The 144,179-nt window shown below is 36.1% G+C and overlaps 1 protein-coding gene and 1 pseudogene across 1 annotated transcript; both read left to right on the top strand.

The window, feature by feature from the left end:
* The first annotated feature begins 38,699 nt into the window (after positions 1-38,699).
* PABPC4L (poly(A) binding protein cytoplasmic 4 like) lies at positions 38,700-42,621 on the top strand. The gene has a single exon (XM_070386536.1). It carries the CDS (start codon positions 39,555-39,557, stop codon positions 40,665-40,667), a length of 1,113 nt encoding a protein of 370 aa, XP_070242637.1. The 5' UTR covers positions 38,700-39,554; the 3' UTR covers positions 40,668-42,621.
* Positions 42,622-51,038: 8,417 nt separating this feature from the next.
* LOC102269518 (enolase-like) lies at positions 51,039-86,552 on the top strand (annotated as a pseudogene).
* The last annotated feature ends 57,627 nt before the right edge of the window (positions 86,553-144,179 follow it).

The following is a 144,179-nucleotide window of genomic DNA, read 5'->3' as shown; positions in this document are numbered from 1 at the left end:
TTTCTAGGCCTTGTTATTTCCACCTACCATAATATTTTTTTTCTATCTTCCTTCCTACATTTGATTTTTGCTCTATTTTTATAGTTTTTATATTTCAGTTCATAAACCTAGGAACAATAATTGAACTCTTCCCTCCTCCCCCTCTCTTTTCCCAATCAATTTTGAAATTCTACATTATTTCCCCCAAAATTTGCCCTGAATCCTATTCATCCCTATCATCTTTCATATGAAGTATCAAAAGAGCCTGTGCTACCTGTATTTCTATCTTACAGTCTTTTTAGCATAATCTCCTTAAAAAAAAAAAAAAAGCAGAATCAACAGAATCATTTTCTCTCTCCTAATTAAATATTTTGACTAATTCCTTATTTATACATGCTAATGTCCAGAGTCATTGAAATGTCATTAAATTTCCTTCAAAATCTGCTTCTTCTTCTACATTAAGTTCTGTTTCTTCTTATGACCCCTTTTTCCCACCCACCATTTTAGAGTTCTGATGATTCTGAAATAACTCCTCTCACTGCTGAATGTGTTAGTTCAAGTTATTCTTTAACACTGTAATGTTTTTTCTCTTTTTCAGCACTCACTTAAACTCCATTTATTTTTGTGATTCTGTGATTCTTTCCCACTGATGTTTTTCAGACATTAATAATGGGAATACCTTTTGAATTGCTACTCAAGTTGCCTGTAATTTTCATGTTAAGTAACCATCTTGAGATTTACATTTCTAGACTCTCTATGTCCATTCATTCACTTCTACCAAAAGGAGATAAGTTACTTTTGTTGTGGTTTAGTCAGTAAGTCCTGTCTGACTCTTTGTGACCCCATGTACAGTAGCCCGCAAGGCTCCTCTGCACGTGGGATATTCCAGGGAAGAAACTGGAATGGGTTGCCATTTCCTCCACCAGAGGATCTTCCCAAGCCAGAATTGAAACTGCATCTCCTGCATTGGCATGGGGATTTTTTACCAGTGAGCCATGTGGGAAGCAACTGTTGTTGTTCCTTTGTTGGGGAACCAACTTTACTAAACAGTTCATTTAATAAGAATAAAGTAGGCGTACTTGGGAATATCTTTCTCCTTTCTTTGTGACCAAACTGTCTATAAGAAGCATGCATGCTGCTCTGTTATTCTGTTACCAGACCTGGACTTGGGTCTACTTATATGATGGACAGCAAAGACAGTCCTCTGACATCAGGTTGTGGTGAAGGAAAGTACAATGTTTATCACAGGGTGCTGAGCTTATACATGTTATAAGAGTATAATATTATCATGCTCAAAAGACCTGAACATCCCAGTAACTTTCAGGGAATGGTTTTAAAGGCAATGTGAGGCAGGGGATTGCAGGATGATGATCAGCTTGTCCTAAATTCTCAAGTTGATTAGCATCAAGGTGAAATTTCAAGCATCGTCAATATTCTGGTTTCAATCCCTCTAATGTCTATGTGCTTGAAATCAGCAGTTTTCATCTGGAGGGGCTCTGCTTCCTATAAAAACAACTTAGGAATGTGTGTCAGACCTTTATCTGTCTCTTTCACAAAACTGAGAGTTTGGTAACTCTGGTTTGTGGCTGATTTATAGTCTGAAGTGTTACTAGTTTCTCGGCCCAACAGTTACTCTTTGTTTCTACATGTTCACATTTCCAAACCATTAACTCTTGAGTCAGTCTTCTGAGACTCGGCAGAGGGCTGGGAGACTTATTTCAAAGGGGAGGGGCACAATGCTAGCATATGGTTTCACTTCCTGCTGTAAATTTTGTAAGAAAACTCCCCAAGTGTGAAGAGCTACAGGTATACAGCCCTGCCTGTGAGAAGTGCAAAAAATTAATGAACAGAAACCTTAGTTCAATAGAGCAAGGAGACCAGAAGGGGAAGTTTTCATGCCCTGTGATGGTAGCAGACCCAAACAGGAAGAAGGAAAACTCCTCTTCTTTCCTTAAAAGAACTAAGCCGATGAGAAACTCTATAGGGCTCTACTGGCTTCCCAATTTCATTTTCCCCTTTAAAAAGTGTTCTCCTTCCCTTGCCATGGAGGGACTTGCACATGGCTAGCCATGGTTGCAGACCTCAAGTAGAAATTCTATGTTCATCCCAACCATCTTTGCTGAGAAAATATAGGGTAGTCTACTTATTGTAGGTCAATACATGATGTTAAAACTACTTCATCTGGAAATCAGTATTAGGGATCCACTGGAACACAACAGAAGCCACATTCTCCAGCATCAGCTTTATCACTAACAGAGCTGTCATTTCTTTTCTATCTGCTTTATTTTCCCTCTTTTAATTGGAGAAGGAGTGTTAAGTCTTAGATTTTTTTAAACCTCTAAAATAGTCCAATATTTACTAGTACCTCCAATGTTTTGGCATCAAGTGGTAGATGGAGAACTGAACTCAGGTCTGACTCTGAGCAATCTTCACTACTACCCAAAATGGTGTTTGACATAAAGAAGAAAGCAGCAGATAAAAGTTAATAACCACTGATACAGGGCAAGTGTGTAGGTATTAATATATGGTTGTTGAGTGTATAGGAGAAAGCAATGGCACCCCACTCCAGTACTCTTGCCTGGAAAATCCCATGGACGGAGGAGCCTGGAAGGCTGCAGTCCATGGGGTCGCTAACAGTCGGACATGACTGAGCGACTTCACTTTCACTTTTCACTGTCATGCATTGGAGAAGGAAATGGCAACCCACTCCAGTGTTCTTGCCTGGAGAATCCCAGGGACAGGGGAGCCTGGTGGGCCGCTGTCTATGGGGTCACACAGAGTTGGACACGACTGAAGTGACTTAGCCATTGAGTGTATAAATGAATTAATGGGATGACCATCTAATGTCAAAAGTGGTTTGTTCACACATTTACTGGGTTTTTGGTGTATATTCTATTGAGAACCTTAATTCATGCAAAGACTTTTGAAAAATGCATTAATTCCAAAGAACTTATAATAAAAAATAAATAAGGACCTCTTCTTTTGTTTTTAGTCTCAAATGATGAACTAAATAAGCAATAAAGTCTTGATACTTGGATATTTTCACAATGTTTCATTACCTCAAATTATATTATCTGGTTTTATGTCATTATCATTCATACTGTAGACAATAAATTAGCATTTAGTATATTGGTACTATTTACAAAATTCAGACACTCAACTGTAACAGTTAGTCAAATGCTAAAGCCTGTAAAGCATTCCTAAAGTGGTTCCTGAAGTGCTACATACACTGGCAGTATTAACATGGACAAAGAAAAGCTTCTCAGATCATATATTAAGGTATAAAATATTTAGGAAGTGTGCAATTCTTAAATGTTTCTGAAAAAACTAATAAAATTTTATTTACTTATGTCTGTGTATGAAGAGCTTCACAAAAATTAATTCAATCTGAAAACATGTATTTTTATAAAAGCTAACGAGAATTTATTTAAATTTACAAAGTTTCTGTTCTTTTTAGACAAACTCTCCTCTCCTTTTGTTGCCTTCCTTTTTGAATTTCATAAAACAAAGATAATTAATCTCAGATTAATACTAAATGTCACTTGTGTCTTACTTCTGTCCCACCAATGCTACAATCTAGTGTAAAATAGACACAGGCTCTGAGAATGACATATCTCCTCTTAATCTAAGTCCCTCTACATTTACCTTTATTAAATATGAATTTTCAATAACCTTTATTTGAAATAAGAAAATGAACATCTTTACATTTAAAAAAGTACTCTGTTTTCCAAACTTTATCTATTAAGCACACACCTCAAAAAAGAAAGAAATGTGAAGGAACTTTGGCATATCATCCTCATACCTGGAAGAAACCTAGAGGAATTGATTTTGGAATATCAGCTCTTTGTAAATGATTTGTACCTTTCCTGGCACTCTTTCAGATCCTGAATACATCGTTGTAATAATCAACAATGGTGTCTTTGCACTGCTGCCATGTAACCCGTGGCATATCAGCTAGAAGGTTTGCAGTAGATAAGACAAACTGAGAGTAACAGTTCTATCCAGGGCAAACATTACTGTGTAATCACAACCTGAGGTCTTCATTTAGCCAATTTTTAGAGCAAGTGTTTAGTGTTTCCTCTTGTTCTCCCTTTAATCACTACCATACTATTATGCCCTCACTATGGGCTAAGTACTGTGCTAAATGCTTAATTTTTAATTATTAAATAATTTTTCTTATGGAAAGGAAATTAGTACATAAATTAAGAGAAAATGAAGAGCTAATTTTCCTGTTCTAACTCTCAATGCATAGTCAAAACCTTAGAGTAAGCATTTTGTATTTTAATAATTTTTTGATTGTCAACATTACAAAGAAAATGCAAGAATAGTACAGAAAGCTCCCAGAAGCCCTTCATCCAGATTCACTAATTCTTACATTAATTTTGTTTTTGTCTTCTATGAATCTATTTGTACATACACATAAGATTATTTCTAAACTATTTGGGATTAAGTTGGGGATATTGTACTCCTTTACTTCTCACTATTTAACATGTATTTTCTAAGAACAAATATATTCTTATATATTAGATACAATACAATTATCAAAGTCCCCAAACTTAAAGTTGTTACACTGTTATTATCTGATCTGCAGTGCATATTCTCATAGTATCCCCTAACCCAGACACATTGCTAGTTAATTACAGTGGGGAAAGAGTAATTTGACGGTGGAGACACCTGACATGCATCACACTAAATGATTAAAATTAACATCATTAATACTGTAACAATTTGTACACAAGTCTGACAGTTTATGCTTTCTGAAGTGATGACATAACACCAAGTCTTGGAAATCCTGCCAAAAATGCAACCTGAATCCAAATAAGAGAATATATCAAACTAATCCAAATTGAGAGGCATTCTGCTAAATAACTTGTTGTATCTGTGAAACATGTCAAAGTTTAGAAGATGAAGAATAGGTGACAAATTGTTCCAAATTAAACACTTCCTTTCAATTAAGTGGTAATTCTTGTAAGTGCAAGTGCAATACTCCAACTGTTCCCTTTATTTATTTACTTATCAGTGTACTGTTGTCTGCCTTCCTCCTCCTATTTTTTTTTTTTATTTTGGCAATTTTGTTTTTCTTGTTTTTTAAATAGTTACCTTTAATTAGTTTAAATACAGTTCTTTTACATCCATGTCTTGATCTACATAAATGTTGCTATATATAGATCTTCAAATATAAAAGAGAACATTTGGATAATTAATAGTCCTTTCTCTGTGTGTGTCAGTTGTATTGTTTTCTTTTTCTTTTAAATTTAGGTCACAACATTTATATTCTATTATCTAGCTAAAATTAAATTTATCAGGGTTTTTCTATATGTTACTTCTAAAAATTAAACATTGATAAACAGCATTACAATATATAGTTCTAAAAAAATTATTCATTATAAAAACTAATTGATGTAATTGGATCAACTGCCATTTGCTTTCTCCTGAGAATTTCTCCAAACTTTTCCTTTTTGTACTTTCTTATTTTTCAATGCTTCATAATTTTATTTATTTACTATTTTTTCTTTATATATTTTCTATGACTCAGTGTAGCTTTTTAAGAGTGTAGTAGTTCTGTGTAATGAATCTGCTGGCTTGAAGGAGAATTTCTCACTTTATATGTATGTTATTCTCAAATACGTATGTATTCTCAAAAACTAAATGATGCTACTGTAAAGAAGTAGAAACTTAGACTGTGGTATTATTTATCTAATGTTTCCTGTTTTTGCTTTATAATTCCAGTATGTTCTTCAATTATAATCTTACCTGATAATAAATAATTAGAAATTTATGCATTCATTTCTTACATATATATATACGTAAATTATCTACAAGATAGCTAAAATGTCAAGGGATTTGTTGTTGAATTCCTACCATTGAGTTTAATGTTTCTAACAAAGTCTGTAGATTTCATAACATTTTTTTGTTGTTATCTGGCACAGTCATGGACTCTGTCTCTTCCCTCAACTTGTTTTTATCAATTCCTAAAGTACTTAAGATTTCCAATAGAAAAGAGAGCCAGAGAGTGAGAAAGTAAAGAGTGAGAGAACAAGGGAGGGCAAGAATAAGATAAACCAGAGTGAAGAGATAGATAAGTGGATAAGTAATTATTAGAAGGTGGGTCTGTGTCTAGTGGTTCACCACAGCTTCACTTTGACGTTAATATGGGTTTAATATGAGATCCAGTGGCATTCTTCCAAGAGTCTTGTAGAAATCTGTTGGGCTTATGACTGAATAAATAATGTGCAGAGGTGAAGACCTTAATGTCTTTTGAAGGTGACAGGGTCTGCATTTGTTAGTGAGCCATTGTGTCTTGTTAGAAGCATGACGTTGTTACTGGATGGAGTTATGAATATACTCACAAGAGTAGGTGTGAACACTGAATAGCAGACGGTGGCCTAGGGCAGTTGTTTAACATTGTCTTTATTTGCTGGGATATGGTGGAGCACTGACTTTCTGTTCTTGTTGCTGTTTAGGTGCTAAGTTAGTCCTTAACTCGTGTCCCACTCTTTGTGACCCCATGGACTGTAGCCCACAAGGCTCCTCTGTCCATGGGATTTTCCAGGCAAGAATACTGGAGTGGGTTGCCATTTCCTACTCTAGAGGATCACCCCAACCCAAGAATTGAACTTGTGTCCCCTGCATTGACAGGCAGATTTTTTACCACTGAACCACCAGGGGAGCCCCTGACTTTCTGTTAGATTTCACCAATATAAGCCTGTCAGAAAGTGGAAGCATGAAGAGAGAGGAAGGGCCTTTCTTCTCCCCACTGCCTCATAATGTGGCCCTTGCAGATGCAGCCCTGATCTTATTTTTTATTCCCAGAATCAGCTCCATCATGTCCTTTCAGTTATGAAAGAGCATCAAAGAATTACATTTAAATTGATAAAGAAAGTGAAGTCGCTCAGTCGTGTCCAAGTCTTTGTGACCCCATGGACTGTGGCCTACCAGGCTCCTCCATACATGGGATTTTCCAGGCAAGAGTACTGGAGTGGGTTGCCATTTCCTTCTCCAGGGGATCTTCCCAACCCAGGGATTGAACCCAGATCTCCCACATTGCAGGCAGATGCTTTACCGTCTGAGCCACCAGGGAAGCTCTTAAACTGATAAAGATATCCATAAAAAGAAACAAGAATAACAAAGTGTGCCAAAATTAAAAAGTATGAAGAAGAGGCAGTAAATAGTGCACTGATAAAGGGAAAAACTGAATTATCATATTTTCATTTATAAGAAATACCACTTAACCAACACTTATATAGCACCATATATATTTTCAGAAGTCTGAGCCTCAATTCCATAGAGTCTGTTCTCTAAAGAATTGTCACTCCATCTCCATAAAAGTATTCAAAGGGTATATTTAGTAATTACATCTTTTTTTCAAAATGTTCATATTATAGAGATTTTTTCCCCAAGACATTAGTGACACAGTAACAGTATTTCCTTGGAAACTCTATAATTTTTAGAGGAGTTTGACTTCAGATAAGGTATTTAACTTAGTTCTAAGACTTTAAACCAGTTACTCAGAGGTGGAAGGTTACATGGAGACAAACACTCCAGTCATGAAAATGAAGGTCATATATCAAATTGACTTGGTATTAAATTTGTAGAAAGAGTGGTTTAAAAGTTGATCATCTTCATTCTGGGGTATCTTGAAAATTCCCATGCTACTGAAGTATTTAAATGGAAGATAAATGAAAAAAATAAGTTCAGAGAACTATCGGAGAAGGCAATGGCACCCCACTCCAGTACTCTTGCCTGGAGAATCCCATGGGTGGAGGAGCCTGGTAGGCTGCAGTCCATGGGGTCGCTAAGAGTCAGACAAGACTGAGTGACTTCACTTTGACTTTTCACTTTCATGCATTGGAGAAGGAAATGGCAACCCACTCCAGTGTTCTTGCCTGGAGAATCCCAGGGACGGGGGAGCCTGGTGGGCTGCCGTCTATGGAGTCGCACAGAGTCGGACACGACTGAAGTGACTTAGCAGCAGAGAGCTATGTTTCTTAAACTCTGGTTTAATATCTTCCAGTAACAAAGGAAATTTATAACAAACTTCTTATAAAACAAAATTACCTGGCTTCTTTTATCTACTGTAATTTTCTATCAACTATGTTACAACCAGAAGTTTTATCTAACGCAAATAAATTAATTTACAAAGAAACTATTCAAGTTAATCTAATTTTACTCTGTTCTTTCTGGGAATATACTGCTAATGAAAATCTTAAGTGAAAAACAGTCACTAAAACCCCTTTAAAAGTTGAAAATATGTACAGTATTACTTGAGTAACGGGTACTATTTGCTTACTAAAATAAAGATTTTCTATATTTCTCCAAAATTCCATCTATACTGCTGAATATATAAAATACAGACATCTATAAAATTATCAATTCTAGAGAAAAATGTTTCAAAAATAAGTACTTAAGCAGTTTTGCAAGGTAAAGTTGACTGAATTTTGAAGTGCTAGGATCATTATATAAAGAATAAAAAAACTCATCCAAAAATAAGATAAACTCTTTAAAATTGGGAAGTTATTTCATCATTCCACAAAAAAATGTGATGTGGTTTACAAAAATGCATAAAATATTTTCAAAAAGTAACATTAAAATATTAAAGAGTTTAAAAGAAGGAAAATACAAAGAGAAAGCCAATAAACCTAAGGATAAAGATAGCACATAGGAATTTATGATGTTTGATCCTAATATGGTTTTTTGGAAATAGGACAGTCATTTTATTAAACATTATGATTCCTTGAGCTTTTCCCTCTTTTTACTATAGTCTGAGGATATTACCTTCAGTTAACCTAGAAGGAAAGTTATGACCAACCTAGATAGCATATTAGAAAGCAGAGATATTACTTTGCCAACAAAGGTCTGCTGGTCAAGGCTATGGTTTTTCCAAAAGTCAGGTATGGATGTGAGATTTGGACTGTGAAGAAAGCTGAGCACCCAGGAATTGATGCTTCTGAACTGTGGTGTTGGAGAAGACTCTTGAGAGTCCCTTGGACTGCAAGGAGATCCAACCAGTCCATCCTAAAGGAGATCAGCCCTGGGATTTCTTCGGAAGGACTGATGCTGAAGCTGAAACTCCAATACTTTGGCTACCTCATGCGAAGAGTTGACTCATTGGAAAAGACCCTGATGCTGGGAGGGATTGGGGGCAGGAGGAGAAGGGGACGACAGAGGATGAGATGGCTGGATGGCATCACTGACTTGATGCACATGAGTTTGGGTGAACACCGGGAACTGGTTTTGGGCAGGGAGGCCTGGTGTTCTGCGATTCATGGGGTCACAAAGAGTTGGATATGAATGAGAGACTGAACTGAACTGAACTGAACCTAAAAAGTGGGCTTCCCTGGTTCAGTGGTAAAGAATCTGCCTGCAAAGAGGGAGACGCAAGTTTGACCCCTGCGTCAGGAAGACACCCTGCAGAAAAAAATGACAACCCACTCCAGTGATCTTGCTTGGTAAATCCCATGGACAGAGGCTCCTGGCAGTCTGCAGTCCACAGAGTCACAAAAGAACTGGACATAACTCAGGGGCTAAACAACAACAGCAAGCTGGAAAGCCTGTCACCTGAAACAGCTGTACACAACTTGATTGCCAACTTCAGCTCTTACATTCTGACAGTTACCTCAGCATAAAAAAAAATCAGTAACTATTTGGTATTTTTAAAGCCTTTCTACATTTTAAGCTAGCATAGAATAATGTTATTAATGGACTATATAAATATTTAAAGTTAAAATTGTAAGCATATCCTATTTTCTCCCTTGGATACCAAAAAAAAAAAAAGTAAAGAAAAGGAATAGTTTTGAGAAAGTCATGCTTGACTCTTACCCAGAAAATGCTGAATAGTACCTGCTTTTTATGTTCTAAAACTTATTTTCTTAGTATTCAGGATAGCGGAAATAAATGAAGGGTGAAAATTCAGAAATGGACAGTCGGTATTATATGACTATTCAAATTGGGTACAGAATTGGTTCCCCTTCTCAATGTAGGTTTCTCACAAACTAAAAGTGAATATTAGGATGGACTGATGAACAAAACACGATGTCAAAGTTATTAACACATCATATAACACATTATAGTATAGCTCAAAGTACAAGAGTTGCCCATTATATGAAAATTGGGGAATGCAATTTGGATTCCACAGAAAAATGAAACTTTCTTCTCTTTTACCCTCTAACTCACATCCACTAAATCCAATGGAGTCTAGATTATAGAATTCTCTTCTACAAAAACTGAATCTGAGTTGCAGACATTTACCTGAATAGCTGCATGGGGGATTGTAACAGCTAACAATTCTTTCTGTAACAGGGAAGAAAGTATAAAAGAGGAAAAAAGGCCTGGCTGGGCCTGTCAGAATCCTGGCAGTTTGCATAGACTTAAATGCAGAGGATTTCTGGTAGACTGGAAGGTAAGAAACAGTCTGCTGTTTCTTTCTGCTTTTTAGATAGATTACAAATTCATTTGCAACAACATAGAACTAAAGAGGATTATGCTTAGTGTAATCAGTCAGAGAGAGATATATACTCTATGTTATAATGCATATGTGGAACCTAAAGAAAAAAACAAAGGAGAAACAAGACTCACAGATACAGAGAACAAACTAGAGGTTACCAGCAGGAAGAAGAAAGCAGGGCCGGTAGTGGGAGGGGTGGGAGGTGAGAGCCCATCAAGATCCTGGTATGGGATTAAGAGATACTAACTACTACAGATAAGATGGCCAAATTCAAACTTAAATTGAAGACAGTGGGGAAAAAGACTAGATCATTCAATATGACCTAAATCAAATCCCTTATGATTGTACAGTGGAAGTGAGAAATAGATTTAAGGGACTAGATCTGATAGACAGAGTGCCTGATGAACTATGGGACAGAGGTTCCTGACACTGTACAGGAGACAGGGATCAAGACCATCCCCATGGAAAAGAAATGCAAAAAAGCAAAATGGCTATCTGGGGAGGCCTTACATATAGCTGTGAAAAGAAGAGAAGTGAAAAGCAAAGGAGAAAAGGAAAGATATAAGCATCTGAATGCAGAGTTCCAAAGAATAGCAAGAAGAGATAAGAAAGCTTTCCTCAGGGATCAATGCAAGGATATAGAGAAAAACAACAGAATGGGAAAGACTAGAGATCTCTTCAAGAAAATTAGATACCAAGGGAATATTTCATGCAAAGATGGGTTCAATAAAAGACAGAAATGGTATGGACCTAACAGAAGCAGAAGATACTAAGAAGAGGTGGCAAGAATACACAGAAGAACTGTACAAAAAATATCTTCACGACCCAGATAATCATTATGGTGTGATCACTGACCTAGAGCCAGACATCCTGGAATGTGAAGTAAAGTGGGCCTTAGAAAGCATCACTACGAATAAAGCTAGTGGAGGTGATGGAATTCCGGTTGAGCTATTTCAAATCCTGAAAGATGATGCTGTCAAAGTGCTGCACTCAATATGCCAGCAAATTTGGAAAATTCAGCAGTGGCCACAGGACTGGAACAGGTCAGTTTTCCCCCAATCCCAAAGAAAAGCAATGCCAAAGAATGCTCAAAATACCGCAAAATTGCACTCATCTCACACACTAGTAAAGTAATATTCAAAATTCTCCAAGCCAGGCTTCAGCAATACGTGAACCGTGAACTTCCAGATGTTCAAGCTGGTTTTAGAAAAGGCAGAGGAACCAGAAATCAAATTGCCGACATCTGCTGGATCATCAAAAAAGCAAAAGAGTTCCAGAAAAACATCTATTTCTGCTTTATCGACTATGCCAAAGCCTTTGACTGTGTGGAACACAATAAACTAGAAAATTCTGAAAGAGATGGGAATACCAGACCACCTTATCTGCCTCTTGAGAAATCTCTATGCAGGTCAGGAAGCAACAGTTAGAACTGGACATGGAACAACAGACTGGTGCCAAATAGGAAAAGGAGTACGTCAAGGCTGTATATTGTCACCCTGCTTATTTAACTTATATGCAGAGTACATCATGAGAAACGCTGGGCTGGAGGAAGCACAAGCGGGAATCAAGATTGCTGGGAGAAGTATCAATAACCTCAGGTATGCAGATGACACAACCTTTATGGCAGAAAGTGAAGAGGAACTAAAAAGCCTCTTGATGAAAGTGAAAGTGGAGAGTGAAAAAGTTGGCTTAAAGCTCAACATCCAGAAAACTAAGATCATGGCATCTGGTCCCATCACTTCATGGCCAATAGATAGGGAAACAGGGGAAACAGTGTCAGACTTTATTTTTGGGGGCTTCAAAATCACTGCAGATGGTGACTGCAGCCATGAAATTAAAAGACGCTTACTCCTTGGAAGGAAAGTTATGACCAACCTAGATAGCATATTCAAAAGCAGAGACATTACTTTGCCAACAAAGGTCCGTCTAGTCAAGGCTATGGTTTTTCCAGTGGCCATGTATGGATGTGAGATTTGGACTATAAAGAAAGTTGAACACTGAAGAATTGATGCTTTTGAACTGTGGTGTTGGAGAAGACTCTTGAGAGTCCCTTGGACTGCAAGAAGATCCAACAAGTCCATCCTAAAGGAGATCAGACCTGGGTATTCAATGGAAGGACTGATGCTGAAGCTGAAACTCCAATATTTTGGCCACCTCATGCGAAGAGTTGACTCATTGGAAAGGACTCTGTTGCTGGGAGGGATTGGGGGCAGGAGGAGAAGGGGGCTAGAAAGGATGAGATGGTTGGATGGCATCACCGACTGGATGGACATGAGTTTGGGTAAACTCTGGGAGTCTGAGTGAACTCCAGGAGTTGGTGATGGACAGGGATGTCTGGCGTGCTGCGATTCATGGGGTTGCAAAGAGTCGGACATGGCTCAGCGACCGAACTGAACTGAACTGAACAGATAAGATAGAGAAGAAGCAAGGATGTATTATACAGCATGGGGAGCTATAGACATTATTTTGTAATAAATGTAAATCGAATCTATGAAAATATTGAATCACTATGTTGTACACCTGAAACTAGTATAATATTGTAAATCAAATATGGTTCAATTAAAAAAATTACGCCCCACAATTATACATACTATATGAGTCAGTTTTCACCAATTTCACAATCAAATCAATCATTTTCCTTCCATTACAAAGGAATGAGGGAGTGTGGGGAAGAGGAATAGAGAATATCCTGACTGATATAGACCCTCCTGAGGAATGTAGTTTAAGCTGTCTGCTCTCTAAAATAATGAAAGATAGAGGCCATATGATTCCCCCACCTTACCCTCATACACAATAGCATGATGTTAGAATCAACTAATATATTATGCTTATTGGAATGGAAACAATTATATTTTAAAATTCCTTCAATGTTATGAACATGTCATATTTTAGATAATTGGGAAAAATACTTTTAAAACACATTTAACCTTTATTTAAAGTAAAACCTAAAAACTTTTAAAAAGTCATTCAACTTCAAAAAAATTAAAGTTTACTTGGTTACTAAGTAGAGGCTCTAAGATATATTGCAACAAAAATTATTGCTTTTAGTTGACCTGTTCTAAATTAGAATGTTTTTGCAGTTAACCATGAAATTAGCTAGGGCTTCCCTGGTAGCTCAGTGGTAAAAATCAGCCTGTCAATGCCAAAGAATACAGTCCACGGGGTTTAAAGAGTTGGAAACACACACACACACACATGAATTTAGATAACATATAGCCGGGACTTGACATGCCACAAGAAAAACATGGCATAACAGGGCCCAAGTTCTTGTCCTGGTTCTGTGAAAAATTGCCTAAACTATGTGATATTAGGCAGTAAATGTGGGTTTAAGTTTCATCATAGTTATTATTTTGTTTTTTTTTTTTTAAATGAAAAAAAGTATTCAATAGAATAAGGTCATTTCCAATTTCAGTTCCAGCTTCAACATTTAGGTAAACATGTGTGTCTTGGTCATTTTTATTATTGAAAAATCATACTTAAAAATAGCTATTAGTCCACATATAATTTTTTCCAAGAATATAAAAAAGGTTTAAAATAATTTTTTTTTAAAATCTGTTTTCCTTCTATACCTCCATCGTCAGAATTACATACATAGACTTATACTACCTCTACCCCTTACCTCCAGGAGTTGGTGATGGACAGGGCGGCCTGGTATGTTGCAACCCATGGGGTCACAGAGTCAGACATGATTGAGCAACTGAACTGAACCGAACTGAACCCCCTACCTAGTATCACAATGGAGATATGGATCTGCAATTGCACTTTTTTTACATAATAATAATGTGTTTTGTTTCCTTATCTATTGTATGGATACAACATGATGCATTCAAACATCATTTTCAGATCAAATCAGATCAGTCGCTCAGTTGTGTCAGACTCTTTGCGACCCCATGAATCGCAGCACGACAGACCTCCCTGTCCATCACCAACTCCCGGAGTTCACTCAGACTCACATCCATCGAGTCAGTGATGCCATCCAGCCATCTCATCCTCTGTCGTCCCCTTCTCCTCCTGCCCCCAATCCCTCCCAGCATCAGAGTCTTTTCCAATGAGTCAACTCTTCGCATGAGGTGGCCAAAGTACTGGAGTTTCAGCTTTAGCATCATTCCTTCCAAAGAAATCCCAGGGCTGATCTCCTTCAGAATGGACCGGTTGGATCTCCTTGCAGTCCAAGGGACTCTCAAGAGTCTTCTCCAACACCACAGTTCAAAAGCATCAATTCTTTGGGGCTCACCTTTCTTTACAGTCCAACTCTCACATCCATACATGACCACAGGAAAAACCATAGCCTTGACTAGACGGACCTTTGTTGGCAAAGTAATGTCTCTGCTTTTGAATATGCTATCTAGGTTGGTCATAACTTTCCTTCCAAGGGGTAAGCATCTTTTAATTTCATGGCTGCATTCACCATCTGCAGTGATTTTGGAGCCCAGAAAAATAAAGTCTGACACTGTTTCCCCATCTATTTCTCATGAAGTGGTGGGACCAGATGCCATGATCTTCGTTTTCTCAATGTTGAGCTTTAACCCAACTTTTTCACTCTCCACTTTCACTTTCATCAAGAGGCTTTTGAGTTCCTCTTCACTTTCTGCCATAAGGGTGGTGTCATATGCATATCTGAGGTTATTGATATTTCTCCCTGCAATCTTGATTCCAGTTTGTGTTTCTTCCAGTCCAGCGTTTCTCATGATGTACTCTGCATATATGTTAAATAAACAGGGTAACAATATACAGCCTTAACGAACTCCTTTTCCTATTTGGAACCAGTCTGTTGTTCCATGTCCAGTTCTAACTGTTGCTTCCTGACCTGCATACAAATTTCTCAAGAGGCAGATCAGGTGGTCTGGTATTCCCATCTCTTTCAGAATTTCCCACAGTTTATTGTGATCCACACAGTCAAAGGCTTTGGCATAGTCAGTAAAGCAGAAATAGATGTTTTTCTGGAACTCTCTTGCTTTTTCTATGATCCAGCGGATGTTGGCAATTTGATTTCTGGTTCCTCTGCCTTTTCTAAAACCAGCTTGAACATCAGGAACTTCACAGTTCACATACTGCTGAAGCCTGGCTTGGATAATTTTGAGCATTACTTTACTAGTGTGTGAGATGAGTGCAATTGTGCGGTAGTTTGAGCATTCTTTGGCATTGCCTTTCTTTGGGATTGGAATGAAAACTGACCCTTTCCAGTCCTGTGGCCACTGCTGAGTTTTCCAAATTTGCTGGCATATTGAACGCAGCACTTTCACAGCATCATCTTTCAGGATTTGGAATAGTTCAACTGGAATTCCATCACCTCCACTAGCTTTGTTAGTAGTGATGCTTTCTAAGGCCCACTTGACTTCACATTCCAGGATTTCTGGCTCTAGGTCAGTGATCACACCATTGTGATTATCTGGGTCATTATTTCCAATTACTTGGTATATTATAAATTAAGCAGAAATTAACATTTTTATAATCTAGTTTTTTCTAGATTTGATAAATTACTCTTCAGTAGAACTTGTGATCTAACCATTAACGGAAAGAACTCTGTGATTGCCATTCTCTTACCACCACTGGGCAAGATCAGATTTCCAAAGCTCTGCAAATATTATGAGGAGAAATTAAATCTCATTGTACTTTGTTCTCTAATTTTTATTGGTAAATAAGTTTAAATATATAAAAAGTAATAAAGTAATGCAATAAAATCCATATACCTACCACTTTAGAGATCTTTTGCCTTAATCTTTAATTTGGAACCACTTAAAAGCTACTTATAAATGTGTAACTTCACTTATAAATACTTCAGTATGTGTCTCATAATAATCAGGACATTTAATTATCTGATCACAATAAATTATGAAAGAAATTAACAATAATCCCATACTATCATTAATATCAAATCTATGTTCAAAATTTCAATTATATTCAAAATAGTGTCTTATAGCTGTTTAATACTAATGAGAATCAAAACAAGATGTACATAATGTAATCAGATATATGTCTCCTTTGTTTCAGTTAATGTAGATAAATCCTCTACTGTTTTTTTTTTTTTTTAAGTGACATTGACTCTTTGAAAATACCAACCAGTGTTCTTACAAAAATACTCAACACTGGATTTATCTAAATATTTCCTTGTGTGTCCTCTAAATCTTGATTATTATAAACTAAAAATTAAATCTCAAAGCTTGACTGGATCAAGCTAAACATGTTGTGCATGAATATTTCATGGTCGATGATCTCTGTTCATTTTGTAGCACAACAGGAGAGTCATGTTGGTTGTCCCCCTATCAGTGTTATGATTAATCACATGAACATCTAGACCTCTCCAACATGAAGAATCAGTGTTTCACTTGGAATTTAATAAGTGATGTGTGAGGTATTACTTTGGTACTGAGCAAATATTGTTTCCCCAGAACTTCACCTAGTCACTTTCATGTTTATTGCTAACTCTTCCCTGAATCTGTTATTTAAAGGCATGTATCTTCTATATTTATTACCAGACATTTTTCTACAAAGGAGATTTCTCTTGGCAAAGAAGATAATTTATAGCTTATCCTAAAAGGCAAACATAGTCTCAGATTTTTTTTAATTGCCAAGTTTCAGAAAAAAATTACTATAATAATCTGTACTGGTTGAAAGTGAATTAAATTGTTTTTGTTTGTTCACTTAGATATCATTGGAGATTTTTATTACCGTTCACCAAAGTTACTATATATCCCTAATGGAGGATTATATATGTATACCCTGGAACTCATATGGAGCTGTATTACTTTCTTTGGTCAATGAAGTATGAACATATGACCTGTGTATGAGCCATATTTTCCCTTTGTTGAAGTAATTGGCAATGCTCATCAGCTTGCCCTGAGAATAAAGACAATATGAGATATGATTTGTAATGGATATTTTGGATAATTAATTATAGGAGAATAACCTATTCTGTCTGATACAAATATATACTCATGGGTTTTAATATTTTTTAGTTTCAATTTTAATTTCACTTAATTCATATTTTCAGGTTGTCTGGTCATATCTCTTAAATTATGAACAAGTGAGTTCATTATTAGAAGTCAGACAAAGAAAAGGCCAGCAAGGATTCTGGGATAGGAGGAATTGTAAATAGTATATGAAATGCTACTGAGAGACAGAGGAAAAGTAAAATTGAAAAGTGATCATGGGATTTATAGAACAGAAATATAAAGACCTTGAGAAAAGCATTTTTATTGTACTGAAAAGGTTTAAAGAGAGAATTGACAGAGTGGAAATGAAGACAGGTGGTACAGATGACTGTTTTTGAGCATTCTTTTCTGTGAAATTGAGAATATAAAGGATACATAGAGGGAGCCTTGTTGATGGAGAAGATTTTAAGTTTGTAAAGTAAAACAGTGTTTCTGACACTATTAGTGAATCCAATTACCAGATATATAAAATTTGTCTTTAAGTTTTGATTTGGATACTTTTTTTGTCTTGATGAATAGCAGACAGAATGTGTGTCAAATTTATTTATGAAGTGAAGTTACCATGGTAGAAAAACAAAACTAAAAACCTCATATAATATAAAAGAACTATAAAAAAATTTTATATGGGGATGGACAGGGAAGCCTGGCATACTGCAGTCCATAAGGTCACAAAGAGTTGGATACCACTGAGTGACTGAACTGACTGATAAGAAATTTTGAATTAATTAATGATTTTTAATTTTATAAAATAGAATCCTTTTGAGGTAACATTTGAGTGCAGAGTTCCAAAGAATAGCAAGGAGAGATAAGAAAGCCTTCCTCAGCGATCAATGCAAGGAAATAGAGGAAAGCAATAGAATGGGAAAGACCTATTCTCTTCAAGAAAATTAGAGATACCAAGGGAACATTTCATGTGAAGATGGGAACAATAAAGAACAGAAATGGTATGGACCTAACAGAAACAGAAGATACTAAGAAGAGGTGGGAAGAATACACAGAAGAACTGTACAAAAAAGATCTTTGTGACCCAAATAACCACAATGGTGTGATCACTCACCTAGAGCTAGACATCCTGGAATTCGAAGTCAGGTGGGCCTTAGGAAGCATCACTACGAATAAAGCTAGTGGAAGTGATGGAATTCCAGTTAAGCTATTTCAAATCCTGAAATATGATGCTGTGAAAGTGTGGCACTCAATATGCCAGCAAATTTGGAAAACTCAGCAGTGGCCACAGGACTGGAAAAGGTCAGTTTTCATTCCAATGCCAAAGAAAGGCAATGCCAAAGAATGTTCAAATTACCACACAACTGCACTCATCTCACATGCTAGTAAAGTAATGCCCATAATTCTGCAAGCCAGGCTTCAACAGTACATGAACCGTGAACTTCCAGATGTTCAAGCTGGTTTTAGAAAAGGCAAAGGAACCAGAGATCAAATTGCCAACATCTGCTGGATCATCAAAAAAGCAAGAGAGTTCCAGAAAAACATCTATTTCCGCTTTACTGACTATGCCAAAGCCTTTGACTGTGTGGATCACAATAAACTGTGGAAAATTCTGAAAGAGATGGGAATCCTAGACCACCTGACCTGCCTTTTGAGAAACCTGTATGCAGATCAGGAAGGAACAGTTAGAACTGGACATGGGACAACAGACTGGTTCCCAATAGGAAAAGGAGTACGTCAAGGCTGTATATTGTCATCCTGCTTATTTAACTTCTATGCAGAGTACATCATGAGAAACGCTGGGCTGGAAGAAGCACAAGCTGGAATCAAAATTGCCGGGAGAAATATCAATAACCTCAGATATGCAGATGACACCACCCTTATGGCAGAAAGTGAAGAAGAATATGCAGATGATACCACACTAACGGCAGAAAGTGAAGAACTAAAGAGCCTCTTGATGAAGTGAAAGAGGAGAGTGAAAAAGTTGGCTTAAAGCTCAACATTCAGAAAACGAAGATCATGGCATCTTGTCCCATCATTTCATGGCAAATAGATGTGGAAACATGGAAACAGTGGCTGACTTTATTTTGGGGGGGCTCCAGAATCACTGTAGATGGTGATTTTGGCCATGAAATTAAAAGACTCTTACTCCTTGGAAGGAAAGTTATGACCAACCTAGATAGCATATTCAAAAGCAGAGACATTACTTTGCCAACAAACATCCATTTAGTCAAGGCTATGTTTTTTCCAGTAGTCATTTTTGGATGTGAGAGTTGGACTATAAAGAAAGCTGATTGCCAAAGAATTGGTGCTTTTGAACTGTGGTGTTGAGTAAGATGTTTAAGAGTCCCTTGGTCTGCAAAGAGATCCAACCAGTCCATCCTAAAGGAGATCAGTCCTGGATGTTCATTGGAAGGACTGATGCTGAAGCTGAAATTCCAATACTCTGGCCACCTGATGTGAAGAACTGACTGATTTGAAAAGACCCTGATGCTGGGAAAGATTAAAGGCAGGAAGAGAATGGGATGACAAAGGATGAGATGGCTGTATGGCATCGCTGACTCAACAGACATGAGTTTGGGTGGACTTCAGGAGTTGGTGATGGACAGGGAGGCCTAGCATAATGCAGTCCATGGAGTTGCAAAGAGTTGGACACGACTGAGCGACTGAACTGAACTAATATTAATTAAAATTCCTGTTTTTTGGAAAACCATAGAAAAAGAAACTGATATGAATCTGACCCCTATTGTCACATCAGGAGAAAAGACAATTGAGTTAACTGAACTGTTAGTGACATAGTGTGACCATCGTGGATGGTGTAAGGCATTTTGTTTTCAGAGATTCTTGTAAATTTAACCCCATTTTTTTCTGATGTTAGATTAGGTCCTGGAGAGTTAGAGGTGATCAATCATAGCCAAATTACTCTGTGCATGAATGCCACCATAAGCAACTTTTCCAAGGCAAATCCACCCTGAGGGTGAATGCCTAAACTCTGGTAATATTCTTCCCTGGAAGCAAGAGAATGGAATGGACTTCACATTATAATTTGACCTTCTTTCTTTCCCCCAAAGTTCCCAGAAAGAGGGAACTATCTTAATATCCTGGTTTGAGTTACAGGTATATTAATGTATTTGTCTTTCTTTGTGTTTGTATTTGGTGGGTTTACCCATAATACTAATTTCTCTACTCAGAGTAAAAATGGTTCTCTTTTTACTGGCTGTATTATTCTAATATACAATATTATGCTCTGCAACTTAAGTTTTCCAAGTATCCTCTGGCCTTTTTCAGGGATTATTAGAACAATCAGTGTTAGATGAACATAGACACAACCCAGTGTCTGTATTTTCTTAACCAATTTCATTGGGGAAGAAGAAAGACTTCTTTCTGTGAGATAGGTATAGAAAAAAAAAATTAGGAATAAAAGGATGAATAATGGTACTTCATTCCTTCCCAACCATCTCAGTCTTTCTCACTCACTTTTACAATCTCCTTGGTCTCTTGACTATGTCCCGATAGTTGTAGCTTCTGTGAGGCTCCATTGATCACCCTGGTCCCTCAAGTTCTTTCCAACTTCAAAGTGTCATTGTTTCTTCACTTTTCTCCCTCTCCTTTCCCCATGAAATCCAAGTCCTCACTCACCAATTAGGATGAACAGTTTTATGTTGATGAAGTTAGCTCAGTGTTAATTCAATAAAGAACCCCTAGTTTCTCTGCTATTCTTACATGGCTAAATGTTCTTTAGGAACATGTTCTTACCCACAGATTTGTGATACATTAACCAATCAAAACTATATCCATATTTATTTTTATTGACTATTGCTGTTTCTCAGACTTGATGAATACAAAGATATAACATTTATAATTTAAGTGTTCATTTAATCAATAATATTTTTTAGACATTTACTTTGTTGAGGTCATTCAGCTAAGTATTGGGTGTGACAATAGATGAAAACAAATGAAAGTATTTACTACCCTTTGGGAATGAATGATTAGTACTAATAATGAAGAAATACACGTTAATGTTATATTGTAATCATTTATTTAGATATTTATATATCTGTTTCCCTCCTTCCTTCCACTAAACTCTATGCACCTCTATCTAGCGTCATTTCTACCCAAGAATTTAATACAATACTTGGCAAATACCAAGCAAATGTTTGTTGAAAATATGTCTGAGTTGATTACTACCACTTTACATATGTATTAAAAATCACCTGAAATAGCACATCCTCAAATAAAGTAGTATTTGACATTCAGATACACTTGTGCACTTCCTTTTTTTACTCTCTTCAGTATAAAAAATGTAAACACAAATATATAGCTAAATATAACACATAAATACGTGTGCATAAAAATATATGCATATACATTTGTAAAGTGATTTACTATTCTAAACCCAGAATCTATACTTGACAGAAGAATTATACTAATTGCCCTTGCAAAAATCAAGAATATTTACTCAAGTAATCTAAAGATATTTAAATACAGATTCTGAGAATTATAAAATTGGTATTCCTCTTGGGTATGCCTGAAAGTGGAGTGGAAATAAATTTTTGCTGCCACATTTAAGCTTAGTGATAGTTATTAATGCTATTGCTCTTATCAATCTTTGAAAGAAAATATTCCCATAAATATGTATCTATATAGTTCATCTTTACTGAAAAGACTATAAACATAGAAAAAAATCATAGAATTAACAAGCAACATACACTGATTATCTAACATCTTTGAAAAATAGTTTCTACTATAACTATTCAAAATATCCAGTAGAAATGAAACATTCTTATATAGAGTTTAAAGTTTTACTTATTTTGAACATTGATGCTAACTTTTCATTTTATGTCCCATAAAATTATAAAATACACTATAAATAATATAGTTGGAGCAAATATAAAATTGTTTATTCCAGTCTGCCAAAAATGAATCCTCCTTATCATACTCCTGCTGTGTTTTATACAGCTTCTGCTTTAATAGTTAAGGTTGTTAACACCAAAAAAAAAAAAACTTTTATTTTTAAATTCCTCTAATTTATGTAATTTTTCAAATTAAGCTAAAATATTCCTCATATAATTGTCACCAGTCCTTCCCATTCACACAGAGATTAAGTTGAAACTCACTTTCTCAAAACAATTAAAAGATTCTGCATGAATCTCCTATTTTCCAAACTGAGATTTTTTTTTTGTTTTTCCAAATATATCTTATGATGTAAGAGCTTATATATCTTATGATTAGCACTACTATTTTTAGTTGCTCTAGTCTCAATAATAAATGTCATGAAAATTATTTAATATTTCTAAGAAGAAAAATAAAAGCAATTCCAACACTATTTACTGCTAAAGAAAGGGCAAATATCAACTACAATAATTAGATTGTTATTTCCAAGATGGTGCTTTTTGTAGTACTTATGAGTTTTGTCGGAGAAGGCAATGGCACCCCACTCCAGTACTCTTGCCTGGAAAATCCCATGGATGGAGGAACCTGGTGGGCTGCAGTCCATGGGGTCGCTAAGAGTCGGACACAACTGAGCGACTTCCCTTTCACTTTTCACTTTCATGCATTGGAGAAGGAAATGGCAACCCAGTCCAGTGTTCTTGCCTGGAGAATCCCAAGGACAGGGGAGCTTAGTGGGCTTCCGTCTATGCGGTCGCACAGAGTTGGACACGATTGAAGCGACTTAGCAGCAGCAGCAGCATGAGTTTTGTAAGAGCTTATAAAATATTATTACATAAAAAAACTAATATCACTTAGATAAGACATATTAATAAAATGTGGTTCACAGAGGAGGAAGGTAATTTAAGATTGTTAGCAAAGAGAAATATGTTAGGAACCACTAGAGAATATTTTTTGGGGGGAGTTAAATTACTGAAACAGTTTTACATCTTCACCACAAGTGGGGCTGCAACATACAGGATGAGACAAGTCTATAATCAAGAAATGCATTTGTGTGTGTGTGTGTGTGTGTGAAATAGAGAAGGCAATGGCACCTCACTCCAATACTCTTGCCTCGAAAATCCCATGCTCGGAGGAGCCTGGTAGGCTGCAGTCCATGGGGTCACTAGGAGTCGGACACGATTGAGTGACTTCCCTTTCACTTTTCACTTTCATGCATTGGAGAAGGAAATGGCAACCCACTCCAGTGTTCTTGCCTGGAGAGTCCCAGGGACGGGGGAGCCTGGTGGGCTGCTGTCTATGGGGTCGCACAGAGTCGGACATGACTGAAGCGACTTAGCAGCAGCGGTGTGTGTGAAGTAGAAATAAACACCACTCACAATAAACACTCTTAATGACTTTAAAAGAATTAAAGTATCAAAACAACAAAATAAATACAAATAATCCATAAAGGAAGAGAAAATAAATTTTGGTTTACTAGGAGAAAACTAAGAGATTATAATGATTTCATAGACAAATTATATCATTGAAAGAATAGATGGAGAGTTGCTGACCAGATTTAAAAATGCACGTGACATGAAAAATTCAATAAAAAACTCTAGTTCAGTAAAAGGTTGTCACAGCTTAGAATGACTGTCAACAGAAATTGCGTATCTAAGTCTTTGAACTACCCAGTCCCCTGTGGTGTAAGAAAGGCTGAATATCCACCCTGGCCTAATTTTCATTTTATATCTGGAGTGGGGATGTAGATAATACTGGCAAGATTAAAACTAAGAAAATAGTGAGCAAAACACACTAGGCTAGAAGAGAATGAGGTAGAGAGGGTGGAGCTGTTGGAGACTACTGCTATCTTCAGGGCATGGGTCAGCCTTCACTGGCTCAGCAGCGTGGAGGAAGACTTGAGTCAAGTAGACTGAGGGCAGAGGATTAAAGGCTACTGAGAGAAGAGTAGGCGAAGAGGTGGGTAAATTAAGTGGGTGTCTGTGTCAAAGCCCATTGACTAATGCTGGCTAAAATCTGAAGGAGAGCTGCCAGAGAGAACCAGGAACACAGTGGAAACTATCACCCCACAACCTGTGCAGAAACAGCCTTCAGAAGGACATTTTGGCAGCATCTGAGTAAAATGTTGACTCACCAATGAAGCCAAGATAAAACTGACTAGAGTCAGGCTGTCAATATTTGTAACCCCATGACCCTAGGCAATTATAATTTAAACTCTCTGTGCCTCATCATTGTTATCTTTAAATGGAGCTAACAATGGTTATCTACCACATGCTGTTTTGTAAAAACTAAATGGGATAATTCATATAACAGGCATGGTAAAACATGACTCATGGTAAGCACCTAGTAGGGGCTTCCCTGGTATATCACATGGTAAAGAATCTGCCTGCAGTGTAGGACACCTGGATTTGATCCCAGAATTGGGAAGATCCCCTGAAGAAGGGAATGGCGACCCACTCCAGTATTCTTGCCTAGAAAATCCCATGACCAGAGGAGCTTTGGGGCTACAGTTCAAGGGATCACAGAGAGTCAGACAGGATTGAGCGACTAACACACATGCTAGCATTCAATAATTGTTGATTTCCATTATTATATCAGATAACTTTGCTTTCATAGTCTGATGATTTTCTTTTCACAAATGGAAAAAGTAAGTCCCAGAAAATTTATAAAGATGATTAGCATTAGCCTTACATGACCAGAGAAACAACCTGTTTTCTCAGATTGACCTAATAGTATTCCAGGTATGATTTTTGTATTTCCAGAATTTAGCCATTCTTCTTCAAAATCATTCTTTCCTTTCATCCTTTTTTCCTTTTGAATCATCTCTGAAATTTTTCTCAGCAGTAGCCTTCTTATGGTTATCTAAAATTAGCCTGCCTCCAAAAATTTCTCATTGCAAAGAAAAAATATAGTAACCATGTATGGTGATGGATGGTAACTAGATTTATTCTGGTGCTCACTCCTCAGTGAATATATACAGATTTCTAATCATTGTATTGTACACTTGAAACTAATACATGTCAATTATATCTCAATAAAAATAAATATAAATAAACAAGCAAACAAATAAGTAAAACCAGCTTGGACTCCAGGTAAAAACAAACTTGTATCTGTTCTGGGAACAGAACAGCTTAAGAGAATTTCAGCTATGTCAGTATGAAAATTCCAGAGGGTCAAGGAGATCCCTGAGGGCTTTATTAGCTCAAAGTCCCTGTCCATCAAAGTGGCACATCTTCCCAGAATCCCTACACACCTCACTCATGGCCTGGTGATGCATTTGTCTCCAGTGTCTCTTTGACATCCCATTAGGAACTTACACAATATAGTCTGGAAGATTGTTTAATTAGTTAGCTGACGAGAAAAGATGTGTTAGCAAAATATAAGGAGAAGGTAAATTAAGAAATAGCAGGAATAAGGACACAGAGAATGCTGACAGGATGTTCTAAATGGCTACAAAAAGTACAAATTATTGTGATGAGGGAATACAGTACATGATAAGGGAAACTGAATATTGCTTGACGCTTTGTTTTTATTGTCTTTGAAATCCTTTTAATGCCTTTTAAGTTAGATTGATTGTTGTTTTAAAAAATTAGAGATGCACAGCATAGAGATTATTTTTAACGATAGTGTTTCACAAATTTCAAAGTTGCTAAGAGAATAGATCTTAACTGCTCTCATCACAAAAAGAAAAGGTAATCATGTGATGTGATAGAGGTATTAGCTAGACTAAGGTGGTGATCATAATGAAGTATACAAATATATCAAATCAACATATTGTATATTGTAAATTCACACAGTGTTATGTATCAGTTAGATCTTGTTACCAAATCCAGGGTTGGTCACTTGCTGCACGACAGGTCAGTAAGTCAAGTGACAAGGTGTTGAGGCAAGGAAAATGACTTTATTAAAGAAAGCCAAGCCAGCTAAATGAGAAGATGGCAGACTAGTGTCTTTAAGAATCACCTTAACATCTTGTTGCAGATAAAGTTTGGCTTTTGAGGGCTGGGGTTTGTTTTAAGGGTATGTGATCAGTGTGTGCATGCACAGTTCTCAGATTAGTTAACATCAAGGTGAAATTTCTAGAATCACAAATCTTATGGTTTCAACTGGTCTGGTGTCTGGGTACTTGAGGTCAGTAGTTTTCACCTGGAGGAGGGTCTGCTTCCTGCAAAAATAACTTAGGAATGTATGTCAGACTTTGATCTATATCTTTCAGGGAACTGGGAGTTTGGTGACTGCTCTGTGGCTGGTTTAGTCTAAATTGTTGCCAACAGCTATTGTATGTTTCTACATCTTCACATTTCTAATTATTAACTCTAGAGTCAGCCTTTTAAGACTCAAGGGAGACCTGGGAGACTATTAATAAAATAAAAGCCTTTGACTTCAACGGACAGGGACTCAGGGGCTTGTATAACGTTTCAATCTCAATTAAAAGAAAAAAAAAAGACACAAGTATGTTTACAGAAACATCAAAAACTACATTTAAAGTTAATATAATTTATACAATGGAAAGAAATGAGTTTGGAAATCAAGAGACATAGATTAAAATCCTCACTTTCTTATATTTCAATTACTTGGACAACTTACTTATAGTTTCTGTATCTGATGTCCAGATCTAAAACAATGGTAAATGTAGCTCCCTTTTAGGACTGTTGTCAGAAATGAATAGGCAAAATATGTAAAACTGATAATAATACAATATTTTTAAAAAATAGGAATTGGTTGACCACCTATTCTATACTCATTTTATGTAGCAATATATAATGTCTAGAATATAGATGATGTACAAGAGACAGTTGTTCTTATTAGTTAAATACTAAACATTTTTATGAGTAATTTTAGGGAAAATCATAATTCAGATTATATACCAGTTCTACCTCTTGCATATGTAACAACTCTAAACTACTTAGTGTCTTAATTCAGGCCCTCATCAGTAATCATTCAGTTGACTATGTGACTGGCTCAGGTCTCTGTCCCTTTAGACTCTTGCTCTTCTCATTCTTTACTTCTGGTGGAGCTGGGCCTTTAAGAATGAAAATATTTTATGTTACTTTAAAAATATTATGATATCAAGACTCAAACATCAGCATGAAAAAAAAAGTGTGGTTTGTAGTATATGCCCTCTTCTTGAAGAATATCAGGATCTAGGGTCAATAGTTTTTCCTGCCCTAGACCACAAGAAATGATGCGGTATAAACCAGGGAATCTGAGGAAATAGAAAGGATGAGATATGGAATGAGAAGGAAATATAAATGAAAAAGGACTTCTGATTTGCCATCTGAGACTGACTCTATGTGTCTGAAGGTGATTATGATTAGCTGTAAACAAGGCTGAGTCCTTCCTAGTTAACGTCCTGGACTAGCACACAGTGGAAGACTGTGTAAGATACAATGGCCAATTTGCAAATGTGGTGTCTCTGCCTTGGGATTGGTGAACCCTGGTATGGTAACTGACTACCCTGAATCAAATTACAGTTGTTAGAAAGTGTTAGAAAAAATGGTGCATAGGATTAGTTGTAGACATAACCTGAGAAGACGTGATTCTATGACCCTCTTTAGGAGAGAGGATTCAAAGGAGACAGATATCTTAGCACTGAGACAGCTGTAGGATGAGTTAGACAGTGATCTTAGCACTAGGACAGCTGTCAAAGTGTAGGTTTTAGAAAGAGATTTTCTATCTAAAAAGTCAGCCAAGACTATGACTTTTTATAAAAGTTTATTAGGATGATGCATGCAGAGAATTTTCTGCATAAAATATTAGGAAAGGAAGCCAATGTGAAGAATGCCAAGATTCCACTAAAGATATTTCAGCATCTCATTCCTATAGAAAGAAACGGCACGTAGACCAAGGTAGACTTAATGAAAGGATCCTAGTCAATTGTGGATTGTGTGCTGCTTAGCAAGGAACCATTCAGGCTTAGAAAGGAAATAGAATAAGTAACCCAGACTCTCCTCAATGTTCTCAGATTGTAGAAGTCCAGGGCACACAGTAGCAGGTGCTTGACTTCAGAGACCAAAATGAAATGTTCCAGAGACTGAATTACAAGAAGATTATGGAGACTTTAAAGACTTTCTTTCAGATTGTCGTATTCAAGTTAAAGTACACACACATATACTTGTACTTAAAGTACAAGTATATGTGTGTGTGTGTGTGTATATATATATATATTAAAATATATTTTTGATGGAGTCAAAAATGCCCCAAATATATTCTAAACCCAAGTTGTTTTCAATATTTTTGTGTCTAAAGCTAATTTGATAAGGACATTGGAAACAAAGGGGGCTAAGGTAACCCACTGAAACTTGCAAGACAGAGAATGGGCAAAAGAAAGAGGGACTAATGGCTGCATACCAGATAGCTTCCAGTCTTACTGATTGCACTTAGGTGCATCACCACTTGGCCAGTGGAGATGGAGAGGTGATACTGAGTGCAGTATGAGGATGCAGAAATATACCAGTGATCTTCCTCCAAAGTCATGAGAATTGTGCTTCATACATGACAGAAACTATGCATAACTCATTCAATTACTTGCTTAATGTCAAGATCTGTGAAGACTTTGATATCTCCCCTGCTTTTTACTGCTAGATTAGTATTCTGTTTTCATGGATGCTGAAACAAGATATGAATCAGGCACAAAGAACTTAATCTCTGAGAGCAACAGCAGCAGCCAGCATATAATCATTTCTCCTATCAGTTCCCTAAGAACAATTCCCAAAGAGTCCTATGAAGAGAGTAAGGTGACCCCTTAATATTAAGTAGGTTGCATTAAAGGAACTTGGACTTAGGGAACAGAGATATTTTATAAGCTGTACCAAGAATGCCTGGTGTTTGCTTGGAGAGACACCAACTCTATCTTCCAAGGCAGTTAGTTCGCTATATAAACATCCTAGAAAGGACAGTCTGGAGAAATGGCAGTAGTGCCTCTTCTTGCAGTTTATGCAGAAACACAAAAGATGTGTGAAGAGTTGCTTCCCATCAAACAGAGTTTGAGTCCCTTGAGTCCCTTTTGGCCATGCTACTTCTTAGAGGATGCATTAACCAATCCAGCCTGGTGATGACATTAGGGGAAAGAAAAGACCATATGGTCAAGTATGGACAGGGTAGAATGCAGCTACTCATAATAAGTCTATGTAACCTAGCTTGGTCCTGATCATTACCTAGGAAGTGACCAAATGAGATCAGCACTTGCTGGGGACGGCCACATGCATTCAGTGATTAAACTCTCTGACTACAAGGTGTGAACCAACAGTGGCAGAGGAAGGTACAGTCAGAATCATTTTGAGTTGATTTTTGAGGATGTTCTAATCCTCCATGATGTCTGCAGATAGTGCAGAGTATGGAACATCAATTGAGTAACTTGATTATCAGTTTCTTGTTGAGTGGATTTTGTAATAAAGGTTTTCCATTATCAGACTGTTTAAGTATTCCTGGTTCAAGAAGCCCAAAATACAGTAGTTTAGCCTCAAAGATCACAGTGGTACAGACTGAACTTGAACAGCAGAACTGTAACCTGAATATGTGTCAGTGGTGGTGAGCCTGTACTGATTGATCCAAGAGGGTAACACGAGTGGAGGCTGGGAGTGGGCAGGACTCAATGTAATGCGACCTTTCTCCACTGCAGAAACACAGTCATGAAACATGGGACACAATGATGGACTCAGGGAGCAGTGACAGTTAAGTGCTGAACATTGATTTATCAGCTTGATTACTGTCAAACTCACGAGTGAATGACCTTTAACATGGGCATTTATATTAGGGACCCAGATGTTTTGATAAGGAGCAGCTATTTATATCCATAATTGTTGTATAGTCGCTAAGTGGTTTCTGACTCTTTGTGACCCCATGTTTTTAGCATGCCAGGTTCCTCAGCTCATGGGATTTCCCAGGCAAGAATACTGGAGTGGGTTGTCATTTCCTTCTCAAGGAGATCTCCCTGACCCAAGGATCAAATCACATCTCCTGCATTGGCAGGTGGATTCTTTGCCACTGAGCCACCATGCCCATAATACAGTACCCGAAAGAGGGTTGTTTGTAATTTACCAATTTGTAAGAATGTATGAACACCTAACACATAAATTCCTAGTATAAACTCAGTTGTAAAATCAATGAACAATTCTTTGCTTTGTCCCAAAGGACTCACCCACCCACAAAGACCATTTATCTTCTCTTGCCCACTGTGAACTGTGCCCAACCCCATTAGTTGGATTTGAGCACCCTCTTCCTTCCAAGAGTCTAGGTAGGATTGTGACTTGAACATCAGTGTCCAAAAAAGCCATTGAATTTTGATTCTTTCCCTTCCCTGAAATAACCCAGCAAGCTTGACACTGGTTTCCCTTCAGGCACCAGGAAACTTTGGCCAATCAATAATTATCTTTCTCATTGAAATGCCTGAGGTGGAAGTAAATATGGAGCAAAGGATTAGGCAATGAACACAAGGAAAACTGCTCCTTACCTTTAAAATTAGACTCACCTTTACCATCAGGTTTAAGTGGTATGATTTTAGCTTTGGATTTAAATAAATTAATTCCAATATTTTCAGTCTGCTCAAAAGTCTTTACCTATCAAGTGTTCTATTCCTAATAACTGGCACAATCTTGTTTAGCCTTGGAGAATACATTCAGTGGCCACAGCCAACGAACTTGCCTTTGGGGCTGTTGGGTTAGTGCACTTTAGCCAAGTTGGGCTTGACTTATAGGGCAGCAACTTTTTAAAAGCAGTTCACCTTAATATGAGGCATTTACTGCTCCATTGTCATAAGATGAAAGTTAGTTTCATCTTGTTTTAATATAGGGGCTGGGGAATTTTTCCCTAATGGTAGGGGTTAGTTATTTTGGGAATTACAAAACTTTCTTTGGATTGGTAATTTATTTCCCCCGTGGGTCACTTTGCTCAAATCCAATCAGGACAGTAAAAGCATAAATACTAGTCACTTACTCATCTGTACATTTCCACAATAGTACTTCTATCTCAGGAAAATCTCCCTAAGTGGACCAAAGCTGTTTACTATCAATAATAGTTAGCACCCACTGAAAAACAAATCAATGAATAACTGGAGATCTTTTGCTTTTGTCTTCAAATGATTCTAAAGTTGACATGATAGACCATAGAAGCCCATAAAAACAGCTAAGCCAGGAGATGACACAGCTACTGCTGGTTTTTTGTTTTTTTGTTTTTTTTTTCCCCACAAGTCTTACATACTCTACCCCAGCATCATCTACCATAAGAAGTAACCAAAGTTGTATTGACTTGTCTTGTTAATGCTTATAGTGGTCATAAATTTCCTGCTTTTCACATTCAGTGAATGTACAAGTGTCTGCAATGATTGTCTGAAAGTGTTAAACCGTCTGCCTGTCCAGGATTAATCTTAGTTGTTTCAATGGGATGGACCTGAGACCAGAATAGTGAGAAAATTGCCTTCCCCTAAGCAGAGTTAAGGGCCATGATGCTGGGAAAGATTGAGAGCAGGAGGCCACAGAGGATGAGATGGTTGGATGGCATCACTGACTCAATGGACATGAGTTTGAGCAAACTCTGGGTGATAGTGAAGGACACGGAAGCTTGGCATGTGGCAGTTCATGGGATCTCAAAGAGTCAGACATAAACCTAATGACTGAACAACAACAACCAGGCTGCCATTTGGGCAGCTGACTTTGTATCTATTCCCCTAGCCTTAGCCTGAGACCACCTGATCCATTTCTCCTGATTAACAGGCAATAAACTGAGGAGCAATTTTTTGGCCACATAGATGATATTAATATTATTTGGTTTATATTTTTGCTACAGATAAATCCCATTTAGCTACCTGTGTGGCCATTAGCCTTCCTTTCCAGAGATCTATGTCTTTGTTAAGATCTCATTATTGCTATCAAAACTGTCAAGATCTATGAAGGTCTGAGATTTTACCCTACTTGTAGTCAAAGAAATTAGCTTACGACAGTTTTATGGATGCTCTGGATTAGAGACAAAGACTTCATTCCTCACAGTGACAGCAGTAGCCAATATTAACATATGCTTGTTAGTTTCCCCAAGCCCAAATTCCCACAGTTTGGTGTGCGAACATCCAGGTGACTCCTGCACCCACAGTGGGTTGTATAACAGGAGAGTAACCCAGTACTTACAAAATCTGAATCATTTGTAATGGGCAGAAAGTATGCCTGCTCTGTGCTCCAAAGAAAGTATCTATATCTTCTAAGTCTTTGCATAAACCTGCACTTTGCTTCAGAGAGAAACACAATATTTTCCAAGGCCATTTGCTATTTAAACATTGTTTAAACTGTAGTTCAAGACAAAGGCACTCAGTGCCTCTACTTATGGCCTTCCCAGGTGTTGCAGTAGAAAGACCCCACCTGGCAATGCAGGAGACGCAAGAGACACAGGTTTGAGCCCTGGGTGGGGAAGATCCCTTGACAAGGAAATGAAAACCACTCTAGTGTTCTTGCCTGGTAAATTCCATGAACAGAGGAGCCTGGCAAGCTATGGTCTATGGCGTCATAAAGAGTTGGACACGACTGAGTGACTGAGCATGCAGGCATACCTCTATAAGCTGTGTAGAAATGTAAATGATTTATAAAGAATTGTCTGTCAACATTCAAAATAGAAGTGTTGAGAACCCCATTGCATGGGAGCCCTTATTTAAGGCATTGAGAATATGGTGGTGACTCATTTAGACACAATTTTTGCTTTTGTGGAATTTTCATTTTAAAGATGTCGGTAGTGGTGGTGGCATAGCTTGTGTGTGAGTGTTGAGGATAGTGACCAATAATAAAAAATAACAAATGAGTCTGTATTTATATATGTGGCAATGGGATTGATAAAGAGGTTTTCACATAGCAAGTAGTTCCTAAGCATGTAATTGACTAGCACCTTCTGCAGTTGGAGATAACAGCAAACATCAGAAGATGCAGTTACACACCAAGATAAGATATCAGGAACTGCTACCAGAAGAAAAGATTTTTTTCTTTAAAGACAGAATTATCAAACTATAGGAAAAAGACTTTATATCTAGAACAACTTTTCAGGTATTTGGAATTTGTCATTTGTAGCCAGAACATGGGACCATGCAGATAATCTGTTGCTTCATAAAACTTTTCTACCTAATTACAGAAATGGTCCTGGCAGGAGAACAGCAGAGATAATTACACACCCTGAACTGGTATCAACCTGTTCACATTCTTTCATAAGGCTCGCCTTCAGAGAAAAGCATGAATGAGGAGAAATCATTAACACCTAAAGGATCAATTCCCAGTGACCCAGTCTTGAACCACTTTCTCTTCTGCATTGACTCCTGTGGATTGTAATGCAGAAACTTTGGAGGGTTAAGCCTGTGAAACCTGGGACACCATTTTCTAGATAGGAATTTGGCTGACTAATGCTAACGGCAGCAGTGTAGACAAGTAGAGACTAAAATGATGAGATGAGCAGAACATATTTCTATCCAAAGTAGACAAGAGATCCCCAGCTGGGTGTCAGGAAATCATCTCTGTATGAATGACCAGTAATGAGATGACATCTTCATGAAAGACATTAGATCTTCCCTGATTACAAGAATAAGGCAGTAGTCCCCAATCCTTCTCTATTCATCAAGGTTAGAGCCAATAAGATTCGCTTACAGTAGTACATAGGTTCACCAAGAAAAGGATAGCTGGCCAAGAAGGGCATCTCAGACTTCTTCACTCCCTTAGTTCTTCCTTGCCTACCCGTGGTAGGGTTGAAGAGATTTGGGCATAATAGTACAATGGATTTGTGTTATGAAAGGTGATAATACATGGTGATAGATGTGTCTGATTGCTAACTGAAAAACTGAAAATACAAGGTGAGCAGCTTTCTTAGCTTTGGCAACAGGATTAAACAGTAAGATGAAGTTGGAGCTCTGGAGCAAGGAGAAAGGGTACAAGTAAAGTAAGTATGACAAAGTGACAAAATGCAGAACCTTTGGGCAGCCATCTGAGGGCAGTCAGATTGGAACTTTAAAACAAATGCTTTTCAACATCAGTTGTATCTTAATCGCCATACCATCAATGCCTAAAACTATGTTACTAACAGTTGACTACACGACTGAGCAACTTTTACTTCACTTGACTACATCAAAGCAACCATTTCAGCAGACTTCAGAAACACTTTGGTCTCATTAGTATGAGAGATTTTATTTTATTCCATTCTATTCTATTTTTATTTTCTTTTGTTTTTTTTGGCCATACAGCTTGCACGATCCCTCATGAAGGACTGAACTTGGGCCACAGCAGTGAAGGTGCCAAATCCTAATCACTGGACCACCAGGGAATTCTCCAAGAGATTTTTATTTTAAAGTCCATTTTAATACTCAGAATGGTTTGTGATTATGCATCTTTACATTATTCCTGCTTCATGTTTCCAGGACTCCATGTCTTTCACATTATCCTCACATTACAATTCTGAGAGGTAATATAAACACGTCATTTCTTAGATCAATTATTCCAATAGCTTTCCTTTAGAACAAATTCTGTAATACAGACTAGCATGTGAGGCAATCTGGTCTATTGCGCTTACTTTGTTCTCATCTCAATTCCTGCCACTTCCTTCTTCACACTTTGTATTCCAGCAACATCAAGTGGATACTGGTTGATGCCAGCATTTTAGTTGTGGTGGTTCTTGTTTAGTCGCTAAGTCATTTCCAACTCCTTGTGACTCTGTGGACTGTATCCTTTCAGGCTCCTCTGTCCTTGCCATTTTCCAGGCAAGAATACTGGAGTCAATTGTCGTTCCCTTCTCCAGGTCTTCCCAACCCAGGGATCAAACCCATGCCTCCTGCATTGGTGGGCAGATTCTTTACTGCTGAGCCACCGGGGAAGTCTGACACCAACATTATTTATACCTAAACTTCCCCGTAGTTCACAAAAAGAGAGCTTGGTTTTCTTTAGTACCATCTTCTCTGCAAAATCTTTTTTTGGTTCTTATAGATAGACTTACTCATATATCTCCTTTGCTAAATTTCTATCTTATACATTCTTAGCTACTGAATTTACATTGTTTTAAAATTGTTGCTTTAGTCTTTTTTTTTTTTTTTTTTTTCTAATAAGAGCCTTGAAACTTTCAGGTAAAGATGTTGTCTCTTATTCAGTTTAATTTCTATAATGCCTGTATTTTTACTGGAAAATATATTTTGGATTGATTTGAACTTTTGATCAAGAACTACTAGTAATCAAATATTATTTTTGTGACATTTCTATATGCCCTGAAAGAAGAAGTATCACTTTGATACATAAACCATATACCTCATTCTAAGGAAATTAACACTATCTTGGTAAAGAAAAAAATGAGAAAACAGTTACAACTGAAGAGAGACCATAATTGTCAAATAAAATTGAAACAATCTAAAACACACTATATTACACTTTGAAGTAAATACTGAACAAAACACTATCTAAATATATGAAAAACAAGCTTCATTTATGTTCTTGCTTTCTATTAAGATTATACGGAACATTTTGAACAAAAATAAGGAAAATTTTATCAATAGTTTGACTACATCAGAGCAATGATTCAAGTAGATGTCAGAAACTGATCTAATTAGTACAAGAGATTTCTATTTTAAAATGCATTTTCATACTTAAAATAGCTGTTTACTCATTTCTTCATAATATGTACTGAGTTAAGCACTGACCTCCGTTAACATCAATATCAGTGAATAGAAACACTGACAAACATTTTTTCCTGCCATTTAAGCAAAACAGCATCTTATGTCCTCTAATTTGAATGCTGTAAGTCACCCACACAAAATATACTGGTACTCTGAATGGTGATTGAGCTAAATAACATAAGATGGGCAAACTTACAACGTATTTCAAAATGAGGCAAAACAGAGATTTCTGTGGTGGTCCAGTGATTAAGGCTCCATGCTTCCACTGCAGAGGGTTCAGGTTCAGTTCCTGGTCTGGTAACTGAGATACTGTATGCCACACTGTGCAGTCAAAAAAAAAAAAAAAAAAGAAGCAAATTGTTGGCACTTAATGGAGATATTTTCAGAATATTTGAGGAATTAAGAAGACATGCAAGTTAGCAATATGCAAACCTGCAACAATTGGGTAAGGAAAGTATAAGGCAATTAACATTGGCAGTATCAATTGTAAGTCAAAGTCTATCAAAACCAATAAATTCATGCCAAAATTAAGTACAAATACATGATGCATATGTTAAATAAATTGTTTCCATAAAGGAAAAGTAATCAGTGTCAGCTGGACTACTGAGAGAAAAAAAGTATTGATGAAAACAGGGCTCAAGGATAATAGAATTTAGATAATCATAGGGGAAGTATGTATTTAGAAGAATTAACTGTATGTACATATAAAAAATGATGAATTAGCCTGACAGAAGATATATGTAGCTAGGATAGAATTGATACTGCACAGTTTTGGTAGTCATTTGTTATTTTTTACTGAAATCTTATGAAAGAATTGTTAGTAAGATTATGCTAGCAGCACAATGCACACTGCACTGCCATATAAATAGTCTGGCATATAAACAAAAGAAGATGAATGGATAAAACTTGTGCAATAATGCACAAGGAAATGAGGCAAGAGCAGTGGTAATGGGAATAGAAACAAAGGGCAAAGGGTAAAAGACATCCCAAATTAAGAAATTATTGAATCAACACAACTGACAAAATGATGAGATTTAGAGAATTAAAGAGAAGAAAGAATCATAGATGCTTAAAAAATGCTTACTTTGTTAAAACATAAAAAATGAAAGCAGTGTAATGAGTACTATAAATAAGAAGCATGATTGGTGATCATTTAACAAATTGAAGTTTGTACCTTTCGCTTGTATGTTGATTAGAGACAAGAAATTGAAGACTAAATTTTAAGACTAAACCGGAAACTCTTCTTCACTTTTCACAAAATGTTTATGAAGATTACACTAAAGTAAAATGGAAAATAAATGAATTTTTGAAATATTCTGATATCTGCTATAGCTAAATTATTTAACGAAGAACTAATGTGATCTTAGGCACTTTTCCTAGAAATAAAAAGTCTTAGCAAATTCTCAGGAAATGTACACTTAGAAACTTTCTTTTTTTAACAGACCTGATAAGACTGAATATGGTGACAACTTTTATTTACTTTGAACAATGCCAAATAGTGTCTGAATTTTTTAAGTATGTGCTGGTATCCACTGTTGGTATCTACCACCTATGTCAGTGGTCTTTTTTTCCTTTTTAATTGCACCTACAAGATATATGGTTGAAGAAAAGATTACTTTATTTGAACAATGATCCTACAAGAGCACACATATCAGAATAAATTTCACAAACAAAAAGCAGTAATCAGGATTAATTTGGGAGTTATCATAGAATCATTATTCAACATTAGATAAGTTAAAAGCAATTTGGATTTTATAGTGAAAATCACCTTCCAATTTAGTTGTGTGTGTGTTTAATATATCACTGAGAATTTTGTCAGTATCATTATCTCTTGAAAGAAAAAAAATTTTTTTTCTAGCCCTTAGAGAAGACACCAGCATGGGGACTCATTCATTTAGCCTTAAAGTCTTGTTATTAAGAGTGTAGCTCAAAGACCAACAGAATCTGCATCACTCAGGGGCTTTTTGGAAGTGTAGAGTTTCTAGTTCATTCCAAATTACTGAATCAGAATCTGCTTTCATTCTTCTGCATTTCTGTGTCCATTAAAGTTTGAAAACCATAGATTAACTTTATATAAACCAATCCACACAATTCAGTTTTGCAGGTAACATTCTTTAAAATGAATGATGATTCTAATTTAATGTTTTACAGAAATGATGTTAAGGAATTTTTTAACTAGAGGAAATAAAACCGATGTTACCCAAAGCCTGTTCTCTGCAAGATATTGTGTTAGACATTTCCAAATCTACTAATTCATTTAATCTTTACATTTAATCTGAGGTAAGGAACACTATTTCCATGTTTCCAGGCATAAAAACCAATGTCAGATTAAATATCTCATCTATTCCACGCAATGGATTCTTTCAGTAAACGCTGAGCACCTCATTTCTCCAAGTTAAGCCAGGAAATAAAACGAGTTTATGGTCCCTACTGCCATGGAATGTACAATATATTTAAATTAGACAAACTCCAGGAAAATATAAGGTAGTGTAACTTTCTAAGAGTGAAAACTGAAGTTTTTCAAAAGTTGTACAGGGGAAACTTTTGTTTGGAAAGAGCATCTACACAGCTTTGTCAAGCTGCCCCTGAACAAAAGAAGGCATGTAGTTTAGTAAGGGATCCAGGGGGCAGTTGAGGCTGAACGTGGAAGGAATCCCGCAGAACTTTGTAGAACAAGGTACGGATGTTGGATCTTATCCAAGAGTCAAAGGAAGCCACTGGACAGTTTGAAGTTAGGAAGTGACAAGCCCAGATCCACACTTGGCAAAGCTCCCGCAGTCAGACTTAGCGCCAGGGCCAGCGGGCGGGTGGGTTTATTAGGGCCACTCCCCTAGGCTGTCTTTTCTCCACCCTGGTCACCGCCTCCTGCTCCTCAGCCAAGCCTTCGGAGGCGGGTGGGAAGTGAGCGAGAGGGGCGGGTGGGAAGAAAAACATTCTCCAAAAATATTAAAAAGAAAACATCCCCCTTGGCAGCGAGTGCGCGGGAAGTTGAGCGCGCGAGTTCCGGGCTTCCCGTCCGCCCCGCGCCGTCCGCATCCCGGGTGAGCCCCCAGCCCCTGCTCGGCCTCTGCAGCCCACCGGGCCGCGGCCGTCAGTCCTTCCGTCCATCCACCCCGTCGATCTGTCCGCCTCCCCATCCCCCACCCGTCCTTCCCAGGGCTCCGCGCGGGGTCTTCAGGGAGGAAAACGGCCGGGATCGGTCAGGGCGCGCGGAGCCCGCGGAGCCCCCGGCCGCGCCCGGGCGGCGCCGCCAGCACGACCCGGTCCCGGGCGGTTCGGGGCTCCGGGGCCCCGCTTTCGCCGCCGCGCGCCGGGTCCCGGGTCGTTGCCTCAGCGGCCACTTGTGGAATTCTTCCCCGGAGGCTGTAACTTTAAACTGGCTTGAGCAAGGCCTATTTTTATTTGGAAACCAGCGACCAGAGGGCTGAACCAGAGTGGAGAACACTCAGATGGAAGGCCAGCCCCGCCACCTGAAGATTGCTCACAAACTGGCCGGGAAGGACAGGCTTGTCCTGAGAGCCTTTCTTTGACATTTCAAAGTTCTGTCACTCCTGTACCAGGATGGGCCGGACTGGCTCCTGAGGGGTTTTGGAATGAGGATGATGCCTGAGCTTGGGGAGCCGTACGTGCACCCCAACACTGAGCCTCAAAGCCGTGACTCAGAGGCCACCACGCATGAGCCCGGGCCACACTCCTGCAGAAATCACTCCAGGAGCTCTTTAGGGACCAGCTTCTGGTGGTGAGGAGCAAGATGAATATAGCAGCCAAGTACCGCCAGGCCTCCCTGTACGTAGGTGACCTCCATGCGGATGTCACCGAGGACCTGCTGTTCAAGAAGTTCAGCGCCGTGGGCCCCGTGTTGTCCATCCGCATCTGCAGGGACCTGGTCACCCGCCGCTCCCTGGGCTACGCCTATGTGAACTTTCTGCAGCTGGCGGATGCCCAAAAGGCCCTGGACACCATGAACTTTGACCTGATAAAGGGCAAATCCATCCGTCTCATGTGGTCTCAACGTGACGCCTACTTAAGGAAATCTGGAATTGGGAACGTGTTCATCAAGAATCTGGACAGATCCATTGATAACAAAACCCTTTATGAACACTTTTCAGCGTTTGGGAAGATCCTGTCCTCCAAGGTGATGAGTGATGATCACGGCTCCCGGGGCTATGCATTCGTGCACTTTCAAAACCAGATTGCTGCAGACAGGGCCATCGAGGAGATGAATGGGGCACTGCTTAAGGACTGCAGGCTGTTTGTTGGCAGATTCAAAAGCCGCAAAGATCGAGAAGCCGAGTTTCAAAACAAAGCCCATGAATTCACCAATGTTTACATCAAAAATTTCGGAGATGAGATGGATGATGAGAGACTAAACGAAGTTTTCAGCAAGTACGGCAAAACCCTGAGTGTTAAGGTTATGACAGATTCCAGTGGAAAATCCAAAGGCTTTGGCTTTGTGAGTTTTGATAGCCACGAGGCTGCCAAAAGGGCTGTTGAAGAAATGAATGGAAAGGACATAAACGGACAGCTGCTTTTTGTAGGCCGGGCACAGAAGAAAGCAGAGCGACAGGCTGAGTTAAAGCAAATGTTTGAGCAGCTGAAACATGAAAGATTTCGGCGGTGCCAGGGTGCGAAGCTCTATATTAAGAACCTGGATGAGACCATTGATGATGAAAAACTGCGGAGGGAATTTTCTTCATTTGGATCAATTAGCAGGGTTAAGGTAATGCAGGAAGAAGGGCGAAGCAAAGGGTTTGGCTTGATCTGCTTCTCCTCTGCGGAGGAGGCCACTAAAGCAATGACGGAGATGAATGGCCGCATCTTAGGCTCCAAGCCACTCAACATCGCCCTGGCCCAGAAACCCTAGGAGAGGAAAACTTTCTGCATCAGCCAGTGTGTGCTGCAGACTAAGAAATGTTAGTGATCTCTGCCTGAATTCTCCTCAGTAAATTTTAAATTCCAGCTGATGGCTGGTTAGTTAGTAAACGTTGTGGTGGAAAGTTTTGTATACAAAGCTATTTATTTTCCTTTGGAGAAAAAATAAGTGAATCTTAGAACCTTGGTTCTTTTTACAGAGGAACACCATGTAATTATAATATGGTATATTTTTCCAATTTTGATACAGTGTTCATAGTAATAAGTATAATTAGATATATTTTTACTACATTTTGAACCAACTGAAGTGTGGTAATTACTTGCGTTTTTTGCATACTTTTTCTTATTTTTATAGTATTGCTAGCTTTAATTTCTTCCATGAAAATATGCTCAAAGTAGTTCTTATACCTAAGCATTGCAAAGTAATTTATTTTTATAAAAAGAAACTTTCTAATCTCTCATCTAATGTTTTTAAAAGAAACCAAAGTTTAAAAATTCCTACTACAAACTCAGTATCTAATTTCATTTTGAATTAATGTTTAAAATAGTAGAAAATCATTGAATTTTCTTTCAGTTTTTATCCTGAAATGATTGTTTTTCTGACGGCTAAAATTAATGATGGAATTACTTTAGTGTTGCCTACAAATCTGCTTTATAGGATATTTTACTGTTCTTTCCATTGATTGACATAATTCAGGTGCTTGCTGGTTATCAGATTTGTGACTTGAGTAGTAAAACCTTAACTTTTACATTCCTTAAGTTATAACCCTGTATCAATTCAGGTCAAAAATTGGCCTTTGTATACAGCATAAAATTATGCCTTAAGTTTTGATTCAGGAACCAATATTATGTAAGTCATATATAGGGAACATAGAAATTTTGTTTAACAACTGTGTTTTCTAATCTCTGTTATATGTTGTTCCATGTAGTGATACTATCTCAGGGTTCAGAAAAGTAAAACTTTCCTATTTTTATGACCTCCATGTCCCTTTTATTGGACTTTAAGAGCTTTGTAACCCATTACAGCTCACTTTTAGCTTTGATTAATCAGAAGCTCACTAACTAATTTTCTGATAAATTGAAGTTACATCACTTAGCTTGTTGTCCAGAATAATTTTGATTTCAGTCCCATTTCCAGACTTTTCTTCTCTCCTGCCTTTCCTTTATATGATGTGGTTCCTCTATACTTTTTAAAAAGGGTTTTATTATACTGACTTTTACTGTGTGCTATTTGAAATCCAGTTTGGAAATAGATGCAAGAGTTATTTACATTTAACTAATTACTTTTAAAATTCTGATTCTCTCATACCAAAGGTGTCTTAGAAAATAGTTTTGTTGTTTTATTTTTTTTCCCTCTGCTTAGTTGCTCCCTGAAACCATATATCCAAGTCTTGTGTTTCATATATTACCAGTACAGTATTACAGAAATATTAAAATGTTTTACTTTGGCAATACTTTAGCTGTGAAAGAATGAGAAAACCTGTTTCTGTTTATTTTTCTATCAAATATATGAACATTCATTGCACATTTTCTAAATTAAAAGTATCTTTTAGACAATGAAAAAATTATAGCAACATGTAATGCTACTGTGGAGACAGATCTTCTGTTAAAATATGTTGCATCTCCTCCCCAATTTTTTTCTATACTTATACACATAATTTAACAAAAATAGAATCATACTTATAAACCTTCTTAAAACTGCTTACCTAATTTGACAGTATGACACAGTCAGCTTCCATTTGTAGTTGGAAGTAAGTATTTGCACTATAATTTTAACAATTTTTTTATCTTCCTTTTAATGTTTGTACCATAATGTGACAATTTTCTCTTGATAAACATATAGGTTCCTAGATTATGTCTTCCATTTTCCTTTTTTTGTTCTATCATAAACAACTTGGAGATAAACACCCTTGCAAACTCATATATGCTGATATATATAATTAATTTATTAAGAAAATATGTGATTCATTGGAATTAATATTTAAAATGACAACAATTTAAAAAGTAATTTTGATAAATATTACCCAAATGCTGTTCAGAAACTTGTGCCACTTAACATTTCCACTGTGAAAAAAAAAAAAAAACCACATTTCCATTGTGAGTAGGACTGCTCATTTCCATATGCTAAGAGGGATTTTGCTTACATTGTTGTCTGATTCAACATGATATGTAAAAACAAAATATTTCATGATTATTTATTTTACTACTATATTACCTCAAAATTTAAACAGCATTTCTTGTAATTACTGAACATTTGTATTTTCATATGTTTGTAAATGATGTTAGTTTATTTTCATGATCTTAATGTGTTTTCCTGTGGGGGTGTTTTTTATTTATATGGAGTTGTTACACTTCTTTGCCCTGATACTTTCATCTTGTTTATAGATTTGAGGGTCATTCCAAAATTAAATTTTTAACCTCAAATTTTTCAAACTCTTACTTTGGTGGCTTTAATGTTATATTTCAAAACACTTTAAACACCTCAAATATACAAACCCCCCATATACACATACAATTCATATGTATTGTCTTCTATGACTTTCAGAGTTTCATATTCTCAATACTTTCTAAGCAAAGCTTTTGTGTATACAGTATCTTATTCACAGCTTATACTCAATATTTTTTAAAGTATGTTGCTTTTCAACTCTATTAACATATTTTGGTAAATCCTGATTTACTATAAAAGTGTATATGAAATCCATATGCCAATTATAATTATTTAGCTCTTTGGATTACTGTGTTGAGAAGTATTTGCCTGCAAAGCAGAGAGCTTTTAAGAAAGGGTACCAGGCAACAGGACTGAAAACTGTAGTACACATATCAAGCCTTGACATCTTTTTCTGGAAAATCCATTTTATAAAAATGTTCACATATTTGAACAAAAGTTCACAGTACTTGTAAATGGATTATCAAGATAATATCAGGGAATTGCATTCTCTTCTCACATGTGTGAGGATTTAATAGGGCATAATGTGAGTTGTTTAGGTGAATTGTGGCTATAGTTTCATGACACAGTAATATGCCATTTTAGTAAAAATTTCTTATTTTTAATATTTACCTTAAGAAATGACTGTCAGTTTACAAAAAATCCTGTAGGTTTTTATTATTTAAATTTTTATTTTTCTAAATTTTGTGTGTGTATGATGCTATCAAGTTCTTGTGACATCAGAGATTCAGGCATTAAAGAAACTTTACTCTTTTTAAGTCCAAGTGCCTTGATAAATGAGAAGAATCTTCACTTTCTCATAAGTATTCCTGTAAAAGCTAATTTCCATAGAGATGCCTTAAGCCACTGCTTCTGCTCTCCCTTCTCTGTCCTCACACACATTGCCAAGTTTGTTATACAGATGTCTGCTTGTACAGCCAATTGAATAAATATGTGCCTTTTGAAATTTTATTTTTAAAAATTTTAAGTTGATTTATAGTTGGTAAAAATAAGCTTTTTAAAGTGGTTTAGAATTGACATTTTCATGTTCTTAACATTTGTATAAATCCATTGAAAAGAGATCAAATAAAGTCTGGATCTTTCAATGGTGTCCAAAATTCTCATGTCCAAAAATTATTTTTACTTGTTTATTTTTAAGTATTTCTGATTTTCTAGCAATCAGTTTCTCATAAGAGTAAATTGAAAACAACTTTCATTTTTAAATGAAGATACTCATTCATATTTTATGTTTTAAAAGACCAATTCTCATATGAACTAGTATTTGTTTTTAAGTGATTCATAATTATGGGACCATGGTTGAAAGGAACCCCTAAGTTTTCATGAGGGACTATTTTAAAGACACTTTTGAATTTAATTGTTAAAGCAAAATTTAGCTAATATTTTGAGAATTTCAAATTAGCTTACTTGTATTATATTTGGGAAATGTACATCATAATGTAATTTTTTAAAATAAATAATAAAATAATACATCAAAAAGATAATTTTTAAAATATAAAGGGTCAAACAAATTAAATAACCTCAGAATATCTTTGGCTTCAAGTAAGAGAAAATCCAACTCATATTAGAAAAGGAAATTTTATTAAAATATTCAGACTTAAGGTATTTTCATGCAAGGTATAAGAAAACATCTATATTGGTTCTAGAGTCTTTTAGCTCTTCACCCTGTGTCTCAGCATCATCATCAGGGAGAGAGTCAGGATGTTTACAAGAATTCCTGTCATCACACTGAGACACAGTAACATTCATACTATAATACCTTTCCTAGAAACCTTTTAACAACTTTCTCTCTCAGTTCTCATTGTCCATTATTGATATGCATATTCTATAAGATCTGCCATTAGGATTAAGAAATAAGTCAACTTTCTGTGCAGAATGGGCTTATGAATGAAAGAAATTCCAGTAGGAATGGAGATATTAATAGGCATATGCGTCCACTAAACCCTGTATTTTTTTTATCATTTATATCTAATTTTAATTTCAGTACTTACTGGATATTTTCTCCTGCTAACATTAACTTACAGTTAGTTCTTAAAATTTCTCCCTGCAAATCATTTTCAACACTTGAGTCAAACTCAACAGTTTCTTCTCCCTCAGGTTGTATAATCATAGGGACTAAATTGTGCAATATATTCTGTATAAAATTGAATTCATTTTTGTTTAATAATGGGAATTGTGTTTTCACATGTCATGCTTTATTAGATCTAAATTAGGCATCTATTGAAAATTTTACTGAAAACTTCAAATTCAATTTAATCACCCCAGTGGGTTTTCAACCTTCCCAGGTGGCACAGTGATAAAGAATCCACCTACTGATGCAGGAGATGTGAGAGACATGGGTTCAATCCCTGGGTCGGTAAGATCCCCTGGAGTAAGACATGGCACCTCACTCTAGTATTGTAGCCTGAAAATGTTATGGACAGAGGAGAATGGTGGGCTATAGTCCATGAGGTCGCAAAGTCAGAGATGACTGGGCATACTACATACAATGGGTTTCCACCAAAAATAATTATCAACAGATTACAAATGATCAAGAATATTTCAAATATAACTTCATTTAATAAGGTATTAGTTTCTTGAGCTCTAATTTAGTCTAAGTCAAGTATATCTTCATGTATGTTAGTTAAAATTTTAGAATCATACCACCGGAGGGAAAGAATTTACTTTGTATCACCGACTAATATGATATTCTGTATAAAGAATGTTTAAAAAAAAATTCCCACTGCCAATGTAATAGAAAAATCTTGAAAAATCATCTACAAAGTTGCTGCTAAGTCGCTTCAGTCGTGTCCAACTCTGTGGGACCCCATAGACAGCAGCCCACCAGGCTCTGCCGTCCCTGGGATTCTCCAGGCAAGAACACTGGAGTGGGTTGCCATTTCCTTCTCCATTGCGTGAAAGTGAAAAGTGAAAGTGAATTCGCTCCGTCGCGTCCGACTCATAGCGACCCCATGGACTGCAGCCTACGAGGCTCCTCCATCCATGGGATTTTCTAGGCAAAAGTACTAGAGTGGGGTGCAATTGCCTTCTCCGATCTACAAAGTTAGGTGCCTACAAAATGGCCCCAATATATAAAATAAATCTAAGTAATACAAACCTAAATGGATGGGCACTCATTTTCTTTACTAAAGAATTTATATTAGATCCTTTAATACATTAAAATTGTCAGAATGAACAAAACTGGACTTATCCAAACTTTGCAGTTTAATTTTTCCTGTATTACACAAATTTGGTATAACCTTTCATTTTAACTATGCACTGTAAGAAAACAAAAAACAGAGGTACTAAATTCCGAATTACACATTTACTTGTATTTGAATCTTTTAAGATCAGATTATTTTGTAAGTTTATTCAGAGGAAGTATTTATAGCTCCTTTTTGTTTTTGTCTAATGGTCAGGTCTAAGAGTTTATAAAATATTTTTAACTATATTGAAGTTCCCCTGAATGACACAATTGAACCCATCCATTAAGAAAAAGAAAAATGATCCCCTTAGTAGCATTCTTTGTCATAGAAGAGGCTTAGCTTCTGAGAGATATTGGCAGTTGAGACAACAATGTCACATCAGAAGTTGTTAACCTGTTCATATTTACATCACCTTAGATGTTAAAATTATCCTGGTTAAGTTCTGCCAAATGCTAACAGCACATTTGAGTTTCAAATGTAGTGTCACTAATATGGAGGATGTTATTAATTTTTTTTGCATACAGTGAATATTGGTTATGATTCACTGTGTTGTATGTGTGTGAATTTTTTTAATTGGTGTTTCAATGGAATATTCTTATCTCAGAAAACCATATCTGACAGTGTGTTTTGAATCACAATTTTGATTTACATTCCATTTCATTTTGTATGTGTGCCAGTGGCATACCAATACACCACAATTATGACATATTGCTAAATCTAGTTCCTTGAAGTTAAAATAAGCCTTTACAATAGTAATTCCAGCAAATCTTTGTTAAGCAAAAAAGTGCCTCAATTTGAATGCAAGTCAGATGTTAGAATTATTTTGACACATCATTATTTTACTGAATTACCAAGGGAATTGTTAGTAATAATAATCTAGTATTATCCACTACTCTATTCACTTATATTTTATGCATAGTACTGAGGTTGCATGGTTATTTCATTTTCATTTTAATTTACTATTTAATTTTTTTAACCAAAATATATTGCAACTCTCATAGCCATGTCACATGTAAATCTTTACCATGCCTAATACATGCAATTTTTTTTTGGTCCTGGTGTCTCTTTTTGTCCTATCCTTATGCTATGATTTCTCTTGGTCAGTTTGCTAGAAAGAAACCATTCTTATTTCAGTTTTTTTAAAATGTCATCCTAAACCCTGACTCAAAGCTTTAACTTTTTCTCAGATAGTATGCTGTCTGTTACATGGAGTAAAAGAGATCTTCTAACTGGTTAATTTAAAAAAAGAGAGCAGGATTTATTGCCAGATCAAAATAAGTAAGAGCTCTTCATTTGAAAAATGAAGTATTCTTTGCTTTGCTTTTCTTTTTTTTTTACAATGGTTAAGAAAGGCTTTCTATAGGCTGTTACACTATAGAGGCAGCAATACCTGTTTTGAAATTAGGCCATATGGCATATTGTTGTAGGAAGAAAAAAAGCATTTACAAAAGGTCAGGGAGGCTCATCTTCAAACATTTAGAATGTTATTTTAAAATATTTTATTATTATTATTTTAATTAACTCATTCTCCTCCCTACCTATTTTTTTTTTCCCCGCATTTTAGGGCATAGATTGGATATATTTCTTAGTGGGATATCTATTATTTTAGCAGAAACATGTGATGGAAACTGTCCTGCCTTTGTAAGAGAAAAAGTAAAGCAAATCATCAGTTCTTAAAAAGAAAATATTGGGTAGAGAAATAACATTTCAGAGCAAATCATTACATCTAAATGAAGTCTATTATTAGGGATGAACTTGGGAAGTTGAATGAATGACGGATGCAGTTTTGAAAATTATCATGTCCTCTTAGACTGAGTTATAAATCACATATCATAAAAGTAACCATTTGCAAATGTATGATTCATTGGTTTGTAGTATATTCAAAGGGTTGTGTGAAATCACCTTTATCCAATTCCAGAATATTTTTTATCATATCAGAAGAAACTTCATATATCCACGAGCAGTTAATCCCATTTTCTCCTCCTCCTAGAACCTAACACAAATTGATATCTCTAGAGTTTTGCGTGTTGTGGACATTTGATGTAAACACTATCATATGTTACCTTTTGTGTTTAGGTTCCTTTGCCTAACTTAATGTTTTAAGATGTTCATATTGCAGCTTATCAGTAGTCAGTTCCTTTTATGCATGAATATTATCTATTTATATGGATATACCACATTCTTCTGGGCTTCCCTCATAGCTCAGCAGTAAAGACTCCACCTGCAATGCAGGAGACATTGTTCAATCCCTGAAGAAAAACATGGCAACCTATTTCATTATTCTTGTCTGGGAAATCCCATGGACAGAGGAATAGGCTACAGTCTATGGAATCACAAGACTTGGAAATGGCTTAGTGACTAAATCACTACCACCACCACGTTCTTTTTATCCATTCATCTTTTATTGTATAGTTAGGCTGAAATATAAACAGATCATGGGTTGGATGGGTGAGAGCCCAGATTACGGCTTTCTTGTTGTTGTTGATATCTAAAAAGCTTAATATTTTCCATTTAGATCTACAATCTACCTGCCAGTGTCATGTAGTCTTTATTACATTGTAATCTTTATATCAGAACAAATCCTTTCATCTTGTTATTCTTACTAAAGATTTACTTGGTTATTTTTAGTTATCTGATTATTCACAGAAAAGAAAAAACACAACTTGTGAAGTTTCATACATCTGTTTGTGCACATGTATGTACCTGCATATAAACACGTATTCCTTTTGGGAATTCATTGTGATCATATTGATTCTGAGTTGAAAGCCTACTGTATTGTCTTCTATCTCATGAAAATGGATATCACTTTAATTGTACTCCTAATTTTTTTCAACAATACTATGTAGTTCTTGTTTAGAAGTCTTGCATATTTTTAGTCTTATTCCTCGCTGTATGATATTTTTGTTATTATAAAATGTTTTGATGTCATTTCTTATTTTTACTGTTATAGTAAAATATTTTAATTATTCTAAAAATAGAAATATATTTGCTTATAACATAATGCCTAGCTACCCAACCTCCTTGCCATACATTAATAATTATTTACTTTTTATTTGAACCACAATATGTTAATTGATTGTAATCAATTATCTATGGGATATTGAGTGTTCTCTCTACTTGGTTTTGTCAATTGAAAAAAATACAAGTTAATGCATTTGCAGTTTCTAATGTTCTAACATTTAACATGTAATATATTTAAGTATACAAAATTTAAAGTTAGTAGTGAAGCATAGTTTAAACAAGCTATATTCTTTTTCTGATTTCCCTCATCAAGTTGTGGCCATGAGATTAACTGAGGATTCTGGGTCACTGTTCATCATGTGTTTCTTTCCAAACTACACAAGAAACAGAAATTTCCCCTTTACTTAAGCAGCTTTGCAAACAGCTTTGTATTCTTTAGGAATCTGAGTTAATTTGGAAAGAGATTGCTGTTAAGACTATTTTACATTTGTAGTTTTCTACTCGATTCTTTTTCTTTTATTTGATGTATGTTCTTAAGTTATTTTCTTTGCATATTACTCTATAGCCTAGAATTACCATCTTCTTCCAAATTGCTCAAAGGAATCCCATTTTGTTAATTCTTTCTCAGAAAACTGTATAGATCATTTGGGTGACATCACAACCAAAAAATCAAAGCAATAACAGCTTGAGTGCCAAGACTGGCATTACACAAACTTAATTAACTTTTTACTTATTGAACCTTATTTCTTTAGTAGGGCCACAAACTCACAAGTACTTGTATCTTATCCTAGAAAGGACATGGAAATGCAGGGATCACTCTAACTTTTAATATGTTCTGAGGATCAGAGAACATCAACATTGTTGGAAATAAGTATTTTATGCTCTCTTAACTCTTCTGAACAAAGCAATGGGCAGGTTCCTGTAGGTGGGACCTACAGGAAAAATAATGATGGGAAACAGATCAAAGACAGCTCTCTGTATGCTGACTGTTGAAAATCAGCAATAGGCAAACAAAAGAGATCTATCCAACTATAACTTTAATTCAGTTGGTAACTGGTTGAACCAATCAAATCTTGGTGCATCAAGTTATGCATACAGAAGGTACAGGTGGTAATGACATACAAATCCTGGGAGGCAAAAAAAAAATCAAAGAGGTGAAGAATTTAAAAATGAATTAAACCAAAAGTAAGCATATTGGTATTTTCACTGAAAAAGAAGTTCACATCACTGAAATACAATGGAGTAATAATCTGATCTTGGGATTCACTGTTTCTAATGTATGTTCCATAATCAGTTAGCCTTTAGTCTTATAGTACCTACTAGGGGTGCAGTCTCAAAAATGGCAGGATGATCTTGGTTCATTTCCAAGGCAAACTGTTCAACATCACAGTAATCCAAGTCTGCAACCACTGATGCCAGAAAAGCTGAGGTTGACCAGTTCTATGAAGACCTTCTAGAACTAACACCAAAAAAGATGTCCTTTTCATCATAGGGGATTGGACCAGATGGTCAATATTGAACTCAGAATGATTTTATTTTTTGCAGCCAAAGATGGAGAAGCTCTACACAGTCAACAAAAATAAGACCTGGAGCTGACTGTGGCTCAGATCATGAGCTCCTTATGGCAAAATTCAGGCTTAAATTGAAGAAAGTAGGGGGAAAGCACTAGGCCATTCAGGTATGACCTAAGTCAAATCCCTTACATTATATGGTGGAGGTGAGGAATAGATTCAAGGGACTAGATCTGATAGATAGAGTACCTGAAAAACTATGGATGGAGATTTGTAACATTGTTCAGGAGGTGCTGATCAAAACCATCCCCAACGAAAAGAAATGCAAGAAAGCAAAATGGTTGTCTGAGGAGGCCTTACAAATAGCTAAGGAAAGAAGAGAAGTAACAGGCAGGGAGAAAGGAAAGATATACCCAACAGAAAGCAGAGTTCAGAGAATGGTAAGGAGAGATAGTTCAGTACAGTTCAGTTCAGTCGCTCACTCGTGTCCGACTCTTTGCGACCCCCATGAATCACAGCACGCCAGGCCTCCCTGTCCATCACCAACTCCCGGAGTTCACTCAGACTCATGTCCATTGAGTCAGTGATGCCATCCAGCCATCTCATCCTCTGTTGTCCCCTTCTCCTCCTGCCCTCAATCCCTCCCAGCATCAGAGTCTTTTCCAATGAGTCAACTCTTCACATGAGGTGGCCAAAGTACTGGAGTTTCAGCTTCAGCATCATTGGAGAGATAAGACCTTCTTAAATGAACAATGCAAAGAAATAGAGGAAAACAATAGAATGGGTAAGGCTAGAGATCTCTTCAAGAAAACTGGAGATAGCAAAGGGAATATTTCATGCAAGGATGGGCAAGATTAAGGACAGAAGCAGTAAAGACCTAACAGAAGCAAAAGAGATTAAGAAGAGTAGCAAGAACACACAGAAAAGCTATGCAAAAAGGTCTTAATGACCTGAATAACTATGATGGTGTGGCCATTCACCTAGAGCCTGACATCCTGGAGTGTGAAGTCAAGTGGGCTTTAGGAAGCATTACTACAAACGAAGCTGTGTAGATGTAGGTGATGGAATTTTAAATGTAGCTATTTCAAATCCTAAAAGATGATGCTGCACTCAATATGCCAGCAAATCTAGAAAACTCAGCAGTGGTCACAGGACTGGAAAAGTTCAGTTTTCATTCCAATCTCAAAGAAATGCAATGCCAAAGAATGTTCAAACTACCATACAATTGTGCTTACTTCATATGCTATCAAGGTTATGCTGAAAAAGTTCTTCAAGCTAGGCTTCAGCAAAACCTAAACCATGAACTCCCACTTGTACAAACTAGGTTTCAAAGAGGCAGAGGTACCAGACTTCAAATTGCCAACATTGGATGGATTATGGGGAAAACAAGGCAGTTGCCAGGAAAACATCTACTTCTGCTCCATTGACTTTGCTAAAGCCTTTGACCATGTGGATCATAACAAACTGGAAAATTCTTAAAGAGATGGGAATACCAGCCTACCTTACCTGTCTCCTGAGAAACCTGTACGTGGGTCAGGAAGTTACCGTTAGAACCTTACATGGAATATGTGACCAGTTCAAAATTGGGAAAGAAGTACATCAAGGCTGTATATTGTCATCCTGTTTATTTAACTTATATGTAAAATACATCATGCAAAATACTGAGCTGGGTGAATCACAAGCTGGAGTCAAGATTGTTGAGAGAAATATCAACAACCTCAGATATGCATATGATACCACTGTGATGGTAGAAAGTGAAGAACTAAAGAGCTTCTTTATGAAAGTGAAAGTGGAGAGTGAAAAGCTGGCTTGAAAGTCAATATTAAAAAAAAAAAAAACTGAGATCAATGCATTCAGTTCTATATTTCATGGCAAATAGATGGGGAAAAAGCAGGAGCAGTGACAGATTTTATTTTCTTGGGCTCCAGAATCACTGTGGACAGTAACTGCAGCCATGAAATTTAAAAGCACTTGCTCCTTAGAAGGACAGCTATGAGAAACCTAGAAATCATATTTAAAAACAGACATCACTTTGCCAAAAAAGGTCCATATATTCAAAGTTATCGTTTATCCAGTAGTCACATGTGAATGTGAGAGCTGGACCATAAAGAAGGCTGAGCACTGAAGAATTGATGCTTTCAAACTGTGGTACTGGAGAAGATTCTTGAGAGTCCCCTGGACAGCAAGGAGATCAAACCTGCCAATCCTAAAGGAAATCAACCCTGAATATAAATTGGAATATCTGCTGCCGAAGCTCCAATACTTTGGCCACCTTCTGTGAAGAGCTGACATTTTCTTTACTAAAGAATTTATATTAGATCCTTTAATACATTAAAATTGTCAGAATGAACAAAACTGGACTTATCCAAACTTTGCAGTTTAATTTTTTCCTGTATTACACAAATTTGGTATAACCTTTCATTTTAACTATGCACTGTAAGAAAACAAAAAACAGAGGTACTAAATTCCGAATTACACATTTACTTGTATTTGAATCTTTTAAGATCAGATTATTTTGTAAGTTTATTCAGAGGAAGTATTTATAGCTCCTTTTTGTTTTTGTCTAATGGTCAGGTCTAAGAGTTTATAAAATATTTTTAACTATATTGAAGTTCCCCTGAATGACACAATTGAACCCATCCATTAAGAAAAGAAAAATGATCCCCTTAGTAGCATTCTTTGTCATAGAAGAGGCTTAGCTTCTGAGAGATATTGGCAGTTGAGACAACAATGTCACATCAGAAGTTGTTAACCTGTTCATATTTACATCACCTTAGATGTTAAAATTATCCCTGGTTAAGTTCTGCCAAATGCTAACAGCACATTTGAGTTTCAAATGTAGTGTCACTAATATGGAGGATGTTATTAATTTTTTTTGCATACAGTGAATATTGGTTATGATTCACTGTGTTGTATGTGTGTGAATTTTTTTAATTGGTGTTTCCAATGGAATATTCTTATCTCAGAAAACCATATCTGACAGTGTGTTTTGAATCACAATTTTGATTTACATTCCATTTCATTTTGTATGTGTGCCAGTGGCATACCAATACACCACAATTATGACATATTGCTAAATCTAGTTCCTTGAAGTTAAAATAAGCCTTTACAATAGTAATTCCAGCAAATCTTTGTTAAGCAAAAAAGTGCCTCAATTTGAATGCAAGTCAGATGTTAGAATTATTTTGACACATCATTATTTTACTGAATTACCAAGGGAATTGTTAGTAATAATAATCTAGTATTATCCACTACTCTATTCACTTATATTTTATGCATAGTACTGAGGTTGCATGGTTATTTCATTTTCATTTTAATTTACTATTTAATTTTTTTAACCAAAATATATTGCAACTCTCATAGCCATGTCACATGTAAATCTTTACCATGCCTAATACATGCAATTTTTTTTTGGTCCTGGTGTCTCTTTTTGTCCTATCCTTATGCTATGATTTCTCTTGGTCAGTTTGCTAGAAAGAAACCATTCTTATTTCAGTTTTTTTAAAATGTCATCCTAAACCCTGACTCAAAGCTTTAACTTTTTCTCAGATAGTATGCTGTCTGTTACATGGAGTAAAAGAGATCTTCTAACTGGTTAATTTAAAAAAAAGAGAGCAGGATTTATTGCCAGATCAAAATAAGTAAGAGCTCTTCATTTGAAAATGAAGTATTCTTTGCTTTGCTTTTCTTTTTTTTTCTTACAATGGTTAAGAAAGGCTTTCTATAGGCTGTTACACTATAGAGGCAGCAATACCTGTTTTGAAATTAGGCCATATGGCATATTGTTGTAGGAAGAAAAAAAGCATTTACAAAAGGTCAGGGAGGCTCATCTTCAAACATTTAGAATGTTATTTTAAAATATTTTATTATTATTATTTTAATTAACTCATTCTCCTCCCTACCTATTTTTTTTTTCCCCGCATTTTAGGGCATAGATTGGATATATTTCTTAGTGGGATATCTATTATTTTAGCAGAAACATGTGATGGAAACTGTCCTGCCTTTGTAAGAGAAAAAGTAAAGCAAATCATCAGTTCTTAAAAAGAAAATATTGGGTAGAGAAATAACATTTTGTAGCAAATCATTACATCTAAATGAAGTCTATTATTAGGGATGAACTTGGGAAGTTGAATGAATGACGGATGCAGTTTTGAAAATTATCATGTCCTCTTAGACTGAGTTATAAATCACATATCATAAAAGTAACCATTTGCAAATGTATGATTCATTGGTTTGTAGTATATTCAAAGGGTTGTGTGAAATCACCTTTATCCAATTCCAGAATATTTTTTATCATATCAGAAGAAACTTCATATATCCACGAGCAGTTAATCCCATTTTCTCCTCCTCCTAGAACCTAACACAAATTGATATCTCTAGAGTTTGCGTGTTGTGGACATTTGATGTAAACACTATCATATGTTACCTTTTGTGTTTAGGTTCCTTTGCCTAGCTTAATGTTTTAAGATGTTCATATTGCAGCTTATCAGTAGTCAGTTCCTTTTTATGCATGAATATTATCTATTTATATGGATATACCACATTCTTCTGGGCTTCCCTCATAGCTCAGCAGTAAAGACTCCACCTGCAATGCAGGAGACATTGGTTCAATCCCCTGAAGAAAAACATGGCAACCTATTTCATTATTCTTGTCTGGGAAATCCCATGGACAGAGGAATAGGCTACAGTCTATGGAATCACAAGACTTGGAAATGGCTTAGTGACTAAATCACTACCACCACCACGTTCTTTTTATCCATTCATCTTTTATTGTATAGTTAGGCTGAAATATAAACAGATCATGGGTTGGATGGGTGAGAGCCCAGATTACGGCTTTCTTGTTGTTGTTGATATCTAAAAGCTTAATATTTTCCATTTAGATCTACAATCTACCTGCCAGTGTCATGTAGTCTTTATTACATTGTAATCTTTATATCAGAACAAATCCTTTCATCTTGTTATTCTTACTAAAGATTTACTTGGTTATTTTTAGTTATCTGATTATTCACAGAAAAGAAAAAACACAACTTGTGAAGTTTCATACATCTGTTTGTGCACATGTATGTACCTGCATATAAACACGTATTCCTTTTGGGAATTCATTGTGATCATATTGATTCTGAGTTGAAAGCCTACTGTATTGTCTTCTATCTCATGAAAATGGATATCACTTTAATTGTACTCCTTAATTTTTTCAACAATACTATGTAGTTCTTGTTTAGAAGTCTTGCATATTTTTAGTCTTATTCCTCGCTGTATGATATTTTTGTTATTATAAAATGTTTTGATGTCATTTCTTATTTTTACTGTTATAGTAAAATATTTTAATTATTCTAAAAAATAGAAATATATTTGCTTATAACATAATGCCTAGCTACCCAACCTCCTTGCCATACATTAATAATTATTTACTTTTTTATTTGAACCACAATATGTTAATTGATTGTAATCAATTATCTATGGGATATTGAGTGTTCTCTCTACTTGGTTTTGTCAATTGAAAAAAATACAAGTTAATGCATTTGCAGTTTCTAATGTTCTAACATTTAACATGTAATATATTTAAGTATACAAAATTTAAAGTTAGTAGTGAAGCATAGTTTAAACAAGCTATATTCTTTTTCTGATTTCCCTCATCAAGTTGTGGCCATGAGATTAACTGAGGATTCTGGGTCACTGTTCATCATGTGTTTCTTTCCAAACTACACAAGAAACAGAAATTTCCCTTTACTTAAGCAGCTTTGCAAACAGCTTTGTATTCTTTAGGAATCTGAGTTAATTTGGAAAAAGAGATTGCTGTTAAGACTATTTTACATTTGTAGTTTTCTACTCGATTCTTTTTCTTTTATTTGATGTATGTTCTTAAGTTATTTTCTTTGCATATTACTCTATAGCCTAGAATTACCATCTTCTTCCAAATTGCTCAAAGGAATCCCATTTTGTTAATTCTTTCTCAGAAAACTGTATAGATCATTTGGGTGACATCACAACCAAAAAATCAAAGCAATAACAGCTTGAGTGCCAAGACTGGCATTACACAAACTTAATTAACTTTTTACTTATTGAACCTTATTTCTTTAGTAGGGCCACAAACTCACAAGTACTTGTATCTTATCCTAGAAAGGACATGGAAATGCAGGGATCACTCTAACTTTTAATATGTTCTGAGGATCAGAGAACATCAACATTGTTGGAAATAAGTATTTTATGCTCTCTTAACTCTTCTGAACAAAGCAATGGGCAGGTTCCTGTAGGTGGGACCTACAGGAAAAATAATGATGGGAAACAGATCAAAGACAGCTCTCTGTATGCTGACTGTTGAAAATCAGCAATAGGCAAACAAAAGAGATCTATCCAACTATAACTTTAATTCAGTTGGTAACTGGTTGAACCAATCAAATCTTGGTGCATCAAGTTATGCATACAGAAGGTACAGGTGGTAATGACATACAAATCCTGGGAGGCAAAAAAAAAATCAAAGAGGTGAAGAATTTAAAAATGAATTAAACCAAAAGTAAGCATATTGGTATTTTCACTGAAAAAGAAGTTCACATCACTGAAATACAATGGAGTAATAATCTGATCTTGGGATTCACTGTTTCTAATGTATGTTCCATAATCAGTTAGCCTTTAGTCTTATAGTACCTACTAGGGGTGCAGTCTCAAAAATGGCAGGATGATCTTGGTTCATTTCCAAGGCAAACTGTTCAACATCACAGTAATCCAAGTCTGCAACCACTGATGCCAGAAAAGCTGAGGTTGACCAGTTCTATGAAGACCTTCTAGAACTAACACCAAAAAAGATGTCCTTTTCATCATAGGGGATTGGACCAGATGGTCAATATTGAACTCAGAATGATTTTATTTTTTGCAGCCAAAGATGGAGAAGCTCTACACAGTCAACAAAAATAAGACCTGGAGCTGACTGTGGCTCAGATCATGAGCTCCTTATGGCAAAATTCAGGCTTAAATTGAAGAAAGTAGGGAAAAGCACTAGGCCATTCAGGTATGACCTAAGTCAAATCCCTTACATTATATGGTGGAGGTGAGGAATAGATTCAAGGGACTAGATCTGATAGATAGAGTACCTGAAAAACTATGGATGGAGATTTGTAACATTGTTCAGGAGGTGCTGATCAAAACCATCCCCAACGAAAAGAAATGCAAGAAAGCAAAATGGTTGTCTGAGGAGGCCTTACAAATAGCTAAGGAAAGAAGAGAAGTAACAGGCAGGGAGAAAGGAAAAGATATACCCAACAGAAAGCAGAGTTCCAGAGAATGGTAAGGAGAGATAGTTCAGTACAGTTCAGTTCAGTCGCTCACTCGTGTCCGACTCTTTGCGACCCCATGAATCACAGCACGCCAGGCCTCCCTGTCCATCACCAACTCCCGGAGTTCACTCAGACTCATGTCCATTGAGTCAGTGATGCCATCCAGCCATCTCATCCTCTGTTGTCCCCTTCTCCTCCTGCCCTCAATCCCTCCCAGCATCAGAGTCTTTTCCAATGAGTCAACTCTTCACATGAGGTGGCCAAAGTACTGGAGTTTCAGCTTCAGCATCATTGGAGAGATAAGACCTTCTTAAATGAACAATGCAAAGAAATAGAGGAAAACAATAGAATGGGTAAGGCTAGAGATCTCTTCAAGAAAACTGGAGATAGCAAAGGGAATATTTCATGCAAGGATGGGCAAGATTAAGGACAGAAGCAGTAAAGACCTAACAGAAGCAAAAGAGATTAAGAAGAGGTAGCAAGAATACACAGAAAAGCTATGCAAAAAAGGTCTTAATGACCTGAATAACTATGATGGTGTGGCCATTCACCTAGAGCCTGACATCCTGGAGTGTGAAGTCAAGTGGGCTTTAGGAAGCATTACTACAAACGAAGCTGTGTAGATGTAGGTGATGGAATTTTAAATGTAGCTATTTCAAATCCTAAAAGATGATGCTGCACTCAATATGCCAGCAAATCTAGAAAACTCAGCAGTGGTCACAGGACTGGAAAAGTTCAGTTTTCATTCCAATCTCAAAGAAATGCAATGCCAAAGAATGTTCAAACTACCATACAATTGTGCTTACTTCATATGCTATCAAGGTTATGCTGAAAAAGTTCTTCAAGCTAGGCTTCAGCAAAACCTAAACCATGAACTCCCACTTGTACAAACTAGGTTTCAAAGAGGCAGAGGTACCAGACTTCAAATTGCCAACATTGGATGGATTATGGGGAAAACAAGGCAGTTGCCAGGAAAACATCTACTTCTGCTCCATTGACTTTGCTAAAGCCTTTGACCATGTGGATCATAACAAACTGGAAAATTCTTAAAGAGATGGGAATACCAGCCTACCTTACCTGTCTCCTGAGAAACCTGTACGTGGGTCAGGAAGTTACCGTTAGAACCTTACATGGAATATGTGACCAGTTCAAAATTGGGAAAGAAGTACATCAAGGCTGTATATTGTCATCCTGTTTATTTAACTTATATGTAAAATACATCATGCAAAATACTGAGCTGGGTGAATCACAAGCTGGAGTCAAGATTGTTGAGAGAAATATCAACAACCTCAGATATGCATATGATACCACTGTGATGGTAGAAAGTGAAGAACTAAAGAGCTTCTTTATGAAAGTGAAAGTGGAGAGTGAAAAGCTGGCTTGAAAGTCAATATTAAAAAAAAACTGAGATCAATGCATTCAGTTCTATATTTCATGGCAAATAGATGGGGAAAAAGCAGGAGCAGTGACAGATTTTATTTTCTTGGGCTCCAGAATCACTGTGGACAGTAACTGCAGCCATGAAATTTAAAAGCACTTGCTCCTTAGAAGGACAGCTATGAGAAACCTAGAAATCATATTTAAAAACAGACATCACTTTGCCAAAAAAGGTCCATATATTCAAAGTTATCGTTTATCCAGTAGTCACATGTGAATGTGAGAGCTGGACCATAAAGAAGGCTGAGCACTGAAGAATTGATGCTTTCAAACTGTGGTACTGGAGAAGATTCTTGAGAGTCCCCTGGACAGCAAGGAGATCAAACCTGCCAATCCTAAAGGAAATCAACCCTGAATATAAATTGGAATATCTGCTGCCGAAGCTCCAATACTTTGGCCACCTTCTGTGAAGAGCTGACTCACTGGGAATGATCCCACTGCTGGGAAAGATGGAAGTCAAAAGCAGAAGGGGGCAGCAGAGGATGAGATGGGTAGATAGCATCACTAACTCAATGGACATGAACTTGAGAAAACTCTAGAAGATAGTGGAGGAGCCTGGTGTGCTACAGTCCATGGCATTGCAAAGAGTCAAACATGACTTAGCAACTGAACAGCAGTAACCTGCTAGGGATGTTCAATTGTGCTAAAAGATGGAATAAGAACAAAAGTGGACCTATAGGGAGATGCATCAATTATGTTTGAATGCAGTAAACTGAAAGAATAGGAAGTAGGAAGTTAGATTATGTCAAAAATTTCTTGTTGTTTCTAAGTTTTGTCCAACTCTTTTGTGACCCCATAGACTACTCACCTGGCTTTACACACCATGGAATTTCCCAGGCAAGAATATTGGAATGGGATGCCATTTCTTTCTCCAGGGTATCTTCCTGATCCAGTTATCATACCCACGTCTTCTGCATTGTAGGCGATTTCTTTATTGCTGATGCACCAGGATATGCTGCTGCTGCTGCTAAGTCGCTTCAGTCATGTCCGACTCTGTGCGACCCCATAGACAGCAGCCCACCAGGCTCCCCCGTCCCTGGGACTCTCCAGGCAAGAACACTGGAGTGGGTTGCCATTTCCTTCTCCAATGCAGGAAAGTGAAAAGTGAAAGTGAAGTCTCTCAGTCTTGTCCGACCCTCAGTGACCCCATGGACTATAGCCTACCAGGCTCTTCCGTCCGTGGGATTTTCCAGGCAAGAGTACTGGAGTGGGGTGCCATTGCCTTCTCCGACCAGGATATGAGGCAAGCAAATTTATTTTCAAGGTATTGATAAGTATAGCCCCTTCCATGATAAACTTACAGATATAATAGAGATCCACTAATGAATCCTTATTCTTCACTGAGTTTGGGAACATTAATTAAAGTAATCAAACAGACATACTTCAGTCTGACGGCAAGATGGTAGTTGCAACATAGTTTTTCAATCTCCTTTAATATCCAGTAGAAATTTAGTTATTAGGCACTTCTGGTTAACTGTTACGCAGGAAAATTTAAAAGACCATAAAGGACATTCTGATACCCTTCAAGTAGGGGAAAATTAAAATATTTATGTCTGCATTTTACATGACATTTTTTCAAGTGAAAAAGATAATTGAGTCTTTTGGACTTCGGGATGGGGAGGTGTTAGCATAGATTTTGATTTATAGTTGAATGGAGAGGACTACTAAAGGAGGCAGTTCTGAGGCAATCTAGACCCTATGACTCCTGAAAGTCAACAATAAAATCTTTTCTGACCAAAGTCATGCACTGAGGATTAAATCTTGTGAGTAGAATCTAAATATAGAGTAGGATACAGACTCTAGAGCAAAGGAAAGAAAAGCAGAAGAAAAACCCATCTCCCATGAAAAATTAATGAAGGCAAAATTTAGTCCCATGCAATGACTTTCTTGGGGAAAAATAGAGAGAGCAGTTGTATTATTTTTGTTATGGCTGCTATAACAAAGTACCACAGACTGGGTAGCTTAAATAGAATTTTATTTCCTCATAATTTTCAGGGCTAGAAGATTGAGATCAACTTGATAGCTGGGTTGACTTTGTCTGAGACCTCTTATCTTTGGTGTGTACATGACCATCTTCTTTCTGTGCTTTTATAACAGTGGCCCTCAACCATTTTGGCACCAGTGACTGGTCCCATGGAGGACAGTTTTTCCACAGACTGAGGTGGGAGGGATGGTTTCAAAATGAATCAAGCACATTATTTATTGTACACTTTATTTCTATTGTTATTACATCATGATATATAATGAAATTATATAACACACCATGATATAGAATCAGTGGGCGCCCTGAGCTTGTTTCCTTGTAACTAAGGACACACCCTAAATCCCTTGCATGCACAGTTTAAATAAGTGTTTGCACTCTTATGAGATTCTATTGCCACCACTGATCTCACAGGAGGCAGAGCTCAGGGAATGATGTGAACAATGGGGAGCAGCTGTGAGTACAGATGTAGCTTTGCTCACTGACCTGCCGCTCACCTGCTACTGTGTGGCCTGGCTTTTAACACACTATGGATGAGTATGGAGCCATAGTCCAGGTGTTGCAGACCTCTGTTTTATAGGATCTTTCCTCTGTGTCTCGGAGAAGGCACCCCACTCCAGCACTCTTGCCTGGAAAATCCCATGGACGGAGGAGCCTGGTGGGCTGCAGTCCCTGGGGTCGCTAAGAGTCGGACAAGACTCAGCGACTTCACTTTCACTTTTCACTTTCATGCGTTGGAGAAGGAAGTGCCAACCCACTCCAGTGTTCTTGCCTGGAGAATCCCAGGGACCGAGGAGCCTCATGGGCTGCCGTCTATGGGGTCTCACAGAGTCGGACATGACTGAAGCGGCTTAGCAGCAGCAGCAGCAGCCTCTGTGTCTATGTCCTAATCTCTTCTTTTTATAAGAATAGGAGTCGTATTGGATAAGGGCCAACCCTGTGCTGTGTTGTGCTGTGCTCAGTGTCTCAGTCCTATCCCACTCTGCGACCCCACCCTAATGTCCTCATTGAACTTTAAAGATCTATCTCCAAGCTTAGTCACATTCTGAAATACTGGAGGTTAGGACTTGAACATATAAATGGAAATGTAGGGGTGGGGATTGAGCCCTTAATGCTAATAAACAGGATAACATTCCTGCAATGAAAGCATGCCCAAGAGACATGCACAAAAAAACATAAAAATTTTACCTTAATCTTGCAAAATTTTTTAAAGTTTCAAAGAAACTATTAGGAATTATGAAAAACAGCATCAATTAACGTTAAAAAAATCGAGACATGATATTGGACACGATGATGTAAAAAGACATCTGATCATGTTAGAAATATGGAAATAAAATTTAAAGTGAAAGGGAAACAAATAAGTATTTAGATAATATCAAAAGAGGAAAATACATTCAACACTCTATATATAAATATATATCTGGCAAAATCAAACTAGAGTGAATAAAACGTAACACTTTGAAATTTTCTAGCAAAATTGTTATGCTGCTAAGTCACTTCAGTCGTGTCCGACTCTGTGCGACCCCATAGACGGCAGCCCACCAGGCTCCCCCGTCCCTGGGATTCTCCAGGCAAGAACACTGGAGTGGGTTGCCATTTCCTTCTCCAACGCATGAAAGTGAAGAGTGAAAGGGAAGTCGCTCAGTCGTGTCCGACTCCTAGCGACCCCATGGACTGCAGCCTTCCAGGCTCCTCCATCCATGGGATTTTCCAAGCAAGAGTACTGGAGTGGGGTGCCATTGCCAAATTGTTATACTTAAGAGCAAAAGGAAAAACATCCTTGAGCTTTCAGACAAAATGTTCATATATGAAGAAAATAAAATTATACTGATATTAGACTTTTGAACAGTAATGTTTTGTACCAGAAAACTGTGTAAGAGTCTAAGGAAAGAAAGTATGATTAAAAGATACCATATCTATCCATGTAAAGGCCATGAACAGATTTTAAGAATATGAAAGAACACAGGAATATTGTTTCCAAAAGTTCTTCCTTAAGAAATCTAGAAAATTATCTTTAGAAAATGAAAGTAACTGAGGATATCAACTTGAAACTGGTGAAAAACCTTGAAAAAATTTATTTCTATAAGAAAAAGGCTAACTGATAAACACAAGGGAGATGATGAAGTATGTGTAACTTAAATGCCCTGCCATTTTAGTTAAAGCAGAAGTGGTTTAGAAAATTGAGAGAAACATGAAAGCAGAGTCAATTCACTGATTTCCTTTAAGTATTAACTGGGAGTAAAAGATTACTTTAAATTGAATTTGGAGGAATGAGCGAGAAGGAAGAAAAAGTTGCTAGTTAAACTTAATATTCTTTGTAAAGGGAAACAATAGACAATATTTTTTAAGTGAGAAGACTAAGAATGTTCTAAAAATTATTAGTATAAAGTAACCATTAATCTAGAATTATAAGCCTTTCTAAATATTAAAATATATGATGCAAGAATAAATGACCACATATTGATACATCTATATGTGAATAAGAATTTAAAATATGAGATTAGATGATACATATATTAATTATAGCAATAAATAAATCAGCTTAAATTATCAAAAGAAAGAAAATATTTTTATTAAAAATTATGCTCTATGCAAGGGACAGACCTAAAGGAAAAAAAAAAAAAAAGCCATCAAAAGTGATAAAAATAAGCCCAAATGAAAAGTAAATAGAGGTTAAAATCTTGATATCTTATAAAGTAAAATTTAGACTAATAGAACAGTATAAAATAATGAAATTACAATTTTTTAAAAGTTAAAAGCAATATTTATTAGTTAAATTATGTCACTAATTTTATGCAAACAACGGAACAGTTCTAATCAGCAACTATAGCCATGACAAGAAGAAATGTTTAAAAAGTACAATTGAATATATCTCTTCTTATCTAAAGCAGATCAAATGAGCAAATTTTATAAAGGCATTGAAGTACTGAACACTTATCATTAATAACTTAGACCTTATATATTGAAATCTTAACCAAGAGATATTGCACTTCTTTAACTGCAAAGAAAATGTTAATGAAAATTGATCATTTTTATGCCACAGAGGAAATCTTAATACATTCCCCAAAACAGAAATAAAATATATAACATTCTCTGAACAATTTTCAATAAAACTAGGAATACATAACAAAATTGAAAAACATAAATTTTTTCTACCCATAAATTAACATACAGCATTAACTCTTTGATGAAACTGAAAATAGACATCAAACTGCAATATGTCTCAAAACTTTAGCAAGCCATATCATAATCTGAGATACAATTGAAGTAATTATCAGAGGAAATTTAATAGAATTAAATTACATCAATGACAACTAGAAAAATAAGACAAATACTATTTTTTAAAAAAATTATTTAAAAGCCTGTAGTAAATTAATGGACTTCCCTGGTGGCTCAGATGGTAAAGAATCTGCCTGAAATGCAGTAGTGAATAAAACCAAAAGAAAACAGAAAGAACTTGAGGGAATTGTCACTTAAATTAAAGTATGCCTTAGATTATTGGTACTAAATCTGTGAAGAAACAGAATTCCTACCCTCATGAAGTTTTTAGACAACTTGAATAAAACAATCAGTTTAGGAAGGTAGATTTTTTTTTTTCCTTCCAAAGTTGCAGTGTTCAGATAACAATTATTAACACAATATGGACGTAAGTTAACCATACATGCAAACCTTTAATATTTTATTATTTGAGATTTATAACAGAGACAGTGCTTATCAATAGAAACAAAGTGAATCCCCAATTTCAACACAGTTTCCTCATATAAATAATTTGCAGTATATTTACTCTTTATTTCAGGAGAGTAAGTGTTTTTCTTTCTAGAATCTATTAAAATATTATTTTCCTATACATTCAATGTTTGTAAGAACAGTTTGATGGATATAATGATTTCTGTTTGATCAATATTAATTTAAAGCTGCTGGATATCCTTGGAGAGCTAATCAAGAAGGTGAAAAATTTTCTACGTTAATGTTGTCAAGTGACAGTAGATTTAAGAGGTAATGAACATTATTTACTTAAAAAGAAAATGTTTTCCCTTATGCAATTACTGTTAGAGGAATCATTAGCTACAACAAAAGCTCTATGAGTCAGTTAAACATATGTCTCATTCCATAATTTATACTTCTTCTTAACAGTCTGTGATCCCTCGGGTCACGATTACTTTAGAAATACAAAGAGAACCCTAAACTAAATAATTTCTGTTATAAAATGAACATGTAAATTATCTGCTAAATTACTTGTACTTAATTAGTAATTTTGCATAATGATATACATTCTCTTTGGGTCTCTTCAGACTCTGACAGATAATACTTAACAAATGCTACTTAAGTTCCAATTATAGCACAAACCTTGTAGAAGTGCACTATTAATCTAAATATGCAAACATGACCAATCCTGGTATTCCTCAGGCAAGCTATCATTCAGCATTCCTAGGAAAGGGTACCTTGGCTCCTTCTGAATGCAGTGTTTCCGTTTTGTGTTTCTTACATAAGAGGCCAGACATGTCAATTTTTTTTTGAAAGTTTGTAAGTGAATAGCATTTTGTACAACTATTAGAATCAGTTCATTTCAGTTTTATTTTGGGAAGTAAAATTTAAAAACTGTTTATCTTCTGATGTAAAAGCTTCTTTGGTAGTTAACATTAAAACAACCATGTAAGACGTGGGTGCTTCATCACAACCGGACAGTGTTCCCCTTGATTTGTTCTAACCTTGTTCAAACTAACCAAACCGTTACTTTGTTCCTTAAGCTGTGTCATGGAATTCACTTAGAAGAGCAATGCATTTAACTCAAATAAAAGGATCAAAATATAAAATATGTGTTTAACTAAGAGATATTAATTGAATGCCTACAATGTGTCAAGCTAAGTTTTGGGGATGGAGCAGTGAAGATGGTAGACAAGTTTTCCCCTCTTTAAGGAAGGGCACATTTAGATTATGTATGTATTTATAGGTGCATGTTATGTGTGTCAAACTGTGTGTGTGTGTGCGGATGAGAGAGAAAAATAGATAATGGATGACTAGAGGAACAAAATAATATATGATGAGAGTTTATAAAGTGAAAATAGAAAGGGTTATTTAATAGAAACTTACTGAAATAAAATATCAGTCAGGGTTAAATAGGGCCTAGAACTGCATTCCCTTTTATACATATATACAAAATAGATTTTATACAGCTCTCATGTACATCAAAGTTAAGTACTGAGGAAATTTAGCAGAGATTGAACTTTGCTTTGTTTTGAGGTTAACCAGGAATTGTTTAGCATTTTGAAAAATCATCTCATCTTTGGTAATATAATTTGTGATATATGAGTCATCAATACACTTCTGCACTGTATTGACACATATCACATATATCACACACACACACACACATATATATATATATATATATATCACATAGACATATGTCAGTCTATGAGTGCATCAGTACAATAATGGTAATTTTAGATCTTATTTTTAAATGTTGGGCTTCCCTGTTGGCTCAGCTGATAAAGAATGCTAAATATAAAGAAAAATATCAATATTATTTGGTTGAATTTTGTTGTTGGCTTTTATCCAACTTCATTCTAAAATGATAATATATTGACATTTTTTTCTAGTTAAGCAACAAAAATATCAAGAGTGAATGCAAATTTTAAAAAGAGACACTGACCACACAATTCTGATATTTAAAGACATTTTTGAAAAGTATTGTACTGTCACTGGGATGTTCAAAAAGTCTTAAATCCAGAATGATCAAGGCTTCTTTTCTTTCTTATATGGAGTACAAATAATATGAAACAGGATAACTATGCAATATTAAGGCTTCTCAGGTGGCTCAGTGAGTAAAGAATCTGCCTACAATGCAGGAGACTCAGGAGATATGGGTTCAATCTCTGGGTCAGGAAGATCCTCCAAAAGGAGTGCATGGCAACCCACTCTAATATTCTTGTATGGAGAATCCCATGGAAGGGATCCTGGGGGCTATAGTCCATAGGACTGCAAAGGGTCAGACGTGACTGAAATGACTGAGCATGCATGCAATACAATATTAGAGAAAAATTTATCTTGCCAACTGTATATTAAGTAATTTGTATTGTGGTAGTAGTCCAAATGTAATACTTTATTTCTTTTCATTGAACAAAATTACTGTTTTTATATAAATCAATGAGAAAGCAAAAGTAAATGAAGTATATAACAAGCTGAGGTTACCATACACACACTTCAAAAAGAATGAAAAAATGATAGAGGAGATGTCATTTAGAATAACAGACTGTGGTACACAGAGTTTGTCAATATTTGAAACCTTTAAAATCAGTTCACAGAAAAAAAAAATTCCCACTTCCAATGACACTGCTTGTACAACAGATGGAACAGTAACTCGGGTTAGTGGGTAACACAGCTCTACAGCCAACTTAAAAAAGAAACACCAGGTGTTTTAGCAGTTTATTGCATTATTCATCAACAGCACTTAGTTGCCAAGAACTTTGAAAAAGACTTCAAAAATCAATGAAGTTACTGAGCTATTAATGCATAATGTATCATAATAATCAATGTAAAATGTATAGTAATCTCTAGAATGATAGATTATTTAGTAACCTTTTATTACCATTTGATCTACAGTGATCTTTCAAAGAAACTTTAAAAAATATTTTCACCATTTTATTGTTGATTTTTTCAGTGAAAAAAAAATTGAAACTAAAATACAGCAAATGGTAAATAAATTTTTTAGATATATTTACAGAGTTAAAATAAATCTGTCTTGGGCTACATGGAAATAAGGTATGTCTCACTAAAGTGTGGGGAATAATCAGGGAATTACTAAAACCTGTATGTAATAAAATAGTCTTACTCATGAGAATTTTTAGTTTCCCATACTGGTTGAAATTTGATGGGGATGTACTTAAAATGATTTGGAAGCATTTGCTATTATTTTTTTGGTTGCTATCAAAAATTATGATTCTAAGTCAGCATAACCTTAAATATTGAATTTATTTGAAGTGAATGAGGAATGTGTTAGCCAAACATTTGGAGGAAGAATTAATTGATGTAGAAAATGACTTTATGGCATAAGAATGACAAAAGGAGTTGAGTTATAAAATCTTTTGGGTCCAATTAAGATTTTCATGCTCATTTCTTTGGGAAAAAATGCATATACCTATAAATTACATGTACATTTGCAGCTACATGTTTATTTGAAAATAATTTTACATTGATAGTGTTTAAAAAGAAACTGCAAATGTTTAACAGGGTATTTGAGAGAGTTATCAACAAAATTATTTCCTAAATAAATTTAAATAATACTAAATTAGCAGTGACTCAAGAAAAGTTGTGGTTATATTGAAATTCATTAATAGAATATGTTTTTATATATTTAATATCACTTTTGTCTATGTGTTTTTTGTTTTTGTCCAAAAATGATAAATCTATATTATGTAAGTTATATACTAAAATTATTATTATTATTTTTATTTTCATTGCTTTCCAAATATAATCTGATACTGACACCAGTGCTTGCCTCACAACTTTCACACAGTCTTTGTTTTGTTGTTTTTAATTTAATTTTTTTGTTCACCTCTCCCTCACTCTGTCCCTCCCTCCCTCCTTTCCTTCCTTCCTCCATCCTTTCTTCTTTCCTACTTTCCTTTCTCTGCTTCTTACATGGAGCAGCACTACTAGTCTTACATTGTTTTATGTATACCCAAGCATTGAACTACTGCATTTTTTTTCTAATGTAGCCTTGCTCAAATTTTATACTTTGAAATACATTTTTAATAATTAAATCACCTTTATTGCTATTATCCTTACATCACAATCTGATTAATAAAATGTATTTTTAAATTAAGTGTTCATAAAATTATTATCAATGAACTTAGTTTCAGAATAAGTGTAAATTATGAAATTTTATTATAAATATGCTCAAGAGTAAGACACGACTGAGCGACTGACCTGAACTGAACTGAATAAAATTAAGAATTATTGACTTGTCTCTACATGTGTTAAAATAAAAATCAGTTTTTCACAAGTCTCAAATATTGCAAGGGATGAAATTTAATAAAATTTTATTTCCTTTCATGTAGAATTTGGGGCCAATATAGCCACTTTACTGGTGTGGCATCTGAACTCCTTTTATATTGTTTGGTTGCCCTTTACAACACGGCTTCCAATGCCATGTTATTCCAGCTGTTATCATCCCATCTCCTTACTAGCTAGAAAGGAGGGGGGAAAAGAAAGAGGACAGAAGGTCAATTTACTTATCTCTTTCTAAAGCACCAGCATGTTTCTTAACATAGGCATGCATGTTCTAAATTAAAATTATTTTTATTAGTAAAAAAAAAAAAGGAATATAACTGTTGCTGACTATTTACAATGGCCAAGACATAGAAGCAGCCTAGATATCCATTGGCAGATGAATATAAACAAGTTGTGATACCTATATACAATGGAACATTACTCGGCCATAAAAAGGAATGAAGTTGAGTTAGTTGTAGTAAAGTGGATGAACCTAGAGCCTGTTATACAGAGCGAAGTTGGTCAGAAAAACAAATATCATATATTAGTACATATATATGGAATTTAGAAAAATGGCACATATAAAGCTATCTTCAGGGAAGGAATGAAGATGCAGACATAGAGAATGGACTTGTGTATACAGCGAGGGAAGGAGAGAGTAGGATGAACTGAGAAAGTAGCATTGACATGCATACACCGTGATGTGTAAAATGGGTAGCTAGTGGAAAGCAGTTATATAACACAGGCAACCCAGCCTGGCACTCTGTGATGACCTGGTAGGGGAGGGAGGAGGGGAGGAAGTGGGGGTGGGATGGAGGCTCACAAGGAAGGGGATAAATATATATAGATATGACTGATTCACAGTGTTGTATGGCAGAAACCAACACAACATTGTAAAGCAATTATCCTTCAATTAAAAATTCTTAAAAGATTTCTTCAAAAAGTGAAAAAAAATAATATTGCAAGACAATATACTTATTGGGGGACACTTAACCGACACTGAAGCACACTAATAAGATAATAAGCAATTTTCAAGTCGGTTTGTGTCTTATTTTTTTAAATGTATCACCTAGGACAATACTTATGCATATATAAGAAATAAATAAACGTGTGAAAAATGAGTGGTGTGAAAAAATAAATGATATAAAGGAAAGGTCACATGGAGTTAATAAGAGGTTAACAAGATAAACACTTGATGATAAACTTATTTTCTTAATATGGAGTAATTCCACTCTTTTTATTTATCAGTGTTGGTTGGTTTTAAATACCACAAATGTGCTTAATTTGAGGACCATCTGTGGGGTTATTAAACTTCCATGTTTCTTACAATTGCATTCAAATGAAAACATCTGAATTTTTATGAACCATCATTTTTTTTTTCTGTTGACTTTTTAGTTATCTGCTCTTTCAACAAGGAAGTGAACTGGTTAAAAGTAAGTTACATAGAAAGTTTTCTAGTTATTTTTCACTTATTCCTGTCTTTTACAAAGGTCTCTATTTGAAATGATTAAAAGGAAGAAGAAGAAATCTCATATTTAAATAAAAAGTCCAGTGTGTTTGTCAAACCAATGTAAAGTAAATATTGAATGCACAACTTATGTTTTTCTAGAATATCCAAGTTCGGCTGTTAAAAGTATATGGTCACAATCGGCATTAACAAAAGAATTTGGTGCACTTCAACTTAATCCACACAATTGCATTAACTCTTGCCCCCAACAAATTCAATGCCCTGATGCCGGAAATTCTCAGTATATGTTTATAAACATGATCTTCTTAAGACTGTCACATGGAACCTGAGTGTTCACATATTAAAAGTTTTATCACAACTGTCTTACCAAAACTGAGGCAAATGTTGCCTTATTTTTTGCTCTGGCTGCAAAATATTGCCTCCTATTCTGCTTAACAAGTGGTGAGCCTGGATTCTATATTCTTGAAACAAGATGACACAACTTGACTATCCATCCTTTTATTACCGAGTCTTATTTTTACAGATAATCACCCCATGATTTTGGGTTTCTCAAGTGACTGCCCTACAGAAAACAATCAGTTTATTTCTGTTCAGTCACTCAGTCATGTCCAATTCTTAGCATTCCCATGGACGGCAGCACACCAGGCTTCTCTGTCCATCACCAACTCCCAGAACTTATCCAAACTGATGTCCATAAAGTCAGTGATTCCATCCAACCATCTCATTCTCTGTCATTCATTCTCTTCCCGCCTTAAATCTTTCCCAGCATCACGGCCTTTTCCAATGAGTCAGGTCTTCACATAAGGTGGCTAAAGTATTGGATCTTCAGCATCAGTTGTTATAATGACTATTCAGGACTGATTTGCTCTAGGAATGTTTGGTTGGATCTCCTTGAAGGCCAAAGGACTCGTAAGAGTCTATTCCAACACGACTGTTCAAAACCATCAATTCTTCAGCACTCAACTTTCTTTATAGTCCAACTCTCACATTCATACATGACTACTGGAAAAACCAGTTTAGTCTATCTGACTAGACAGACCTTGGTTGGCAAAGTAATGTCTCTGCTTTTTAATATGCTGTCTAGGTTGGTCATAGCTTTTCTTCCAAGGAGCAAGTGTCTATTAATTTCATGGCTGCAGTCAACATCTCTAGTGATTTGGGGCCTCCCCAAAATATAGTCATCACTGTTTCCATTGTTTCCCCATCTATTTCCCATGAAGTGATGGGACCGGATGCCATGATCTTCGTTTTCTGAATGTTGAGTTTTAAGCCAACATTTTCACTCTCCTCTTTCACTTTCATCAAGAGGTTCTTTAGTTCTTCACTTTCTGCCATAAGGGTGGTGTCATCTGCATATCTGAGATTATTGATATTTTTCCCAGCAATCTTGATTCTAGCTTGGGCCATCCAGCCTGGCATTTTGCACGATGTACTCTGCATATAAATTAAATAATCAGGGTGATAACATACAGCTTTGAGGTACTCCTTTACTGATTTGGAGCCAGTCTGTTGTTCCATGCCCAGTTCTAACTGCTGCTTCCTGAACTGCATACAGATTCTCAGAAGGCAGGTCAGGTGGACTGGTATTCCCATCTCTTTCAGAATTTTCCACAGTTTGTTGTGATCCACACAGTCAAAGGCTTTGGCATAGTCAATAAAGCAGAGTAGATGTTTTTCTGGAACTCTCTTGCTTTTTCCATGATCCAACAGATGTTGGCAATTTGATCTCTGATTCCTCTGCCTTTTCTAAATCCAGCTTGAACATCAGGAAGTTCACGGTTCACCTACTGTTGAAGCCTGGCTTGGAGAATTTTGAGCATTTGCTAGCGTGTGAAATGAGTGCAATTGTGTGATAGTTAGAACAGTCTTTGGTGTTGCCTTTCTTTGGGATTGGAATGAAAACGGACCTTTTCCATCATTGTGGCCACTGCTGAGTTTTCCAAATTTGCTGCCTTATTAAGTGCAGCACTTTCACAGCATCATCTTTTAGGGTTTGAAATAACTCAACTGGAATTTCATCACCTCCCCTAGGTTTGTTTGTAGTGATGCTTCCTAAGTCCCACTTGACTTCACATTCCAAGATGTCTGACTCTAGGTGAGTGATCACACCATCGTGATTATCTGGGTCATGAAGATATTTTTTGTATAGTTCTTCTGTGTATTCTTGCCACCTCTTCTTAATATCTTCTGCTTCTGTTAGGTCCATACCATTTCTGTCTTTTATTGTGCCCATCTTTGCATGAAATGTTCCCTTGGAATCTCTAATTTTTTAGAGATCTCTAGTCTTTCCCATTCTATCATTTTCCTCTATTTTTTTGCATCAATCACTAAGGAAGGCTTTTTTTTATCTCTCCTTGCTATTCTGTGGAACTCTGCATTCAAATGGGTATATCTTTCCTTTTCTCCTTTGCCTTTCACATCTTTTCTTTTCTCAGCTATTTGTAAGGCCTCCTCAGACATCCATTTTACCTTTTTGAATTTCTTTTTCTTGGGGATGATATTGATCACTGCCTCCTGAACAATGTCATGAACCTCCATTCATAGTTCATCACGCACTCTGTCTATCAGATCTAATCCCTTGAATCTGTTTGTTACTTCCACTATACAATAGTCATAAGAGAGTTGATTTAGGTCATACCTGTATGATCTAGTGGCTTTCCCTACTTTATTCAATTTAAGCCTGAATTTGGCAATAAGTAGTTCATGGTCTGAGCCACAGTCATCTCCTGATCTTGTTTTTGCTGACTGTACAGAGCTTCTCCATCTTCAGCTGCAAAGAATATAATCAATCTGATTTCAGTATTGACCATCTGGTGATGTCCATGCGTAGAGTCTTCTCTTGTGTTGTTGGAATGGGTGTTTGCTATGACCAGTGTGTTCTCTTGGCAAAATTCTGTTAGCCTTTGTCCTGCTTCATTCTGTACTCCAAGGCTAAATATGCCTGTTACTCCAGGTGTCTCTTGACTTCCTACTTTTGCATTCCAGATGCCTATAATGAAAAAAACATCTTTTTATGGTGTTAGTTCTAGAAGGTCTTATAGGTCTTATCAGATCAGATCAGATCAGTCACTCAGTCGCGTCTGACACTTTGCGACCCCATGAATCGCAGCACGCCAGGCCTCCCTGTCCATCACCAACTCCTGGAGTTCACTCAGACTCACATCCATCGAGTCAGTGATACCATCCAGCCATCTCATCCTCTGTTGTCCCTTTCTCCTCTTGCCCCCAATCCCTCCCAGCATCAGAGTCTTTTCCAATGAGTCAGCTCTTCACATGAGGTGGCCAAAGTACTGGAGTTTCAGCTTTAGCATCATTCCTTCCAAAGAAATCCCAGGGCTGATCTCCTTCAGGATGGACTGGTCGGATCTCCTTGCAGTCCAAGGGACTCTCAAGAGTCTTCTCCAACACCACAGTTCAAAAGCATCAATTCTTCAGCTCTCAGCCTTCTTCACAGTCCAACTCTCACATCCATACATGACCACAGGAAAAACCATAGCCTTGACTAGACGAAACTTTGTTAGCAAAGTAACGTCTCTGCTTTTGAATATGCTATCTAGGTTGGTCATAACTTTCCTTCCAAGGAGTAAGTGTCTTTTAATTTCATGGCTGCAGTCACCATCTGTAGTGATTTTGGAGCCCAGAAAAATAAAGTCTGATACTGTTTCCACTGTTTCCCCATCTATTTCCCATGAAGTGGTGGGACCGGATGCCATGATGTTCGTTTTCTGAATGTTGAGCTTTAAGCCAACTTTTTCACTCTCCACTTTCACTTTCATCAAGAGGTTTTTTAGTTCCTCTTCACTTTCTGCCATAAGGGTGGTGTCATCTGCATATTTGAGGTTATTGATATTTCTCCCAGCAATCTTGATTCCAGCTTGTGTTTCTTCCAGTCCAGCATTTCTCATGATGTACTCTACATATTATAAGTTAAATAAACAGGGTGACAATATACAGCCTTGACAAACTCCTTTTCCTATTTGGAACCAGTCTGTTGTTCCATGTCCACTTCTAACTGTTGCTTCCTGACCTGCATACAAATTTCTTGAGAGGCAGTTCAGGTGGTCTGGTTGTCCCATCTCTTTCAGAATTTTCTACAGTTTATTGTGATCCACACAGTCAAAGGCTTTGGCATAGTCAATAAAGAAGAAATAGATGTTTTTCTGGAACTCTCTTGCTTTTTCGATGATCCAGCGGATTTTGGCAATTTGATCTCTGGTTCCTCTGCCTTTTCTAAAACCAGCTTGAACATCAGGAAGTTCACGGTTCACGTATTGCTGAAGCCTGGCTTGGAGAATTTTGAGCATTACTTTACTAGCATGTGAGATGAGTGCAATTGTGCGGTAGTTTGAGCATTCTTTGGCATTGCCTTTCTTTGGGATTGGAATGAAAACTGACCTTTTCCAGTCCTGTGGCCACTGCTGAGTTTTCCAAATTTGCTGGCATATTGAGTGCAGCACTTTCACAGCATCATCTTTCAGGATTTGGAATAGCTCAACTGGAATGCCATCACCTCCACTAGCTTTGTTCATAGTGATGCTTTCTAAGGCCCACTTGACTTCACATTCCAGGATGTCTGGCTCTAGGTCAGTGATCACACCATCATAATTATCTGTGTCATGAAGATCTTTTTTGTACAGTTCTTCTGTGTATTCTTGCCATCTCTTCTGAATATCTTCTGCTTCTGTTAGGTCCATACCATTTCTGTCCTTTATCGAGCCCATCTTTGCATGAAATGTTCCTTTGGTATCTCTGATTTTCTTGAAGAGATCTCTAGTCTTCCCCATTCTGTTGTTTTCCTCTATTTGTTTGCATTGATCGCTGAAGAAGGCTTTCTTATCTCTTTGCTATTCTTCAGAATTCTGCATTCAGATATTTATATTTTCCTCTTCTCCTTTGTTTTTTGCTTCTCTTCTTTTCATAGCTATTTGTAAGGCCTCCCCAAACAGCTATTTTGCTTTTTTGCATAGAACTGTTTAACTCAGCTTCTTCAGCTTACTGGTTGGGGCATAGACTTGGATTACTGTGATATTGAATGGTTTTCCTTGGAAATGAACCAAGATCATTCTGTCATTTTTGAGATTGCACCCATGAACTGCATTTCACACTCTGTTGTTGACTATGAAGGCTACTCCTTTCTTCTAAGAGATTCTTGCTGATGGTAATAGGTGTAATGGTCATTTGAGTTAAATTCACCCATTCCAGTCCATTTTAGTTCACTGATTCCTAAACTGTCGACATTCACTCTTGCCATCTCCTGCTTGACCACTTCCAATTTGCCTTGATTCATGGACCTAACATTCCAGGTTCCTATACAATATCACTCTTTACAGCAGCAGACTTTACTTCCATCTCCAGTCACATACACAACTGGGTGTTGTTTTTGCTTTGGCTCTGTCTCTTCATTCTTTCTGGACTTAGTTCTCCACTGTTCTCCAGTACCATTTTGGGCTCCTACTGGCCTGGGGAGTTCATCTTTCAGTTTTCTATTTTTTTGCCTTTTCATACTGTTCATGGGGTTCTCAAGGCAAGAATACTAAAGTGGTTTGTCACTTGAGAGAAGTGAAAACAGAGATGGATACATTTTGAGAACAGAGATGGATACATTTTATTAATCTCACTCAAGCAGTTGTTTGCGTTTGTGTCAGAAGAGTAATTGAGACACTGCTTGCCAATATCATCCAGATAATTCAGTGAAACATCTATATATATATATATATATATTTTTTTTTTTTTCTTGTTCTTTTCACTTATCATATCATTTTCCTAGATTTCTTACACAAGACCTTTTGGGGAAATGTATAATAGGCAATAAACATACACATTTCAAAATCATGTTTCTTACCTCATGCTATTTTTCTTAAGCAATACTTATTTGCCTTGATTCTCATCTTTCTTTGAATAAGCACACTCAAGGGAGACTTCTAGATTCCTTGTGTAAGCATACCCTTGGTAATCAGTTCCAGTGGCTCATATAACATGGCAAAATGTATCTGATCATGGCTGAATCCCTCTTAGTTTATCCAGCTGAAACACTGGCCTTATGAATAATCAATATATCATCAATATATGCTCATGCCTAATTAAAAGTCTAATTGAACAATCAATAAAATATTAAATACCCTAGATAGATTAGCATGGTTATTATGAAAGATGTACATTCTTAATTTTTTGTGGGTTCATGCTAAGAATTTCCTCCTAAATTAGACCTTTTTCATGACAGCAATATGGTTTCTTAATTTAAAAAGGTCTCTTAGTAATCTCATTATGACTTTGTGTTTGAGTTTTGGGGGGATTGTATGTGGTATCATGGATATTGGAATCTAGATTCCAGTCATAGTTCTGCCATTTTCTGTCTGGGTTTACCATATGAAAGTTTTGTTTAGTTTCAATGCTTTTTATTTTTTCTTTATAATGTGAGACTAATGGTGCCTAGATCTGAGAGCTACTATGGGAAGTAAACAAGGGAAGGTGCAGAAAAAAATACCTGGGACATAAGTATTCCATAAACTGTAGTTATAGTTATTATTTTTAATTTAAGGAGATGTCAGTATTAGTTTATTGGTGAATATATATTATTTTGCTTAGAAAATCTGTTCCAGAACACTGTTATTACTATTATTACCTTAAAACAACAACAGCAAAAAAAAAAAAAACCATGATTATTTTACCAACAAAATGGATTATTTTCAAGAATAGCAGATGAATGAATGGCAGTTTAGGACAAGCAATCCATAGCAAAAGCCAGTGGCAAGTCTATTAAGCAAAGAACAGAAATGCTACTTCATAAAGGAAAAAGGAAATTTGGAGAGGTTGTTTTGAACCAAGGTTCATTTAATAAGAGTTCAGGATGGTGTGGTGTTTCCCATTGGCTGGGCTGGATGCTGAGCAAGGAGAATTCTTTCTACGAGGGCCTATAATTAAGGCTTCCTCTTGAGGTCTGTCACTGACTTGGGATGGTAGTGCCTGAGGGCTTCCCCTTCTGACGTCCTGACTCCATTTTAAGTGAAATTCCCTTTATTCTGTTTTACACATATCTATAGTAAAACATAGTTAACATAAAATTCTACTGAGGAAATTATTTTTTTCATATAATTATATGAGTGAAATTGTAAATATTTGGGATATTAATTTATAATCATGCCTATTAGAATTACACTATACAATATAAAATGGTAATTATGTAAGAGAATGAATGTGTTAAAAGTTTATCGTGGTGATCATTTTGCACTATGTAAGTGAATCATATGCTCACATCATATACCTCAAACTTACATAAGTTATGTGTCAATGATATATCTAATAATGTTGGGGGAAAAATTAGGGAACAGCCCTATGTAATGTTTGTCTCTATAATTTCTAGAAACGTTTTTTTAAAAGAAAGACACAGAGGCAGAGATTTGTGTGATGTGTTTACCCGAGTGCTTGGGGCCATCAGAACAAAGAAAGATCCTCCTTTGGAGACTTCATGGGAAATATAGTCCTTCTGATACCTGATTTTGGACCTCTGGCCTCTAGCAACAAGAATAATTTTTTTATGTTTTAAGCCAAAGAAAAAATAACACTAACATTTCTAAATAGTTAACATTCTGCATTTCTGGAGACACATTTGTCTCTAGAATGTGAGCATATGACTGACGTTTTTACTGATTAGATGCTTCCTTATTGAACTTGGATACAGAAATGAGCAACACATGGTGGCTGGTATACACTTGTTTTAAGAAGCACACAGCTTTCTCATCCATTCATCTGCGGATGGACATCTAGGTTGCTTCCATGTCCTGGCTATTATAAACAGTGCTGCGATGAACATTGGGGTACACGTGTCTCTTTCAATTCTGGTTTCCATGATGTGTATGCCCAGCAGTGGGATTGCTGGGTCATACGGCAGTTCTATCTCCAGTTTTTTAAGGAATCTCCACACTCTTCTCCATAGTGGCTGTACTAGTTTGCATTCCCACCAACAGTGTAAGAGGTTCCCTTTTCTCCACACCCTCTCCAGCACTTATTACTTGTAGACTTTTGGATAGCCGCCATTCTGACTGGCGTGGAATGGTACCTCATTGTGGCCATCAGCAGACAAATGGATAAGAAAGCTGTGGTACATATACACAATGGAGTATTACTCAGCCATTAAAAGAATACATTTGAATCAGTTCTAATGAGGTGGATGAAACTGGAGCCTATTATACAGAGTGAAGTAAGCCAGAAAGAAAAACACCAATGCAGTATACTAATGCATATATATGGAATTTAGAAAGATGGTAACGGTAACCCTGTATGCGAGACAGCAAAAGAGACACTGATGTATATAACAGTCTTTTGGACTCTGTGGGAGAGGGAGAGGGTGGGATGATTTGGGAGCATGGCATTGAAATATGTATAATATCATATGTGAAACGAATCACCAGTCCAGGTTTGATGCATGATACAGGATGCATGGGGCTGGTGCACAGGGATGACCCAGAGGGATGGTATGGGGAGGGAGGTAGGAGGAGGGTTCAGAATGGTGTATACCCGTGGCAGATTCATGTTGATGTATGGCAAAACCAATACAATATTGTAAAATAATTAGCTTCCCATTAAATAAATTTATATTAAAGAACAAAATAAAGCAAACAAAAAAGAACTGAAACAGAAATCTAGGGATTTTCAGGCAAAGACAAACAAGAAAACTTTATATATGAAATACAAAAAACCTTTAAAAAATAAAAATAAAAATTAATTGCAACAGGAAAAAAAAAAAGAAGCACACAGGGTTTTCTGTTATTCAAGGGCAGCTGTGTGACATTTCCAAGGGGCACAAGCCCTGAGAGTCATGTGTGTAGAGCAATGGATGATACAGACATTACTGTCTAAGCTGGAGGAGTCCTATACCGTGGTTAGTTTTCTAGATTCCATGCATCTGATTGCTTTGTGCCAAGCTGTGAAGTATCCAGGATTGACTCTCAAGCACTCTTGAAAATGCTCTGAGATGTCTAAAATTCTTTAGGAAATCCCCCTCTGCTTAAATAAACTGGAATGGAATCTGTAAGACTATTTGTAGATATATAGACTTGTTCCTCCTTTCTTGATTTATCTAATTAGATAGTGACCATTGACACCCTGCTCTGAAAAATGGGGTTTTTAGCACAGTTATAGAATCTCCCAACTTATTTCCACTTTCAAAACTTTTCAGAAACGCATGGTTCTTTTTTGGTTAGTCTTATATTTTTAAACTGTAGAACTTTCCCCTTAACTCATTACTCAGGAGTGGTACATACTTATTCAGTTTCTTTCAATATAACCTTTTACTCTACAAATATCTCATTCACTGACAGTCATATTTTTTCAGTTGTCAAGACTTAAAACATTATATTCTGCTCTAGCCTTAATGTAAGAACAGTGCTATTATTCTGTAAAGATTACAGATTCTAAAAATTAAAATCCAAACAGTCAGCTTTTTAATTTATGATCTGTTGATTATTGGATGTTTTGGAAACAGGTATTGTGAATGGACTTGCAGAAAGAAGAAAACATCTGTATCTCAGACGAAAAGAACAGAGTTTTAGACTCAGTGGGAGAAGGAGAGGGTGGGATGATTTGAGAGAATAATATTGAAACATGTATATTACCATATTTAAAATAGATGACCAGTGTAAGTTTGATGTGTGACGCAGCGCACCCAAAGCCAGTGCTCTGTGACAGCCTAGAGGGATAGGGTGAGGAGGGAGGTGTGTAGGGGTTTCAGGATGGGGGTGACCCATGTATACCTATGGCCAATTCATGTTGATGTATGGCAAAAACAATCATAACACTGGAAAGTAATTATCCCCCAATTAAAACAAATTTTCAAAAAGATATTAAAAAGAGGAGAAAACGTTATTTTATGAAATCAAATTTATAGCATTTAGTAGTAGTCCAAGAAAACAAACAATAGATTTCATTTTCTTTTATCATATCACTTGCTCAAAATATTTCTTTTTCTCAATTTGATTCATATTTAAATTGTACCTTTTCAGTAATGTTTTGTTTTTCACAGAGTCTATGTCATCCCTATTTCTTGGATTAAAAAAATATAATTATTTTCCTTGGAAAGATGCAGAGGAAATAAATACTCTCAAAATGTCATGTCTCAAATCATTTCTCTGCCTCATCTTGTTAATATTTATTTACTTTAAAAATGTGTATACAGATGCATTCCTTAATAATTGTATATGATTTAATCAGAGTTCCTGTGGAGATTCTATACAAAGTCTGTTCTTATTCATTTTAAATAATCAGTCTTCCTTGGTTACTATTTTAGTGAGGTTTTTTTTGATCTTTGGCTTTCTCAAAGCCTATTTATACATAACAACGTATCGTAACCCCTTTCACTCTTCTACTCACTTGTGTCTTTCGATTTGAAGACCACCGATTATTCCTGCCTTTGATAGCCCTTTTCTGAGGCATTTATTTCCCTCTCCCATTATTGCTCTGATAAACTCCTTTCCCATGAAAATTGGAACCCCTATATTCATTGGCCCTGTCACAACTTTTTTTTCTATTTACATATATGTGTATATTTGAACAGTGTTAGTAGCAGTTAGTAACTGTTAGTAACTTTTTCTTCCAGTTTTTTTTCTCTCTAAAAAATGCTTTAATACATCTAAGCATTCCATTTTATTGGCTCACTTTAAAATTATTAACCTGTTTTTGACTAAAAGTTAATTTTTTCAAAAGGTAGCTCCTTAATATGTCAAGGCTATTGATTTAGTTTTTAAAATTCTCTTCTTAAAATATATTCTCTCTCACTAAATTACCTACTTCTTTTTAACAATTTTCTAAATTATTTTTCTTGAAATTTCACTTTAGATAATATTGATTTTCCTTTGAAATCTGTTAATTTCTGGATGACAGTCCTTGTTTATAGATAACTGAAGTGAATTTTGTTTGCCATTAGGCGGTCATGTTTCCCTAGAAGGAGGCTTACCATAGGTTTTTTTTTGTTTGTGTCTGGTGACTGTTGGTTATAATTACAGGTAGTGGGTTGGATGATGGGGTAGCTAGACAGCACATGGTCAAGTTCTACCTCTGATAGCCAACATATCCAATCCAACCTCAAAAACTGTTCTTTCTTCACAACATCCTTTACCATAAACATGCACTGGATAATTATACTTTAAATAGATAGGTATAATTATTTTTCAAAGCCAAGCTAACTAGGAGATAGCACAAGAACAACACACACACACACACACACGTAATGTAATGTGACAGGAATATGTAATGTGACAGGGAAGCCTGGTGTGGTGCAATCCATGGGGTCAGAAGGAGTCGGGCACAACTTAGGGACTCAACAACAACATGTAATGTGATAGCACATTTATATTAACTTCCTAAGCATTTTATTTCATACACCACTAACTTTATCTAGAAATTTATTTCCTAAAAATCTCCAATAAATTAAAAACAAAGTAAATGAAGCTCACAATTGTTGAAATTTTAATTACATACAGGTAGTTTTATACTAACAACCACTTCTTGATATTTATTTATTCATTCATTCATTTACTTTTTCATTTCTTCTACTAAATCAATATTCCTTTTCTCTACTTGGTACTGAAATGAGTTGTAAGGGGTTGAGGATTGATATTCCTTTAAGTGAGGGAGATTCTGTGTAAACATTTTGAAAACACATGAACTAATATAAAATATTACAGATTTTTTTAAGTGATTCTAATGTGAGTGATATAGTGAGGGTTGTTCCTGATTATCAGAAGACACTGGGAAATATTGCTCCAATGGGATCCTTATAAGCATTTTGTAACACTGATGTTATAATGTTAGACATCTTGTCTGATTTATGTTGTGCTTTGTGTGTACTGAGTCGTGTCCAACTTATTGAGACCCATAGACTGTAGCCCACCAGGCTCCTCTCTAAGATCCATGGGATTTTACAGGCAAGAATGTTGTAGTGGGTTATCATTCCCTTCTTCAGGGGACCTTCCTGACCCAGAGATCGAACCCGCATCACCTGTGTCTCCAGTGTTGCAGGCAGATTCTTCACCCTTTGAGCCACAGGGGAAGCCCAATAGCAGGTTCTATTTTAAGCTTTGAATAGCTATTAACATTTAGAATTTACAGATAGATAATAGATAAAATAATCTAGTCTGATTATCCTTGACCCTCATACACAGATCACTTCATATGCAAAGCCTGTGCTTCTTCAGCATTATGGTTATCTCTTGTAAGAGTCATTTTCTTGATCACTGTCCTATAAGATTTAAAGGTAATTAGTGGGGGAACCTGATTTCTTTTATCAAAATTGTTTCTTAGTAAGTTGCTTCTCAATTAGAGATTTGTTTCATTTAGGTGAATGTGTGGCAATTAAGAAACACAAACCAATATTTAGGCTCATATTTCCCTATCAGAAACTATAAAAAATTCAAAGTATATTTCAATAACTCAATTGTATACAAGTCCAGAATATAATTAAGTTACCGTATGTTCTACCACAGAAAGAATTTTTTAAATTGAAGTATAGCTGATTTTTGACATTGCCTTAGTTTCAAATGTACATGGAAGTGATTCAGTTATTTTCTTCAGATTATATTCCATTATAGGTTATTTTTCAAGATATTGAATATAGTTTACTATGCCATATTGTAAATTCTTATTGCTTATCTATATATAGTAGTATATATCTATTAACATCATACTCCTAATTCATTCCTCCCTTCTCCTCTCTCCTCTTTGCTAACCATAAGTTTGTTTTCTATGTCTATGAGTCTGTTTCTGTTTTGTCTATAGATTCATTTGTGTTATTTCTTAGATTCTACATATAAGTAATATCATGGAGTATTTGTCTTTATCTGACTTATTTCACTAAGCGTTATAGTCCAAGTCCATCCATTTTGCTGCAGATAATAATATTTCATTCTTTTTTATGGCTGAGTAATATTCCATTCCACACTTTTAAACCATTTATTTATTGATGGCTACTTGATTATTCCCATTTCTTGGCTATTGTAAATAGTGCTGCACTAAACTCGGGGTGCAAGTATCCTTTTGAATTTGGCTTTTTTTTTTTTTTTTCTGGATATATAACCAGGAATAAGATTGCTGGATCCTATGGTGGCTCCATTTTTAGCTTTTTAAGGAACCTCCAAACTGTTTTCCACACACTCCTGCCAACAGTGTAGAACAGTTCTCTTTTCTCAAGACACTCCCTAGTATTTGTTATTTGTAGACTTTTTGATGATAACCACTCTGAATGGTGTGAAATGATACCTCATTATAGTTTAGATATGCATTTCTGTAATAATTAATGATATTGAGCATCTCATCCTTGTTAGCCATCTACATGTCCTTTTTGGAAAAATGTCTATGTCTTCTGTCCATTTTTTATTAGTTTGGGTTTTTTTTTTTTGATATTTAATTGAATTAGCTGTGTATTATAGATATTAACCCCTTGTCTGTCACATCATTTGCAAATATTTTCTCTTGTGATTTAGTTTGTCAAAAACTATAGATTTTAAGTGTTCTTTATGTAGCTATGTGTTCTTAATCCTTAACCTTTTGAAGTCTGTGGTTGGTACTGATTATCTCATCTATCTTGTAACAAAGATTATATGAGGAAACCTTGTAAATTATAATATTTGCATCATTGATAGTGTTCAGAAACTGGTTTTTTTCCTCATGTTCAATAGCTAAAGAAATGATCTCAATATTATCCAGTTGATGTCAAACATATAAACAAGGAGTATGTTTTTGACAAAGTAAATAAAGCTTTCAAAAATAATATACACCTTCCAATGAAGTTTATTTTATAAGATATCTGGTATTTTAAAAAAATCTGTGGTATTTATGCTGTTTGATTAGCATTGTAGTTCATGTATAAGATGGGAGAATATAATCAATGATTTAATTCAGAACTTTGGGTTAAAATGAGTGGGATTTCTTGAATAGAGTTAGCAATCTGGAGTTCCGTTTCTTTATATTACCTTATTTTGTCTAGCACACTTTTTATCTTATAGTAAAATGAGAAGCCAAGCAAGAATAATAGGGACATTATGTTGAATATAAATAAAGGCAAGTAAAGTGTAAAATAAAATAAATATGGATATGGGTGATACTGAAATAGAGTTCACCATAAAGTTTATGTCATAGTATGTTACGCAATCTATGAGTTTGCTGTTCCTATACAAATAATTTTTACTTTCACATAGATAATTAAAATGGATTCTCTTTGTTGTGTGAGTTTCTTTTTCCTTGATTCCAAATCAGTTCCCTTAGAGGGATGGTTCATTTTTCTGAAACAAAACAGAATTCACCATCTTTCTTTTTCCTCTTGGAGTAGGCTGAAAATTTTAAATTCCCTTTTAGTTTAGCCACTACTAATTTCACCCATGATAACTTGAACATATGCAAAACATTGGAAAGACTCATTAAGAATAAAGAAGTTTGTATTTAAATAAACTAGAATATTGACTCTGGAAATTATATATAAATACATATAATCTTTAATTAAGGTGATTTTTATTCACCTTTAATAAATATTATCATGTGAGCAATTAAGTTTGAACATAAAATCTTCAAATACTTGTTGTACTCAAAATTGTGACTTGTGTTTTACTTATTGGACTAAATACAAATTTGTTGTATTCACTTTATAAAATTCCTTTAGATAATTCTCTTGGCCTCTACTATTGAGGAGTGCTAACTTAATTTGGGGAGGGACACTGGCCATCTGTAAGGCTAGGATTTTGAGAAGGGGTGTCCTGTACCTCCACATTGCTGACATGCTGACAATTTGAAAGTCATCCTGTCAGTTCCAGCTTTCAGTGTGATCAGTGGTAGGTCTCATACTGGAAACAAGTTGGCCACGCAGGAGTTTCTGACCCTCTTCTTTGGTGGAACAAACTTCAGGGAAGCCATGCACATTGGAGCAGAGGTTTACAACAACCTGAAGAATATCATCAAAAAGAAATATGGGAAAGATGCCACCAATGTGGGGGTGAAGGGAAATTTTCTCCTGGGGAATAAAGAAGCCCTAGAATTGCTGAAGAATGAGGTCAGGACAGCTGGTATACCCATAAGGTTGTCATTGGCATGGACTTGACCACCTCTCAGTTCTTCAGGTCAGGGAAATATGACCTGGATGTCAAGTCTCCCAGTGGTCTCAGCAGGTACACCCACCTGACCAAATGTCAGACCCTTATAAGTCCTTCATCAAGAACTACCCAGTGGTGTCTATCAAAGACCTTTTTAACCCAAATGATTGGGAAAATTGGCAGAAGTTCACTGCTAGGACAGGAATCCAGGTGGTGGGGAATGATCTCTCAGTGACCACCCTAAAGCAGATTTCCAAGGCTGTGGTTGAAAACTCATGCAACTACCTCCTGCTCACAGTGTACCAGATCAGCTCATAGCCAGTTCTCTTTGGGTGTGCAAGCCAGACCAGTCCAATAGGTGGGGTGTCATGGTATCTTATAACTCTGGGGAAACTGAAGGTATACGCATTGCCAACCTCATGGTAGAGACCTGCACTGGGCAGCTCAAGACTGATATACCTTGCCTGTCCCAGTGCTTGACCAAGTACAACCAGATCCTCATAACTGCTGAAGAAGTGGGCAGCAAGGTTAAATTTGCTAGCAAGAGCTTCAGATAAGCCAAATTAGCTTGGGGAAAGGGAACACCTAAGTCTTTGAGTCACTAGTTGGCTGGTTAGAATGTTGTTCTTGATGTTTGTATAGATAGTTCAAGGTCTCCCTTGATACTTGCAGGGGCTCCTGATAGTTAACTCCTTCTATTATTCCTCTATTGTTCTCTCACTGCATCCTTAGAACTGCTTCAGAAGCCAAGTTGACCATCTGAAACCCTGTTGGAAACTTTAGTTCTATAATCATGTCATTGACCCAAGTCATTGTTTTTCTCATCTCTCTTCCCACCAACTATTTGGAGTCATGAGTATCTATAGTATAATTTCTGAGGTGTCCACAGGCAATACCATACTTAGTGGTTTTATGTGTAAAATAAAAAGGCCTCAGTTCAGTTCAGTTCAGTCACTCAGTCATGTCCGACTCTTTGCGACCGCATGAATCGCAGCACGCCAGGTCTCCCTGTCCATCACCAGCTCCTGGAGTTCACTCAAACTCATGTCCATCGAGTCAGTGATGCCATCCAGCCATTTCATCCTCTGTCGTCCCCTTCTCCTCCTGCCCCCAATCCCTCCCAGCATCAGAGTCTTTTCCAATGAGTCAACTCTTCGCATGAGGTGGCCAAAGCACTGGAGTTTCAGCTTTAGCATCATTCCTTCCAAAGAAATCCCAGGGCCAATCTCCTTCAGAATGGACTGGTTGCCTCAGTGACCAGTAAAAAGAAATTAGTGTATCAGAAAGAACAATTAATTAATAAAGTTAACATATGAGGAAAAATTTATATCCCTTTATTTTACTCTTATAACATTATAATATATTCTTTTTGGTGAGCAAAGAAACATTCAAATTAAGCAATTTTTACAAAGTACTTAGAAAAGTTTAATTATGTTTTGAGATATTTTTATTTGCATGCACCACTGTGAGATCTTAATTTTTGTTCTTTTTATTTTTTTATTGTGAGTCATAGCATACAGTAATGTATATCAAACAGAAAGAAGTACGACTTAAGGATTTTCTCACAAATGCATCTGTAATCACAAATAGATCAAGAACAGGACTTTTCCAGCTATCAAGAAGTCCCTTGCATGCCTCTTCCAATCCCAACTCCCTATATCTTTCCCTAAAATAAACATTATCCTGAACTCTAACACAATGCAATAGTTTTGGCCACTTTGTACTTTATCTTCCTAGAGTTATATAGCATGGACTCATTTGGATCTGAATTCAGTTACTTGACATAATGTTTGTGTGACCCATCCCCACTTTTGAGTGGTTTTATTTACTTTATTTACTTTAGTTCATTTATTTTCATGGTTATATAATGTCGCATTTATTATATTCCCAAATTTACATATCCCCTGCTTATGGACTTTTAGGTTATTCTGAGTTTAGGCTATTATTAAGAAAGTTGTAAAATGTTAAAAAAAAATCTTTACTGTAAAGCAATGATGGATGTGCATATATTTCTCTTGTGTTAGGATTTAATTAGTTAATTAAGCTCTATTGCTAACTCAGATACAAATCTTAGGATTCCAGGAATGTCAAGAGTAGGGAGGTTCTGTCCATGGAGTTGGAACTTGGAAAATATACTCCCCAGGAATCAAAATGAACAGAGTAAAAACATAACCCTTAAAGGGATTGCCATCCAGCTTTGAAACACCTCCATCCCTATAATTAGCTTAATAATATTAATTGATCAAAATCAATTACAAAATTATTAGCACAAGCATAGCTGACCAAACAACTCGGAAAACAACAAAAATGTTCTGCCCTTAGTCTTTCTTGTGCTTAAAGCTTTGTTATAATGAAAGGAATAACCATAGTAGCAGGCTTGGTAAATATGCCTGGGCCCAACAAGAACTCCCTCTCATTGAATCTATAACAGACACTGTGACTGCTGAATGCTCAACAGAGTAGCAGTAGAGACTTAAGTGAAGCCTTTGGTAAGGCACCATCCTTTGAGCAGCTCATTTAGCCGCCCAGGGCTAGATTGATTACACTGGATCCTTTCCATCCTCAAAGAGTAAATAATTTATTGTCATCCTGGATTGATACATATTCTGGGTGACCAAGGAGACTTTAAATTTCCTCTCAGCTTAACAGATTTAGACAAGTTTCTTCTAATGACAGACCCCTGACCTGCCTTTTCTTAGAGCATTTACTTCAGAAAACTTTCTGGAGTGTAAATTCTTGTTCTGTTCCTTTGAAATGTATGTAAATCTGCTTCTAACTTCTTGTCAGTTTTATAGCTCAGGAAATGTCTTTCTCAAGGACCTGGGAACCATCTCTTTGAAATGTAAACATCAAAGGAGATAACACCCCAATTTCCTAGTCTCTGAGGGAGGGTGGGAGTCTAACTTCATGAGGCAACACTTAACAAACACAAACAGCCTAATTAAAGGGAAAAAGATTTGCAACTCAGGAAGAATTCAATATGCTGGACACATACCTTAGATCAACCCTACGTGCAAAATCTTCCAATACTTTTCCACTAGCTCATCCCAATACTTATAATCTTTCCCATCTTTTATATCAGTGGAGATGAATTCAGTCTTTCTCTTTATTGAAATAGTCTTGAAACAGGTCTTTGGGGGCCTGTTTAACTTTGTCTGGTGCCAGTTTTGCTTTGACAAGGGTGTGGCTTTTCCTTGTTTGTCTGCACTGTCTTGGCCAGGAAATCTACTCCTGGGCTAACAAATTGATTTATTATAATGGGATTATGAAAATACCTTAGAAAGGCCATCAAAACTATGGAGAAGATGGTGCAATAATTAGCAAAATGTCCATGAAAGTCTTTGACCCTAATACTCTCAATATTTGCTATAGATGGAATACCTTTGTCTAAGTACCCTCTCGCTATTGCTCCTAGTGATGCAATTGATTTATTTTTGCCTCATTGAGCAACTTCTGGCCTCTGCATTAGAGGTCCTGATTCTGACGGGAGGGGTATGTTTACACTAGAACATATGAAGGATGTCACTAAACTTAAATTTATTGACTCAGTTAAGTTACATTGGGGCTTCCCCGGTGGCTCAGTGGTAAAGAACTTAGCTGCCAATGCAGGAGACCTGGGTTTGATCCTTGGGTTGAGAAGATCCTCTGGAAATGGATTGGCAACCCACTCCAGCATTCTTGCCTGGGAAATCCCATGGACAGGGGAGCCTGAGGTGTATAGTCCATGGGGTCACAAAAGAGTTGGATACAACTTAGTGACTAAGTGACAGCAACAAGAAGTTTTACATTGAGTCCCTCAGGCCAGCAAAACAAGGAAAAGAAATGGAGTTACTCTGTTGGCAGGGATAACTGATTATAGTTTTCATGAGATCAGGTGGCTGCTCTGTGTTCGGACAGGGAGACTATGTCTGGAGCTAAGGAGATTTCCTACGGTACCTCTTAATGCTTTTATTGAGTTAAAACCTTACATGCCAATTGCAGGAAGTGCAATCTGACAAAGACGTGGTAATCAAAGGATCAAAACGCTCAGGCATGAAGGTATGATTTATTTCATGGGAAAAGCATTCTTGGCCAGCTGAAGTGCTAACTCAGTTGAGGGAAATCTAGTATGCGAAGTAGAAGAGGAATAAAGGGTATGAGCTGTGGGTAGCCTCAGGACCAATTACAGAGGTAGGGCTCCTTATTCACCACTGTCTTGTAATTTGTTGTTGTTGTGTTTTTTTTTTTTTTAATTGTGACCAACCTTTAAGAAGCAGTGACATTAATACAACTGTGCATTTAATGTAGGGCCTGAGGAAGACCTGAACAATATAAAGTGAAGACATTTATTGCCATGCCCTTCCCAATACTGCAAGTAGCTCCCTATATCATGGCTAGCCTCCAAAGTCTCCAAGTGTGAATCTCTCTGCCTCCTGGGTCGATAGAACATTTTCTAGAAGCACAGAAGGCTGTTCTCTGAGCTCTCCTAGTGCTGGGAATGATCAGGGGATTCAGATCACTCTGGGAGTTGATGGCTAAATATATAACTCCCTTCCTCTCAAGTGAGAGAATTTGAAGTTGTGATCTTATACCACTTTTTAGAATTTCCCTAGAGGATTAAATTCCATTAGCCCAGCATGATAGCTGATAGAAATGCACATTTGATGGCTGCCTTTTCTTCCCTATGGTTTTCTCACATTTCCACCAGTGACATTTGTACTCCAAAATAATTATTTGCAGGCAAGTTTTTTAATTTGACTATCTACTTCTAGGAGAGGAACAAAATCATACATACACAATAAGATTTCTGACCATTGACTATGTAAGAAGGGGTTAATTTCTAAATCCCCATGTTAAACACAATGGTAGTCATTGGTATAATTTTTTAAAAATCCTAATAGAATGATATTTCTGGATCAAATTGAATTTTCTTATCTATTTTAATTCATGAATATATATATGTGTATGTGTATATATATATAATGAATGAGTTTAAATTGTACAGATATAATTTCATATATAATAAGCAAAATTTTTAATAGCATACGGTTATCTTGATTACTTCCTGTACTTTAGTTGCTGAGAAATTTCTCAAATTTCATTCCTTAAAAATAAGTATTCACAAAGTAGTTAAGTCTTTGGTCAATTGTATAGCATCTAAAGTATTTCTTTGGATTAAGTTAAAAGAAATTTAAAAATTTAGAATTATAGCTTGTTTTCTAGATGATGCAAGCTAGAATTTGTAGTTCAAATATGAATAAAATAAATAGCACAATTGGTTATGCAATCCACTTTAATGATTAAGAAAGTTCAAAAGAATGCATTGACTATTTTTTCTAGTGTTTGTATTTTATGAATGTAAACTTTGGAACCATCATTATAACTGTTGCTATGTTAAAAATGATACAAAGTCAATACATACCCCAAATTAAAACTATTAATATCATAATTTTGATTGACACTGAATAAAATATGTGTGTATCTCTGCACGTACATTCCATTACTTTTACTATCCAGATAAAAAAGCATTTCCCAATAAAAAATTAATTCACAACTATATTATGTCTTGGGAAGGTTTAGATTTTGACTAGCCCTGATGGCTCAGTGGTGAAGAATCCACCTCCCAATGCAGGAGACTTGGGTTTGATCCCTGGGTCAAGAAGATCCCATGGAGAAGGAAATGACAGTGTTCTTGCCTGGGAAATCCCATGGACAGAGGCACCTGACTGTCTAAAGTCCATGGGGTCACAAAAGAGTTGGACACGACTGAGCAACTAAACAACTACAACAATGCCATTACTGGATATATATTTAACACAGTGAACCAGTTTTTCATCACTCTTACACTAAACATTCCCCAAATTAAATATTTCTAAATGTCTAATAGTGGGGATATGCCTGTTTAATATAATGGATGTAGTGAATATTTATTATAGGTCTAAATAATTATACTATCCATGAAATGCTATCCTAGGGAAAAAAAAAACATGTTATTCGTTTTATAGAAACAGACATATTAAAAAGTATTAGGAATCTAGGTTTCTTAAATATTAGTATAATCTCTGACAAGTCCAAGAGACAAATGGATAACTCTGTCTTGGCCCATAAGTACTTTTTTCCCCATGACCTTCAGAGACCTATTTGATTATTAGCATAACATTTTCTCACCTCGTAGGACTCTGTGTGCTGCAATAGCCTGATTTACATTTGGCTTACTCACTCAGCAGTACTGCAGAACTTGTTTCAAAGAAGGAAACAAGCTATATATGGACAGGAAAATTAATCAATAGCTTATGATTTACATTTTTTTAACATCTTATTTTTCATTCCTGTCAGCATTCGTCTGGAACTTTATTCTTTTATTTATTGTTTATGTTAGCCTACATTTCTCCTCTTATTTTTATTCCTTTTTCTTTTCTAAATAGTGGTAAAACCTGCAATCTCTTTTATCTTGTTTGTGCTGTGCTATGCTCAGTCGCTTCAGTCCTGTTTGACTCTGCAACTCCGTGGACTGTAGCCCGCCAGACTCCTCTGTCCATGGGATTCTCAGGCAGGAACACAGAATTCTCTAGGCAAGAATACAGGAATGGGTTGCCATGCCCTCCTCCAGAGGATCTTCCTGACCCAGAGATGAAACCCACTTCTGCGTCTTCTGCATTGCAGATGGATTCTTTACTGCTGACCCACCAAGGAAGCAGTAAAATAAAATAAATAATAAATAAATAATCATAAAAATATTTATTATTAAAAATAATAAATAAATAATCATAAAAATATTTACCCATCCTAACTATCTACCTATAAACAGCCTATTTCATGCAAATTATTTTTGCTAACATTTTATTTATTTATTTTTTTTAATTATAAAATGTCTTTATTTCAATGACATAGTAACACTTCCGTTTGCCTCAAGTTTTGTTGAGGTTTTTGGTCTTTTTTGCACTCAATTATACCTTGTAACAATAATACGAAGTCATGTGATCTCATAAAGTATCAATAGCATTCACACTGTACATCCCCTTGTAATATTTTACAGTGTACAGTGTGTACACAGTGTACAGTGTGAATGCTATTGATACTTTTGCTAACATTTTAGAATGGCAGTATGTCAGATAGGTTCATCAAGTCCCCAGAGTGTGGTGTAATTGAATACTGATTATACTTGGGAAAGATCACGCAGTTTGTTTACTTGGGTCTGCAAACAGTTGAGGGTGTTGTGGAAAGTTAGAGCACTGATGTTCAAATCATTTTGAATAGCTTCAGACTGCCTCCTGGCAGTCATTTTCTGTTTTGTCCTTCACAGAAGTTTTAATTAGGTGGATCAAAGTTGGTTCTCAAATCATAAACAAGGAAAAAATGAAAAAGTCAGCATGAATTTTTACACAAGCAAGGGCAGAATGATTCAGATTAGAAAGGAAAAAAAGAACTAAAAGATGCAGTCTAGGTTTAAAATAATTTTAATGTAATTGAATTAAGATATGCAAATATACTTTGAAAACTGTCTGATGAAACTGCATCTAAAAGCAGATCCTGAATCACAGCAGGGTCGTTAGTACAATAGAGAAGTCAACGAGAAAAATAATTATAACTGTAAATCCATAGTTTATAATGAGTCTAAAGAAGTATTTCTTTCATGTAAACAAGGCTGATGTGCTTTTTAAGCTGCTGGGCAATGGCTTAGAGAAAGCTCATTAAGCTGTTTCATTTTTTTCTATGTCTCTGCCTCAGTTGGATGACAATTTAATTAAAAATATGATGATTTATGAAATCAATAGATACATATTACAAGTAAATTTGTGTCTTGTAAAGTATAATTTGTATAACCAATTGGATAGATGGTGATAAATACACAGAGAATATTTAATAACCATGTCTACCTATGGAAAATTCAAGTAAAGATTATATTTTGTGTGCTAAAAAACAGGCAAGTATGGGGTGGTAAGACCGTTACTATTCTACCTACTTCAAGTGTTATATGGAACCCCCAACTTTCTGTCACTTTCTTTTGCAAAGTTGTTGCTATATGAAAGGAATTCTGATGATCAAATATTTTTATAAATATTTGCAGAGGAATTTACCGTGATTTTGAATACCACAAAGGAAAAACTAATATGTTTTAACAGTGTGTTGATTTCTAATACAACTAAGTATCCTAATCTTATATTGTTTTGGCCTTGGATTGGGAGGTTGCCTAAGGGATTATGGCAAATAATCTTTTCAAACAAAATAAATTGTCATCAGAAAATCTAGTTTGCATATTTCCTTTTGAACACTTCAGTTTTCATGAGTAAAACATGAAGGTGCAATGTATAAATAATAAAACTAGAGGCATGAAAACCTCCAGCCTTCCTACTTGCCTAGTGGTAGAAAATGTAAATCACTGCTGAAAATAAATTGTTGTCATGTGTGTAAAATTCCAGAAAAACAACTAAAGGAACTTCTGAGGAAAAAAAATGTATTTGTTTAATTATCATGATCTAAAATGTCAAACATTTGAAGTTTCCCTTATATTTAGTTGATCAATACATCTTTATAATTTATTAATGAACTCTAATTGATTCAAGACTGAATCATGGTGCCACCTTTTTCTTTTTGCAGTTTGTTTTCTTTTACCTCACTTGAAATAATAGAAAAATAGTGGAATTAAGCCTGGGGATGTATTTTTTGCAACAAAAACATAATCAGTGCATTTAGATGAGGTAAACTTATTCTCCTGGCTTCAAAATTAAGATCATTTTACAAGTGGACCTAGTCATTACTACCTGAAAAACAATTGGAGCTTAGGCAGGAGAATGAATCACTAAAAAAATTATTTGGTCATTCTTTTAAAAATATTTTTGAAAAATACAACCTAGAGAAATATAGTTGGAAAATAATATATATTTATGTTCTTATGTTTTCTTTTTAAAACAAGAATGCAATAAATAAAAAGATTATAGCCTTGATTACATCTTACCCAAGTAACAAAGGAAAGGGGATTACAGGAATTAAGAAGGGAAGAAAGGAGCACATAGAATGTTTTCCAGTATAAACCATATTAAGCCACAAAATAAATCTTAATAAATTTAAAAAGATTAAGATCACAGCATAATAGAGCTAGAAGATAACATCAGAAGGAAAACTGGGAAATTCACATATACATGGAAAGTAAGCAACACATTCTTAAACAACCAGTGAGTCAAATAAGAAATCACCAGGGAAACTAGAAAATATATTGAAATATATGAAAATGAAAAGACAACATACAAAATTTATGGAATGCAGTGAAAACAGTGTTAAGAGGGAAATTTATACTTATAAATATTTACATTAGGAGAGAAGAAAGATACCAGCAACTTAAAGTTTATACCTTAAAGAAGTACAGAAAGAATAAGCCACGTCAAATCTATCAAAGGAAGGAAATAATAAAGATTAGATCAGAGGTGAATAAGGAAGAGAACAGAAAAACAGTAAAGAAAAATCAATAAAACCAAGGCATTTTTCTTTGAAAAGGCCAACAAAATTGGCAAACCTTTAGCAAGACTGGCTAAGAAAAATAGGGAGAAGACAAAAATAACTAAACTCAGAAATATAAGTGTAAATAGTATTACTGATTTTACAGAAATACAAAGGATTGTAAGAGAGTACTGTGAATAGTTGTTATGCTTGCAAATCGAATAACAGATGAAATGACCAAATTTGAGAGGCAAACTACCAGAGCTAAATCATGAAAGAAATAGCAATACAATCATGATGAAGTAGAAAATCTGAAGAGACCTATGACTAGTCAAGGAGATTGAAACAATGAAAACTTTTCAACAAAGAAAAGCCCAGGGCCAGATGACTTCCCTGGGAAATTCTACCAAACATTTAAAGAATAATTAACACCAATTCTTTAATTATTCTGAAAAAATTGAAGAGGAGGAATCATTCTTCCATTGTATGAAGCAAATTTCACCCTGATACCAAAGTCAGACAAAGACACTATAAGAAAAGAAAACTAAAAATCAATATATGTGATGAATATTAATGTAAAAGCTCTCACCAAAATACTAACAAACCAAATTCAACAGTATATTAAAATCTTTATACACCGTGACCATGTGGGCTTTGTCCTAAGAATGAAAGGATGGTTCAATATAAGAATCAATCAATACAATACATCTCATTACCAGAAAGAAAGGGAAAACAAACACACGGTCATCTCAACTGATGCATAGTAAGCATTTGACAAAATTCAATATCCTTTGTGATTAAAAAAAGAACACTCGACAAAATAAAAATAGAAAGAACTATTAATGCCTCAACATAATAAAGACCATATATGACAAACCCTCAGCTACCATCATGTGTGCATGCATGTTCAGTCGCTCAGTCGTGTCGAACTCTTTGCGACTCCGTGGACTGTAGCCCACAAGGCTTCTCTCCATGGAATTATCCAGGAAGAATACCGGAGTGGGGTGCTATTTCCTACTCCAGGAGATCTTCCCGACCCAGTGATCAAACCCGAGTCTCTTGTGTCTCCTGCATTGTCAGGCAAATTCTTTACCATTGCACCCCCTGGGAAGCCCCACAGCTACCATCATACCCAATAGTAGATACTGAAAGCTTTCCCTCTAAGATAAGGAACAAGAAAAGGATGCCTGATTTTACCATTTCTATTCATCACAGTACTGGACATCCTATCCAGGGCAAATAGTTACAAAGAAAAGTAAAATCATCTAAGTTTCAAATAAAGAAATAAAATATGTCTATTCACAGATGACATAAACATTTATGTAGAAAACCCTAAAGATTACACAACCATTAGAACTAATATAAAAATGACATGACTCCTGTAAAAAACCAAGGGATTCACAGATAACCAATAATTAATATGTCACCTGTACTAATCACTGCCAAACAGATAGTTTACACTTATCTGATGTAAAGTCTTTTGAAGTATACCAACATCCTTCTCTCCTCCAAGCTAACTGGCCTTCAAGTAAAATGCACTCAAATATTTCTATTAAAAATTTCATGTGTAAAATAATCATATTTTCCCCTCAGAGTCTTTCCTCTGTTTCCTGTTTCTATGTGGTGTTTTCTGTGAAAAGAGAACTAAATTATTTCTACAAAATTTTAATGAGAATTATTTTGGGAGAGGTTAATTATTGTCTTACTGAACAAAGGTGATTTAAAACTAATAAGTCAGTATTCTAAAGAGAATGATAGGAGTGTACATGGACAGAATAAAGAAAAGTATTTCTCTTATCAGACTTTGAACATAGCTATCACATCACATTCTGCTTTAAATTATACAATGAAAAATGCTCAGAGCTATAAACTTTTAGCCAATTTTTATCTTTTTCATCATTTGATTTCCATTTTATTTGTGACTTTAAAAATAAACAATAGAAAGCTGTTGCACAGCCATGTGTTGGAAGAAAATTATTTAAAAGATACATGATTATCTTAACTTTGTGTATTAATTTAATATGACTTCTCTGAAATTCCAAATGGATCTTTACTAACCTCAAGCAAATATTCTGAAACCCATTTGAAACAACAAACAAGTGACAATTATAAAACAATTTAGCGGTAGAATAATGAGAGAACTGGCACAATGTTATTCACCAAATAATTGTAAAGCCTTAATAATTAGGACACGCTACATGTACAGAATAGCTAGATCAATGGAAGTAGAGAGTCATCTCAGAAAACACTGTTAGCAATTATATGCAGCAAAGAAAAGATGTTTTGTTATCTTTGATATTTTTTAGAATGAATTTGTCGAGAGAAATTGATGATTTGCTTTTTCTAGTATTGGTCCTATATGTATCTTTTGACAAATAAAAAAGGTTTGCCCATAAACTCTCCTCAGTCAGATGAATGAATGACACTCCGAAAAGAATTATAAGATTGTACATTGAGATTGAACAGCAGAGGATGATGGGGAAAATATCAAAGAAAAATGTAAGCATCTACATTTAAGGGAAACATTTAGGTAATGTGAGAACTAAAGAAATAGAATGTTTAATAAGACTACATGAGAAAAATCTCCTCGAGAAAAGAGGCTGCTTTATGAGGAGCCAAAGGTTTGTTTATACCAAAAGTATTTAAAATTTGTTATTAATCAAAATGATTTTCAAACAATTGCAGAAAATTAAGTATTCTTCAGGTGGTTTAAGAAATAAAGTAAATTTTGATGAAAAAAATTTCAAATTTTTTATGTTGCATCATCATGAAAATAAACTCCAGAGGATTTGAAGAATTGAATGCAAAACCTAGAGATATAAAACTAGAAGAAAAAAGAAGTGAATACTTGAGAATTATTTAAAAATAACTTTTATAAGTACCAAAAAAAGAAAATTTAAGCTGGGGATAGTGGTAGTTGATATACCTGAAGAGCTACAAATTTTAAATTACGATATTGAAAAATGTATAAATGTTAAAATTAAAGACAAATAACAAATTGAGAAACATAGTTCACATTATGTAACTCATAATATTAAATAAATAACAACAATATATCAAATGATGAGCAAAATCATTTATCTCAATATAAGTTTGGCCAGAGAAAGAACAAGCATTTCATTAAAAAAAAAAAAATACAAAGATGTATAGATCAGTATAACAGAACTGAATTTATGGAAATAAACCCACATACATATGTTCAATTAATTTTTAAGCAATGAATCAAGAATATACAATGAGGAAAGGATTGTCTTTTCAATAAATAGTGTTGGGAAAACTGGACAGTCACATGCAAAAGAATAAGCCTAGACCACTATCTTATACCAGATTCAAAAATTAACTCACAGTGTACCAAAGGCTCATTAAAGACTTTAACGGGCTTCTCAAGTGACTCAGTGGTAAGGAATCCATCTACTAAGCAGGAGACTTGGGATTGATCCCTGTGTTGGGAAGATCCCTTGGAGAAGAAAATGGCAACCCAGTGCAGTATTCCTGCCTGGGAAATCCCATAGCCAGAAGAGCCTGGCAGGCTACAGCACGTGGGACCGCAAACAGTCAGATGTGACTCAGTGACTAAGCAACAACAAAACAACAAAGACCTTAATATAAAACCTTAAGCAATAAAATTCCCAGAAGATAACATAGGCAGCAAAATTGGTGATGATTTTTTTTTTCAACTGATACTAAAAACAAAGGCAACAAAAGCAAAATTAGGGATTAGCAGATGTGAACTCTTATATTTAGAATGGATAACCAACTGGGTCCCACTGTATAGCACAGGGAACTATATTAAACCATAATGGAGAAGAATCCAAAAAAGTGTGTGTGTGTGTGTATATAACAATCATTTTGCTATACAGGGGAAATTAACACGTTGTCAATCAACTATACTTCAATAAAATGATTTTTTAAAAAAGCAAAAATAAACAAGTGGGACCATATCAAACTAGAAAGATTTATCACAGCAAAGGAAATCATCACCAAAATGAAAAAGTAACCTACTGGCTGAATGGGGAAAAATATTTGCAAATCATATATCTGATAATGATTTACTGTCAAAGAAAAATAAAGAACCCATATAATCCAATTACAAACAATCCGATTAAAAAAATAGGAAGAGAACTTGAATAGACATTTTTCCAAAGAAGACACACAGAAGGCCAACATGTATGTGAAATGATACTCAAAATGAAGGAAAGCAAATGAAAATTCCTGTAGTATATCACCTTACACCTTTTTGAATTTCTATTATTAAAAATGTAAGAAATAACAAGTGTTGGAGAGGATGCTGAGAACAAGGACCATTGTGCAGTCTTAGGTGGAATGTAAATTGGTACAGACACTACAGAAAGCAGTATCGCAGATTTTAAAAAGTTTAAAAATACAGCTACCATGTGATCCAGCAATTCTACTTCTGGGAATTCATCCAAAGAAAATGAAAAATACTAATTTGAAAAGATACGTGCATTCCCCCATATTCATTGCAACTTAATGCATCTTTAACTGACAGAAAACTTCCATTTGGAGTTCCATCCTGGATTCTTACCTTTGTGTGTTTCCATCACTAATTTTAATGTATCTTTGCCCTGAATGAATATAAATGTGAGTTTATAGTTTTTCAAGAGTTGAATTGTGTAAGACTAATTAGCAAATAAGAACTAATTTGTAGAACTGAGGTTTGGGGAAACTCCAAAACTTGAAGTTGTTATCAGAAATTAGAACGATCTTTTATATGCACTTTCTTTTAACTTTGTAGCTGAACCCTTACTTACAGCTGGTGCTGGCACTCTTAGGCTCACCTTGAAGTCTAGAGGACTGTGTCCTTAACTTCACAGTTTCATTAACTCCAGGGTAGGGCCTTATTGTAATTCAGTCTTGGGTCTCACAAATAGGGAGAAGCCTGGAGTTAAAAAACTGAAGTACAGAAAGGGTTAGGAAGAAGAACTTCAGTTCTCATACTTAAGATGTTCAAGACACTGAATGATGACCACTGGACTGGATGGTGGTGAATATAAAGGAGAGTGGTATGAGAGGCATCAATGCACACCTTTGCTACATCCTAGCTATGCTCCTGTTTAATAAGTTGAATTTTTCTTGCCTCTTGTTTAAAGAAAACTCATGAAAAATCTATGTGCCTCAGAGCACCAAATTGTTTTTACCTCAAGGCATTTGTTTGAAATTCTGTTTTCACTCACTCTCTCAGTACCTTTCAGTATCACCACTGAAGATGATCTTCCCTGATTACTGTATGAAAGACACCTTACTGTCTCTCCCCATTCCTTTATCTCATGGCTGTTTCTTCTTCTGCCATAGCCAGCAGTATGATATATATTTATCAGTTTATTTTCTGCCTTTCTTTCTAGAAAGTAAGCTCCATACTGAAAGCACTGTCCAGCACATAGAAGGAAAAAAATAATCTGTTCTGTAAATCAATAAGCATAAGACCGTGTGTATTGGTCGTTCAGTCATGTCCAAGTCTTCTCAACTGTGTGGACGGTAACCCACCAGGTTCCTCTGTCCATGGGATTCTCGGGGCAAGAATCCTGGAGTGGATTGCCAATTCCTTTTCCAGGGAATCTTCCTGACCCAGGGATCAAACCTGGGTTTCCCATGTTACAGGCAGATTTTTTACCATCTGAGCCACCAGGGAAACGTACTGTACTCAGCAAATTTTACAAATCAGTCAAATAAGGGTTTTGAAACATCAGATCAGATCAGATCAGATCAGTTCCTCAGTCGTGTCCGACTCTTTGCGACCCCATGAATCGCAGCACGCCAGGCCTCCCTGTCCATCACCAACTCCCAGAGTTCACTCAGACTCACGTCCATCGAGTCAGTGATGCCATTCAGCCATCTCAGCCTCTGTCGTCCCCTTCTCCTCTTGCCCCCAATCCCTCCCAGCATCGGAGTCTTTTCCAATGAGTCAACTCTTCGCATGAGGTGGCCAAAGTACTGGAGTTTCAGCTTTAGCATCATTCCTTCCAAAGAAATCCCAAAGCTGATCTCCTTCAGAATGGACTGGTTGGATCTCCTTGCAGTCCAAGGGACTCTCAAGAGTCTTCTCCAACACCACAGTTCAAAAGCATCAATTCTTTGGCGCTCAGCCTTCTTCACAGTCCAACTCTCACATCCATACATGACCACAGGAAAAACCATAGCCTTGACTAGATGGACCTTTGTTGGCAAAGTAATGTCTCTGCTTTTGAATATGCTATCTAGGTTGGTCATAACTTTCCATCCAAGAAGTAAGTGTCTTTTAATTTCATGGCTGCAGTCACCATCTGTAGTGATTTTGGAGCCCAGAAAAATAAAGTCTGACACTGTTTCCACTTTTTCCCCATCTATTCCCCATGATGTGATGGGACCGGATGCCATGATCTTAAACATGCTTATATGTAATTGTATCTGAGGAGCAATATGGACATAACAAATACTCAGTATTATTCTTGGCACATCTTAGATCTTTGGAAAATATTTCCAGATTATTACTTATGTTGAAACTAACCTGCCCATAATTCTTTAAATCTCAGAGAAAACCCAGTTTTTTTTCTAGGTAGTAAGATCCCTTGGGCTTTCCAACCTTTATGACAGATAACAACCAAAATTAGAATATACAAAAATGCCCAAACTAAGGAAATACTGATGGCCTTTCCTTTGTTGTAGATTCAATGCTCCTTTGAGGTTTTTCAGGAAGCATATGAGGAGGAAATGCAACCCACTCCAGTATTCTTGCCTGGAAAGTCCCATGGACAGAGGCACCTGGCAGGGTATAGTCCTTAGGATCACAGAAGTCAGACATGACTGAAGGTGTCTTAACATGCACACATTGTAATAGTATTGCATTTAGGGATAGACAATGAGTGAAAATAGTTTAGAAATACTGTGTGGGGTCCCCAAATTTATGATTTTTGTATAAACTTAAGAATCTGTAAAGATCTTCTTGACATTGTATGTTCATTTATTTTTATTTAATAATTATTTTCAAAGACTACCTATGATAATCAGCTTTTATTGCCATTATTTAAAAAGAGTTATTTCTTTTTTAAATTTTATTTTTCCGAACAGCTTTACTTTTGGAGCAAAATTAGGAAGAAAATACAGAGATTTCTTAAATATCCCTGACCCACACACCCACAAGCATAGCCTCCCCCATTATCAACATCAATCATCAGAAAGGTGCATTTTTTTTTTTAGCTAAGGATAAACCTAAGATGACACATCATAATTACCCAAAGTTCATAGCTTACCTTAGGGGTCACTCTTGGTGTTGTGCATTCTATGGTTTGGAAAATGTATAATGGCATATATCAATCATTGTAATATCTTTTAGAATATTTTCATTGCCCTAAGGATCATCTGTGCTCCACCTATTTATCCCCACTCCTCCAATACAATGGCCACCTGATGCACAGAGCTGACTCATTTGAAAAGACCCTGATGCTGGGGAAGATTGAAGGCAGGAGGAGAAGGGGACAACAGAGGATGAGATGGTTGGATGGCATCACTGACTCAATGGACATGAGTTTGAGTAAACTCTGGAGTCGGTGATGGACAGGGAGGTCTAGTGTGCTGTAGGCCACGGGGTCGCAAAGAGTTGAACATGACTGAGTGACTGAACTGAACCGAACTAAGTCACTACAGTCATGTCTGGCTTTTTGCAAACCTGTGAACTGTTAGTTCCCCAGCCTCCTCTATCCATGAGATTCTCCAGGTAAGAATACTGGAGTGGGTTGCCATGCCTTCCTCCAGGGGATGCCTTCCTGACTTAGGGATGGAATCTGCATCTCTTGTGTTTCCAGCATTGGCAGCCGGGTTCTTTACCACTAGCACCAGCTGGGTAGTCCCCATTTCTTTTTAATGCTCAATAACATTCCATTGTCTGGATCTAGTTATTTACTCATTCCCCTGTTGAAGGATATTCTGATTGTTTTTAAGTTTTGGTAATTATGAATAAAACTGCTATAAATGTCTATGTGTAGGCTTTTGGGTGGAATTACACTTACATCTCCTTTGGGTAAATATCAAGGAGTGTGCTTCCAAGATTGTGTGGTAAGAGTACATTTAGTTTTGTAAGAAACTGACAAACTATTTTCCACTGTGGCCTTACCATAGTGCATTCCCACCAACAGTTACCATGGATGATGCTGATTCACATCCTCACCAGTAGTTGGTATTGCCAGTGTTTTGGAATTGTCTGTTCTAATAGGTATAGAGTGGTATTTCATTGTTATTTTGATTTGAATTTTCCTGATGATATATAAGGCAGAGCATCTTTTCATATACTCACTTGCCATCTGTAGATCTTCTTTGATAGGGTGTCCATTAAAGTTTTTGATTCCTTTTAAAATTAGTTGTTTTTTTTTAAGGTTGAATTTTAAGTGTTTTTGTCCATTTTGGGTAATAGTCCTTTATCAGATGCATCTTTTGCAAATACTTCCCCTCAGTCTGGTGCTTATCTTAATTTCTTAACATTATCTTTCACACAGCAGAAGTTTATAATTTTAGTGACGTCTGTTTCATCAATTATTTCCTTCATGGATCTTATTTTTGATGTTGCATCTAAAACAATCATCACTGTACGTAAGGCTAAGTTGGTATCTTCTAGGGGGTGTAGATGTTCACTTTTATGTAAGTTTATGATCCATTTTGAATTAATTTTTGTTAAGGGTGTTTGTTGGTTAGATCTATGTCCAGAGGTCATTTGCTTTCTTTGCATTTGGGTGTCTATTTCAGTGTCATTGGTTGAAGACTCTGTCAGTGCTCCATTTTATTGCCTTTGTTATTTTTGTCAAAGGCCAGTTGATTATATTTATGTGAGTCCATTTCTAGACTCCCTATTTTATTCTATTGTTCTGTTGGTCTATTTCTTTGCCCATACTATACCACCTTAATTGCTTTATCTTTATAATATGTCTTAAAGTTGAGTAGCATCAGTCCTCCAACTTCATTCTTCTCCTTTAATGTTATGTAGAATATTCTGGGTCTTATGCTTTTCCTATAAACTTTATAATAGTATGTTAATATCCATAAAGTAAATGTTTTATTTTTTACATATGAAAGGGTCAATTATTAATATTTTTCAGTGTCATGTCCCTATGGTAGGTCAGGTCAGTCAGTATTGTTAAAGTAATTTTATATTTATTTATTATTCTTTGAATTTCTATGAGATACATTTTAGTTATTTTCAGTTCATATAAGAGAATTGTAGTCTCAAGGCCATACGTGCTTTAGTAAAACATTGTGTCATATGAATCTAAAATTTTATAGTTTGCCTTTTGGGAGAAATAAACTTCATGAATCTCATTCATTTATTTTTGTAGTTTTGGAAGTACCAGCACATCTGTGGTTTTTTATGGTTAGCTTAACTCCTATTCAATGTGAGGATATCAGTGAGCTACACCAATAAAAATTGCATAGAGTTGCAATACAGAGTCATTGACTAGAATGTACAAAGGCCTATACCCAAGGCTCCACAAGGCTGGGATAAGAGAAGTTGAACCAGCTATAAATAAATATGGTAAGAGAAGAACTATTAAAAAAGCTTTGTGCTAACTTGCCATTTCTTTTCCAATATATTATCGTCTCTTCATTGGTGAGTTTTTCAGGTCTGCATCAAAACTTCCTGCTGGAGGAAGGAAGTATGATGCAGTAAGAGGTATTTTTGAGTGTCCACATCAAGGAGACTAATTTACTTCCTTTTTTAAGTGCCTTGGCAGCTTATGTATTTATTAATCATACCAATAATCACTTACCATCAATGACCTTTCTATATATCAATAATCAGTGATGTCTCTATATACACCTATATCTCTATCTATGTACATCTCTCCATTTATATTTCTTTCTCAATATATATACCATATGCATGTGCAAGAGAGATGTTATTATAAGGAATTGGCTATGTAATTATGGAGGTTCCAATTCAAGACTTGGCAGGTTTGAGACCCAAGAGCTGTTGCTACAGTTTAAGGTAAAAAATAAAACAAAAATCTGGTGTCATAGCTCAAAGCAGTCAGGTACGAGGAGTTTTCTATCACCCATTGGAGCATCAGTCTGTTATTCTATTCAGTCCTTCACCTGATTGGATAAGGCCCACCCACATTTGGGAAATAATGTGCTTTACTTAATTTACCTATGTAAAGATTAGTCTCATCTAAAATACCCTCACTGAATAATGTTTAGCCAGGTATCTGGGCATCCTGTAAAATTAAGTATCAACAAAATAATTGATATTTTATGGATAATTTTTGTACTGTTCACATGGATTATAATGCTTGGACATCTCTTCTCTGGATAAAACATGCCCCTTCCCTTTCATCACATGCTGAATGACAGTCCTTACTTCTTACACTTGGACCCCTACAAATGATTAACCCAAAGAGATATTTTTGAAAGATTAGTTAGTCTGGGTGTTGTGACTGTCATTTAAAAAAAAATTTATAATGTTTTGAAAATAAATGATTTGTTTTTGCTTCTGGATAAGAGCTACACATCTTTGGAACACTTGGCACTCCTTAGTTCACTTGATAGTTCTGGGATTTTCATGTTGCATGTAGGCATTTTTTTACTCATTTACATCACTATATTCATTTTTATAAATTTGCTTTTTTCTTTTGCATAAACATGAAATGTGCCTTTCAATCCATATTATGTATCTCCTACTGTTATGAAGGTAATTGTGATGATGAGGAAAGACAGATAAGCTAGACAGCTATTTAAAAAAAAAAAAAGAAGTGACAGGCTTTTGTTCTAGAATGCCATTTGCATTTATAAGATATTTTCTGATGTGTCTATCAGAGCAAGTTAGCAGTGCAGTGTTCAATTTTTCACTGTGCCTGTATTTCTCATTTCCGATGATCTTCTGACATGGCCTTTACATGATTTAAAGTAAAGGCTCAACTTCTTCATTACCTTAGTGGCTGGTATTTACAAAAATAGGGAAACATGGGAAAAATGAAAGTGAAAATTGAGTATGTGTGCAGTGAATTTAGGAAGAGGAAGATAAATTAAGGTGTAATTGTTTTCAGTCAGAGCCTAAACATTGATTGGAAAACTTGTAAAAATGTAGCAATAATTCATCAGTAATTGTTTGAATCATTCTGATTACCCACCTTCATATTCACCAGATATTTTAGATTCAGCTGCCTATTGGATATATTTATTGAGCGAGATTTAACACCATTGCCTTTTACTTCATTAATGAAATAAATATTTTTCAAATATTTTCTCTTATGGAAGAGTGGCAAGTTGGAAAACTGTACATATATATTTTTTCCTCATCTTGGAAAATTATTGCCAATCAAGATAGAAGAAAATAAAAGCAGAGGAATTTTTTGTTGTCATTTTACTTACTTTTCCTCCCAGTTTAGCCTTTCAATTTTTGGTAATTTTATTACTGAGAGTACATTTTCCTTGTGATCTGTTTTCAAGGGATAACAGTTCAAAAACACCACAAGGAGTAGTTTGTATTCTCTGCCCATAATTTAGGGATACTGCTTTTTTGGGCTGCATGTCTTGGACCATCCACAGTTTGTGTGATTTCATTAGCTCTCATTTTCAAGAAAATTTCATAACTCAAAAGATTACTATGCATTCATGATACAATGTGGTTTCCCCTGGCACATTTCCTGCTTCCATGATGGAAGAAGTTAATGGCTTCATTCTAATTCTCTTCTTAAAGAATGAAATCCATACCTCCTACTTTCTAATCTATGCTTATTTGTTTTACTACATAAAAGTTTTTTAAGTATTTATGAAGGAACCAGTTATATAATAAAGCAGAATGGGCAGAAAGTCATGAATTACATAGAGAAAATCTAGGTCATATCCTGGCTTAACCTAATTCTTTCTAAGGACATATTTTATTCTTAATAATCAATGGCCACAGATGATCCACTCATTAAATACCATTTGGTTAACTGGCAGGTACACTCCATCATCTAAAATGATGCTCAACACAATCAAACTATTCCAAATATGTGCATATTGAATCTGCACATAATTATCTTTGCAAATAAATAGAAGTACAGAGATATTATTAGTGTCTTGACTTTCTAAATTATATATCAACAGTGTATATCAGGGATTGAAAAGATTCAGTTTTATTAAAAATTCCTTCATGTATCTGCTCTTATATAAAGCAATTTATTGATATGTGATTAACATCATCTCTTGCCTTCATCATTATATAGTCCAATTCATAAAAGCAGTAAAATTAAGGTGGCTGAAAGTTATTATAACATGCTTTACATCATCCTGTTTTACCTGTGTAGAGGAACAATGTCACATAAAATTGATTCCTTAATATATGAACATCTCAATTTCACCATGAGCTATAGTTTCCAAAGATATTTTAAATTTCAGGAAAAAAAAACCATTAAAATAACCTATAATTACTTTGGCTACTAAAATTATCTTAACCTCTCTTCACTCTCTTATAAACTAAAGAATAAAATTGACACAAGAACTGAACATGGAAAAACAGACTGGTTCCAAATAGGAAGAGGAGTACGTCCAGGCTGTATATTGTCACCCTGCTTATTTAACTTCTATGCAGAGTACATCATGAGAAACACTGGGCTGAAAGAAGCATAAGCTGGAATCAAGATTTCCGGGAGAAATATCAATAACCTCAGATATGCAGATGACACCACCCTTATGGCAGAAACTGAAGAGGAACTAAAAAGCCTCTTGATGAAAGTGAAAGAGGAGAGTGAAAAAGTTGGCTTAAAGCTCAACATTCAGAAAACGAAGATCATGGCATCCAGTCCCATCACTTCGTGGGAAATAGATGGGGAAACAGTGGAAACAGTGTCAGACTTTATTTTTGGGGGGCTCCAAAATCACTGCAGGTGGTGACTGCAGCCATAAAATTAAGACACTTACTCCTTGGAAGAAAAGTTATGACCAACCTAGATAGCATATTCAAAAGCAGAGACATTACTTTGCCAACAAAGGCCCGTCTAGTCAAGGCTATGGTTTCTCCAGTGGTCATGTATGGATGTGAGAGTTGGGCTGTGAAGAAAGCTGAGCACTGAAGAATTGATGCTTTTGAACTGTGGTGTTGGAGAAGACTCTTGAGAGTCCCTTGGACTGCAAGGAGATCCAACCAGTCCATTCTGAAGGAGATCAGCCCTGGGATTTCTTTGGAAGGAATGATGCTAAAGCTGAAACTCCAGTACTTTGGCCACCTCATGTGAAGAGTTGACTCACTGGAAAAGACTCTGATGCCGGGAGGGATTGGGGCAGGAGGAGAAGGGGACGACAGAGGATGAGATGGCTAGATGGCATCACTGACTCGATGGACTTGAGTCTCAGTGAACTCCGGGAGTTGGTGATAGACAGAGAGGCCTGGCGTGCTGTGATTCATGGGGTCACAAAGAGTCGGACACGACTGAGCGACTGAACTGAACTGAACTGAACTGAAACACATGTTACAGACTTCCTTTCCAAATGCATCACCATATACAGTGCATAAATTTTCTATTACCATGATTGAATTGCTCTGTGCTTTATTAGAAGCATCCTACATTCTTGAAAGACCCAATTTTTTATGCTGCACAAATGTTATATAAAATTGTTTGAATCTTTTCACACCATAACACCCTTGTTCCCCACAAGACATTACTTGTAAGGCATAGCTTTGCACTATGTATATAAATATATATATATTTATATACATATTTATATATATATAAATAAATATATATATCTAAATATATCCATAGTTTTACTTGAATGCTATTTGAACAATAAAAAAGACATTACATGGAAGACTCATTACAGAGTGTGGTTATGACATCCACCCTTTGATTAATGAAAAGACCTAGTGTTTTTCAGTTCAGTTCAGTCATTCAGTCATGTCCCACTCTTTGCAACCCCCATGGACTGCAGCATGCCAAGCTTCCCTGTCTATCCCCAACTCCCAGAGCTTACTCAAACTCATGTCCATTGAGTTGGTGATGCCATCGAACCACCTCATCCTCTGTTTTCCCCTTCTCCTCTTGCCTTCAGTCTTTCCCAGCATCAGGCTCTTTTCAAATGAGTCAGTTCTTCACATCAGGTGGCCAAAGTATTGGAGTTTCAGCTTCAGCATCAGTCCTTCCAGTGAACATTCAGAACTGACTTCCTTTAGGATGGACTGGTTGGATCTCCTTGCTGTCCAACCAACTCTCAAGAGTCTTCTCTGTCTAGGTTTGTCATAACTTTCCTGCCAAGAATCAATCATCTTTTGATTTCATGGCTGCACTCACCATTTGCAGTGATTTTAGATCCCCAGAAGAGGAAATCTATCACTACTTCCATCTTTTCCCCTTCTAGTTGCCATGAAGTAACGGGGCCAGATGCCATGACCTTTAGTTCAGTTTAGTTCAGTCTCTCAGTTGTGTCCCACTCTTTGCAACCCCATGGACTGCAGCATGCCAGGCCTCCTTGTCCATCACCAACTCCCGGAGTTTACTCAAACTCATATGCATTGAGTCGGTAATGCCATCAAACCATCTCAGTCTCTGTTTTCCCCTTCTCCTCCTGCCTTCAATCTTTCCCAGCATCAGGGTCTTTTCAAATAAGCCAGTTCTTCGCATCAGGTGGCCAAAGTATTGGAGTTTCAGCTTCAACATCAGTCCTTCCAATGAATATTCAGGACTGATGTCCTTTAGGATGAACTGGTTGGATCTCCTTGCAGTCCAAGGGACTCTCAAGAATCTTCTCCAACACCACAGTTCAAAAGAATCAATTCTTTGGTGTTTCTAAATCTTGTTACTATTTGTGCCTCTGCCTCTGCCCCTTCGCTTATAAAAGCTGGTTGACACGTTCCCTTGGTTACAGCTACCTTGGTTTTAATTGCTGCTTGTCATATTGATTGATTATTGTCAATTCTTAGCAGTCAGCAGCAATGCCTCATTGCTTCATGTCATAAATCAGTATACATTTATTTGGTTTCTGCTGCTCACCATAAAGCAGCTGCTTGGAAATCCTGTATTCATAAGCCACCCATTGTCTTGCTCAGTATGTCTGAGTATATCTTACTCGGTATATCTGTAATATCAATGGTATTGCAGTGCATAAAATTCCAAGGTTAGGGGACTGGCACTGTCTAAAGTAAGAAACAATTATGCATACATTCAAAGCTAAATTTGACAGAAAACTTTTGTTGAATGAATACTATATTCTTAGAAGAGTATTTTTGTGTCTTTGTGTTATGTTGTGCTTTCTTTGTGTGCTTTTGCTAAACTCTAGAGTGCAGTAAAGTTCTTGTACATCTGTGCGTAATGACGATCTAGTGGGGAGATGATTTGTTTATAGCACATTAATGTGGAAATGAGTAATGGAGATAACATGTACTTTGGAGCCCTTCAGGGATGAGTTACAGTACTTGCTCCCATCTTGTAATAATAGCTGCATTATTTTCTAACATTCTCTGAGAGAGTCTACAGTCAGCCACAGCTTTAAAGCTGGAGTACCGTCTGACTCTGCTGGATTTATTTTTATTTTTTAGGATGAAATGAGATTGTAAAGTAGCTAACATACTGAGTAAAATTTATTTCTTATTTTTCTTTCCCAGCTATCTAACAGTGGTCAGTTTGTACTTCAGTGATAAATATTTGATTTTTAAAAGTTCGTATCTACAGCAAAGTTGGTTTATTATTTAGAAGTTTATCATACTTGCCTTCAAAGAGAGTTATAGCTCTTCAAAAAGTAAGAAGTTTTTTTTGTTTTGTTAAAAAGTAAAAAAAAAATATTTAGGATGCCTAGTAAGTCATGGACCACATTGCTAATACATATGTGATATCCAATTCTGGCTGCCATGCAGCTGTATACTTTCAAAGAAAGAAAATTTAAAGTTAGGATATACAGTAAAATCAAAATCCATTTGATTAGAAAGCTACCATAATCGAAACAGAACGGTACTGGCACAAAAACAGACACATAGATCAGCACAACAGAATGGAAAGCCCAGAAATAAACCCATGTACTTATGGCCAATTAATATGACAAGGGAGGCAAGAATATACAATGGAGAAAAGAGAATCTCTCCAACAAGTGGTGTTGGAAAAGCTGGACAGCCACATGTAAATCAATGAAATTAGAACATTCCCTTATATTATATACAAAAATAAACTCAAAATGATTTAAAAACCTAAATGTAAGACGTGACACCATAAAACTCATAGAAGAGCATATAGGCAAAATAGTCTTTGATATAAAACACAGAAACCTTTACTTAGATCAGTCTCCCAAGGCAAAAGAAGTCAAACCAAAAATAAGCAAATGAGACCTAATAAAATATAAAAGTTTTTGCCAGCAAATGAAATCATGTACAAAATGAAAAGATAACCTACTGAATTGGAGAAAATAATTGCAAATGATGAGACAAAAAGGGGGTTAATATCCAAAATACAAAAAAAATAGATCCTACAATTCAATATCAAGAAAACAAACAAACCAATAAAAAATGAGCAGAAGGTCTAAATATGTCAAAAAAAGACATATAGATAGATAACAAGCATATGAAAATATGCTCAACATCACTAATTATTAGAGAAGTGCAATTCAAAGCCACAATGAGGTACCTCACACCAGTTGGAATGGCTATTATCAAAAACTCTACAAATAATAAATATTGGAAAGGATGTGAAAGAAAAGGAAACCCTCATACATTGTGGGCAGGAATGTAAATTGGTGCAGCCACTATGGAAAATAGTATGGAAATTCTTTTAAAAACTAAAAGTAGAACTACCATATGATCCAGCAACTCCACTCCTGGGTATAGCTGGGAAAAAATAAAATAAAAACCTTAATTTGAAAGATACATGCACCTTAATGTTCATAGCAGCACTATTTATAATAGCCAAGACATGGGAGCAACTTAAGTGCCCATCAACAGACAGTTAGCTTAAGAAGATACGGTGTGTGTATGTATGTATGGGTGTATATATATATATATGCATATACATATATATAATAAAATATTAAAAAGAATGAAATATTGTCATTTGCAACAACATGGATTGACCTAGAGAATATAAAATTTAGTTAAATAAATCAGATAGAGGAAGACAAATACTACATGATATCACTTATATGTGGAGTCTAAAAAAATTAATACAAATGAGTCTACACACAAAACAGAAACAGACTCATAGACATAGAAAACAAACTTCCATTTTACTAATAGGGGAAGGGGGAATAAATAAAGAGTATGGGATTAACAGATAAAAACTACTATACATAAAATAGATAAGCAGCAAAGATTTACTGTATATCATAGAAAATAATACCCAATATCCTATAATGTTGTATAATGCAATGTATTCTTCAAAATAAATAAATAAATAAACAAACCCAAATTACTAGACTTACACTTGAAACTAACACAATACTTTAAGTCAGCCATACTTCAATTAAAAAAATTAGGATTGCAGAAAGTTCAGATTCCATTGTGCCACTGGAAAATATATACAACTCTAAAGCATGGAATTTTAGATCCTTTACTCATGAAAAAGTATTTATGCCAAAATAAAATGCCATTATATGAAAAATCTTGAAATGCTTCATCTTTATTTTAGAAAACAGTAATGGAAATTGCCCAATTTTATTGGATCATAGAATTATTAGTCACTGGAAGGAGTGGAAGAAACAGGTCAGAGGAAGTGTTCCTTGGGTTGTGACACTTTAATGGGAGTATCTAGTTGTAGAAAAAGGAGTGATTTTCATTTCTTTATTTTTATGCCTGATTAATTAGGTTTTCTCCATATTCATGTTTTTCTAACAAATGTTGTTATTCCTTATTCATATTCTAATGCAATTTATTATCAGTAGGTTTTGATAATAATTAGAGTCAGGAAGCACATATAGCAAGATGATTATTTTTTTAATTGAGATTTCATCTAATAGGGAAAGCGGTTTTTTCATTTATAATGAATTGGTTATCTTAACTCTCTGAAAGTGGAAAGCTTATACTACATATATTAGCTTAGAAGTTACATGAAGAAATTGAAAAATATCTTTCGAATGTGCTTCCCTGTTGGCTCAGAAGGCAAAGAATCTTTCTATAATGCAGGAGACCCAGGTTTAATCCTTTGGTCAAGAAGATCCCCTGGAGAAGCATTCTCCAGCATTCTTACTTGGAGAATTCCATGGACAAAGAGCCTGGCAGGCTACAGTCCATGGGGTCACAAAGAGTCAGACAAGACTGGAGATGAACACTTCTCACTTTCAGAATAGATTCTGTCAGATGTGGCTTTCAATCCTGCTTCTGTCCCTGATTAGCTAGCTGTGTCACTTGGGAGATGTTTAGAGCATCATGAAAACCCCCAAATATTTGAGCATAAGAGAGATAAGTAAAATATTTTTTTGCATAGTTGGTATTAGTAAAAACTTATTTCTTTGTTATTTTGAAAGTGTTGGATCTGTTCTTCTCCCTCAGTTCTTGTCTCATGAATGGAAAGACGGACCAGGGCAGCTCAAGCAGGCACGATTTATTAAGCAACCAGCAAGCAGTACACTCCGGAGATGTGAGAGCAGACCAACCCAACAGGAGTGGTCCTAGGTTTTTGGCTTTCCTTATTTAGTCCTTTGTTCCTGCCCCTGGGCAGTCCCTGGAGCCTGATTGGTTGAGGCCTGTGCAAATGAAGCATGAGTCTGAAACCAGTCAGGGGAGGGGCATGTTTTCTCACTGGGATTCCACACTCTGGTCCTGGTTTCCCCTTTTCCATAGGCTTTTTCTTTTCTTTGTTTGCCCTCTGCTTGGTTCTTTTAGTTGCCGTTTCCTCTAACTGCCTTTTTGGACCCCCTTTTCCCTACTCTAACTATCTAACAAAATGTTACGGGGAGAAGTGCCTAAAATTCTAATTAATTGGTTTGCCTAGTAGTCTATTATAGAAGGAATGTTGAATTAAGAACACGCCCTTCAGAGAAAAAAAGGAAAAATGTCATCAAGATATTTTTCAGGAATAGAGTTGATGTACCTGGATGGCTGATCATATTAATACATTAAAAAAAAAATACAGAAAAGGAGTCAAAATGAACTGCAAGTGACTGGAAAGAGCCTTAGATTAGCTATAAAACACAAATTAAAAAAACAACAGGTTTGGAAGAAATAATGATAATGAAAGTTTGGAAATTCAAGCTATTTGGGAAGGTTGTTTCAAAATGTCTTAGAATTTGACTTTCTTAAAAACCAGTGAAAATAAATTAAACATAGGAAGAATCAAAACTAAATATAATGCTCATCTCCTTTTAAGCACCAAATCTCAAAGTAATAGAAGATTCTTCGAGGACAAGCACAGTACTCTACTCCTTGGTACCAAAAAATTGAGTTCACAATACACTAAGAATCCTTATGAATACTCTCAAATCTGGGAAGAAGCAAACAGAATCATTTGTTTTTCTTTTCTGTTTAAGAAGGAAAAACACATGATGGAGATGCCTCTCTCTGAACAAAGGTAGACCATCCAGGACTATTCTTAAACTGAGTAAATACTTGGGATCCCATAAAAATTGTTTTCTCTTCTTTGTTTCTTACACTGATTGAAGTGTAAGGTCACCTTTATCTGAAATCTTTAGTGAAGTGAAATGAAAGTCATTCAGTCATGTCTGACTCTTTGCAACCCCATGGGCTCGTCCATGGCATTCTCTAGGCCAGAATACTGGAGTGGATAACCTTTCCCTTCTCCAGGGGATCTTCCAAGCCAGGGATTGAACCCAGGTCTCCCACATTGCAGGTGGATTCTTTACCAGCTGAGCCACAAGGGAAGCCCAAGAACACTGGAGTGGTTAGCCTATTCCTTCTTCAGAGGATCTTCCTGACCCAGGAATCGAACCAGGGCCTCCTGCATTGCAAGCGGATTCTTTACCTACTGAGCTATCAGGGAAATCTTTAGACTCAACTGCAATTTCTTCCTCATCTCAGCATCTATTCTAGGCCATACTCAGCCCTCACACTAGAGCTCACAGGGGAAAACAATACAATCTGTTCCCACATACAATGGGAAGGATGAGAAGAGTTCTCACGCAGTCATGAAAGCAAACATCAGTGTTGGGTAGAACTGGACAACAAAGTAAGCCTACAAAAATAGTAACCAATAAAGGAAATATTGCATACCAATAAATGAAAAACAGACCAAATACAAAAAAGAAACACAGTATTCCAAAGTCTAAGAAGTCAGTTCAAGGAAGAAAAAAAATTCTTACAATTGCTTCTGTAAATAAATCAGCATAATAAAAATATAACTTAGTAAAATAAGGGCTCACATAGTACATGATTAAACAACAGAATAAGATAAAAAGGATATTTCAGACCTAAGATGATGAGAATCAACACAGCACAAATTTGTACTTCACAGAAAGAACAAGAAAGAGACAATGTACCACTAAAAATCAAATCACTGTCATAGTGGGAAGGCTTAAGTGGATGGCAATTAGTTGTAAAAACTAAAAAAAATTTAAAAAAAATAAAGGGATATCATATTTTTAGAGTATAGAGATATAAAATAAAATGTATTTTAAGAAAACGAAGAAGGAATTGAATATCCAAAATTGTCCCATTTTCTAAGAAAACGAAGAAGGAATTGAATATCCAAAATTGTCCCATTTTCTAAGGAACTTAATAAAGTTTAGATATAATTAAAATATGGGCATCCCAGGTGGCTCAGAGGTGAATAATCTGCCTGCCAATGAAGGAGACACCAGAGATGCTGGTTCAATCTCTGGATCAGGAAGATTCTCTTGGAGGAGGAAATGGCAACCCACTCTGGTATTCTTACCTGGAGAATCCCATGAACAGAGGAGCCATGCAGGCTACAGTCTATAGGGTCACAAATATTCGGACACGACTGAAGAGATTGAGCACACACACATACACACATACTGCAATACAACCAAATTATTTTTCAAAGATGGAAGAAAGAAAAAAGTAATTTGATAATACAGAGAGGAATAGCAAATTATTACAATAAGTGAAATCCTTCGACTGGTCTTGGTTCTCTCTTTTTTTAAAAAAGAAGCAAAGAAACAATGAATGTCAAATGACAATAGAGGAATGTTTACAAAATCTAAGGGCAAGAGTGCCATAAGAAGTTAATCACCAGCACACTGGCCATCCAGGAACAGAATCAACAGACCTCTCAGCAGTGAACAAACTCAATAAATATAGGACCCTTGAGTTCTTGGGGTGAAGTGGGAGATTACCTATTTGACCACTAAATTTAGACAAATAAAATATGAATTTAAATATTGAGGCAGGTAAAAGAGTAGCTGTGTTGAAATCTATGGTAAATTTTGAATCAATAGAAATTCTCTGCAGTGGTACTGCCTGTTTCTAATTTGTGTCATGGCATTTGGTCTGGTCTTTTACTTTCACTCTCTGCTTTTTTTGGTAATGTTTGAAACTTTTATAGTAAGTATACACCAAACAGTTCTTAATACCTTTTATTGGGAAAATAATGCTAAACTACAGGCTTCAACTGTTAAGAATGAGATTTAAACTCATGCTATTTCTTAGATAATTATTATTAGAATCAGATGACTACAAGAAAAAAAATCATCCCTTTTAATATGTGAAAACTCTTATAAATTGACTTCTATATTTAAATTTTTAGTAATTTTTAATTGTTAAAATTATTTATTAAATATGCATAATAATTCAAATAGGCAAAGTAGTTTTATTCTTTCAGAATAGTATTTATGTCAAAAATTGAGAATAGCATTTTATTTTAATTAACACATAGGTTTTTTAAAATTCACTTTGACAGTCTTAATAAAAGTACAAATAATAATTACACTGAGATCTCTGAATTATCAATGACTAGGATTCACCGAACTAAAATGGACTGGAATGGGTGAATTTAACTCAGATGACCATTATATCTACTACTGCGGACAGGAATCCCTCAGAAGAAACGGAGTAACCATCATGGTCAACAAAAGAGTCCAAAATGCAGTACTTGGATGCAATCTCAAAAATGACAGAATGATCTCTGTTCGTTTCCAAGGCAAACCATTCAATATCGCAGTAATCCAAGTCTATGCCCCAACCAGTAATGCTGAAGAAGCTGAAGTTGAACAGTTCTATGAAGACCTACAAGACCTTTTAGAACTAACACCCAAAAAAGATGTCCTTTTCATTATAGGGGACTGGAATGCCAAAGTAGGAAGTCAAGAAACACCTGGAGTAACAGGCAAATTTGGCCTTGGAGTACAGAATGAAGCAGGGCAAAGACTAATAGAGTTTTGGCAAGAAAATGCACTGGTCATAACAAACACCCTCTTCCAACAACACAAGAGAAAACTCTACACATGGACATCACCAGATGGTAAACACTGAAATCAGATTGATTATGTTCTTTGCAGCCAAAGATGGAGAAGCTCTATACAGTCAACAAAAACAAGACCAGGAGCTGACTGTGACTCAGATCATGAACTCATTACCAACTTCAGACTTAAATTGAAGAAAGTAGGGAAAACCACTAGACCATTCAGGTATGACCTAAATCAAATCCCTTATGATTATACAGTGGAAGTGAGAAATAGATTTATGGGCCTAGATCTGATAGATAGAGTGCCTGATGAACTATGGAATGAGGTTTGTGACATGGTACAGGAGACAGGGATCAAGACCATCCCCTTGGAAAAGAAATGCAAAAAAGCAAAATGGCTGTCTGGGGAGGCCTTACAAATACCTGTGAAAAGAAGAGAAGTGAAAAGCAAAGGAGAAAAGGAAAGATATGAGCATCTGAATGCAGAGTTCCAAAGAATAGCAATAAGAGATAAGAAAGCCTTCTTCAGTGATCAATGCAAAGAAATAGAGAAAAACAACAGAATGGGAAAGACTAGAGATCTCTTCAAGAAAATTAGAGATACCAAGGGAACAGTTCATGCAAAGATGGGCTCGATAAAGGAAAGAAATGGTATGGACCTAAGAGAGGCAGAAGATATTAAGAAGAGGTGGCACGAATACACAGAAGAACTGTACAAAAAAGATCTTCACGACTCAGATAATCACGATGATGTGATCACTGACCTAGAGCCAGACATCCTGGAATGTGAAGTCAAGTGGGCCTTAGAAAGCATCACTATGAACAAAGCTAGTGGAGGTGATGGCATTCCAGTTGAGCTATTCCAAATCCTGAAAGACGATGCTGTGAAAGTGCTGCACTCAGTATGCCAGAAAATTTGGAAAACTCAGCAGTGGCCACAGGACTGGAAAAGGTCAGTTTTCATTCCAATCCCAAAGAAAGGCAATGCCAAAGAATGCTCAAACTACCACACAATTGCTCTCATCTCACATGGTAGTAAAGTAATGGTTAAAATTCTCCAAGCCAGGCTTCAGCAATACATGAACCGTGAACTTCCTGATGTTCAAGCTGGTTTTAGAAAAGGCAGAGGAACCAGAGATCAAATTGCCAACATCCGCTGGATCATGGAAAAAGCAAAAGAATTCCAGAAAAACATCTATTTCTGGTTTATTGACTATGCCAAAGCCTTTGACTGTGTGGATCACAAGAAACTGTGGAAAATTCTGAAAAAGATGGTAATACCAGACCACCTGACCTGCCTCTTGAGAAATCTGTATGCAGGTCAGGAAGCAACAGTTAGAACTGGACATGGGACAACAGACTGGTTCCAAATAGGAAAAGGAGTACATCAAAGCTGTATATTGCCACCGTGCTTATTTAACTTATATGCAGAGTACATCATGAAAAACGCTGGACTGGAAGAAGCACAAGCTGAAATCAAGATTGCCAGGAGAAATATCAATAACCTCAGATTGCAGATGACACCACCCTTATGGCAGAAAGTGAAGAGGAACTCAAAAGCCTCTTGATGAAAGTGAAAGTGGAGAGTGAAAAAGTTGGCTTAAAGCTCAACATTTAGAAAACGAAGATCATGGCATCCAGTCCCATCACTTCATGGGAAATAGATGGAGAAACAGTGTCAAACTTTATTTTTTTGTGCTTCAAAATTCACTGCAGATGGTGACTGCAGCCATGAAATTAAAATGACCAACCTAGATAGCATATTCAAAAGCAGAGACATTACTTTGCCAACAAAGGCCTGTCTAGTCAAGGCTATGGTTTTTCCTGTGTTCATGTATGGATGTGAGAGTTGGACTGTGAAGAAGACTGAGCACTGAAGAATTGATGCTTTTGAACTGTGGTGTTGGAGAAGACTCTTGAGAGTCCCTTGGACTGCAAAGAGATCCAACCAATCCATTCTGAAGGAGATCAGCCCTGGGTGTGCTTTGGAAGGAATGATGCTAAAGCTGAAACTCCAGTTCTTTGGCCACCTCATGCAAAGAGTTGACTCTTGGAAAAGACTCTGATGCTGGGAGGGATTGGGGGCAGGAAGAGAAGGGGATGACAGAGGATGAGATGGCTGGATGGCATCACTGACTCGATGGATGTGAGTCTGAGTGAACTCCGGGAGTTGGTGATGGACAGGGAGGCCTGGCATGCTGCGATTCATGGGGTCGCAAAGAGTCGGACACGACTGAGAGACTGAACTGAACTGAACTGAGCTCTCCAAACCCCATCGTCAACCTTGGTAGAGGAGGCCTTCAGGGTCTGTAACTATCAAGACAATGGAGGAGGCCAATAAGAATAAGAGTCTAATAAAATGCAACTCTTGGCTGTTCTGATTCAGCCACCAACTCGAGGGGACCTTGAAGGACTGAGAAAGCTGGACAGACCCCCAAGAAGTCTCCTGGGCACGAACCAATATGCTTTTATCAGAAAGGGAGACAGTGGAAGGGGGAATGTCCTGATTACCCTCCTGGGGGACACCCAAAGGCAACCCTCACCAGCTTCAGTTCTTTGTGAATAAGCTGGATGAGAGAGCCCACACACTGACGGATGGGGCCTGAGTGCCTGCCTATATATAGATCCTACTTGATTCATTTTCATTACCCCATTGGAGCCTTATGTCACCTTTGATGTAGCAGGAAAACTGAATTTCTTGTAGACACTGGAGCTGCCTGCTCTGCTTTGACTTGGCCAGCTGGCCCCCTCTCTATCTGTGGTCTATACTGTGACAGGAGTTGGTGGACAGCCAAATGGAGGGCGATCCAATCTCTCCTTGGCTTCCCAGGTGGCACAGTGGTAAAGAATCTGCCTGCAATGCAGGAGACTTGGGTTCAATCCCTGGGTCAGGAAGATCCCCTGGAGAAAGAAATGGCAACCCACTCCAGTATTCTTGCCTGGAAAACCTTGGACAGAGGAACCTGGTGGACTACAGCCCATTGGGTAGCAAAGAGTCAGCCACAATGGAGCACATCAGCACAATCCCAACAAAAAGAAAGTCTAAACATTTTAAGGGGAAAAACGCACTGCAATTTGGAATTTTCGTATGAAAGTAAACAAAGGTATCATTGGTATGATCAGAAATTCAGTAAAACATCTAAATGTATCTGCCTTGAAATCTGTTTAATCTGACAGAAAAGAGTACTAAATTTTGAGGACAGCAATTTTTAGTTTCATATAGAGATACAGACCATTAATCTGGTAGTAAAGAATCATGACATATTCAAAAGGACTGTGATCCGTGAGACTGTCAACCCTACCAGCTGAGGTGAAGAGCTAAAGTCCATACTTTGCAGAACCTGACATTAGTACTTGGGCTGTGAGACCCATTGGTCATAGGTAGGAAATAGATGTGGAAGCTCAAGTTGGAGTCTCATATGAGGCCTGGGGGCATACCTGAATTCAACCCCCAAACCAACTTCATTTTAGTAAAATTATTTTAGTATTTACTTTAAATAACTTGTTATCCATGAGAAAATGTTGTGTTTGCATGGTATGGGGCTGAAAATTTGTGATTGTCATATTGTTTTGTCTTTTTCTCTCTCTCTATTCTGTCTGTATGTGTGATTTAATGTTATAATTAAACATTTTTTAGATGAATGATTTCATCATTTGTCTGTTAATTTTAAATTCTATGATTTTCTATTTTAGGGAAGCAATATCCAAGATTGACTTATTAAAGTACATTTGAAAAACATATTTTGGACATGACTAGCAGAAGTTCAGAGAAGGCAATGGTACCCCACTCCAGTATTCTTGCCTGGAAAATCCCATGGACGGAGGAACCTGGTAGGCTGCAGTCCATGGGGTCACTGAGTCAAACACGACTGAATGACTTCACTTTCACTTTTCACTTTTATGCATTGGAAAAGGAAATGGCAACCCACTCCAGTGTTCTTGCCTGAAGAAGCCCAGGAACAGGGGAGCCTAGTGGGCTGCTGTCTATGGGGTCGCACAGAGTCGGACACGGCTGAAGTGACTTAGCAGCAGCAGTAGAAGTTAGCAATGATATTATATATATATATATATATATATATATACTAATTTTCAAAATGGCATCTACATTTGAATTTTAATAAAAACATTTTGGTTGCTGATATATCAACATCATTCTTGGATTTTATTTTTCTTTACTTCATATAATAATGGCCTCTTAGTTTTCATTTTTTTTGTTGCATGGCATATGGAATCCCTAACCAGGTATCAAACCTATTTCCCCTGTAGTGGAAGCACAGAATCTTAACCACTAAAATGATAGGGAAATCCCTACTAATGGCCTCTTAAATTGTTCAACCATAGCCACAAAATACAATAGCCATGTATAGTAACTTAAGTCAGGCCACCAATTTATAACAATAATGCACATCCAATACTTTTGGGTATAAATGTCAATAAAAAATACAATTTACACTTCCCTTTATGAGGAGGATATTGTTAATTTTCAAATGAAAAATATGTAGTAGGCAAACAACCACACAAAACCAGAGCAAGTAACCAGGTTTAAATATAAAACTGTATTTTTCTATCAAGGTTTTATTTTTATTAAGTGTTCTCCATTTTTGCAGAGAAAACATGCATTCCGACTTTATCTGTGGATATTTTATGATTGTGCAATATTTCTTTCAAACCCTGGTTTCTATGCTCAGGAATATATTTTAATACTTTAGGGTTAATGGGTCATGTTCTTTCATCTTTATACTACCATTTCCTATATGCACAAAAAAGAAACGACTTATATGGTTTTCAACAACACAAATTAGATTAAAACCAAAGTGATACAATATGCGTTATTTGAAATGTTTTTAATACTTTGTGCCCCTGGGAAAAACAAAAGTAGCCCTTCACCTTCAGCAGCTATTGTAGCACAATCAGTTAGATGTTGGTGTTGTGAGGAGACAGTTAGGTCTCATAGTTAGGTCTTGGTATTCACTTCAGATAAGTGAATTTTGCAAAATAACAGGATTATGTGAGGCCATTCTGTGAATATGTTGGATCAAGGCAAAGTAAGATCACTCCATAACTATTACTGAATTTAGACAAAAGAACATTGTCTAAACTTCAAATATAACCAAAAATCTCTTTATCTTGGATGAGTGACTGCTGCCTCTACATTTATTACAGCCTCAGCTTCACTACAAGCCTTACATTAGATAAAATTTATTAAAATAGGCTACTATAGAATTCCCTTTGCTCCCTGACTGCATGAAATCCAGAGCAAAGCATCACCTCCTTGAAATATCTCCCCAAATCACCTAACGTAAGGTTGAATCATACACCTCTTTTTAAATACTTTCTTACTGAGACATTACATGATTCTCATCTGTGCACTCTCTTCTGCATTGCAACAAGTCAAAAACCTCAACATTTGTCAGTTACAGGTGTGTTTCTGGTAGTGTAGCTGGAGGCCACTGACACCTCTTCTGGAAAGGTTTTTTTTTTTTTTTTTTTAAAAAAGAACTATCAAATATCAAGTGTGCTTACATCTGATATTTTTTCCATGTCTTTCTCTTAAGCTTTCTAGAAAATTGAAATTTTGTATTTCAACTAAATTAAACATTTACATCATTTTGGTCAGGTCTTCTCCATAAATCAAAAGATATCAGTATAAATTCTCTTTCTCTCTGGGCAGTGTGTGGCTTTTTAATACTAACATATATAACAGGAATTTGTATACAGCCTTTCTTCATTACTCATGAATTCCATATTTTTGAATTTGTCTACTATAAAATTTTTTTTCAATTCTCATACTATACTTGTGGCATTCTATGGACATATGTGGACAGTTGCAGAGTCGTAAAACATTTGAGTTGCTTCATAGGCATGTATCCACCTTAGAACAAATTATTATTGTTTCAACTGTACTGTAAACAAATGTCTTTTTGGTGGTCTATTTTGTGCCATATTTTGTGTGTGTGTGTTTTTTTTGTGTGACTTTGCTATTTGTCCTGATATCCAAGCATATCGCTGAGGTACTGTATACTGTTCTTAAGTCAGAGATGACTATGGTGTACGTTATGGAGAAAATCTGTGTGTTGGATAATCTTTGTTCAGGCATGAGTTACAGTGCTGTGAACTATGCAATTTAATGACAGTATATCAACAATCTGAATTAAATAAGATATTTTTACAAAGAAACGTTAACTGGGGAAAATATATGAAAAGGAGTATAAGGCCTATCCTGGAGAATAGGTCCTGAAAGCAACTCAGGCATTTAATTAAAACCCTTGAGAAACTATGTCTGAAGAAAATCGTAACTGTAAATAGACCAGTATTTACACAGTTTTAAACTTAGCTTTGAATGATCTCAGTCTCTGGATCAATATGATCTTCTACTGTAAGTACAGATATGGAAAAAAAAAATTACTATGGAGAAAGGTAAAATGATTCAGTTTCTGAAGTTCGTCATTAAAATGTTCAGCATTCAATAAAAAATTACAAATAATGACAAAAGGTATGAATTGAGGGAAAAAGGAAGTTGAGGGAAAAGTAAAATCAGATAGTACAGTGTCACAGGTGATCCAGGTATTAGTTATCAGACACAGACTGACTAATGATACAGAGTACATATTAATTATGAATAACTTCAAGAAACCAATGACACAAGTGGAATTAATTTAAAAATTGAAGTTTATAAAGAATTGTCATATAGGATGCTAGAAATTATTGAGATAAAATGGTTGGAAGTAGGGCTATAGAAAATATAAAGAATAAAACACAGAGAAAAATAATTGGAATAAAGTACAAAAAAAGAATATGAAACATCAGAATTGATAAAAAAAGAAAAACTTCAAAATAAATGTAAGTGGGGTCTTTGAAGGAGAGAGGAGACAGATATTTTGAAAAAAAATCTCCCCAAAATTAAAATGATGAAATGCATCTATGCCCAGATTCATGAAGCCCTACAGATTATAAAAAGAATAAATACAAAGAGATCACACCTAAGCACATAACTGTAAAACAGTTCAAAAGCAATGTTAAAGAAAAACATTCAGAGCAGCCCAAAGGAAATAAAAAAGACATATGACTTCAAAGATACAAACATTAGACTGATAACTGATTTGACTATAGAAATGATAGAGGAAAGAAAATAATAAAATGACGTTTAAAATTCTGGAAGAAAATAAGTGCAAACATAGAAGTCTATCACTGTAAAAGCATCCTTGAAAAATAAAAAAGATGCTTTCAAATAAACAACAACAACAACAAAAATTTCTCACTAGTAGCCCTAAATTAAATCATTTACTTTGTAAGGCATGAATAAAATGATTTCTGATGAACACACTATAAAAGGAAATAATAAAGACCACTACAAAGAATAAACTATTAAATCCAAATGAATATTAACTGTTTATAATATTAACAGTAACTTAAACATAGTATTAAGATAGATACAAAAAATCATGGATATTGGAGACAAATTCAAATTAAAGCCATAATGAAATACCACCACAGCTCATTATAATGGCTGAAGTGAAAGAAGAAAGAAATAGAGGTGAAGGAAGAAAAGAAAAAAGGAAGGAAAGAAAAAAGCAATAGTAAGTGTCACCAAGGATGTGGTGAATTGCATCTGGCACATAATGTTGCTTGAACATAAACTGACAATTAGTGATCATGCTTGTACTCAGTCACTAAGTCATGTTTTACTCTTTTGCTACCCCGTGGACTGTAGCCCACAAGGCTCCTCTTCCATGGGATTTCTTCAGAAGGAATACTGGAGTGGGTTGTCATTTCCTTCTCCCGGGCATATTCCTGACCCACGGATTGAATCTGCGTTTCCTGTTCTCCTGCATTGGCAGGTAGGTTCTTTACCACTGAGTCACTTTGGAAGCCCCAGTTGGTGATACTACTTTGGAAAAATGTTTGTCAGTATTAATTGATACTGGAGCTTACATATACCCTATGTTGTAGAAATCCTATTCCAAGATATAATAACAAGAGAAATGCACAAACAACAATGAACACTTACTTACATAATACTTCTTTAAAACTAGATTAATGTAGCTCCCCAATATAATGAATATTGAAAGAATTGAACCACAAGAGTGTACTCCATGACATTCTTTAAATGATATTTTAAAGTACATAAAAGGAAATCTAATCTGGTGATATAAATCAGAATAGTGTATATATTTGGGATGCATAATAGGAGGGAGAGAACACATGGGTAGTTTCTAGTATATAGCAATGTCTAATATTTTGATTGGGGTGATGCTTCCTGGGTGTTTTTACAAGATATAAGTACTAATCTATAAATGCAAGATTTGTTTTGTAATGACTTTTCTTCATTATACTTTGACATAAAAATGTTTGATATAATTAAACTAGTGTCATATTTTGAGTAAATCACCTATCCTGTATACCTGTTAAATCTTCTATTAAAAATAAACATTATTATCTTTTCCTTCTTGTAACCTTCCTTCCCATACTCCAAAGGCCGTTATTCTTTTGCTGGGAGAGAAATAATCAGGAATAATTATATAAAGCCACGGTAAAAAAGAATGCAAGGAAAAATAACATATCTTTCTTTTTTTTTTTTAGATTTCTTTTTTTATTTTTTTAAATTTTATTTTATTTTTAAACTTTACATAATTGTATTAGTTTTGCAAATATCAAAATGAATCCACCACCGGTATACATGTGTTCCCCATCCTGAACCCTCCTCCCTCCTCCCTCCCCATACCATCCCTCTGGGTCGTCCCATATCTTTCTATTAATACTAAAAAATCATTTAAAATTATATTACTTTGTATCCAGGAAACTCATGTTTTAAACGTATTCTTCCTTAAACAATAAGGATTTACTGTATAGCACAGGGAACTATATTCACTATCTTAATGACAAACTATAATGGAAAAGAATAAGCAAAGAATATAGATGTATACAATATACATACAACTGAACCACTTTGCTGTATACCTGAAACTATCACAATATTGCAAATCAACTATACTTCAATAAAAAATAAAACAAAATTTAAGTCTTTAATTTGCTGTATAATATTGAGAAAATAATCAGTGTCACTTAAATTTAATTTGTAAAATACACTATGGTATTATAAAATTGAGCTTCCCTGGTGACTCAGCTGGTAAAGAATCTGCCTGCAATGCAGGAGACCCAGGTTCAATTCCTGGATTAGAAAGATCCCCTGGAGAATGAATGGATAGGCTACCCATTCCAGTATTCTTTCTTGGGCTTCCCTGATGGCTCAGACAGTAAAGAATCTGCCTGCAATGTGGGAAACCTGGGTTCAGTCCCTGGGTTGGGAAGATCCCCTGGCGGGGAGGGCATGGCAACCCACTCCAGTATTCTTGCCTGGAGAATCCCATGGCAGAGGAGCCTCGTGGGCTACAGTCCATGGAGTTGCAAAGAGTCAAATATGACTGAACGACTAAGCAGAGCAAAGCATTATAAAATGACTCAGTTCTCCTGTTTTGGAATACATTAATATCTTGCATGTGATTATGTGACAATATTTATTTATGAAAATATGTCAACTGTTGTAACTATATATTTGAAAATCTTAGCATTTACTTCAAAGAAAAAAATTAGTCATCACATAGATTAATAATAGGATTTTCCTGGTGACTCAAGTGGTTAATAATCTGCCTGCAACACAAGAGACCCAGGTTTGATCCTTGGATCAGGAAGATCCCCTGGAGAAGGAAAGTGAAAGTCGCTCAGTCATGTCCAACTTTTTGCAACCCCATGGACTATATAATTCTCCAGGCTAGAATACTGGAGTGAGTTGCCATTTCCTACTCCAGGGGATCTTCCCAACCCAGGGATCAAACCCAGGTCTCCCACATTGCAGGTGGATTCTTTACCAGCTGAGCCACAAGGGAAGCCCAAGAATACTGGAGTGGGTAGCCTATCCTTCTCCAGCAGATCTTCCCAACCCAGGAATCGAACTGGGATCTCCTGCATTGCATGTGGATTCTTTACCAACTGAGCTATGAGGGAATGCAACCCAATTCATTATTCTTAGCTGGAGAATTCCAGGGACAGAGGGGCCTAGTAGGCTACAGTCCATGGGGTCATGAAGAGTCAAACATGACTGAGCAACTAACACTTTCACCCCTCTCAGCCCTTCTTTCACATAGATTAATAATGTTAAGACTCATTATTGATAATGGTAGATGCATTTTTATCTAGTACCTCAATGGGAGGAATTTATAACATTTTAGAAAAAGATGCTGTAAAACAAGTCACTATTTTAATATTATTCTTGAGATACAAGTAGTTTTCTGTTTTTTTTTAATATTTTTTGTTGAAGGATAATTCTTTACAGAATTTTGTTGTTTTTTGTCAAACCTCAACATGAATCAGCCATAGGTATACATATATCCCCTCCCTTTTAAATCTCTCTCCCATCTCCCTTCCCATCTCACCCCTCTGGGTTGATACAGAGCCCCTGTTTGAGTTTCCTGAGCCACACAGCAAATTCCTGTTGGCTATCTATTTACATATGGTAATATAAGTTTCCATGTTGCTCTTTCCATGGAGCAACATGGAAAGAGCAACATGGAAACATTGCTCTTGTCATCTCACCCTCTCCTCCCCTCTCCCCAAGTCCATAAGTCTATTTTCTATGTCTGTTTCTCCATTGCTGCCCTGTAAATAAATTCTTCAGTACCATTTCCCTATGTGCTTTAGAATACAATATTTATCTTTCTGACTCACTTTGCTCTGTAATGATAGGTTCTAGGTTTATCCACCTCATCAGAACTGACTCAAATGCATTTCCTTTTATGGCTGAGAAATATTTCCTTGTGTATATGTATAGAACTGTCTTTAACCATTTTGTCCCAGTCTACATCTAAATTGATGAATTATAGTATGACACACAAAAGACAGTCATTTTTTAAAAAGCAGATGAAATGAAATGAAATCTTCATCTCTCAGTCTTATCTGACTTTGTGTGACCCCTTGGACTGTAGCCCACCAGTATCCTCTGTCCATGGGATTCTCCAGCAAGAATACTGGAGTGGGTTGCCATTTCCTTCTCTGGGGGATCTTCCTGACCCAGGTCTCCACATTGCAGGCGGATTCTTTGCTGTCTAAGCTACCAGATGGTAATTGTCAATTACTAATTGAAAACTTGTCAGTCTGTTGATGCAAACTAGGGAATACACTTTTCAAATGGAAGGTAGAAATGAAGGAAATAAAGACCAAAGAGAAAGCCCTCTGTGAATTCTTAACACCTACAGATGGAATCAAGCTGCAGATAAAACAAAATTTGAAAGTATCAGTAATGAGGGAAAGTTGATTTTTTCACGCTTGTTTGAAACTCTTGTTCAACAAGATAAAGTCAAAATTTTATCTGCCAATCTAAGTTTTGTCCTAGACTCTTTCTAATTCCAGTCATGGTTTTTCAGTCTCATTAAAAATATCATGTAGGGAATTGTATTTTAAGGCTGCTGCTGCTGCTAAGTCGTTTCAGTCGCGTCCGACTCTGTGCGACCCCATAGACGGCAGCCCACCAGGCTCCTCTGTCCCTGGGATTCTCCAGGCAAGAACACTGAAGTGGGTTGCCATTTCCTTCTCCAATGCATGAAACTGAAAAGTGAAAATGAAGTTGCTCAGTCGTGTTTTACTCTTCGCGACCCCATAGACTGCAGCCTACCAGGCTCCTCCGCCCATGGGATTTTCCAGGCAAGAGTACTGGAGTGGGGTGCCATTGCCCCCTCCTTAGTCAAATAGATAGCCTATACAACCATGAAAATAGAGTGTGCTATCCTGCATGGGTCCCAGAAGATATGAAAAGTTCAACTGTGATTACTGACAAATTGTTCTTTAATCTGCTTACAAACTAACGAGCCTGACTGACACTGTTTGATGGGTACTGGCAGAAGACAGGACACTATGACACCACTGATATAGAGACAGGAACTTTATCACTCATGACACAGTAAGCAGCAAACACATCGTGTTGGTGCTGGAACAGGTATTCCTGCTGTACCCTGGCAAGAATGTTCAGAAATGCTCAGAGCCCATAGCCTCCCAACAGTCCTCTGAAATTCCTAAACATAATACATTTAACTCTGTGGTTGTACTATTTGCAACATATTGTTATTTTAAATATTTTCTTTCTACTAGACTGTGAAAACAAGAGAAGAGTGCACTCATTTTGTGACCTTAGCATCTATAGACATCAACATAAACTTGGTGTTTCCTCTGCTTCTCTACTGCTGCAAAATGAATCACCTCAGATAGCTTAAAACAACAATAATTTCATTTACTCCCATGGTTTCTGCTTGTCTTGGGGTTTACTGACTTGGGACCATTCACAAGATTTCAAACAGATGGCTGCTACAGCTGGAGCTCTCGGGGTTGGAAGAAGGTGGGGGTTTATGTGAGTTGTTTTTCATTTCATGGGGCATTGGAGGTTTTTCCCATAGCCCCTCCTCAGGTGCTTTTGAGGTTTTGCAGAGTGTGGTTGCTTCAAGGTAGGCAAACTCAGTGCTTCCAAAGGGGAATTTTCCTGAACGTAATGCAGAGATATCTTTTCCCTCTGTTACAAGTCTTTTCCTCCAAGGTCAGTTGCCTACTCAGACACGTGGTGGAGAACATAGGATCCCCACCAATGGCTGAAGACTACATTTTCAGAAGACAAAATTAGATGGGAGAGTATTGTGGTCATGCTTGACACATACAAATGCCCCTATTGTTTTGCACATAATTGTTGAAGGAAGGAAAAGCAGAAGATAGGAAAGGTGTGATACTGTGATTTATATTTGGTCTTTGTCACTATTTTGGGGACAAGATCCCTAAAACCCTTGGAATTTCTTAAGAGAAAAAAGTGACAAAAGTGGCTAAATATTCATAAAAATCTCTCTCAACTGCACCTGAGTATATGTTAATCAGGTGACTTGGAAAACACCTAAGGATGGCTGGTTGCCAGGGGAATCAGACTTGTGATTAAAAGGTCAGAGCTTTCATTACCACCCCTGGAGGTTGAATTGACCACCAATATCCAATGATTTAATCAATGGTACCTATGTAATAAAGCCTCCTTATAAATCCTAAAGGATAGAGTTTGAAGAGCTTTCAGTTTTTTCAATCAGAATGCTTCCACGTGCTAACATGCTGGGCCAAAATTCCACAGGGACAGAAGTTCCTTTGTTTGGGAACTCACCCTATGGATCTCTTTATATGACTGCAGGTTCGTATCTTTTAATATCCTATACAAATCAGTAATCTAGTGAGAAAATGGCATTCCTGAGTTTTGAGCCACACTAGCAAGTTAATCACCCCACTCCAGTACTCTTGCCTGGAAAATCCCATGGACGGAGGAGCCTGGTAGGCTGCAGTCCATGGGGTCGCTAAGAGTCAGACACGACTGAGCGACTTCACTTTCACTTTTCACTTTCATGCATTGGAGAAGGAAATGGCAACCCACTCTAGTGTTCTTGCCTGGAGAATCTCAGGGAAGGGGGAGCCTGGTGGGCTGCTGTCTCTGGGGTCACAACAGAGTTGGACATGACTGAAGCGACTTAGCAGCAGCAGCAAGTTAATAGAACTCAAGGAGGAGGTTGTGAAAACCTGGGGCTTAAATCCCTTTTGTCAAAAGCACAAGTGACAACTGAACTTGCAACTGCTACGTGGAGGGCAGTCTTATAGGGCTGAGTCCTTAATCTGTGGAATCTGATGCCATGCCCTGGGTTGATAGTGTCAGAACTGAGTTGAATTGTAGGACACCCAGCAGGTGTTGGAAAACTGCTTTGCCCCACCTGCGTATATTGGAATAATCTGGTCTAAACCCATCTAGTAGAATCCTTAGAAAGGAAGGAGAGACAATAGAGAGAGGGAAGAAAACTCCCCTTAGAACAATAGCAGCAATTTAAAGATTACAGAAATATAATTACAGTAACAATGTGAAATTATAAAACAGATTTGTTTTTAGATGCATGTACTTATTCATATTAAAAGTACAATTGTCAGTTAAGTTTATATCAAATGAAGGAACTACTGGATGAATTAAAGATACAAAATAATATTGAAATCTGGATGATTTAAACATAGGAGAAAATGTGAATCTTCTAATTCTAAAATAAGTCCATATGTCTTAACATCATTTTATGTTTTCTTTTAACCATTAGTAGCATAGTATTATTCTGTTCTGATAGAACACTGACATAATCTAGTAGTTTGAATAAATCAAAACAGCTGTTTCATAAAGAGTACAGATATAATGAATGAAAGAAAATGAATACATAAATGAATAATTTAGATGGGTCCACACAATCTTGAATTTTGGTTGGTCAACAGATATTTTTCTCTTTCACTAGAATGGATTTTAGTGATTGCAATCGCCTATTTCTGGAAGAAGCAGTTTGTGAATTTTCTAATATAGTTTTTGAGTCTTTGAAAAACATCAAAGTATTGTAACTTAAAATAGGTACTGTCTATGTCTTATAGCATTGTTGATCAGGAGCTTTTTATTACTTTCCTTTTGACCTTTGCATCGTTTCTTGAAAAGTTGCTACTGTTGCAGGCTGATAGGCAATTTACTTACATGTAATGCAACTCTTCCACTTGGCCTCTAGTCATGAACTTCTTTGAATGCTACCAGGAGCTTCCCCAGTGGGTGTGAGTGACAGGTCTGCTGATAATGGAGGTCATGCCATGTAGAGATGATGTGTTTCTTTCTGCTTTGCAGTCCTTGGTGCAGCTTCTGCTTATCGATTGTTCTTTCTGTCTTTATTACTGAGTGGGGGACCCTCTGCAAATGAGGAGATAATAGTATTTTAGAGTTTTCTATGGCATTAAATTATGCTACAATTATGTCTGTTTTCCAAGTATATTTATTTTCCTGTGCAAGCAATTTCAAACCATTTAATCAGTTTCCCAAAAGGTACATTATATTAAAAAAATCTAATCAGAGGATGGTATGATTTTATAGAAATATTAAATTCTATAAAACATCAGTTTTCTCCTTTATCTTCAAGTCAATTTCACAGTCCCTGTATTCCCTTGTGTGATAATACTTAGAAATATTCTGATTCAGATGTTCTTAGATGGAGTTTTGCTTTAAAGTACATCTTGGTATCACTATGTGATTCTTAAGGCAGCATTCTTCGTGTAGTCACATGATACTCATCTTGACATTCTTGATAGTATTGACTCTTTGACATTTCTCTCTTTACCACCTGTTTTCCAGGCCAACTGAATATCCTTATTTCTGAAAGTTATAGTGTTATCCTCTGCATCAGGGCATTCAAGGAGGTCCTTCCCTTATTCTGGAACCATTCTTTTTCTTTTTTTTTTAAGGGAGTTAATTATTTTTTATTATTTTATTTTTTGGCTGTGGTGGGCCTTTGTTGCTGCATGTGGGTTTTTTCTAGTTGGGTTAGCAGGAGCTACACCTCCGTTGTGGTGGGCGAGATTCTCATTGTACTGGCTTCTCCAGTTACTCGAGCTTCAGTAGTTGCGGCACTGGGCTCAGTAGTTGCGGCTTGTAGGCTCTAGAGCTCAGGCTCGGGAGTCGTAGCACAGGAGCTTAGCTGCTCCGAGACATGTGAGACCTTCCTGAACCAGGATCAAATCTATATCCCCTGTCTTGCAAGGCAGATTCTCAACCACCAGGCCACTAGGGAAACCCTGGAACAATTCTTATTCATACGATGCCCAGCAGTACCCAAATAACCTTTCTTCGCATGCTAGTTCTCCTCCTAAACATTATTTCTCCTGTGAAGACTGATATTTTTAGCTGTATATTAGGTTCCTGCTCTGTAACTGCACAGAACCTCGAAGCCTTTCACTCTTGCTCTCTCTACAGACACCCAGACCCCGCCCCGCCCCATACACACACCTTAACATTTCTTCAACTGACAATCTTACCTGGTAGACTATAAGCTTAGTGAGGACAGTGACCAATTCTTCTTCTTCACCAGTTCCAGGCCCGTAATACATGATATACTTGAACTCAATGTCAATCCCTATTCCTCACTTATATTAATATTTTGAAAAAGTGCTCTCTGTGAAACAAGAGAAAGAAAGGAGTTGAGGAAATACAAAGAGTCAATGGAAAAAGAAAGGAGATGAGACAAGTGGAACGGAGAGTAGGAACGAAAAATGATCTGTAGATGAAAGTTAGGACGAGTATACAATGGTCATTTTCAAATGTAAAAGCCATAAGCTATAACTGGAGGGACCGGAAGGGTTGTTTAGTTTCTAATAATACATCTGAGCATAATAAGACTAATGCCAAAGATATGTATATATATATATTTTTATTTTTTTTAATTTTGCAAGGATTTCTATACCCTGTCTAATTTGTCCTCGCATAGTGTGACTGAGATTCACATTTTTATCTGAGTGATAAGTGAGGAAAGAGCTTCTGACTGTGTCCACAGCCTGTGCTCATGGAAGACCACTCAGTTATTTCCTGGGTCCTTCCTCTCCAACTTTTACCATTTTCCTTTGCCTAACTCAACTACTTACCTTATTTCAAATATAAGTTTTGAATAGTTTCCACATATCTCTTCCCTTACTTTCTTGGCCACTCTATACGTTCCAAAGTTCTTCCAGAGTGTTCTTCTAAAATTGAAAATCTATCATTTCACCGGAGCTTTAAATCTTTCTGTGGCTTCCCATCACACTCAGGAAAAGGTTGAGTGTAATTTGTTGCCTGTCTTATTTATATTCCTTTTCCATTATGCCTCCCTCTTCTCCCTACACTTTTGGTTATTTATAGATGCTTGAAAATGACCTTCTCTCCTACTCCTCTGGGCCTTTATGCAGGTTTCTGCTGTCTAGCATGACTTTCTCCTTATATTTTGCACTTAGTTAAATGCCACTTATGCTCAAACACGCTGTTTAAGTGACAGCTCAGTAGTATTTCATAATCCTTTTAACTGAATGAATTACTTCTCTTCTTTAATTTTCCAAAATATGTCCTCTATATCCTGCATTATAATATTTTTGATTCTTATTATTCCACTCCTACATGCATTTTCTGAGAACAAATACATATCTCTATCTACATATTCTAAGTACTTAAATCTGATGTAGTCTATACATTACAGAATACAATCTGGATACTATGGTTTAAACCTGGGGTCTCTAAGTTGCAAATTATAGAAATTCATTACAACTTTGCTTAAGCAAAACACAACTTTTTAAGAAGTGAATTAAAATATCCAATAGAATCCAAGTAAAGACTGAACAGATAGGAACTAGAATGCCATTTAATTTGTTTTTTTTTTTTTCCTGTTCCTTTCTCCCTTATGCCATTTCTCCCTTTACTTCCGGGGGTTTTAGTACTTCTGAGGGCATACAGCCACTCAGTTTACACACCTTCGTTAGTACTGACAGCAATTTATATCCTTTTCTGAATTCCAATTCCAAATTCCTATAGAAAGAATTACTATGAAAATTTCATAGAGTTTAAACCATGTGTCACATGGCACCCTTTGGTTAATCACTGATGTTCACATTAATCCAAATAGTAATTAGATGGAATCATCCCTGTTTGCAACAACAACAACAACAAAATTATAAGCTGTTATAACTTCACATGGGTGCCTAAATTTCCCTATAGTCCTAAAATCAGAAAAAAACTTAGCAGAAAAAAAAGCATGTGGAGTACAAAAGTGAAAAAAGAGTCAAGTGATCAGCAAGCTATGTTACTCTTCAACAGAAAGCAAAACTATTATGAGAAAAAACTGCAAGCCAGACTTTAACTGCTGCTGCTGCTAAGTCGCTTCAGTCGTGTCCGACTGTGTGTGACCCCAGAGACGGCAGCCCACTCGTCCCTGTGATTCTCCAGGCAAGAACACTGGAGTGGGTTGCCATTTCCTTCTCTAATGCATGAAAGTGAAAAGTGAAAGTGAAGTCACGCAGTCGTGTCCAACTCTTAGCGACCCCATGGACTGCAGCCTACCAGGCTCCTCCGTCCATGGGATTTTCCAGGCAAGAGTACTGGAGTGGGGTGCCATTGCCTTCTCCAAAGACTTTAACTAGTATTTCTCAAAAACAAGACTTTGAATCTGTGAATACTTTGCACATTTATTTCTATACATTCGATTTATTTTTAGTTTTTATATTTCTATATTTTTAGCTTAGTTACCTTTGAATTTCTTTCTAAACTTTATAACTTGTAAAACTACTTTTGTCTTCTTTACCAATGAATATATTTTAATTCTTACATTTTCTTCTAAGTACATGTCTGCTGTATCGCCATTTCATATGAATTGGCAATTTTCACTGCTTCCTGAAGAATTCGATATTTGATTTTCTTTTTGTTCTCCTTTTTCCTAAGTTTCCAAGCTATTAAGATTTTTTGTTTACCTTTTCTGAATTATCTAAAATACTATGGAGATTTCTATCATAAAAGTATTTGATTTAAAATTTTTTTTAAGATTTTTCTTTGTACCAATGTCTAAGTGTTTTCAAGAGAAACAGATTAATAAGATATAAGTACAGAATATATATATATATACATATATACAAATATATATAAAGTAATTAACACACTCAAAATAATATAGATGTAAATAAAGAAAACCTTATATGTCATATATATGCATTATATACATTTATAAATATCAATTGAACATTTGACTGTGATGGTTAATTTTATGTGTCGATTTAACATGGTACCCAGTTTTTGGTCAAATGTAGTCTAGATATTGCTGTAAATGTTGATGTTATTGCCATTTAAATATGTAGGTTTTGAGTAAAATAGATTAACCTCTAGAAGATTTTACCAATCAGTTGAAGGCTTTAAGAAAAAAGACTAAGTTCCACAAGGAAGAAAGAACTCTGACTCCAGACTGCCTTAGGACTGGACATCAACTCTTTCCTAGGTCTCCAGCTTGCCAGCCAGCCCTGGTGATCCTCTCCCTTACCCAACATCCAGTTGTACAAGATAATTCCTTACAATAAATTTCTCTCTCTCAAATTAAATGGCATCTCTCAAATAAAATATTTTTAAATATTTTTATTTAAATAGCCTCTATTGTTTATGACTTTGTACATTTTTTAAAAATAGGCTCTTGTTTACTCTGTTTTGTACTTGTATTCTTAAAGTTTACCTTTCTAATATTTGCATTATGCATATTGTACTCATTACTTTGTTTCCTATTTTTCTTTATCACTGACTGGGCTGTATTTCTTATTCCAGTTAGCAAAGCTGAAATCTGTCTGGATGGGATCAATCAATCAATTGACATGTAGAGTAAAACATGGATACCTACAGTTTTCTTCTGTTTTTATTATTTAAATTTTAGTTTTTCTTCTTACCCTTATTTTATGTTTTGATCAAGTTACTTTACATTGACTTTCTTTATCTTATTAATTTATGAGATTAATTATGCTTTTCCATTTCATTAATGGATACTTTATTTCTCTTTCCTTGCATATATCTATACTATATGTGCATATAATATAAATTGTATATATAGTATATATACATAATATAAATAAATATTTATTTATTCATTTATACTAGGTATGAATACTAGAATACTATGTTCCCTACTGCCTTTCCTTATTAAAGTTATAAGGAATCTTTAGAACAAAAACAAACTTTACCCTTTCAAAGTTTCCTACATTTTCTTTAATTATAATATCATTTAGTTAAAAGCTTTTATTCTTTCTAGAGTAGCAAGAATTTTCTTTTCCAAGAATACTTATTCTGGACTTATAGTTCATACTCTATTAATTTGGACTTAATTTTTTATATGCCAAAGTTTATTGCTCACCACTGTTTTATTTCCTCTGCATTTCCCCCTTTTTTGAGGTTCTATTTCTGCTTCTTTTATTGGTTTATTAGATCCCTTTTCAGTATTTTCTTCAGATAGTAGAGTGAGTGATATTTTCTGTGTATAAAAAAATCAACTTCTTTCACTTTGTCTAATGAATGACATTTATTGATGTATGTAGGAGCAGCCTTTATATTTCACTTGCTATAAATATTATTTGCTGCCTTTCAGTTCTAGTGTTGGTGAAGAGAAATCTAACTTATTAAGTTGCTTGTTTTTCTGAGTGGGAATCTTAATGATAGTCTTTTCGTTTTTTAATTTCTCAAAATTTGTGCCATTTTGTCATCAATTTCACCCAGCAAAATGACATCATGTACACATTCAGATCATTATTCATTTTAGGAATGTTATTTTCCTTTTAATGGAATAATTATTCTCTGACTTTCATTCACTTCGTATTCTCCTCCTGTTATTTGTATATTACATTCCCTAGATTCATTTGTCATTTCTTATTTTTTTCTCTGAATTTCATATCTTTGATTTTTTTCCCTCAGAAAACAAGAGTCTATGAACATCAAAAGTCATACATAGGAAGCAGGATTAAAATCCCAAGCCATTCATAATCAAGATCCCACAAGAGAAAAGGGCAGATTTACTTAATGCCTCAGTTTGTTTCTTGAAAGGAATTACTAGATATGTTTATAGGAGTCATTTGTGGATTTTCCCTTTTTCATTCCTAAAGTGGTGCAATGCCAGCATTGCTAAGACTAGTGCAGTTAATGCTAGACCTTTCGTAAAAATAATTTTGTAGGTTGGAAGATAAATTTACATTTTGGATTGAATTAAATTAATGATATTATACATTCCAGTTTTTGACCACCAAGATTGCATTGATGTATTTGCACACATGATTGCTTTCTGATGTCAGGTGTTTATAATTCTGTGTTTTCATTTAACATAATCTAGTTTTATTAAATCTCAGTTTTCAAGCAGTGGCTGTGACTATAAGTATCATGTCAATAGTTGTGTTTCATAATTGAAAATCACCCAAGGAGAATTATAGGTATTTTTGCTTGTGGATATTGAAGTGACTGAAAATGACGTTCCCTGATAAAAAAGGGAATACCTATGACCCACAGGTCAAATCTTCCTGACTGCCTATTTTCAATATATACTTCTGGCTAAGATTTTTTCTTAAAAAGCAGAGACATTACTTTGCCAACAAAGGTCCGTCTAGTCAAAGCTATGGCTTTTCTAGTAGTCATGTATGGATGTGAGAGTTGGACTATAAAGAAAGCTGAGCACTTAAGAATTGATGCTTTTGAACTGTGTATTGGAGAAGAGAGCCTCTTGGACTGCAAGGGGATTAAGCCAGTCAATCCTATAGGAAATCAGTCCTAAATATTCATTAGGAGGACTGCTGCTAAAGCTGAAACTCCAATACTTTGGCACCTGATGGGCAGAACTGACTCACTGGAAAAGATCCTGATGCTGGGAAAGATTGAAGACAGGAGGACAAGAGGATGACAGAGGATGAGATGGTTGGATGGCATCACCAATTCAATGGAAATAAGTTTGAGCAAGCTCTGGGAGTTGGTGATGGACAGGGAAGCCTGGTGTGCTGCAGTCCATAGGGTTGCAAAGAGTTGACATGACTGAGCAACTGAACAGAAGATATTTTCACAAATGTAAGTGGTTAAAAAAAGTGAAAGGGAGAATATTATTTCATGAAACATGAAAATTTTATAAAATATAAATTTCAGTTTTCAGCAATATGTGAACTGTGAACTTCCAGATGTTCAAGCTGGTTTTCAAAAATGCAGAGGAACCAGAGATCAAATTGCCAACATCTGCTGGATCACTGAAAAAGCAAGACAATTCCAGGAAAACATGTATTTCTGCTTTATTGACTATGCCAAAGCCTTTGACTGTGTGGATCACAATAAACTATGGAAAACTCTGAAAGAGATGGGAATACCAGACCACCTGACCTGCCTCTTGAAAAACCTGTGTGGAGGTCAGGAAGCAACAGTTAGAACTGGACATGGAACAACAGACTGGTTCCAAAGAGGAAAAGGAGTACGTCAAGGCTATATATTGTCACCTTGCTTATTTAACTTATATGCAGAGTACGTCATGAGAAACGCTGGACTGGAAGAAGCACAGCTGGAATCAAGATTGCTGGGAGAAATATCAATAACCTCAGATATGCAGATGACACCACACTAATGGCAGAAAGTGAAGGAGAACTAAAAAGCCTCTTGATGAAGTGAAAGAGGAGAGTGAAAAAAAATGGCTTAAAGCTCAACATTCAGAAAACTAAAATCATGGTATCCAGTCCCATCACTTCATGGCAAATAGATGGGGAAACAATGAAAACAGTGAGAGACTTTATTTTTGGGGGCTGCAAAATCACTGTAGATGGTGACTACAACCATGAAATTAATAAATGCTTGCTCCTTGGAAGAAAAGCTATGACCAACCTAGACAACACATTAAAAAGCAGAGACATCACTTTGCCAACAAAGGTCCATCTAGCCAAAGTTATGGTTTTTCCAATTGTCATGTATGGATGTGTGTTAGACTATAAAGAAAGCTGAGCACTGAAGAATTGATGCTTTTGAACTGTGTGTTGGAAAAGACTTGAGAGCCTCTTGGACTGAAAGGAGATTAAGCCAGTCAGTCCTAAAGGAAATCAGTCCTGAATATTCATTGGAAGGACTCCAATACTTTGCCCACCTGATGTGAAGAAAAGACTCTGATGGTGGGGAAAATTGAAGGTGGGAGGAGAAGGGGATGACCGAGGATGAGATGGTTGGATGGCATCCCTGACTCGATGGACATGAGTTCGAGCAAGCTCCGGGAGTTGGTGATGGACAGGGAAGCCTGCTGTGCTGCAGTCCATGGAGTCTCAAAGAGTCAGACATGACTGAGTGACTGAACTGAACTGAAAGTGATATCAGTCATGAGACTAGGTCTATATACATTTATGTTGATCTGCATGTGTATATGCATGTTTTTTCTGGTGTTTTAAATTTAAGAGATATAAAAAATATGGACAGGGATAACATCATTTGCCTATATTCCTATTTAATATAAATTAATTATTCTTTGCTTTTTTAATGGACTTGAGTAATCTGGAGTATATTTGAAAATATTCTTTATTTTTTGAAATTTCTAATATAGTCTCTTTGCTAAAGCTTTAATGTAATAAATCCCTAAATCACATTTCTTCTGTTATAATGTGTGGCTTGAAAAATTGATTGAATAATATTATATATGTGTTTTGGGTTTATAGAGAATTTAGAAAGCATTCGAGGCTTTATTTGGGCTTCCCAGGTGGCACAGTGGTAAAGAATTCGCCTACCAATGCAGGAAACACAAGAGACCTGCTTTGATATCTGGGTCAGGAAGATTCCTTAGAGGAGGAAATGGCAACCCACTCCAGAATTCTTGCCTGGAGAATTCCATGAACAAAGGATCCTTATGGGCTACAGTCCATGGGGTTGCAAAGAGTCAGACATGCAGAGTGCACACACAGAGGCTATATTTAGACAGAAACCACTTAACATTTAATGTTAAGACTATTTCAACTTTAGGAAGAAGTAGAAAATCCTATTAATTGAATATCTCGAATTAAGAATCCATAATAATGTATCAAAAAAGAAGAAATACTTGAATCCAGACCATGCCATTTATAACCTAAAAACCCTTGAGTAAATTGATTAATTAGATTTTGCTTCCTAATCCCAGAATTTAGGTAGGTACAATCTTCTAAAGAAGGTTGTTGTTAAGATGATAATATAGAAAAATGCTTGACAAGAAGAAGGTGCTAAGTAAAACTAGTAATTTTGTCTCTGTATCCTTTTTCAAATAGTAGCAGTGTCCACACTTTAGTGTACAATGTTCATCCAGCTTTTACCTGGCATTTATAGAAATGTTTCTGTTATTTCCTTTGATTAAAGCAGCTTGAGCCAAATTGAGAATTAATACTTTATTACCTATGAATTAAGATATTTATTAAACAAATTAATATGGTAAATGTAACAAGGTTCTTATATCAGTGAAGAAAATATTAAAATATTAATCATATTACCTAACTTTGGAAAGATCCTTAGAGACCATGTATCTACCCACTTTATTCTACATATGAAGAAATAATGGCAAAATGATCTTCCCAAAATCATTTAATAAATCATCCATATATGTTTATGTATTTTGTATTTACTGTAGGCAGATCTTTTCAACTGTGTGAGATAAAAAGGAAATAAAAAGAAAAAAGTTAACTTGTAAGACTGCAATAGCTCAATAAAGAGGACAATTCTTGCAATGTATGATGGTTTCAAAAAATTTAAGTCACAAAATGAATATATTACTGTCAAGAATGATGTTTCCCTTTTAAGTAATTTCTCTACTTAGTTTAATAAACTAAGCTCCTCTATTAGGCATGAAAAAAGTAATGCTAAATCACTGCTAGTGTTCTATATATACCTGTTATATAAATGGGTTAAAGATGGAAACTGTATATTGGTCTTATATTGTTCATTTTTTTCAAGACAGTCTGGGACCATTAGCTCAACACCCAAACTCAGAGTTTTACACATCCTGTTGCTTTAAATATAGCTGAAGTAAGCCAGTGTTTAGACATTTAAAGCCTTCCTGCTTTGCATACTCCACTAACTACACCCAAGATCTGCTAGCCATAGATAAGATGAACCTTGGGACCTTAGAAGACCCAATGCCACTGTTGCCCTACAGAGTTCTGTAACTCAGACCCTTTCCCTGGTTTCCTTGTGCTGTTAAGCAACCATCTTCAGGACACCATAAGATCCCTCTGTGAATCTGCATTCCTGCCCCCACAGAGTTCCCCTGACATTTTTTTTCCCCTTCCTGTTGGTGGTCCAAACTGTTCCCTCTGGAAGCCCACAGGCTGCCATGGATTTCCTTTCTCATGGAGCCTATCAGAGTACCACCAAAAATATAGCTCTTTATGCGTTCTTGCCACCTCTTGCCTTACCTTTTACCTTGATCAGCCCCCAAATCCCTTGAACTCACTACAAAACCAAACTTAAAAAATGAAGGCCTTGTGATTTATTGGGACTAATAAAATATTTTAAAATATAAATGATACTTCATTTTATTTTTTAACATAGAGACTGATTAAACCCACATAGAGTCTTAGATTACATTCTTCCCTTGTTCTTCTGAATAAAAGCTTTTAAAAAACTACTCAGATTTATGTTTAAATGAAAGCAAAAGTTTAGTTCTGAAGCAACTGGTTCAAGTAACAAAGTAGCAACAATATACTTTTTCACAAACAGAATTTTAAGAATGCAGAGCAACATTCCATAGCTTCATACACAATCACTATTTCTAACCCTGTCTGTTGCTAATTTATTTGGTATTCGAAGACTATGGAATTGAGAAAACCCATGATGATAGTGTAAGGAAAAGGAGGCAATTTTCTCCCCAAACCTCCAAAGAAAGTCTGCATTTTTCACTATTATAAAGAATTAGATAGAAAAAAAAAAAAAGTCACATAAATGCCTTTAGTTGCAAAACTCTCATCATCTATGTTAGGCTTACCCCTTGGCTGAGTGGTAAAGAATCTTCAGTGCAGGAGATGCAGCCTCAATCCTAGGGTTGGAAAGATCCCCTGGAGGAAGTAATGGCAATCCATTCCAGTATTCTTGCCAGGAAAATCCCATGGACAGAGGAGACTGGTGGGCTACAGTCCATAGACTCACAAAGAGTTAGACATGACTGAATGATCTGAGCACATATATATCATATGTAATCTCCCTCAGAAATAATCCTTGATTTGTCACTTTCTCAATCCTTATTCTTAAATGCCTTTCCTATGCTTGCTTTTGATTATAGCAGCTATTAGAATTTTGTAAATTATCTATTTTCTAGTTCTACTCCCTAAATGTTAAATTAAATAAAATCAATGATTATATTTTTATCCTTATGATCTGTTACATTTCCTTTTATTGTTTCTGGTATGAAGTGTGAAGTAACAGTTGTTCAGTTGTGTCCAACTCTTTGGGACCCCATAGACTATACAGTCCATGGAATTCTCCAAGCCAGAATACTGGAGTGGGTAGCCATTCACTTTTCCAGGATTTTCCCAACTCAGAGATCAAACTCAGGTCTCCCACACTGCAGGTGGATTCTTTATCAACTGAGCCACCAGGGAAACCCAAGAATACTGGAGTGGGTAGCCTATTCCTTCTCCAGCAGATCTTCCTGACCCAGGAATTAAACCGAGGTTTCCTGCATTGAAGGTGGATTCTTTACCAACTGAGCTACCAGGGAAGCCCCCGTTTCTAGTATAGAGTACTCTATTTTTCTTTCTTTTCTATCTGGATTAATGAACTGATTTTCTTCATTTTTTTCTTTTTAAAATTAAATTTTAAAAAAAGGAAAAGAAAAAAGACAAAAATAAAAAAGTTAAAAAAATTAAATTGAATTTCATTCATTAGAATAATTCTATACAAATATTCAATTATCAGGCGGTCAGACAAATACAGTGCCCATCACAGTGAGAGTGTGTGAGTAGGAATTATATCAGAACATCCTGATTTTTTAAAGAGAATTAAATTTAAATAGAAATTGCAAGGCTTGACCAATCATAGCTTTTAGTAAAGATTTTGATACTGGGCATGAGTCACTATTCGGAGAAGGCAATGGCACCCCACTCCAGTACTCTTGCTTGGAAAATCCCATGGACGGAGGAGCTTGTTAGGCTGCAATCCATGGGGTC

This window comes from Bos mutus, chromosome 17 (genome assembly GCF_027580195.1).
Source record: "Bos mutus isolate GX-2022 chromosome 17, NWIPB_WYAK_1.1, whole genome shotgun sequence".
NCBI lineage: Eukaryota > Metazoa > Chordata > Mammalia > Artiodactyla > Bovidae > Bos > Bos mutus.
Note: the sequence above shows the minus strand (reverse complement) of the source record. Positions and strands in the feature narration are given on the sequence as shown.

Coding starts and splice junctions, on each gene's coding strand:
- PABPC4L (XM_070386536.1), top strand. CDS start 39,555: ATGAATATAGCAGCCAAGTACCGCCAGGCCTCCCTGTACGTAGGTGAC.